General features: G+C 29.3%; 3 protein-coding genes across 7 annotated transcripts in view; 2 read left to right on the plus strand and 1 right to left on the minus strand.

Annotated features, from left to right (window-relative positions):
- Positions 1–3,591: 3,591 nt before the first annotated feature.
- LOC107436519 (histone H1-like) lies at positions 3,592–4,017 on the minus strand. The gene has a single exon (XM_043041599.2). The coding sequence runs from the start codon at positions 4,015–4,017 to the stop codon at positions 3,592–3,594; it is 426 nt and encodes a 141-aa protein (XP_042897533.1).
- A 386-nt stretch (positions 4,018–4,403) lies between these two features.
- On the plus strand, positions 4,404–53,235 carry LOC107436518 (bifunctional 3'-5' exonuclease/ATP-dependent helicase WRN). Its single transcript, XM_071180069.1, is given in 25 exon segments — positions 4,404–4,516; positions 6,664–6,848; positions 8,686–8,766; positions 13,448–13,586; positions 15,959–16,028; positions 18,042–18,109; positions 18,244–18,352; positions 19,260–19,334; positions 30,545–30,627; positions 30,780–30,886; positions 30,967–31,073; positions 32,441–32,601; positions 33,305–33,396; positions 34,575–34,647; positions 36,266–36,374; positions 37,768–38,008; positions 38,779–38,895; positions 40,680–40,735; positions 40,820–40,851; positions 42,950–43,193; positions 44,148–44,262; positions 44,370–44,636; positions 46,196–46,448; positions 49,757–49,896; positions 52,224–53,235. Coding segments are annotated over 24 exon segments (3,093 nt in total). The 5' UTR covers positions 4,404–4,516; positions 6,664–6,671; the 3' UTR covers positions 52,401–53,235.
- Positions 53,236–82,700: 29,465 nt separating this feature from the next.
- The window catches only part of LOC107442082 (5'-AMP-activated protein kinase subunit gamma-1), a 158,155-nt gene continuing 96,676 nt past the window's right edge, over positions 82,701–144,179 (plus strand). The window contains exons 1-3 of one of the 5 annotated variants that reach the window (XM_071180071.1): positions 88,911–89,313; positions 96,911–96,987; positions 125,181–125,361. In XM_071180071.1, the coding sequence (XP_071036172.1) occupies positions 125,200–125,361 (162 nt within the window). In that variant the 5' untranslated portion in view covers positions 88,911–89,313; positions 96,911–96,987; positions 125,181–125,199. Of the gene's footprint in view, positions 82,854–88,579; positions 89,314–96,910; positions 96,988–125,180; positions 125,362–144,179 lie in introns of those variants that run through there. The other 4 variants (XM_071180070.1, XM_071180072.1, XM_043041593.2 and 1 more) reach the window with 4 other exon arrangements.

A 144,179-nucleotide genomic window follows, 5' to 3' on the forward strand; every position in this document is an offset into this window, starting at 1 on the left:
GTGAAAAGAAAAAAAAATCAAACGTAGTGGAATCAGAAAAACAAAACTGTTTTTCTGATTCCACTACGTCTGATTTTTTTAAAAAAATTTTTTCTCCCAAGTTTTTCGTAGGCCCCTGAATTTCGTAGGCCCTAGGTGCCTATAGGTTAATCCGGCCCTGATAGTAACAAATAATGTGCTAACTTGCTTTTATTTTTTATTACTCTTTGTCTTGTGTACAAAAAAAATTAGCAATCTTTAGCTGATGCAGGGAAAAATTTGTCCATACATCTGCCTGGGTAGACCTTTCTTTAGGTATGGAAAAGTGTGATAAAAGAAGCAAACAAGAGAAAATGCTTATCACTACATTCCACTTTATAGATGGTTTTAAAAATCAGTATAAGTATTTATATTGAAGTAGACATTTAAACATTATTTAAAAAAATGAAGAAAAAAAATCAGTCAAAGACAGAAAATATCCAGCTTTCTCATTTTTTTAGTTCACTATATCCACAAAAAATAACATTATACGAGTATAGCAAGGTACGGGACCTAACATTTCATTCTCTACATCCAGGAGTTCACTATAAACCGTGTTCACTATAGCAGGGTTTGACTGCATTATTTATTTATCTTTCTCCTTTTTTTAAAAACTTTAGAATAAGCAGATAACATCTACTTAAACACTTCTAAGCTCATACCTCGTCAATTGACATGATCACGCAAATCAGATTTTTAAAAAAGAATTATCTAAACTAATTGACAAAAATAAATAGGTTTAAAAAAACTTTTTAGGAGGATTAAATAGAAGAATAGCAATATAATGTGGCTATCTAGTACATATTTATTCTAAATAAATGTTTCATTGAAATACCTTCTAAAAGTTTTAATCTAAAACATTTTTTAAGTACACATTAACCATTGCACATTTGAATTAGTAATAGAAAAATCATCAATTTATTTGATCATAAGGGAGATAAATTAAGAAATTAGGTTTCTAACAAAAAGTTCCCTCATTAAGAAAATTCAATCACCAATAACATAATCTCATAAAAAATGCAAAATATTTAATTTATGACTTCATAATATTTTACATTTTTAAATTATTATAGAATCCAAAACTAAATTGTTATAAATTGTACTTACTAACATTGATAACTGATCTTATTTAAAGATTACTACACATTTCAAAAGAATGAGTTAAAAGTTCACATTTAAAATACACAAATGATTTTTCAATTTGAACACTTTTATAGAGTGCAGAAAGGTTACCTAATTGCATTTTAACAACATTTACTGAAGTTTATATAGTTTTAAAAACAATTGCTTTTAATCTCATGTTAAAATACTTTTAAATTTCTTTTATAAAAATCATAACTTAAATTTATTTTTGACAGAGATGGCAAACTTGCAACTTAACTTTTACGCCTAAACAATTTAGATTTTAACAAAGTTCAATTATTCAGATATTTTTAAAGGGTTTTGAAAGTGTAGATACATCAGGTCAGTACTTTTACTTGAAGTTTTTGGAGCTCTCCTCAAGGTATTACAACAATAAAAACTTTTGAAAACAAACAAATTTTAATACAAAATATTTTCCAATGCAACACCAACCAACGGTATTTCTCATTGTAACTTCTTCATCGAAATAAAAATTCAAATGAAATATACATTTAGAAATTTAAAATTTGATTAGTGTATTAGTGAAATTGAAGTAGAATGGGTACAAATGTTAACTATAACTAGAATGGGTACAAATGTTAATATAAAATATTTTCCAACGCTAAACTAAAAACAGTATTTCTTATTGTAATGTTTTCATCAAAATAAAATTTCTTAAGAAATATATATTTAGAAATTAAAAATTTGATTAGTGCATTTGAAGCAGAATGATTTAACCAGATGGGAACATTCCCTATTTTTCTAAGAATCATGAATTATATTTCATTTCTTTAAGATCTAAACTTATTAATTGTTTTAATTTTTAGGACAGATTGAACAAAATATTGATAAAATAATTATTGTTAAATAAAGAATAATGATGTCACAAGAAAACTATGAATTAGATAGGTTGAAAAGTCGACTGTTAAATGATTTACTTTTTATAAGTTGAAATAATTTAGAGCTCACTCCTAAAGTTTTGTATTGTGGAACTAATCCAATAACAAAAAAAAGGAGATTAAGTAATATACGTCAGGGGTCTGTCCAGACATTTTGTTAAAGGTCCGGTTTTTGTAAAATTGTGAAAAAATTACTCGTAATTTGTGAATATGAATTAAACGTTAAGTCACATTCTTTCAACCAGGGTCCAGCTTTCATGAATTAGTGCAAATAGGGTCCGGTTATTGCATAAAACTTTTTCAAAGAGTTTTTAAATTGTAAATAGATACCAGATAATGCTCAGCACTGTAAAATTATGACAAAAATAAATTAAAATTTCAAAAATAAACAGCATATGCTACTTCAAAATTTGATATGCTACATACAAATATTTGGTATTTAGCCTATACTGCTGAACGCAGATATTCATTTCGGACGAATAATGGAAGAAGCGTCTGCTGAAGATAAAACTTAATTCATTTACATCCATCTTTCTTGTTTTCGCCCTTGGAAAGAGTTTATTCAATTAACAAAACAATAATGAAGATAAACAAATTTGTGAAGGGTCCGAATAAAAGAAAAATCATTTTGTGAAGGATCCGTTTTTAAGTTAAAATATTTTGTGAAGGGTCCGTTAATGGACCCAAATTTCTTCTAAACAGACCCCTGTACGTTTATTATTTTTAATGATGAAATATTAATAGACATTACTTAAAAACATGAAAAAATTAAACATTTTGATAATTGGAGAAAAAAAAAGGGGAAAGATTTCTGTGTCTACACTTGCACTAACGAAATCACCAAGTTTTGCGACTTCCGAGCAGTGGCCCACGAGAGACTAAAAAAACAACTCAGGTAGAAACTAACTTAAGAGATATAACTCATACCTGTCCCCACAAAAACTTCTTTTAAATTTTTTTCAAGTTTGGCATCTTAGTTAGTGGAGTTGGCATAAACAGGTACCGTTATCATAATATTCCCAAAAACTGATTTCATTTGTGGGGATAGCGTGATCTGCCACTACAATCGGAAAGGCTTAAAATTGATTTCAATTGCGAGAAAAAAAATTTTAAAACATAGAGGTTTGCCCAGAGGGGCTATGATTCATATCCTTCAAGTTTGTTCCTTCCTGTGATGTTTTCTTTAGTTTCTCGCAGGCCGCTCCCGTAATTGTCAAAACTTGTGAAGGAAATCTCCCCTTATTTGTAATGAAATCCCCAGTATAGTTTATTATAAATAGATAATGCACGAATTCTAAAAAACAGTTATTAAAGTGTTAAATATAAAATTCGTGAATAAAAATGCAAATATTGAGTTTTAAATACCCAAGCACAAAACAAGCCATCGGAAGGCTTGAAATTAATAGTTTGAAATAAGTGTACAATTATTAATAAAAAGGATATTTTGTGATGAAAACAGTGAATGTAAAGACGTCTTGGTGAATTTTATTCCCATGAAAGTCATATGCAAGTCATTCACTTAGTTGATCTAAGTTTGTTTACACTCAAAATTTCACACAGCTCGTCTTGATTTCTTTTTGGGTGCTTTCTTCTTCTTCATTTCAGCAGAAGCCGGCTCACTATTAGATTTTGAATCAGAAACTTCGGTTTTACTTTGGTTTGGATACCTGGCCAAAAGTTCGCTCATTTTAAACTTCATACTGCCCCCAAGTCGAAAAGAACCAGCAGCTCCTTTTCCTTTAGTTTGTACGAGCGTTCCAGACGCTACGGCAAAGATCAAATACTTCTTTACGTGTAATGATAAGTTTTTTATTTCGATATTAAAAAACTGCGAGATATATTTCTTAATCGCTTGGACAGAAGAACCGTTTCGCTCATTCAACATAGCAATGGCTAATAAGACCATCTCAGAAACCTTGGGATGCTTACTTCCAGTAGCAGACGTTACATTTTTATCAGGTTTCTTTTTTAAATTCATTTTTGAATTATAAGTCTAACTCAAATTCAATAAAAAGAGAAAAGTGGAAAATAAATAAAAATCGAAAAACGATTTTCTCTTGGAACAAATCATAACAATGGAGTTGAGAGGTATCATATCTTCTATCTGCAGTACATTACGATTTCCTTTCCTGATAAATATGAGTTTTGATAATGTAAGTAAGTTAATAAATGTAATTTTAGATATTAATCAGACACATACATGTATTTTTTAGTACATTATTAATTATTACATTCTGAAAAATTTCAAACGTTTACGATTGAAAACTCACTAGTTTTGCACTAATTTTCTATAGATTTCTCTTTACTCGATAAAACTTTTTAAACGGTATAAATGCTTTAAGTTTAATCAGATTTTAGACATGCGTGAAATTTTTACTTGAAATAAATGGCAATGAAAAGTTTAAATTAATGGCGCTTTTCCAATAATGTTTGTTTTGATATCTTTTCAATTAAGTTAATTTTTCCTCCTAAAACTTGTAACTATACATTTTATTTATTCATATTTTAAGTTTAACATTAAAAAAAAAATTAGAATTAATATTATTTTTCTGGGAATAAATTTTGAGTTTGTGAAAAATCTCACTTGATATTTATTCTGTCAATGCTTTTTGATATTTTATCTACAGAACACTTTAACTTCACTTACAGAATAGCACGCCTGAACTCTTTTAAATCTTGTAAAAAAATTATATATGTTTTGCCTTTGACAATTTTTGTTTAACTTATTATTTTAATTCCGTTGTTTAAAATCAGCCTCAAACAATGGCTGGAGATTTATGGTTATATTGTATTTATATAACTTAGCTACTGTCAGGTTTCAACTTCCATTCCTTCATGTTTATATAACAATTTCTATAAATACAAGAGATGTTTTCCATATTAATACCTGTTCGCGCCAATTGAGATGCCCAGTTTTTTAATATGGAATAATTTAATAAAAGAGATGATTTCCATGCTGGAACCTGTGCCAAAATAATCACCAAGGTTTGGGTGATGGTAACCATCCCTTGGGTGAAGTTTAAATATTTTTTTTCTTCTTAAATGTATGTAAATTTAAAATCTCCTTGGTGACTGCAGGTTGTGAGAAGAGGTACTGATATGGAAATACTTCAAAATAAAAGATATATGTTGCCTTGCCTGACATGGTGCATAGTGTTTTTTAAAAGTGCTTACTTTCATTTTTTAAGAGCCTTTATAGGTGCTTTTTTCATGGGGTGTTTTTAAAAAGTGCTGAATTTTCCTTTTTCGAAAATGAGATTTTCTTTTTTTACCATATCAATTTTCGCTGCGTATTATGCAAAAAGCGTGATTTTCACATTGTTCTATTCAATGCTTTCACAATTCATTCAACCACAATCCATTTCGGCGTACCGTTGGTCCGTAATGTATGATAGTGCCAATCATGTTACATATTTGATGAATTACTTGGGAGTCTGCATTTTATCATAACCATGTTTAGTCTTTGAAAATTATTTTTTTTTTAATGTATATAGTACTTAAATATGTTAATTGAGTGATTAAAAAGTGCTTATTTTTTGTTGAGAGATTGACGCTCCTACCTGAGGTAGATACGAGTTGTGAGTTTTCTCTTTTTTGTGTTTTATTTTGGATTAATTTTGTATTGTGATCAGGTTAGTCTAATTAGCTATCCAATTGTCCCTAAGCCCAACTATATTTTAAACGAACAAAAGAAAATAATAAAAAATATGCTGTGTTTTGCCCGGGGTGGTTACAATTTGTACCTTTCGAGTTTGTTCTCTCTTGTGATAGTTCTTTTAGTTTCTCGCGGTTCACTGGCTGACAGTTGCTGAAGCTTGACGTTCTATCGCAGAACACAGTATCGCAGAACATCTTCCATTGTACTTCTAGGGAAGATTTCCATATCTTGATCTGTGGTAGAATAATCGCCATTGGCAACTTCCTAGCAGCGGCCTGTGAATAACTAAAAAAACATCACAGAAAGGGACCAACTTGAAAGGTATAACTTGTAGCCACCTCCGGCAAACATCTACATGTTTGTTTTATAAATTTTTTTTTAATTAGTTTAAAATCTGTTTGTCATCTTGGCGATTGTAGTTGACTCAACAAATCATAATAAGGAAATAACCCCTGTTTTTAGTTTCTCTCATGCCACTGCCTAGAAGTAGTCAAAACTTGATGCTTATTTTTGCATAGGTAGACATTCATGGAAGTATTCCTAAACACTCTACAGACTTGTCAAGAAACAGTACTTTTCGTTTAACTAGGCACAAGAAAATTCAAATATTTTTATTTTAGTTTATTTGATTTTATGTGTTTACAAAATCAATGAAACAAAATTTATCTACTTTTTTTATCAAAATTTTTATTGACCTTTCGCTTGCTAATTGTAAAGTACCTAGGAAACATTTGTTGGTTTTTCTAGCTTTGTTAATTTAATTAATTTATTAAAATTTTAATTAACAAAAATTTCTCATGACCAATTTCAGTATTTTAACTACAGAAAGATAGATTTTAAAAAGACTAGCTTATTAAACCTTACCTTACTAAAAAGTAAGGTTTACTGTATTTTAATATTTTGCCTTGTGTTATCTGATTTTATTTTAAGCTATGTCTTTCAATTCAATATCTTGCGTTATTTTAGAGGTTTGTATGCTAAAGATGAGCTTAGATAAAGAAATATCCTATTTGGAGACATGTTTGCAAAATGTTACCGATTCCTTGAGAAAAGGAACGGTGAAGAAGGAAAACTTAGATCAAATTATGTCGAAAATTCGAGTAGCTACTACTGCTTTAAATGATATTTGTATTATACAAGATTACTCTAAGGTAATTTGTAGTTTTTTATTTAAAAATTATGATTTATTATAAATTAATAAGCAAATTTTACAGTTTTATACTAGTTTCTATGTTTGAAATAAGTTTTCTTCAATTTTCTTGCTGTTAAACTAACCCTCTGTAAATGATTGGCGAAAGTCCTTAACTCGAAGTAATCATCAGAAATTCCAGTTATACCTGCCATACAATCCGTAATATGCTTATGATGCAAATTAGTGTTAGAGGCATTATATTTATATGGAGATTCTATTTTCTATCCATATATAACTGCCAGTAATCTTCTAATAATAAAATAATTTTTTCAGAAAATTGAGTCAGTTAAAAAAAAAATTATTTAAGATGGATTGAAAAAAATACTTAGTAAAATTAATAAATTATACTGAGTCTTGACCTTTAATTTTGTCTTTTTTTCTTACATTTCATGAAGCATGTTGCTATTTAATTGAGCAAAATAACTGCAGAAATAACTTTTTTATTTAAGCCATTCACCAGAATCAAAATATTTTTTTAAAAAATTAAATCTGATCGAAGCTCAGATAAACAGTTTTTTTTTTTTTCATTAAAATTTGCTTTACATATTTATTAGGTTATCGAATGATGAAAAGCTAACGCTTTTCAAATAAAGTGAGGTTGTTTGTTTTAATTTTATTTCATGATCAATCATAAGTCTTCAATTCAATCATTTATATCTCCTATTTTTAATCAGATTTTATGACTAATTTTCAAGCAAAATTCTTTTTTTTTTTTCTTTTTTTTTATTTTAATTATAAAGATTAAGTTTGCTTTTTTATTTACTTAACTATTTCAACCAAAGGACTTTTTTTATTTATTGGATTTTTAAATATATTTTAACAAAAGAAGGGCTCATTTTAAAAGCAGAGCTTTTTATTTTAAAATTTTGAGCCTTAAGAATTTTTCAACTTCTATTCCTGACCGTTTTATGAACCTAACATGGATATGTAATTCATGAACATCTAATTCTTGTTACTGGGAACATTTGTTTTGAATTCTATATCATTAAATATTATAAGCAAAATAAATGTAAAAAATAATTACATAAATAAAAATTAATTCACATAACATAATCAAAATATTAGTAAAACATAGCATCTTTATTAAAACAGCGTTAAAAAAAATAGTATAATGTTGTAAATTACAGGAATGAGAAAAGTGTATTCAGTAACCTAGTTCTCTTGCCTAGTTCGCCGGCCATAGGAGTTTTTCGTGTCTTCCTCCCCATGTAACACAAATGCCGATAGATCCATCGAACAGTCCTCCACGAAGGCAAATTTCTCCCTTCTCTTCTGGATTGGGTTCAAAATTACAAAGCTATGGGGTTGGATCGGCTGTTCAACGACGGTTATAAAATAAAATAAAAAGTGAGAAATAAAATACCAACTCAGCGAGGAACCAGCAGATGATATGTATAACAGATAATATATAAACTGGCAGCAAACCTTTATTTTCTTTCCCTTATCGATCCTCACTGAACAGAGTATAGTTCATGCCATTTCTGATAAAAAATAAGCCAGAACTGTTACAATTTGTACTATGAATTTTTAAAATAAGAAGTTCATTAATAAATGAGTTCTGTTTTCTCTTGAGAATGTTTCAGTTTTTCCACAGGTGAAATGGTGACGGTTTGCTTGAGCAGTTGTGTATTTTTTTTCTCATCACTTTCTTATCATAAACCTAAATAATGAACTTATCAACCATTAAAATTAAGAGTAATATTTATCTATAATTCTAAGTGTTGAATTATTTAGCATCTATAGGTTTAAGACTTGTTATCCTACTCATAATTTTAAACTATTTTGAAATCTTTTAGGAGGAAATTACTATTGACGAATTCAGTGATTTTGAAGAATCTTATGGTTTGGAAGAGGAAGATTTGGGCGACATGATAAAAGTTTTTATCTTCATTACATTATTTTTAATTATTTATAACGTTCTTTTTTGAGTATAATAATATATTGTATTCCCAGTTTTTTTAATAAATTTTTTATTTATTTTAATAATCTTTGAAGAATTTTTTTCTCTTCCTAAATTGAATGTATTTACATTATCATCCTTTAATTTCTTTGTCTATGGGTCTATACTGTATTGTCTTAAATCAAAATAATTTACGAATAGTTTTGATGCCGCTTTGCAGCTAATTTTTGGCAGTTATTTTTTATTTCTAAGTTCAGCATTAATTGATTATAATGTAGTATTTTTTTACTGTCATCACAGAAATGTAAAAAAAAAGTAAGATGAATATTTTAAATTGTGAGATAAATTTTTAAAAATTTTTTTTATGGTGATATCTCATTATGCATACTAATTTTTAACAAGCCGCAAGTGTAGAAAAAAAAATTAAAAAAGGGAAAAGCGTTTTTTATTTTCATTGTTCAAAAGTGTGCGAAAAAACTTTCATCCAAATATGAAAGATATAAAAAAAAAAAGATATCTGGCCTAATAATTTGTTTGTAATTATTCTAACATCAACCATCCCTTTTCTTATGTTTGATGTTCATTACGCAAAACATAAGACACTTAACTGTTCACTGAATCATTAAAATAATAATTATAATCAATCATCAGCCTAATAGGAATATTTGGTATTATCAATATAAATGTTGCTCCTTTTTAAAAAGTCAAAATCATGAAAAATTTTTTCATTAATATGTCATCATGGGTAGATATTAAAGTAAATTTAGTCACTGGTCTAGAGGATCAGTAACTAAAAAGATGTAACTAGTCCATACACATTTTCACTGCTCCTTTTACCTGCATCTCTTAAAGTTACTTTAAAAGAAAAATTACAATACAAAGAATTTAAGATGTTTACAATTATAAGGAAAAATGCCTTTTTGTGACAATAACAAAGAGCAAAGCATGAAACAAAATCAAATAACCTAAACAGTATATCATTCTTTTCCATTGATTGCTGTTCTGGGAGACCACTTATAATTATTTAATTGTGGCCAGAGTCATCACCTTTAATTTCTCCTCTACCAATCATTTTAATTGTAAACATGTCTGTTCTTTGATTTATATTATTAATTATATGTTTGGACATATGAATCATTTCAGGATTGTTTTTTTTTTAAAATCCGTGAAAAAGCATTTGATTTAACACTTCTTAAAGCAGTTTCAAATTGAAATATAGATCACAATCAAATAAATATAAAAAGTTTAAATTCCAGTTTCTTCATTTATGTTTATAGAAAGGATGAGATGGAAAAAAAACTCATTTGGTAGTTTCAAAATTATTTTTAAAATTTATTGTGAAATCAAAATCATATTGGATTAATCCAGATTTAAGTATTTTTCTCATTTGTTTAATCTGATTTGAAATAATTTAAATTACAAAATAAAATTACAACTGTGGTGAAAGTTTACTTATCTGACTATTAAATATGTTGAAAAACATCTTTGAGGAGTTTATTTATAAAAAATAGTTTAAAATAGGGGGAAAATAGTTTATGAATCTTTGACTATTTTTGGTTGTTAATAAAAGTGCCAATAAAAAAAAATAAAAACCTCAGTAAATATTATAAATGCTTTTTTGTAATTAAATTAGTAAATAGAATATTATAACATTTATTTATTACAGTTTTTCAAAGCATTTTTCTCCCATATCTCTAAGAATAAAACACAGCAAAAAGCTTTAAATAGGCCCCTTTAATCTTATCAAAAAGTAACATTTTATTTATCATTATCTTTCTTATTTTCAATATGAATAGCAATGGTTGATATGTAACACATTTAGCTAAAAAGTATATCATAATAAAAATCTAATGCTCTATTGTAAATTTTTCAATGCATTTTTAAATTTTTTGTTCGTAAATAAGACTTGTTTAAAATTAAATATTTAAGTTTTGTAGATGAATATTTGAAGAAGTAGTTTGAGGCAATACTTTGCATCAGCTGTACTTTGCGTACCTACTATAATATCTACCAAGTGGTAGGGTATTATAATTTTATACACATTATGTAATGCATTAAGTATAAACTATCAGAATTTATTGATCTCAGTTGCATTGATGAAAAGCAAAAGAAAGGCAATATTGCCATACATGACATCGTTAATGTTGAAGAAAATTCTAGCTCACTCAAAGGATTGGCAATAACACTATTTTTGTGACGTTTAGATAAGCTATGATTTAAATTTCTACTCATTACTTAAGAAAATATTGCAAATAGCTTAGTAGCATCTATAAACACTATTTAATGATAAAAGAAATTTTAAAAAATGCTGAGAGTATTTCCTCCATTATCGATTTATTTTGTAGTTAAATTTTTTTATTACGATAATTAGCGATAAAAAAAAAAGTTGGAGTATTTCTTGAGCTATCAGAGTTTAAGAAACTCCCAAGATTGAAGTTACAAACAATTGTGGACTTCATCACTGAGCATCAACGTGTCAGGAAACACCTTCATGGAATGGGACTTTTTTAACAGGAATCAATATGCAGGAAACTAGAAGGATGTGGAATGAGCATATCACATTTTATATGAGCGTGATGCACTTGCCATTACATGATTTACTACTTAAGGCACTCTCCATCTCAAGGAGCTACACCTCAGCTCTGTTAAGGAATTGCCAGACTTCATAAGCAAAGCAGACAATCCAAAAAAATGGAACTAGAAATAATTGGAGCATTTGGCACAAAATGGTACTAAAGCAGAGATGCCTTACGTCCGACAAGCTCAAACAAAAAGATCAGTTTGAGAAACATTTAAGTCACCTTAATTATCTTTGAATTAAAACAATTTTATTGTTTCAATTACTAAAACAGAGATGCCTTACGTCAGACAAGCTCAAACAAAAAGATCAGTTTGAGTAACATTCAAATCACCTTAATTATCCTTGAATTAAAACAATTTTATTGTTTCAACTACTGATGCAGAGATGCCTTACATTAGACAAGCTCAAACAAAAAGATCAGTTTGAGAAACATTTGAGTCACCTTAATTATCTTTGAATTAAAACAATTTTATTGTTTCAACTACTAAAGCAAAGGTGCTTCACATCAGACAAGCCCAAGATCAGTTTAAGAAACATTTAAGTCATCTTAATTATCTTTGAATTAAAACAATTTTATTATTTCAACTACTAAAGCAAAGGTGCCTCACATCAGACAAGCTCAAGATCAGTTTAAGAAACATTTAAGTCACCTTGATTATCTTTGAATTAAAGCAATTTTATTGTTTCAAATTATTTTTCACCCGAACTTATTTCTTAAATTTTCTTCTTTATTCTTATTCGTTTAGGATCGCTTTTGTTTGAAGAATTTTTTAGTACCATCATCGGTATTGTGAATCGAGCATAAATTTTTTCAATGTCTGTCCATAGAGTTTTTCCATAGAAAATTTTACTTTCTCCAAATTAACTTTTTTTGTGTATAGTTTGGTAATTTATTGTTTATTAACCTATCATAAAATGATTAAATCCATAGAATATTTTATTATTACTTTGAAGGTCTTGTGACTTAAGTCATAAAACTATTATTTAATAGTGTTTCTAACACTAATTTAAAAAAATTGCCACGGTAACTATAAATAAAGTTAAAACAAAGTAAAAACTACAAATAATGTATATTAACATTATGTGTATACAGCATAGTTTTTCTTTTATTTGGATTAATATTTCATCAGAACTTTTATTTGTAAATTAAACACAGCAATTTAGCAACAGCGCAACCATAATTAAGTTGAATTAACTCTTTCCTTTTCCTAAAATAAGACATTTTAAATTAAGAAAAAAATAAACCAAGAAAGCATATCCTTCAAGGAGGGGGGGGGATTGTTTGTAAAATTAATTTTAAAAACCTCTCTCCATTAGTACTGACTTTCACAAGTAATGCATAATTAAAGGAAGGGAAATGAATAAATCTTACGATTTTGGAATTGGATTTCAAATTTTATTGTTTGTATTATGAATTTGTTTAGATCAATTTAGATGAAAATATTTCTAAAAAAAGTAAAAAATAAATCCGTTTCCTGATAATGTTGCATCTTTTAAATTAGCTGAGGTATATTCTGAAATATTTGATTTAATTGAAAACTTTTTTTTGGTGAGTAACGTTTTTAAATTTTTACTTAAATTATTGTTATTATTATTACATGTAAAATTGATTTTGAAAAATAAGTATAATTGAATTACATGATGGGAAAAAATGCATAGGAATTCTGTTAGCATTTTTAACCCTCAACAAATAATTCATAAAATATCTAACTGTTGATAAAACTACAACTATGCAACTTTTTGAAAATAAAAGCAGAGCAGTTGTTGATAAAAAAAAAGAGAAACAACAATATTCATTTAAACTTTATACATCAATATTGTTTCAATTTTAGAGTAATAAAAGTAAAACCTAGACATAATTATTTTGCCTGGAAACTTTCTTGCATTCAAATATTTATTTTTTCTCTTAAATAGTTTTGGTAGATAAGTTACGAAAATGTAATTTTCTAATGTAGATTATCATTCATTTAAGTTAAGGAATCCCTGTTAAAGTATTATATATGTATTAGATATATGTAAAAAATATATAAAGATATATATGTAAAAGATATATTAAGTATTATATATCTTTTTTAAGGCTTGTGAAGATGCTGAAAATAGTTTCAACTCTACCGAAGGAACTACAGAAGTACCAGAAGAAAATGGAAATCTTGTTAATGGCTGTGATTCTGATGTTGAAGATTCAGTGATACTTCCATCAAAAGAAGAACAGTTTGGTAAATTATTGTTTTCATCAAAAAGTTTAAAATTTATTTTGCCCTTTAAATCAAAGATGACCAGACCAACCTTTTGCATGTCATGCCCCAATTTTTTGGCAGACGTGTTCAGATTTGTATGTGACTCTTAACACTTTAATGTGACTCTTAACTGTTAACTATGCCCCAAGAAATAACAACCGTCACACCTGATACTCTTAAAAATATGTTATGAAAAAAAAACTCAACGAAATAAATACTTATGATTTAACTATAAAATCAAAAGGCAAAATATGGGAAAATATTCAAGACAGTTTGAAATTACTCTGTTACCAACCACATAAGGAAGCAATTACCCATTTTCGGTTTAAAACAGGCCACGATTGCTTATCAGAACATTTATATAACATTAAAATTCTTCCCAGCAAAGCATGCCCAATTTGTGACACAGGTGTATTAAACTCTGATCACCTCTTATTGTGCAAGGGACTAGATAGGAACTCCCAGAAAAGTGGGAATGTCACTAAATTGTATTGGGACGCAAGAACTCTCATGAATTGTCACTAACTTTACCTTTTTCATGTTAATGTTTAAAATTTTATATTGTTGAAATGTTTATTGATTCAAATGTTTATTGTTCTTTTTTGTTCACTTTACCTAAATTGTTGAATTGTTTCTTTGTTATTTTTCTGCTCCTTTGAGATGCAATGAGCTGTCAAATTTTCTGGATTGAATTCCTAATAAAGCCATATGAAACACAACACTCTTAACACTTTTATTGTTTTATGTTCATAATGAGAGAATGATAAATCATGATAAAGACTGAAGGAATCTAAATTGCTTAGAGCTGGAAAAGGATACCTTAATCACACAATTAAACTAATTATTTTACACCAGCTTAAATAGAACATCTATCTACAATACTCATGAGTGATCTCTTGCATAAAAAGATAATGAGGGAAAGAAATGTAATCATTATAATCTTGCCAATGGATGGAATGTTAAAAGTTAATAATAACTTTAAATGAATAGTTGCATTGAGTAATATCTGAACTGACTGACACACCACGGTTCGTCCACCTCTGCTTAAAAAGAGTAGTAGTTTAAATTTTTCATTTTGCTAGTTTTAAATATGTATCTATGTATACTTGGTTATCTAGTTTCTGTATGATACTTGGATTTTTAAAAATAGCGATTTTTATTGTTAAAAAATAATGCATAATTTAAAAAATTATAGATTTCAAAATTCTCTTTTGTTAAAAAAAAATTCATCATTTGTACAACAAAATACAGTGAATTCGCGATAACTCGAATCTGATAAGACTGACCAAAAACTTCGACATATCGGAAGTTCGACTTACCGTTAGTTTCGGTTTTGGACTTTCAAAATATTGTCGGATTATTTAATTAATGCTTATTAATTACAAATCTTCTAAATGCTTACAATATTTAAGATCATTTTTCTGACAAGCCATTTACAATAAGCCTGTTTGAAGCACGTTATGATACCCTGGTCCATCAGCTGCAACTTTGCTGTTGTGTTTGGCGGGAGAAACTGCAAGTTTACTGCTTTCAAATTAGGCAGATCACTATGCGCTGTGCATTTATCCATAAAGAGTATCACTTTTCTTTTTTTAGCGAAGAATTTCCGATCCAATTTTCTTACTTAGTCTTCAAATAAAACTGATGTCATCTAAAACTTTTTGTTAGACTTGTAATCCAAAGGATACGTTTTTACATTCTTGAAACATCGGGGATTTCGGTATTTTCCGATAACAAGTAAGGGCATTTCCTCCAACTAGGACAGTCAAACGGTCCTTGCTCATTTCACCCCCTGAGCAGTTTTCATCCTTAACTTAGTCTTATTTGGAAGACATGTAAAAAATGAGCCCATTTCATCAATATTGAAAACATCATTTTATCTGTATCCTTGAAGTAAATTTGGTAATGTTTCATTTAAAAACTGTTCACATACTTCAAGGAGGGACAGATTTAGCTTCTCCATAAAGAGTGCGAAAGACATTGTAGTTGCAAAGGAAGGGGCAAGATATCAGCTCCTAGGTTTTTTTTTTATTGCTTTAAAAGATCCAAAAAAAAAATGAGTTAAAGGGAGTAAAATTCGAGTAATCGAGAATAATTAACATGAAATTGAAGATAAAAGGGTCGGGACCTCATAGAAAAATCGAGTTATAGTAATATTCGAGTTATAGCGAATTGACTGTATACGTAAAAAGACGGTAAATAAAAGTTTCTTATTTAAAATATTTTGTAAACTACGTGTTTTTATAGTGAGTATTTAATACTTCATTTCTATTTTCATAAATTGTTTTAATTACTTTAATTTTAACTGACAATATTTTGTTTATTAGTATTATTTTTATCTTCCTTTCTAGAATGTGATCCTCCATCAGAAGAACATTTTAGGATTCTCAAACAATTTTTTGGACATCCTTCCTTTAGACCGTATGATCTTTTTTATTTTGTATTGCTTTTAGGAATGCAATGAATAGTGATTTGGCGGCTATTAGCAAAAAGAATTTTTAAATCATTATTTAAAATTAATTAAGTATTAGCTGTATTATTGGTATGGGGTAAGGAGAAAAAAACTTTAATAAAAATGTTTAAAATAATAAAGATTGTAAAAAAATATCAATAATAAAATGACTTGATTCTCAAAATAAAAACTGAAAGGCTGAAAATAATATTTTCTGAAAAAAATATAACAGGCACAGTTTTCACAAACAAACACAGTTTTCTATGTTACTGTCTTACTGTACAGAAAAAAAGTGGCAATAAAAAAATAAAGTATATTAGAAACACTCCATTAAAATGCTGCATTATTGTTAATACAGAAAAACAAGCAAAAATGATACAAATTAAAAAAAAACTTCTCAATTTTTTAAACATAAAGTGATGAAAAAACGATGAAATTAATTTGCCTGAATATAATTAAAGAAAACAAATCAGCATTACAAAACTCATGGTTGTATAAAGTAATCTAGTTTCAATTCTTCAAATTCCGCTATTTCATTTGTCTTTCAGAACATAAATTAATAAGTTGTAAATTTTTAATTTAACAAACATGTGTAAAAATAATTTCTAATATTGTATAGTAAAAAATATGATTTTAAGATATGAGTCGTCAGTCTTTGTTCTGCGATGCTGCATGTAGGCAGCTCTCCGCTATCAGTGTCGGTCTGTTATACATATTTTCCTTCCTTATTAAATTTTTTAAGTTCAATTCTAAATTAATTATTGTATTTTTCCTTCATTGTTTCACAAATCACTACATATATACATGTGTGACTCAAATCATTGATGCCTTTTTTAAAATATGCAAACTGAAGAACTGCATATCAAAAAAACAACATGCTAAAAAATTACCAATTTTTACTTCAAAATATTCATGCTCCTGAAAAGTAATTCTTTTTATAATAAATGTTGTTCATATTGTTCCTTTTTGCTCTAATATCATTTTTAAGGCACATAAAAACAATAAAAAATGGAATGACAACATTTTTTTTTGTTGAGATTTTAAATTTGAAAGATGTTTATTAATAGATTTGTGAAGTTTGAAATAAATTTCAGTAGCAAAATATTAAATAAATTTGTACTAATACAGATAGTTATTTTGTTTTCAGTTCAAATTTAGGCTTTATAACAAAGTATCTTTTCTTTGTAGTATGTTTTGGCTTTTAAAGAAAGTTATAATTATATATTCAAAACTTTTAATTGTTTTAAAAATGAAATCATATTATTAGATCTAGTTTTAATTTATTTAAATCAGATTTTTGGAATTCTGGCATCTTATAACGATTCATTTTGTTAACTTTTGTGTGAATGTTGGTTGTGTCACATATGATTCGAAAATGGAATATAATCTCTGATTAGCATTCTAAAACTTCACATAATTCTTAGAGATTATTAACAGTTTAAGTTAAAATCTTGAATTATTAATTTGAATTAATTATTAAAATTTATGTGTTTTTAATTAACCATTGAAATATCATAATAGCAAAATACTATTCTGTGCTGTGAGAAGATGTGATGTGGTGGATTTGTGGAGACAAGTTGTCTAAGAGAGCAAATTTTATATATAAAATTTTCTCTTATCATTTATGCATCTTCTATGAGCATCTAAGATAAAAGTATAACCTATATCATATCAGGTGCTGAGAGCATCATTGATTCTGATCAATAACATGAAGTTTTTACTCATTTCTGTCAAAAATTTTAACACTGACCTACCTGTGAGTTACTGGGACGACAATTTTTCTGACTTTCCAATCTATTATTGTCCTTAAGGAACAAAGGCAGAATAACAATTACTTACAATTATTTTACTCTCTGATTATTTTATTATTATTATTAACTATTTTTACTTTTATTTTTCCAGATGTGTTCAAAAAAAATTTTTTTCACTAAATATTATTTCAAACTTATGTACTTTATTACTGCTTTTTATTATTTTTTTAGAATGCAGTGGAAAATAATTCATAGTGTGCTGGTAGAGCATAAAGATGTCAGCGCAGTTATGGCTACCGGCAAGTACATTTTATAGTGTTTCATAACCGCGTAATAACATATTTTTATGTGGAACACATATGTTCACTTAGAATTATTTTTAATTATATTTTAAGGATTTTTGTTTCTAATTTTACTTTTTATTTTATCCAAGGCTATGGTAAAAGTTTATGCTACCAATATCCTGGTGTGTATTCTGACAAACCTGTAGTTGTTGTTTCACCTTTAATATCATTAATGGAAGATCAAGTCATGTCATTAAGGTAATTTTTTGAATAATTTTAAGCATATATTATCACTCACAAAATTTTTTTGAACTAAGCAATACTAATTCATTTTTTAAACAATAAAAATGTAATCTTTCATTGGGATGATATCAAGAATTTCTTTTTGAAATTTATTTTAAACTCAAAATACATAATTTTTTATTATATTACAAAAATGTATATGTTTAAAAGTGCTATTTTGTTTGAATTAAAATATAAACTTTGCTATATTATAATTATAAAACAACCTTGAATTTCCAGCTGTGAAAAAAAAAAAGCATTACAGTAAGACCTCGATTATCCGAGCTAATTAGGACCGCTAGTACCTCGGATATCAGAAATCTCGGTTAATAGAAANGAAAGATGTTTACCTTACCATCATTTTGGAAATAATCATTAGTGTATTACTCCATCGTTTTTTCTTCTTTTTAAGATTATTTCCACAAAAAAAAAATTTTTTAGTTTGGTTTAACAATAAAAAAACGGCTTTTTGTAGCGAAAATCAGTTATCCGGAATAGCGATGGTCCCGATCGTTCCGGATAATCGGTTCCCTACTGTACATAATTTTTTATTACATTGCAAAAATTTATCTGTTTAAAATTGCTATTTTGTTTGAATTAAAATATAAACTTTGCTATATAATTATAAAACAACCTTGAATTTCCAGCTGTGAAAAAAAAACATTACTTTTTAAATTATGAATTGATTGTAATTTTATAGAAACTGTAAGTCAGTAAATGTAAGAACTTATATTAGTTTCAATGTTAATACGAATTTTATTCTTCTTGAATCAAAATGTATGTCATATCGTACTTTGCTTTGTAATTTTTAATTATAAAAGTGTATCATTTTCTTTGAGATACTATGATTAAAAATTCTTTTTTCCTTATCAATGTCTTCCAGTGTAGCTAATATATCTGCCTGTTTTCTTGGGTCAACTCAAACTAAAATGGGTCAAGTTAAAGAAGAACTACTTCAGTAAGTTTATGCATATAATTTATTTTTGTTATCTTTTTGTTTTGAATGATTTTTAATAAGTCAATCTGATAAATTTATGGTACATTCTGAAAATCTGTCACGAGACTATTAATTGAGCCCTCTGCTGTAAAAGTTGTTAAGAGTATAGTCATAACCCCCAAGTAAAAATATTGCTATTAACAATTAATTATTACAAGCTAATCTTTGAATAGATAAAATCAAGGTTATTTTTATTCAAGCTCAACACCCTTTTGAATTTTAATGAAAGGGAGCCTATTTGTCTGTTTGATAATTTAAAAGAAAATTAGATAAGAAAACATTAAAATAAATAAATTATTCTTAATGCCGACAGAACAAGTCTTTCTTTATTATTTGAATATACTAACTACATGTTATCCCCTCACTTTATTCTCTGGATAGCACCTCCAGTTATCAATTAAATTAATTAACTAAAAAATTAAACTTAAAACAATATCATAACCCTAAAAGTATGTATGTTTATAAAAAAATGATGATTTAAATCACTTGCTGTTTTAAAAATAAAAATCAAGTGAAATTAGATATTTTTAAAAATTTAGGAATAGTTTCAATAGAATCAATTAGATTCATTTGGAACAATATTCAGTCTTGAACGCAATCATTCAAATAATTGAATGATTGTATTTGATTCAAGAATCATAAATTAGTCACATTGAGAATTATATATTATAATATCACAATGAAAATTAACATTAGATGGGGTATTTGGTGACTAAACTATATCGAAAAATGCTCAAAAGTGTAGTGACAGTGGGTTAGAATCAGCTGCAATCATTTCTTTGCGTCGCCCTTCTCAAGTTTGTGCTATCTAATTGTCTTGTATATTCTTGAGTTAAGCCATTCATGTATTGGTTATTATAGCCGTATATGGTTGAAAATAAATTAAAAAAACATTTCGTAAATAATATTGTTATTCTTTTTTACAGAAAAACTTATTTCATTAATTTTCTTGAAAATATCTGACTTATTCGCGAGTATGCATTGTCATTCCTCATCATTGAAAACCTTGCCAATCTAATGTAGTTGTATATCAACAGACAGGGTTCCCACGGTCCTTGAGAGTCCTTGAAAGTCCTTGAATTTTTTTTCGCCAAATTTAGGTACTTGAAAGTCCTGGAAAAACATCTTAGGTCCTTGAAAAACTTGATAGGTCCTTGAATTCATCCAATATTGCTGGTGGCCCTTTTTATAAAACACCCCCGTATTTTTCTCGTTCTTTCTGTTTTGTTCCCGAGCTCTCTCACGTGGTTTTTGGCACCACCATTTCTAGCGGGGCCTAACATCTTGGTGTCTGGCAAAGCGCGCGGAGCACAGCAGCCAATCAACGCGTCCGGGGCGAAACTCCACTTCATTTTCTGTCGCATATGCTTAAATCATTCTTTTCTCTAATCGAAACTCGATTACTCTCGAATTTCGTAACAATATATACCTTGTAGTTTTCCATAAATTTTCCCTTTTACCATCGACACTTGTCCTTCCGTTGGCGTCATTTCCTAACTTTTAGTTGTAAAACGTATTATACAAGAAACGGCTTCGTATTTGTGTTATGTAGTTTAGACTAGTTATGCCTGGGAAGTGCTATTTTAATCCCCAATGGATAGATAATCCAGCTTATAAAGAATGGATTTTATCGGTGCCCGAAAACAAGTTCAGAGCCAAGTGCCGATTATGCATGAAGGAGATCGATATTGCAAAAATGGGAGAATCTGCTCTGAAATCACACATGAAAGGTAAGATGTTTCATTTTTTATATTTGTGCTTAATGAATAAAACTGTTGCATTTGTGATTACTTAGTCTAAGTCTAGCAGTAGCTGAGATTGGAGAAAGGTATTTGGGGTACGCTTATTTAAGATGGTTGAACTGGGACCAAATTAAACATTTTATCAATAAGATAATGTCTGAACTAGTACCGTAATTTCGCGGAGAAACGCCTCTCTCAAAAATCGGCTGAAATAAAAAAGGTTTTTACCGGACACGCAGCACTATCGTACAGGCCCCGACGAATTTTTAACAATTAACGAATTTTTAACTTAACGCAGGTACTGATTAAAAACTTAACGCGTGCTCTAAATACGCATATGTATATAATTTAAATAATTAAATAAAAACCAATAGAAGGATATTGAATATACAAAAAAATAGAAATAATCCTATTTTATAATAGATTTCCAATAACTTTCTAAGTAAAATTAAGCATTTTCTAATTGCAAAGTGAAGTGACCAATAAAATATAAATAAAATAATATATCAAAAATTATTAAAATATGCATGAAAATTTTTAAAAATAAAATCCAGAATCTTGTTTTAGAAATAAATGATAAATGTAAACAAATTTTGTTTAAAAAAAAAAAACTTAAGAATGATTTATTTAGATATCACCTATCACTATATATTTATATCACTGCTCTTAAAAAATTCTTCAAAATCAGAACTCTCTGTACCAGATAAAATTAGGTTTACTAGTTCATTGTTTATTTCTGGTTCATTTCCGTCACTAACACTTTCAGCCTCAATTTCGGTTTTGTTTTGTCTCGGGATGATTTCCGCTTTTTTGAAGCCATGTATCACGGCTTCTTTTTCTTTTAATTGTTGACAGCTTAAACGCAGTGGTATAATTTTTCCTCTTAATAGGAGGTATTTAAAATGAATAACTTAAATACTAGTTATGTTAAAACAAAACTAAAATAGTAGAAACGAAACAAAAATATTAACGGAAGAAAAATATTAATAAAACAAAAACGCATCAGAATTGAAGATAAAACAATAAAAAAAATAAGCTGAGGAAGATGATCGAAATCAGACAGAAATATGAGCATTGTAAAAAAAATCTCTCTAGCAAGTTTCTATATTTAGCATTTCCTCCCCCTATTTTCGCGTCACAAATTAGATATTTTTTTAAAACTGACTCCGCCTAGGACGGTCTTTTATCCCTGTCTAAAAATTCTCACACACTTTGCTTTTTCCCCTCTTCAGGGAGCCTTAGTTGAAAGTTTGAAATTCTTCTAGAACATTTTAATTATAAGACTATTGAAGGTCATCCCAAGCTCATCAGCACTCGTTATTCATCAAACATTCACATGTCAGGGATGAGATTCTTCCGCGGATTTCCGCTTTTTTTTGCTGATTTTTCCATTTTTCCCGCTAATTTCCGCTGAAATTTTTTTTTTTGCACAAGTTAAAATATTTTATGAGGAATTTAATTTTCCACTGAGCGAAATTATTGAAGTCCTTATTCCTCCCTCTGAAGTTTCTCTAAAAATCATTTCCTTGGGATAAAACTGGTTGGCCTTTATACAGGGATGAGATTTTTTTTGTCTCTCGAATTTCAGCCTTTTTATCAAAAACTCCGATTCTCTAAAAGTTTCGTTTTTTTTTTTTTTTATAAATATCCCGCTTTTTTTAAAAAAATTCAGTCGTTGAAGTAAAATAATTAATATTTATTTACGATTTTCAAAGATTAACAGAAAATTGAAACTACGTCCTAGCTGCTAATCCTGCCGCATTTTTACTTATATTAACTATTTTCTCCGATTTAACGAACAGAAAATAAGATTTTCCGTATTTTTTATCCGTCGGCGGAATAGCTCGTATTTTCGTAATTCAGACGTCGCTGCTTCTTGTATTCTGGCGTGAAAACAAACAAAAAAAAGAGAGAGAAAAATAGAGGTGGATTTGCTGTGAAAATATTTATTTGCTCATTCAGTTAATCTCGTAAATTTTTATTTATTATGTCTAATCGAAAACAATGCAAACAAGCCTGTTAGAAATCCCAAGTCCAGACTGCAAATATCTCGATTTTTATTCACACAATTTTAATATCAATCATCGATTTTCGCACTTACCTGATTTAAAAGTTTCGCATTGCGATTCTGATTTACGCTATTTAAATACCGTACATTATGATTCTTATTTACGAGATTTAAAAATCAAATATCGTGTTTTGTATTTATGCATTTTTGAAATCGCGATTTTATTATAAAACATCGATTTTCGTATTTGCCTGATTTAACAGTTGAACGTTGCGATTCTTATTCAGGCGATTAAAATATTGTACATTGCGATTCTTATTTACAAGATTTAAAAAACCAACATCGTGATTTTTATTTACGAGCTTTTAAAACCCCATGTAGCAATTCGTATTCACGCGAGCTTAAAATCCAATGTCGTGATTCGTTTTTGCGGTTGTAATATCACGCGATTTAAAAATTATGTATCATGATCTAAAAATTAAGCATAATGATTTGTATTTTCGCATATTTTAAATTCGATGTAGAGTTTCATATTTACTTGATTTAAAAGCCTCATATCGGGATTTATAATCACATGGTTTACAAGTTTAGATATCGCACTTTTTTTGTCAAATTTTTGTTTATATATATATATTCTTGGATTTCCTCTTTTTTACTTTCTGACTACTCTCATCCCTNTATATATATATATAAACTTCTTGGATTTCCTCTTTTTTACTTTCTGACTACTCTCATCCCTGACATGTTTTTAACAACTAGTTGAAGAAAAAAAGGGAGTGGGGAGAAGCATCCATGACACCTGAAAGAGTTATATTTCCTGAAAAAAATGGAGGGGAGGGGGGACATTTGTTTTAAAGTTGATGTTATCACTGGCCCCACCCTGATTTTCTTCATTTATTCCTTTCTGATTTATGCTTCTCCACGCCCATTTCCTACACTCAACAGCTGTTCCTATGGCAGAAGGGAAAGAGAGACTATGTTCTTTTGTGGATTGTGGTCTCCAGAAAGTGATTCCTGTACTTCAAATTCAACATAAACTAGCAATAATATAAATAAATTTTAATTCAATTAGCGAATTTTTATTTAATTAAATAATTCTATTTAAAGGTTAATATTAATATTTTGATTCTTTATCATAGTTATTGTTTAACGTACGTACATATTCTAGTTCATTTAATTTACATAATGCAAAATATAATTTTTAAAAAAACATTTAATGACTAACTTACCATAAAAAGGGATGTCTATTTTCTCTTTAATTTTTATAACAATATTTATTTTCACAATGCAAGGGGCAGAGGTTTTTTTACATCAAATCATGTCTTCTAGAAAAAAAGTGAAAAATAATTAAAAAAATGACAGTTTGGTTCTAGCAAGCTGTTGGTTATTGGTAGAAAAATTGTTTAAAAAACATACGTTTAAACAAAAAATTTTCCTCTGTGTTTTAAACGTTAACAACCCTGATTTACAGTATTGCCATTTAGCTAGTACAATCAGTTTCTGTGTATTAGTTTGTACATATTTGGTGTTTTTCAGGTAGTAAACATGGAGAACAAATTAAAACAAAAAAGCAGTCTCATGCCCTGAGTTCTCTTTTTCCAAAGACATCAACATCTAATTCATCTGGTGTAAATACTCCTTCAACACCGTGTGCCCCAAGTGAGACAGAAACTTTGGTGTCCGAGGTTACATTGTCTTCTTATCTGGTCAAAAGGGGTGTGCTTGATGCTGAAATTCTCTGGAGTCTCAAGTGCATCACTAGTAATTATTCATGTAACTCCTGTGAAGGGGTTAATAAATTGTTCTCCAAAATGTTTGCTGATAGCAGTATAGCGAGACAATTTTCTTGTGGTGCCACAAAGTGCGCCTATTTGTGCTCCTTTGGATTGGCACCATACTTCAAAGGGATTCTTATAAATGAGCTGAAGAGTGTTGATTTCTACACTGTACTCTTTGATGAGACTTTAAACCAGTCTCTACAATCTAAGCAGATGGACATTATGGTAAGGTATATGGGAATTGATAGTAAAGTTTGCACTAGGTATCTTACCTCCCAATTTATGGGTCATGGAACTGCAGAAAATATTTTGTCCTCTTTTTACAAATGCACAAATGATGGTTTAAAGCTCTCTAAAATACTTCAATTATCCATGGATGGACCTTATGTTAATTGGAAATTCTATGAGAAGCTTCAATGTGAATTAAAAGAGGAATATTCCCACCAAGTCATATCCATTGGCAGTTGTGGATTACACATAATGAATAATGCATTTAAACATGGCGAAAATGCCACTTCATGGCATATTAATGAAATTCTTTCTTCTCTTTATTGCAGGGTTGGGTTTTTGACGTCAAAAAGTGGTTTTTGACATGACAAGGGTATAATACTGGTTTAAACCGTCAAAAACCCGTCAAAAATGTCAAAAACTGAAGTTTGCCAAGAAAATATATAAACTTCAAAACTACCAACAGTTGCCATGCATTATATTGAAATTTAATTATACTATAGGTAATCAGCAGGTTTTAAAATATTTTTTAATTAAAATTAAGGTAAAATAACAGATTTAAAATCTCAGAAATTTATATTCAAATGCATGTGCAGAAAAATTTTGCACAAAAATTGTTTAAATATTTATATTTTAAAAAATTTTTTTTTTCTTTTTGATACTTAAGAAAATTAAAAGTTTATTACTATGCATTTTTGACATATAAGGAACATATAACTAATATTTATAAGGAACTTACAAGTTATGTTGTATAAATACAAACTTGATATAAGATACAAGTGTATAAAAAATTTTTTTTAATGTTATACCGAATATCTTTATTATCCAGTATGTTAATTTGAATTTAAAAGTAGTTATATTTATGAATAATGATAAATATAATTCATATTGTTTATTATATTTATTTATAATTATTACACTTATCATTTTAAAACAATTTTTATCTCTTAATTTTTTTTTCTCCACTTGTATTAAGAATACAAATAATGCATATCTTGAAAGCAAGAAGTAATTATTCAACAGCTGAATATTTAGATATTCAACAAAACTATATAGTATTCAGCAAAATGAAATTCACAAGTATTTGGATAAACTAAATTTTCAGCATAGTAAATGAATAGGCTGAATATACTGTAAATCGACACTAACTACTCTGTGTATTTAACAGAAAGCACTTAAATTTGTATTGTCTTATGTTAAAAAGATTATTAAGAAGATTTAAAAGAATATTAAAAAGATTTTTCTTTAAAAGATGTCTAATGTACAAAACTGCTAATGTTTATCTTTAAAAATGTCTAATTTTTAGTATAATCTATACTATACACTAAATTTGGTTATAAATAAATTTCTTAATAATATCACTGCAGATTTTCAATAACACATGAAAATGAATACATAATATTACAAAAGATGTGAGCTTTCAAAAGTACAAGATTTTGGTTACTATTCAAAATATAAGTGTTTCTTCAAAATTTTAAATTTATTTTTTCTAGAACATATTTAGAAACACTATCCTTTATAAAAAATATATAAATTTTATGTATTAATTAAATTTCACATATGAATATAGGTTTTTGACATTTTCGACATTTTTGACAGTGAGGTTTTTGACGTGACGGTTTAAACCATGGTTTAAACTGTCAAAAACCTGCCAACCCTGCTTTATTGGTTGTTTCAGGACAGCCCTGCAAGGACTTCTGACTTTTTGTCACTGTCTTCTCTTAAAAAGATGCCATTAAAGTTTTGCAAATGTAGATGGCTCGAAAATATCCCTGCAGTAGAAAGAGCCATTGAAATGTGGTCAGATGTTGAATCATATGTAAAGTGTGTAGACAAGGGGAAGTTTTCCAAAATAAGTAGCAAAAGTTATCTGACCATTAGGGAAGCTGCGCAGGACAAGTTTACTGTTGTGAAGTTTAATGTTTTTTTGGCCATAGCAAAAATTATAAAACATTTTCTTAAGACCTACCAGAGTGATGCACCTCTTTTACCATTTTTCTCTGAAGATACACTTAATATAAGCAAGCAGTTAGTTGTCTTTTTTAGCGTTTATAAAAAAGAAACCATGGAAAATTTTTCAAATGCTGCAAAGCTCTGCAAGTTTGATTTTTCAGATGAAATAAATTTCAATCAAGTGAATAAGATAACTCTAGGATTTGTTGGGGACAGTTGTGTTAAGCAGCTTTTGAAAAGAAACAGTTTGCTCTCAAAAGATGTGTTTAATGTCCGCATAGAATCCAGAAGTTTTGTGACAAAACTTCTGGAGAAGCTGTTGAGTAAATGTCCAATTAATTATTGCTTAGTAAGGAATGTGTCCTGTTTCAATCCAAGAAAAATGGCACTTCAGCCTGAGACTTGTCAAAAGTCTTTAAAAAAACTTTTGATGAACTTGAATGAAAAAAAAGTTGTTGTGGATAAAGAATGTGATGAAGTAATTTTTCAATTCAAGCATTTTATTGAAACCATTGTAACTTGCAATAAGTCTTCTTTTCAAAATTTTTCTACCGAGAATGATAGGGTAGACACCTTTTTCCATAGTTTTATCAATCAGAACAAGAAGGCTTATGATAAATTATGGCATGTTATGAAAGTAGTTTTTACTCTTTCACATGGTCAAGCATCCATTGAAAGAGGTTTCTCGTTCAATAAAAAAATTGAGGTTGAGAATATGATACAAGAATCATATGTTTCTCAAAGAATCATTAAAGATACTATAAGATGTTACGGAAGCATTCTCAATGTACCCATTACAGATGATATGAGAAGATCAGTGTCTATGGCTCGTTAAAGGTATTTAAGTAGTCTAGAGGAAAAACGCAACAATGAGAAAAATGAAGAGAAACAGAAGAAAAGAAAGGCTATTGTAGAGGAGGTGGATTTTTTGCGATCTAAGAGGGCTTACTTAGAAACTGATGTTACCCAAATGGAGAAGACATATGAAAACCTGACTGAAGAAGCTGAGAGAAAGAAAAACATTGATTTATTCATCAGATCAAATTCTATTAAAAAAGCTATTAACGAAAAAAATCAAGAGCTAAAAGAACTTGATAGCAAACTAACTGAAGTAACTAAAGCATTAAACAAATGTGATTAATTTTTGTTTGCATTGCAATCATGGGTCGTCAATCAAAAAGTTTGGACACTTTAAGTTTCAATTTAATTTCTCTATTTTTTATGGAGTAATTATGTAAGTTTTCATGACTAATAAATGTTTCATAGCTAAATACTTTTTTTTTGTGTGAGAATCAGAATATTATTATGTAAAGTTAGTTTTTCACGATCAATTACTTTAGATGATTGTTGGACTTGGATGACATTTTGTTTTTTAAACATTTTTGTTAAAGTGCAATGTTTTATTATATCATTAAAGTGCAATGTTTTTATTATGTCATTAAAGTACAACGCATATTATATCAAATTCAAGTGCAATGTTTATTACTTTATCTAAGATTGAAGTGAAATATTTTCATTAATTAAGAATTTTTGTTAATAAAGTCATATTGTATTATTTTGTTTGCTTCTTATCTCTTAAGAGACAACACCAAATATTTCCATTCTATTGCTTCCTTTCATTACTTTATAAAATAAGTAAGCTATATATGGTTCATGAATATGTTCCTTTTAATTTTTATTTTCAGAAAGAATTGTTGCTGCATAACATTTAGAGAAGGTTGTGTAAATTATGGATGAATTAATTTTATAATTTCAGAAATGATGTTTAATAGAGGAGAGGAGGGGGTTATGGAATACCTAAGATTTAGTTCTGTCTCTCTCATGCAGCCATCACGTGGAAATACCCAGGATTAAAGAAATCCTCTCTTCACCATTAACACCTCATTACCATTAGTTATAGCTTGTGCTGAAAATGATTTTGTGAATTAATATTTAAAATGAGTAGGGTTTTAAAAAAAATATAAATGCTAGTCCATTGAACATATAGTCTCTTCTCTCCATATAGGCAAAGCATTTAGGTATTATATTTGAAATTAATTATTGCCACAACAAGCATTGTTGCTTCTAGTAAAATAGAAGAGAATAATTTTTAAAATTGGTCTTAGATTAAGGTCCTTGAAAATTTTGTTGAGGTCCTTGAAAAGTCCTGGAAAGTCCTTGAATTTCAATCTCATCATAGAGTGGGAACCCTGACAGAGACAAGAGCAAACTTTTTCATTACCATGGAAAATCATAATACTTATATAATCATAATAGTATTAAATCATAATACTCTTATAGAAAAAACTTATTTCATAAAAATATCTGATTAATAAGAAATTATACATTGTTATTCCTCAGAATTGAAAATGTTTACGAATCTAACGTTGTGTGCCATCAACAGTGATATAATTCTTGTAGTCATGAAAATGATTTTTAACAAATCAACCACTTTTTTTCTGTATGGAAAAGCAAGAATTGATCAAGGCTTCCTATTACATCATATAACAGTTCCTTTTTTTTATAACTGTCATTGAACAGCTGACCCAATTTTGGGTTTACGACTACCAATATTCAACTCTGTAGCCTTGTAATTTTGAACCCAATATAGAAGACAAGGGAACTCCTGGAGCAAGTATTCAGGAAATTTTGCCTTTGTGGAGGATTTTTTGATTAAACTTCCCTTACTTGCATTACATGGAGAAGAAAACCTCCCACAGTCAACTTGATGTCAAGGGGACTCTAACCCATGATCTGCCTACCACTGAGGATATTTTACGTCAGCACTGTGGTCGGTGCAAGCCAGATGCGGAATTCGAATCGACCAATCGTTGCTGGGATTCAAACCGGATCACCTTATTCGAAGACGAGCGCTCAATATCCTGAGCCACCACCGATCAACAGAAAAGTCTTGACTTTACCATCCACATCTTGATATAATTAATAATTTAAACTAACACACCCAAAACTTTCTTTTAAAAAAAAGGCTGACAATTTTACTTGCTAAAGCATGTTTGTAAAGAATACTGTGAATGTTACTGCAATATTCATATTTTTTTCAATCATTATTATTATTATAATTATTTTTTTAATTTTGTTAATTCATTTTATTATTTTTGGATCTAATAATTTTTTCTCCAAATTTGCCTCACACCACTCCAGGTGTCAATTTCAGTTTTTGAAATATTTTAAGTTGATGAACTGAGAGGCAAAGGAATTACTCTTAGATTAATAGCCTTTACTTCTCTCAATCATTGATGAGTATTGAAGAAGCAATTTCTTTCAGTGTTGATTTTTCCCCTAACAGACAGCACACAAATCTTAAATTTGGTGTTTTGTCTCTTGAGTATAACATTGTTCAAATAATTAAACATTTGTGTTTATAAGCATTTTCAATATTTTAGTTCTAAACTGTTGTTATACAAATTAATGCAATTGATTTTATTTGCTATTTGTATATTAAAATAGTATTATATATTTTAGGGGGAAGCACAAAGTTATCTACATAACTCCAGAATTTGCTGAAAATGCTGTTTCATTATTGCAAACATTAGATAAAAATGTTGGTAAGATATTTAAGGAATTAATGTTAATTCAGTTGGATATTTCATCTTTTTATTTATATATGTATATATATTGAATTTCAAATATCAAATCATTTTTTTTTCCTAGTTTGCTTTCAATGCTTTTTTCCTTATTTTGTTAATATGAATTTCAGGAATTGTCCTGTTTGCTATTGATGAAGCGCATTGTGTTTCTCAATGGGGGCATGATTTTAGAAGTTCATACCGAAATCTAGGGTCGCTGCGTAGAACATTTAGTCATGTATGTTTTGAAAATTGGCCAATATAAAGAAACACTTAATGTATTTTTTTTTATACTAAAAAGTTTGTATCATTGTTTAGGTTCCTTTTATGGCTGTAACAGCAACTGCCACTCCAACTGTTTTAAACGATATTTGTACTTCCTTAAATCTACGAAATCCTGTTAAAGTAGTTTCAAGTTTTGATAGGTAACTTAATTTACTTATAACTAATAATCCTAACTTAATTTTTTTTCAGCATCACTCTCTTATTTAATGTAACTTGTTTAAATGTAACAACATTTACCCCAAACGTAAGCAATACTTGAAATTTTATAAAGCAAAGATATCCTCCTAAAGTAGTTTTAATAGGTAACTTAACTTACTCATAACTAATAAACATAACTTAATTATTTCCCTTTCGTATTTAATGTATTTTGTTTAAATATAGCAGCATTTGTCCCAATACTTGCAATTTTATAAAGCAAATCTATCCTGAAGTAGCTTCAGACTCTGATAGTATGTTTATATCTTTATTATAACTTAATTTCTTTTAACATATGTCTTTAATTTAATGTAACTGTCATTGCTGTAACAGCAACTGCACATAATATTGAGAAAAAATTGTAGTTTTATAAAGTTTAATTTGTTAAACATTTCTTACTACTATGTTATACGGTTAGTCGTAAAGAGAAAATTATGGGCTATACTAACCTCAAAGTAATTTCTAAGCTATTTCACCGTTTCTCGTAGGTTTGCTTAGTTACCCAAAAAATTGCTTTTTTTATTTCGTCTGACTGTCACTTTTTTTGTCTGATATTATAATTCCATGGCTTCTCTATACTTAACGTACGTAAAAAATTTAGGCTCCGTGTTCTGAAACTGAGATTTCACGTTCCCAAAGCTTTCATCAATGAAAAATTCCATCAGATCTATCTCCTTCGTTGATGTCATGTTTGTTTGAAGTTGTAAATATCATCACATCGAATTGAAATGTCATAAAATACTAATCATCTGGTTGATCCAAGTTTGAATTGCATTTAGTTACAGGCAATTTTTTCTCTGTAGAGAAACTGTTGCTGGTAATTTGACCAACTGTGTTTTCTATATTACATTTTATGAATTTTTTGTGGATGTTGATATGATTGCGCTAACATTTGTTTTGAATTGATTATTGTAGATAATTTTCATCATGTGATAACTCTATTAAAGTGACTGGATCCTTCCATCTTGTTTTTTGACACTAAAAATAATCTGCTACGTTATGGAGTATGATCTTTGTATGTTTGCTCAGTTGCTGATAATTTGAGCAACTGTGTACATCACATTAGCATTTTTGAGCAATTTTTAGTGGAAGTTGAGGATACAATTAGGCTTGTGATTGGCTTACCGGTTTCGCTGTAGATCATTTTCATCATGTGATATCCCTTTTAAAGTGACTGCATCATTCCATCAATGATGTTTTTTTATGGTTACATTCTTTACTAGGAACAAGAATTTTTTACATTAAACTTTTTTTATGTTTAGGTTTTTTATATTATTATTAATTATTTTATTACTGTTCTAATTACTTTTAGGCCCAATTTGTATTTGGAAGTCAGCATGAAGAGTAACTCAATAACAAATGATTTGCTGAGAGTGATGACTAAAAAAAATGGCAAGCCTAGTTTTGCAGGACCAACGATTATTTATTGTCCTACTAGAAATGCAACTATAGAGGTTCACAAGAAGATTCTAGGTGAGTAATCTTATTTAAAAATATCTGTTTAAACATTGCAGCACATTAAAATTATACGAAAACTAAATTACATATGTCGGAAAATTCTAAAAAATATAAATGAATGTTTTAATATCTTTCGACCTTATTTTTCATCAAGCTTTTCTGCATTTTTAAGTATAAAATTGTTATTTTTATGCGTGCAGTATTTTGTGTATGAAAACATTACTCTAAAAATATAAACTTTTTTTACAGTAAAAAAATATATACATATATAATTTTATGCTTCACAAATTATTGCTGCATAAAAAATGTTCCATGTTTGGTTATTGTGAAAGGCCTTAGCTTTGATCCTTCAAATTTTGTTAAAGTTGTAATCAAGAAATTTTATATAATTATTATAGTTTTTCTTTTAATAAGAAAAGCTTTCTTGAAAAATTATATGTTTTGATTTATTGAAATTATTATTATCCATTAAATCAAAGATAGTTATTAATTTATTGCATTTTTTTTCTTCTTAAGCATAATAAAAAATAAGTATATAGAAGGAACTCCAGTAATAAAATTTTTGTTAGTGTCTAAATGTTAATTTCTTGTAATCTGAATTTAATTCGCTCATATCAAATAATATTCTCATAGATACAATTCTTAAAAATACTTATTTTTGAAAAATTATTTTTTTGATAGTTAAATTTTAAAATTAAGTTTACCTGTTTTATTCTAGATATGAATGTATCTTGTCAAATGTATCATGCAGGAATGACACCTTTACAACGCAAGACTGCTCATCGAGAATTTGTTCACGACAAAGTTGAGGTAAAATTCCTGATCGTACATTTACAACATTACCATAAAACATGTTTTTATTTACCATATGTTTTACACCACAATAAATTTAGAAAATTTATGTTTCTTAAAAATTTCTTAATAATTTAAATGTAATGTACTAACATAACTCCAAGAATCAACTAAAATGATAATCAAGTTTCATAAACTGTGGTGGGAACTATATAAAATCTTGAACTGGAGTATACACCATTTTCCATAGTGATTAGAATATTGGTTCCCAAACTATTTCAATTTCTTCCCCCCTCTTTACTATTTCTAGAGGCTCATTCCCCTTTTCAAAAACACATAGATATACAGTATTTATTGAGATTTTGACTATTTTGTAACATGTTTTAAAATTTAACAACAAAAGCAGTGCTCATGCTTTCTTAGTTTTTTTTTCTTCATATTAGCAAACTAAGTTCTTTATTCATTGTGATGAGTGTGTAAGTTTTTAATTCATTGTGATCAGAAATGAACGTCCTTTTCCATAATGGTTAGAACATCTGGCTACAAGACCTAACTGATGATTTCTGGGCCCTAGATCGAAATTCAGTGCAAGCCCTTTTTTCAAAAATAGCATAAGTGTAATTTTCATACTTTGTAAGCTATTTAAAAAGCTAATTACTAATTATTAAAGCTACAACTAAAGTTAATTTATTTTTTGATTCTTGAAGTATCACTTTTAATTACTAAATTATTAGTTTTCAAGCATTTTATTAATGCTAACTTTTGTTGCAAATTCAATGTTAATTGGCTAATGTTATTATTGACTTGCAGTAAGCATAATAGCAAAAAACAGTTGTGAAATATTGCAAACCTAAATATGAGAAATTTGCAGATAATTATTTTAAAAAATTATTAAAGATAAATAAAAAAGAATGCAAAAAAGAAAGTTTAACTTTAAATAAAAAAATATGTAGAACTTTTTGTAAAAATTTTTAACCTGGCCAAAAGGCAATTGTCCCTTTCTACCCCCCTCTTTTAATACAGCCTTCAATATACTGGCTTAAATATTTTTATTTCTAAGATATGTAAAACCAACAGAACATATTTACCTTACTTAGGTTTGATACTATTCCTTGACAAAGACATTGCTAAAATAATTCCGATTCACAATCTGTCTTTATGTCCTACACTTATAGTTTTATTTTCTCTCCATTTAGGTTGTTGTTGCAACTGTTGCTTTTGGTATGGGCATTGACAAGCCTGATGTCAGACGTGTTATACACTATGGTGGTATGTAATTTTTAATTTTTTAAACTTTTTTTAAATTAACATTTAAAGAAAAAAATGTTTTTTCCAAAGGTATAAATTATAAAATTTTTAAAATCTCATTTTTTAAACTTATAGTATTTTTTCATAATGTCACAATTGCAAGAAGCTTAATAGTTTGTATTAATTCATGGAACATATGTTATAATGTTTTTTTTTAAGCAGAACTCATTTAGAATTTGAAAATAATGATAGAATATTCAATCGATTTTCAAAGTATTTTCAATTTAAGGAAATAGCTCTAATCCTCTAAATAGAAATTCTAATATTATTTTTAAAATAAATGATTGTTTAAAATATATTTTTTAGTTCATATTTAAGAAACTTGTAAGTAACGAGTTGATTATTTTATGAAGTAATTTTTCTTCATCAATTTTTGCACTGGAAAAAAATAGTGTGTGAAAAAGCTGTAATATTTAATATGTGTGGAAAAAAAGATCTAATATTAAAATGCTTAAAAATATACTTTTTTAAAAATATTTATGTAAATTTAGTAGAATTCCAAGTATCCTAACTTCAGTCATGTGGATATTTTCTTTATAAAAGTAATAGAAGGCTATTTAATTTTTTAAGAAAGATTATCTGAAAATTAATTTTTACTGGTAGGTGGTTATCTGCAGATTTGATACTGCAGAAAATATTGTAAAAATATATGCGAAACATTACTTTTGTATTTATTAAATAAAAAATTCATATCAGCAAAATACTATTTTTTGTAACTTACATCATTTTTTATTAGTTTATGATTTTGAAAAATATAAGGTAAATTAAAAATAGAAGATAAGTTCATTCAAATTCTTAACTTTTTCAACTAATTTTAATTCAATGGAAAGTTCTAAAAAAATTTTAAGTATTCTCCATTTCTTGCTTTGCAAACATTATTGGTTCCAATCAAAGTATTTCCCATGAAACTTTGGTTGTGGTCCACATTAAAATTTTAAATTAAATTTTATTTTTCTATTCTAGTAGCCTATGTTATTGATTAAATCTTTAAAATGAAAATAATGTGTATTAAAAATTGAGTGCTGATAACTCAGGGTAACCAGCTGGTTTAGGACTTTTTTTCCCCAATATTGATATTTACCTATATTGTTTAAAAATTGCTAAGAAGCACACTATTCATACCTGTGGAGGTCATTTTTAATTTTTATTATGTTTATAAAATGTAAAATATATAGAAATGAATCTTTGCAGGCACTGCCATTTATTGTGTTTTTGATCAAGGCACATAATTATGTGCTTAAGAATTATTTTTAGCTATAACAAATGCAGGCATAACTTTAAAATTTATTTAAAATAGCGTAATTTAGAATTTTGTATGTGTGCACAAATTTTATTGAAAGCAAAAGTGGGGTGAATTCACAAATGCTAAAAACAATTGTGATGAGAGACTTATCTTTACGCATTAGAGTTGAGTCTTACTTTATACACTTTCTATAGATCTTAAAATGAAGTTAATGAAATGAACTTAAATGAGATAGAACTTAAATGAAATTTTGCAGTGTGTTTGCTTCAAGATATAATTACAAAGTAATTAGTTGGTGAATAAAATATTTACTTTGAATTTTTATTCTAATCCTAGCACCAAAGGATATTGAGTCTTATTATCAAGAAATAGGTAGAGCTGGCCGTGATGGTTCTCCAAGTATTTGCCAAGTCTTCTATTCCAATGGAGATTTTGTTACTTCGAAGTTAGTTATTCTTATAACTGTTTCTTTTTTAGATTTATCTATATAAAATTTTATCTGAAATAGTATCTTAGTTTATGACCGGCGTTGAAAAATCTAGCTTTTTTTTGGTTTACGACAATCTATGTTCAACTTAGTTGCCTGGTAATTTTGAACCTGACTCAGAAGACCAGGAGACACCTGAATCCAGCATTGAAACAAACTAGTCTTTGTGGAGAACTTTTTGAACTTTCTTTTTTTTTTACACAGAGAAGAAAACCACTAAAGTCACTTTGATTCATTCTTTTATTGGATTAGATTTTTTTTTTAATGCGTATGACATTTTTATGATTGGTTGAATATACAAGGCCCCTTTTATTAGATGTAATTTTCAATGAATAACATTTAAGTTTCATAAATAACTAAATGTTTATTCAAATAATAATCAAAACAGAAAAAGGTATTTATATTTTTGTGTAGGTATGCTTGTTGTTCATCCAAAAAGCCATGAATGATTGCAAAAATTTCTACAAATTCAAAATAAAAATTTAAGTTGCACCATTTTTAAACCTGATGCAAGTTCTATACATTTGTTAAAGTAATTTTCATAACTGGTGACATGTTTTTTTTATTAAGTCAATGTCATACTCATTTGCTGCCAATGCTTCTGAAAGATCAATCTCTTTCGAACTGAATATATTTTTAAATCTCATTTTGTTATTAGTTGTAAACATTTACTTTTTACATATCTTTACAAATGAATTAATTTGTCATTTTATTTACTGTTTAGTTTTTTTGTGCTTTCTATTTCATCAAAGCAAAAAATCCTAAGAGCACAAATCTGTGAATTATTACAAAATGACTTGTTTTGCATAATTCTGCTAGAAATATCCTTTTTTTGTCTTTTGTTTATTTTGAGCACACATCTCAAAAAATTTAAAATAAATATATTTTCCGATTATGTCTGCCTTGTGCTTAGGACCCCTAAGCCTAACTTTTATAAATGTTGTAAACTTTATGGTTTGTGAAAATGCTTTGTAAATGTATATCATAATATCTCATTTTTTTAATGTTGTATAAGTTTTTTAAAACTATTTCATTATTGCGTTTTCATCTCTTTTTTTTTTCTTTCTCATCTACGAATTTTTATTATCTCATTTTTTGGAAATCCTGACAATTAATATATGATGTTATTTTGTAGCCAAAGTTTTGAAATACTGTTAACTTAATTTGTTAACCAGAGAAACACTTAACTTTTTGCCATATCTTATTGGTAAGCAATGCCATTCATGGCTGAAAAACATGGGTAGTCATTTTACTTTGCGGGAATTGCTATTGTTATAGATGTTTCTTATTTTTTACTCAAACAGTGATATAAAAACCAATATTGTTGCAGTAAAAAAAAATTTTATTGCAGGTTTTTCTTGAAAGAAATTAAAAGTGAAAAGTTTCTAGCTCATAAACAAGATATGATATCCAAAATGCAGCAGTATTTGAACTCAAATCAATGTCGAAGGAAAATGCTTCTATCTCATTTTCAAGGAGAATCTGTAACAAATTTGAAACAAAGTGATAAATGCTGTGATAATTGTAAGAAAAAGTAAGTTCTTTTGTATCAATAATATTATAACAATCGCNAAATTAATGTCTTATTTCAAGTATTTTATTATTCAAGTTATTTTAAGAAATTTTGTTTTCCATTAAAAAAAAACTGCTCTCTATATGTGAAACTTTAGTTATGCCTTTAAATATACTCACTAAGTCATTCATATACTCACTAAGCCATTATGGTATTTTTTTTTTTTTTGTTCTAATCGAATCATATACCGGTTATAATCTATATAGGGTAATAAAAAGGAATTACTTTTGAGCTATTTTATAGGCATTAGGTATTTACTAAAGTTAATAAAGAAATTTTAAAAAAATGTCTCTATCATGCACCTTAGCTAAGCCTAACCTTATATCCAACTTATTTATTATGAAGAGATTGTAAACCCTCTGTGCTTAGCTTTAAAAATTAGCAAGTTTGAAGCCTCTTTCCATCTTTAAATGTTTATGCAATATTTGAGTAGCCTCTAAATTTATTTATGCTCTGAATTTTTGGAAGTGTTTTGCAAATTAGTTTTCATCCAAAACAATTTCAATTTGTCACTGTGCTAAGTGAAGATAATACTATTTATTTTCTTAGTAATATTATAATTCAGTACCTATTTATAACATTTAGTTTTTTCTCAATTATTAACTAAATTTTAAAAATCGATAAATGTTATGCTATCAATGTTTTTTAAAACGATCTAGTTTTTTATTATAAAAATTTTTGCAGTTTTTCTTGTAATCAACAGCTTTTTAAAAGTACAAATATTATCTATTTTACACATGATAATAAAAAACTTTTCTGTGTTAAATATTTATAACTTATGGTTCATAGTATAAGACTTGTTTTCTAAATTTTATTGGTTTACTAATTATTATATTGTTTTTATATATTTAGGCAACTAGTGGTGCTTTTGGGTTGGCAGTTCCAATATACATTCTTCGAGGATCGGTATGTTTGGTTTTTCATTTCATTACAATGACACAATGCTTTAGTCTACATTCTTCTTAGCCATTTAGTCTTCAAAATATTCATATTGTGTTTATTTCATCAGTTTTGGGTTAATTTGTTAATTTTTTGATTATCAAGCTACTTTCATGATATTGTTCAAAAATCACCACTTCCATTGAATAACTTAAAAAATTATCTGCTACATATAAAAATAAAAAACTTTATTTCCAGCACAGTTCAGGTTTGGTATTTTATGAATTTGGAAACTCTGAGTGTTCCATGATCTATATTCAATAGAATGGTTATTATTATAATACTTTAAATACCACATTGCAAATAAATATTAACTCATAATTTTCCTATACTCAAAACATATTGATTACCATAGAGAAAAAAATAACCTTTTATTACAGTTGTGAATTAAAATTTATTAATGAAGTTTTAATGTGAATTATTATGGTTATACTACCAGTGTATATACTATTACTAGTATATTTATATATTTAGAAAATCATAATATAGAGCTGAAACCTAGTTATGCACTCAAAATATTTGCTAGAAGCTCTATATTTATAATATTATAAAACTATAACTTCAATTTTAATGGCATTACTGTGAGTTATATGTCAGTATTAAAATATATTTATATGTTTGCTAAATGATTTCAATGCACTAAAAACAAAAAAATTACAGGCATTATAATTTCCTGGGCATCATTTCAACACAGCTTTATCCAATTTTTGATGACAAAGACCTAATAAATAAAATTTTTCATTAATGACATAAATTTTTTATTTCTAAAACAATAAGAAATAGCAGTTTTTTTTACTCAGGCAATATATTTCTGGCCATTAATTTTATTTTTAGAGTTGAATTATAACTTAAAAAGCTATATATATTTAATCTTAAGGAAAATAAATTTAAAATGCAGTTTTTACAGTTGAGACAAGCAACTGGGAAGGAAAAAAATAAAACTCTTGCAGAATTTGATGAGGTTTCACTATGATGAGATACATTGTTTTAGGAAGTTAAGGGTTGGTGTTTCTAATTTATAAAGATCACCATAGAAAAACTACTTTTATATTTAGAGGCAGATGTAGACAGAAGGGTAGAATGTACTTACAAATTCCAGTGTTGTTGATTTTTTTAGTACATTTTTAAATTTATTTAAAATTGCAGTATAATTTTAATGCTTAAAAAATTTTTGTTTTTTCAACACATTTTATTTGTTCAGAACAAATTTCTCGAAATATGTATAAGGAAGGTTGTTAAAAAAAATTTTCTTTTTAAATTAAAAATTGATGTATGCATATTTCAGATGCTTGAAAATTCACCACATACAATTTTTAAATGTAAAATAAAATGATTCTAATTTTACAAAAAGAAAAATATAACTTTTTATTTATTTATTTTGCTGATTTGACTAATCAATATATATATATAAAAAAAAAGGGGGGGGGGGAAATGATGATAATGACAAAACGGTATTTCCTTATGATTAATAAAATTCTTTCTATAGGTTATGTGAATTACCACTTGAGCTCTGGTTTAGGCTTTTTCCAAATTTTCAATTTTGCCTTAAAGAAACAAATTCTCCATGATGTTTAATGGAAAAGTTGTGCATAGAAGAGAAAGTTTAAATATTATTCTTAAAGCTTAAAAAGTATTTAAAAAAAACAGAATATGTTTTAATTAGCTTAAATGCTTACTGCAACTGAAATGTACTTTTTTACTATTAAAAGTATGTTTTAATAATCTTTTTTTTTTTCTTTCATTCATTTTAGTCAAATCAAAGAGTAACTTCGCAGATGAAACAAATTCCATTTTATGGGAAAGGAAAGTAAGTTAAATTATATTCATAAATATTTATTTCTCATTTTTAAATTATATATTAATACTTATATATTTTTATTTCATTTACTAGGCATATATCAGAGAATTGGTGGAAAGCTTTTGGTATGTCTGTTTTTTTTTTTTTTTTCTATCTGCTTTTATGGCGTAAAGTTTTATCCATTTTTTGTGTACATTGTGTAGAGTCTGAAACAAAAAAATGTTTCACGAATATCACTTTACTGAGGATATTTTACAGCAAAAGCATATTTATAACTACTATTGATATATAATTTATATTTTGAATATAAATTTATTATATAATTTTTTCTATGATTTTTTAGCTTACATAATATTTGAATATCAATTTAGATAAATTGATATTCTAATATTATGTAAGCTAAGAAAAATGTTATATGTGCTTTACTTTATTATATAATTCATAAGTTGTTTAATCTAGTTCCCCCTTTTTTTTTCTTTTTTTTTTTCGTACAAATGAGAAATGTTTTGAACAAATCACCTCTTTTTGTCGAACTTGCTGCAATAAATTATTTGGTTTAGTAAAAGGAATATTAAGCAGAATGAGTTCAGTAAAAAAAAAAACTTTTCTTTTTGTTGTCATTAATTCCCCTTTTTTATTAATAGTCATTTTGTTTGTTGAATGATTTTATTAATTAGGAATACGTAATTTTAAAAAAAATTATTTTATTAATGAGTTGTAAATAAGTGAATTTCAGATAATTTCCTCAAAAATGGCGCTATTATTCTTGTTAGTGGCTTTAAAATCTACTTTTGTAACAAAATGAGATGCAATGAATTACTTTTTAATTCATCAACATCAATTTTTCAATAAACAAATTAATTTTAATCAACATTACACAGTGTAAGTTGTAATGAATTTTATAGTAAAAGAATATTTGTGTATATTTATTTTATAAAAATGATAATTTAAAACTTTTAGTTTAGGAAAATGTAATCACTAATAGAATTTCAAATGAGCTATAAAGCCTTTTGTAGCATTAAAATTAATAATTAATTCTTCAAAGACTTGTAGTTCAAAACAATTGAATTTTTAGTTATTATTTTCAATTATTATTTTTAGTTATTATTTTAAAATTATTTTAGTTATTAGTTTTTCATTAAAATAAAATCCATCAATAATCTTATTAAAAAAAAACACTGTTTTTTAAATTTTTCAATAGGGAAAATATTTTTAGTCAAAACAACATTTTATTTTGTGAAAATAATGCAAAATAAGTTATTGAAAGGTGGTAGTAAAAAATGTATTGGAATTCAAGAAAATGCAATGATTGAGATTTAAATAGTTCAGTGTGTCAAAAACTTTTCCAAAATAAGATATTCCAAACTTCTATTTCAGCTGATTTTGCAAGGTTTGTCATCTAATTTTATTTCAGGGAAACAATGGAAAAAATTTATTAACACTTTCAGTCTGCAAAATAAACCTTATTTTTTCTTTAGTGAAAAAATTTGCATTTTGCCAACTATGCTAGATAAATTTTCATGAATATTTATGTTGAATTCCTTAACAAAGTCTAATTTTAAAAAAAAAAAGAAGAAGAAAGGACATAATGTGTAGCAATCTTATTAGTCAAAAACACTCATAAAAAAATACACATTTTTGTAAAGTTTTTAGAATTCTAAGTAAGAAATTCATTGTTTAAAGCAGTAACAAAGAAAATTAATAAATATTTTAAAAAAAAAGGAATTAAAAAAAAAATTTTTTTTGAAAAAAAGGGAGGCCTCTGTACATCTTCCAATAATAGCATATATAGTTTCAAAAAATCATAATTCTTATTCTAGTTTTTGCCAAACTAAATTATGAGGGGCAAGAACGGTAAAAAAAACTCCTTAATAAAACTCAACAAAAAATGTCTTAATGATCAATGACAATTTCGTATCAGAGTAATCCTCAAACATTTCTTATAAAAACATGAAAAAATTCATTTTATTCCAACTATTAGTTTTTGTGTTTTAAAAGGGAGAATTTCGTGTGACAAAAATTTTTTATACTGTGTTGGCAGCGATATTTTTTTAATTTATTTTTTTTTTCTTTTATTTATTTATCTATTTATTTTTTTTAATGTAAAGAGATATTTTAGCATGACTGTCGAAATGTTTTGATCCTAACATTAGAAAAATGTTAGAAACTTCTTCTATTCTTTTATTTAGTCATTTATTATAGATTTTATTATTATTATTTCAGGTCGTTTATTAGTATGTGAGAAATATTTGCAAGAAGTGCAGATAAAATCGAAAGGAAAAACGAATATGTTTGGAGGATGCACAGTTAACATCACTTCAAAAGCGAAAATGTGGTTGGAGAAAGCCAAATATTCTCCAGGAAATGAATCCCTTATTTTGGAAATGAATGCAGAACTGATGAATCTGGCTGAGGCAAAGGCAGTTACTACAAAGAAAATCATTGCTCCTCCTGCTCCTGTCAAAAAGTATACATATTTTCTAGCTCTTAAATATAGTAGTACGCAAAAAATAATTTCAACCAATGCACTGCAAAGCTTTTGCATTGATGTGATGCAGGATAAATCATGCTTGTCTTTATTTAATAATATTTATAAATATTATTAAATAATATTTTTAATAATATTAATAATATTTTTCTTATATATATATAATAATATATAATTAATATTTGATCCAAGGTAATTTGACTGAAACATAGCTTTTCACTTAAAGTAAATATAATGTTTTCATTATTACAGAATATTATGTAAATTGCTACCAAGTTATTCTTCACAAATATTCTGGATTTATTATGGATCCTTTCTCAATTCCCTATTCATATGTTCTCCTTTTTTTTCTTCAAATTATAACTTTCTAATATGTGTTTGTAACAGCATTTTTTAATAATTATGAAAAACATCACCTGTAGCATTGAAATGAAAGTAATAAAGACTTTTTTAACGCAAATTGCAAAAAAGGGTCATTATAGTCCCTCCAAAAATGCAAAGATGGAAATATTTTTATTTGTATTAATATTTCTCAGGGTAATAAAGATATTTTACTATTAACATCTATTACTGAGGTCAAATAACTGAAAACAGTTGTTTTATAGAAATATAATTAGAAAATTGAAGTAGGGTCCATAACAAGCTTCACTCCGCAATGCGCAGGTTAATATTCAATTTTTATGTCATTAAAAAAAGTCAAATTATATGCAAATTTAGCATTTTACTCATGACATAGATTTTTTACCTTAAAACATCCTTACTTACACTGATTAGGAAGGTCAATAAATAGTCAATAAGAATTTTTTAACAATGCTTAGATTAATTATCAATTTTTTTGTAATTGAAAAAATCAAATTTTATCAACATTTAACATTTTATACATTACATGATTTTTTTTTAATAATTTCATTATTATTTATTTTCACTCCTTAGGATATTAGCTTTAGCTGGATTGAATACAATGGAAGATAACATCAATGCTGATGACCTGTTCAAAGATGATGTCCCTCCATCTGAACCAGTGGATGAGCGAGAAGAACAACTACAGGTTTATTTTCCTTTCGTCACCTTATTAACATCTTTTCTTTTCATATCATTATTAACTTTTCGATGTACTCTTAAAATGTATAAATACTAAAGCTTTCAATTTTTCAGGTTGACCTCTATAAGCAGTTAATGGCTCTAAGAAATAAGATTGCCGAAGAGGAAGGTATTGCACCCTACATGGTCTTAAGCAACAAAAATCTTGTGGATATAGCTGTCCATCGACCTGTTTCTGTTCAATCTTTATGTCAAATTGAAGGTATACCCTCTGCTCGTGCTTCTAAGTTTGGAAATGCCATGACTGAACTAGTAAAGCGTTTTTGTGAAGAGAATGGCTTAGAAACAGATGTTTTACCCACTTCTAACACATCTAATGAGGTATAAAAAATTATTTTTGCTTGTTCATCATATATTATCATGAAAATAAGTATTTTGTTAGTTTTTCTTTTTATGTTTAAAAAATGTGATGTTCAATTATCAGAGTGTTTGCATAATTCAACCTTGTCATCCAGCCTAGTCCTCTATGTACAGCCCAGCCCAGAAGACAGGGTAACTTTCGGATAAAGTATAACGTAAACTTACCTTCATGGAGTCTTTTTGATAGAATTAGCCCACATTTAATAGGAATATCTCCCATAGTTAACCTGATGTCAAAGGGATACTGTATCTGGATTGCTGGAAGCAGTAAGGAAAATTAAATCATTGGGAAGGAGAGAAAAAAAAATTATTTTTTAATTTCAATGTACTAATTCAGTATACATTGTGATTCCTGTTTAAATCAAAATAATGAAGCAGTGAAACAAAAAATGCAGCTGTACAAGACCAATAGTTTTTTGTGGGTGTGATTGTTGAACCTTAAATAAATCAGATGAGGATAACTGGATGATCTTAAAAGAAAAAAAAATCTTAAGAAGTTTTAAAAGAGTAAAAGAATAAGATATAATGCTTTTTGCTAACCATAATAATGTTTTGTAGACCATAATGAAGTAAAAGTAAATTAAATTAAAGGTATGAGGACGAAAACCCAATGAAGAATATTACATGCAAGGATGAGGTAAGGCCACATATGCGATGATTGGATAATAGGGTAAAGTGTTTAAGAATCAATCGCCCTAAAGGGGGCAATGTGGCTCCTCAGCAAGGCGAGAATCTTCAGGTGGTGGCGATGAGTATTCAAAATAAAAAATTTATATATCCATTTTTAAACTTCCCTCGAATTTTTTTTTAGTTAAATAGAGCTTTCCATTTTTGTATTAACATTTTACTGCATTGCAATTTATTCACAAAATTGCTTATTAATGTTTTTGAAAATATAAATATGTTTATAACATAAATAACATTAATTATTTTTTGGAGACGTAAAACTTAATCATAAAATCTGGCCAGTACCGCTGTTTTTTTTTATATCATTAAGGTGTAAGTAAATAAATTAATTATAATCAACTCAATAATCTTCGATCTGTTTTAATCTTCATTAAACATTTGCTCAGATTGGTGTTTTTATCTGCATAAATAGTGCTTCTTTCTGCAAAATTTGTAGGTACGAAACACTCGCACTGCTTTTTCATATTTTATTTTAGAAATTTTATAATCATTAATTTATTTACAGCTTTCAAGTAACTTTATCAAATTTTATTTTTCTTGCAAAATTAAATGTGCAAATATCCATATTTATGAAAGTAAGAAAATAATTGCACAATATCTTTAAAAATATAATTATACCAATCAATTGTGTTTGTTGTTTTGGCAAAAAAGTTGAGCACCACTTTTAAATTAAATATGTTTCACTTTAGATACATTAATACATCTTTATATATCTTATTTATTTATAACTCATGCAGCTGTAAAAGTTTTCTTAAGTAGTAATGTTCTATATAAACTATGTATTATACTTAAAACGCATATAATTTCATCAAGTTATTCTGTATGTTTTGTAGCCAAAAAAAGATCTTGATCCCCTTATGAAACAGTTGAGTAGCACAGCTGAGGAGACGTATAGGATTTATGGAGGTGATGGGAAGGATATCAATGAAGTAGCTAAAAGAAGAGGTTTATCACCCAATACTGTTGTTAACCACCTCATTGAAGCCATCAAAGTTGGCTTGCCAGTCACTCTAAAAGATATGGGAATCACAAAAGAAATATTTGAGATTGTTTCAAAAGTCATTCGATCACCACCCATCAATTCTGGTATGTTCATTTTAAACCTCTCCAATCAGCCTCAGTTTTGTTTTAAAGCTAAAATGCTAAGTGTCCTGGATGATTTTATTTACTAGAACCTAATAAATAATTGTCATTATCTAGATAAAGTTGTTGATATATTGAATTTATTGCTATTTTAAATAATCTGCATTTGCTATGTGTGGTTGTCATGCATAAAGTTGCAAAATGCTGTTTCCTATCATGTTTTTTTTTCTTTCTAATTAACACTAATTTAGGCAATTCATCCATCTTAATACCTTCACTTTTGTTACTTATCTTATTCAATATTGTCAATCTGATTTTAATTCAATTAAATCAGATTACAATCTAATTTCAATGTGTATCAAATTCAAATTAGATTATAATCAAATTTCCTTTTATTGCAAGTCTCGAAGTGTATCAATTTAGGATGGAAATAAGAAATAAAACAAAATTAATTAAAGGAGAAATGAGTAATGTATTTATTTCCTTTAATAATATGTTTGGATGTGAAACTACATTAAGTGGAAAAATTCTTTGAAGTGGAAAAAAATATTCTTTTTTTTTTTTTTTAACATATGCAAAGCAAACTTTTTTTATGATTATTTATTTGTAGAAAAAATAAAGAGTATTTTAAAAATTGAATTGCGCAGATTGTGCTATATTTTTATTTATTTATGTTTTCATTTCAGTATGAAAATTTTATTTATGTATAACAGTTCTGTAAATATTATGTTATGTATAACCGTTCTGTAAATATTTATTTGTCAGAAAATTAATTGGACATTTTAAAATGTTCATTTGTTAATTATTGCTTAGAGTCTAAGTCTGTATTGAATCAACATTAGTTTTATTTAATTGCAAAAATGTACAAAGTGTACTGAATACTTTTATTTATAATGACCCAATAAAAATAGTTGGTACCCAGTTCTGGATAACACTGTTTTTCTTTCAAGCTTCCTCAGGAATATCCTCAGTATTCATTCCCTTATTTTTACTCTTTTTTTTTATAGGAAAAGTTAATAAAAATTTCTTTAATATAAATTTTTTATCATACAGATAGTTAAAGAGATTTAAATGTTATTTTTATATCTCATTTATTTATACAAAAATGTAGCCTATCCATTTATTATTTATATTATTTTTAAATTTAAAGTAAATGGAAATTTCTTAAGAGCAGATGTTTGTCGAAACAAAACTTTTTCAAGGAATTCAATATTTTCTAGAAATATTTTTAAAATTAGATTATAAGCATAAGTAAGTTAACTTTTGCATTGCTATGTAACAAATTATATAAAAATATTGGTATTGCAAATCAAGAAAGCTAAAAAAAAAATTAAGAGTGTCGAAAATCATAATACTATAAAACATTTAAGATTTTTATACAAAGTACTAACTGTATTGAAGTTTCAAAAGGGCTTGAGCTTGTCTTGACAACAAAAACAATATCAATTCGTATATTTAGAAAAGAAATTTTTATTTATATGTTTATATATATATATATACAGTGGTGGCCAAAAGTGTGGACACTTTTTGAAAGTTTCATGTTTCTCAACTTTGAGTGCTTGTAGAATATATTAATTTTCACTTAAATACAAACGTTTACATATCAAATTGAAGGTAATTTAATGTAGAATTTAATAATAAATACAGTATTACAATATCTGTATCACAAAAAAAGTTATGCAACTATAAGTAAGATCTATCTTAGATTTGCATTTTTTTTAAAGTGATGCTTACACAATCAATACTTAGTAGGATAACCCTTATTCTTTAAGACAGCTTCACAGCGTCTTTTCATCGAGTGAACGAGTGTTTGGAGTTCATCTTTCGTAATCACATGGTGNACCACATTTTCAAATTGTTCAAGAGAGTGTGTTGGAAAAACCAGCACAATTTCCACAGTAATAAGATGTATCTATGTATTATGCTATTATATATTGCAAGTTCAGGAAACTTGTGGAAAATGCATTTGGTAAACAATACTAAAAATACAGTTAAGTGCAAAAATGTAAACTTTGGAAAAAGTGTGGCTTTATATTGCCCCAAGCTTTATTTTGCAAATGAATTATATTTTGTAACTAAAATAGTTTAAAAACAGATATTCAAAAACATATAACAAAACTAAAATAAACGTTACAAGTAATATTAAAATATTTTGCACTTAAGTTGCCAGCTTTTCAGTGACAATATATTAATAATTACCAATGAAATAAAAAATTATTTTAGGCTATTCATTTCAAACTCTTGGCTCCCTTTATTTTAAGAATTTTCAAGGAGAAACTAGCATAAAAAACAACTGATAAAGCTCTTGAATGTAAAGAGAAATTTTAGACAGGACTTATATCAAAGAATTTTTTTAAATAGTTTTAATCCATAAAGAAGTATCTTCTATGCAGTTAATTTCTATTCTAACAAATTTTGGTAGAACAACAGAATGGTAGACTTTTCAGCTATTAAAATGGCTTGAATTCCAAAAAAAATAATTTTTAATTCCAAAAAAAGTAAAGAAAAAATTTTTAGTATGTTTTTATTTTTTTGCCTTTAGAAATATCAATCATTAACTTAAATCTGAGGACATAGGAGTAGCACGAGGGGGGTTACACATTTTGCGTTGAGAAAACAGCACATTTATTTCAAGTTTCTTGAATATATGTTTAGTTATTTTTTCTATGCACATGTATATTTATAAATAAATCTCAGTATAAAACCTAAAGTAAACGAACAGTTTGGTACATGCAAATTTTAGCCAGTATATATGCCTTTCTGTGAGCATTAAGCAATTTTAAATTTTTCTATAGCAAAATTTCTTCAGCTGCATTAAATAAACTTTTATTTATTGTAAAATATTTTTTTTCTTCATAAATATCTGAAAGGATTTTTCCTTTTATTTTTATTTTTCACACAATTTTAATAAAAATTATTAGACCCGTCCAGAAACAATTGACAGAAAGTCTGCTTGAACAATGAAAATATGCTTAGTTTTCCATCATGAAAAATCGAAGGTTGGTACATAATTTAACTTAATAATGTATTTTGAATAAGCATAAATAAATCATTAAATTTGCTTAAATACATCTCTGCAGAAATGCTGTTTGACTAATGATAACAAAAATAACTGTTGGATTTAGTTTTGACAATCACAATGTCAAAGTAAACTACAGTAGTAGAAAATATTCAATTTAATATAGATGTTGTTTTCAATATAAATGAGCATATATGAGAGTATATATATATATATATATATATATATATATATATATTCTTACTCAAATTGTGTGTATTTTACCATTTATGACAGTTGTTCTTCTTTTCAGATGTAAGCAGACTTACTCCTATCAAGCAGTTGTGTCCTGAATATGTTGAATTTAATCATATTAAAATTATTATTGCTGTTCTTCAAAATAAATTTGGTGTGAATGAAATTCCTATTGAAAATGTAAACAATAATAAAGAAGTAAGTGGAGGTTTATTTGCAATTATTGTTTGTTACTAAAGTGTATAATGAGAATGTAGGGATCAGGGAGATGCAGTAATCATATCAGAATTGGCTGAAATGATCAAAAATAGATTAAAAAATGTTCAAAATCAACTAATATAATTTTTATTAATGCTGAAACGAAATGGCATGTAAGTTTTTGTGATTAAACTTTGTGCCATTATTCTGCAATTGCTCAATGTATGTCACACATAACGCATAATGCAACGATTATTCACATTCATTGATTATTAGAATAATTTTCTAGAAGCTGCATCGTATTCCAAGTTATTCTCGCCACTGCATTGTCTTACAAAGGCTTTTTTAACATTTATTAACAAATTCTTTCATTACACATTTCAAAAAAACAAGTTCAACTTTTTTTCTCTATAATCTCATAATGTAAAATATGACTGTGTATGCATTTTTTGTGAAAAGTTTGCAGGCTAAAACTCTCTGTGTTAAGTTTTATGCCTAGTCCAATTCATTTCTGTGATTTAAAAAAGAACAACTCACCTGAATGCTAAAATTTCAAAAAGTTTGTTTTAACAGTTCTTCAAGGAATTTTGAATTAAATTTTTCTTCGTGTAGAGAGCAGTCACTGATTCATGTTATGGTCTTTATAATTAAGTTCATAACCTTAATCAGCATTGATATTAACTGATTTTGTTTTCTAATAAAGCTTTTATGATACTTCTTCATACCTGCCAACTTTTAATCCTTTTGAGCATGATTTTCCCAAGTGGTAGTAAAACGGAATTCAAATTACAATTTTAGGCAGAAACATATTCTGTATTTTGAAAAAGCTCATGCGAATTACTACGAAAGCAATACATATTTATGTATATGCTTGATTTTTTTAAAAATAGTGGTGCTCAAAAAGATTATAAATTAAGCTTATAAATGAAAGGAATATATAGAAAGCGTTCATTTTACGACCACTTTAAATATAGAAATTAAACATTACGCCAAATGCGTAAAAGCCAAATGCGTAAAAGTTGGCTGGTATGCTTCTTACTAACAAATATAAAGTATACATGAAGAACTGGCACTTATTTTTTATTCATTTGTTTTACTTCCCATTTATTCTTATAATTTAGTCCTTTGGTATAATTGTACCAAATGTTTCCTTTTGCCCACAGTTTTTCTATTGTTTAGCATAAGGAGAATTGGTTTTGATGCATAGAAGCTGGCTTCATAAAACAAAGTTGGTACTAAAGGATACTTACTTTTCACAGGCAGTGACCATTAAATCAAACTTCAAACTATTCTTTTAACAGATCTAAAATTTGAAATATTCATAATCTTAAATAAAAAAATGTTTGTTGAAATATTCTTAAACCCTTATTAATGTTGTTTGTCAAGTTAGTTTCAATCCTGAAGTCTATTTTATAATAAAATGTGTGAACTTAAAAATGATTCATAGTAAAATACATTTTCTACCATATTCAAATAAATTCCATAATATTTTCTATGATACCTCTGTCAAATTAATAATTCTTAAAATTATGCGACAAGATTGTAATTATACAAGTTTTGTGAAAAGTCACAGAAATCCCAAAAATGTCAATAGAAAGAGTAATAAAATTAACTATAAATCCTTGTTTAAGTTTTTTATTTCATAAAATAACTGCAGTCGATATTCAAGCAAGTGTAGGCTGCATATAAAATTTGAAAAACAAAATTTACTTCCATATGAAACTGAACATTAATAAATTGCCTTATATCATATAGCTTAATTTCAATGGAATTTCAGCTATTAAAAAAATTCATTATCATAAAAATATTACCATTATCTTAAACAGAATATCAAACTTTTGATTACATCAAGAACTGTTGCACCTAATAATGAAAATGCTAGCCAAGTCACTAAATCTTTTCAATGTTACTCTTGATCCAAATAAAGTTATGTCTACATATCTCTATTTTATGCCAGTACTATGTTTATTGTTTAAACTTTAAACATTCTAAAAGGGTTTGGTGTTTATTACATAAGATATTCTAAAACAATCGAAATTCATCATAAGGAGCTGTTCTTACTGCCTCTGATTCTTCTATGTCCTTGCATGGAAATGCAATTTGATCAGTTGTGAGCAATTCTTCTTACATATAGTTTTTATACGTTTGCTACTGTGTGTAGGATATAGTGGGAATGACTCCTAAGATCAAATCAAAAGTTATAATAGCTGATGATGAAAACAAAAGAATATATGTATTTAATAAACAAAGATAAAATTATTCTGAGAAAATCTATTATGATCAATATCATAATATTGTTACCTAAATATTTTATCCATATATTTCAGGGCACCTGTTCTATGGTTGAGCCTTCTGCTTTGTCACCAGAAAGTACATCTAAGAAGGGCATCTGTTTCTCTGAAGATAACAACAGCTCTCCCAGTTTGCTCAAAAGAAAAGAAATTGATTACACTAAACAAACCAATTTTAAAAAGCTTAAAAGTAGCAAATTATTCAAACTGTGACATTTTTAGACCAAAATTAAAAAGAAAAACTAACATTCTTATGCATTTCCATTCCATAATATTTTATGTGGTGAAAAAATAGTTAGTACTTAATTTCCTCGACCTAAGTTTTCTTTAACATTCTAAATCTGATCAAATGCCGTATACTCTCAATATCTCAAAGTTGAAGGAAGATTAAAAGATTTTCGTGGTGGCGAGTTTTTGAGATAACAAGTTCAGAACTAAATATGTTCTAAAAACTAGAAAAATATATTCTAGAATGCTACTCTAAAAAGTAAAGTCATGAAACATAAGAATAACTACTAAATAATTTTATATGTAATGATAGTTGACCAAAAGTGTAAATACAACAATTTTAATTTTAAAAGGTAAGGACAAAAATAATTATGCATTAAATAGAAAACGGTTTACATTAAACTTATATTGTAATTTTTCCAAAAAAATTCCTTTTCTATATTGAAGAAAATTTATCATAATAAGGTTTTAGTATAAACTCTTTGGCATAGGAATTTAAATTAACATTAGGCTGATATATAATGCCAAGGGGAAAAAATAACAAGGTTTTTCGATATATTGAGAGTATACTGTATTTATTATTCTTTTTTTTTTCTGATAAATGATCGTATGAAATGGTTACCTCCGATGTGTGTGAGCTGATTTCAATTCAAATATTAATATTTATATATTGATATCAAATTATGACTTTTTGTTATTTCAGACCAGTGTTGTATTAGATGTATTTTAATACTTTCTCAGGTATGGTGATCATTTTTTTCAATGTATATAATGTATTTTTATGTAAATAATAAAAAAAACAATTTTGATATTTTTGTAATATCTGTTTTTAAATTTCTTGTTGACTGTTACATTATTTTTTGTGCACCTGATCTAGATTTTAAATCAGAAAGAAAAAAAATGAAATTTTTCTGAATTTTTAAGAATAAAGGAACTATTGCACAACGACATTTACTTCAGTTTTTTTATTGATTTTTTAAAATTTCAAAATAAATTTCTTTAGATTCTTTTTATATATTTTTTTCCAATTTTTTAAAATCGATATCTTTTCTATAAGATAATGCTTTCTAATTGGGGTTCAATTTTGTTTAATATCATTTGATTAATAACAATTACAGTAATTAAAAAGTCAATTCTTAATTATCAACGTTCATCAGTCAATTTGTTTTTAATTAATTAATTAATGAAAATTATAATTTTGAGCATTTTAAATATTTGCTTCTAATTTACAGAACATTTAAAAAAATATATCCCTAAACTTATTCTATTGGTATGTTATTTAATTTTTCTAATCCAGCATGTCATTTGAACATAGAACGCGTTCATTTTTATAAATTTATGTTCTGTGGTTTAAGGGAATATCACATTACCATGGTAGCAAAGAATAGAGCAACATTCTCATTTCAGTTCCAATTTAAGGACTAACACTAAGATAAAAACATCAAAGTTGCATTTGATAATTGTTTTAAAATGTAGTTATTAAATGATAAAGTTGATGAATTAATTCTGAGATCAGTTGACTTAATAATATATGATATCAAATTTTTAAAAAAAGATATCTGGTGGGAATAAAAATAAATATTTGATGTAAGAAATTACAGCAAGTGGTCAACTTTAACTGTGTCATAAAAGAGTATATACTGATCACACTTCTTGCTATGTCATCCACTTCTTATATTCCTTTCAAATATTTTATGTGTAAAATTATACAAGAGGATTTCAAATTTTGAGAGGTTATAAAAAGGTTAGAAGTTTTAAGTTCTTACACCATACTGTCCATATTTAACAGCAAATCGGTCAGAAGATAAACTTTTTATATATTAGTTACTTCATAATTACTATGTTTTTAATAACATGTTTTATGTCTGTGTAAGTAGAATCTTGCAATCAAAATTTCGTACACTTTAAGACTGATTAGAGTATTTTCAGTTTTAAACAATTGGAAAATATTAATTAAAAATTGGTGAATTATTGGCTAGTTCCCACGCTAGCCTACTATCAGTTGGAAGAGGCCCTGACCAACACATCCTAGAAGAGAGAATACCTTTGTCCGGATCACTTTAGTAGTAAGAAGAAGCAAACATAAACTGCACAGGGAGTGTAAATAGGTCTGCCACTCTACAGGGAATTTAAAAATCACCTAAAATAACAGGGACTTTCAGGGTTTTCTTTAGAAGCTAGGAAAATACAAGGAATTTTCGTCTTTTAAAAAATGGTAACCACTCAAAGTGCAATCTATAGTATATTTAAGGGTGATATTTCAGCTATATTAAACTAGTACATTTACTATAGCATTATTTGTTTTAAGTATGTTCAGCTGTTTCTTTTTTTTTACTTAAGTTTTTTCAGCAATTATAACTAGTACAGTTAGCCCAGGACAGCTCATGCTAGAGCACAGTGATTGTGGTTTTCCCCTTAATATCTTGTGTACCTGGAAAACACGGGGAATTTTTTTTTTGCAGATTTGAGTGGCAACCCTGGAAAAGTAAGAAAGATGTCATAATGTTCGGACTATTAAACTGCGCAGTCGGGGAAAAATAAGAGAGATGTCACAACGTTTGGACTACTAAGGATCGGATTTCTCGTTTATGGTAACCTTTTCGAAGGCCTTCTCTTTTCTACAAGGTGTGGCTCAGGGCCATTCACGTTTGTTCCTCTGGTGAAAACATGGTTGTGCCTAAAGAATTATTTGTCTGAAAGAAAGTTTTCAACCAATGTGTGTTAGAGCCGTGATGGCTCATGGGATAGCGCGTTCGTCTTCCAACGAGGTGAACCGGGGCTGGAACCCCAGCGATGGCTTGTCGATATGAATCCGCATCCGGCTTGCACCGACCACTGTGCTGGCGTAAAATATCCTCAGTAGTAGTCAAGCTAACTGTGGGGTTTTTTCCTCTCCACGAAACGCAAATGCTGGTTAGTTTCATCAAAAAAAAAAAAGACCTCCACGAAGACAAATTTCTCCCAATACTTAATCCAGGGGTTCCCTTGTCTTCCCGATTTTGTTCGAAATTCCAAAGCTACGGAGTTGGACATTAGTAGTGGTAAGCCCCAAAAAATTGGGTCGGCTGTTCAATGACGGTTATAAAATAAATGTGTGTTATCCGTACTTTGCCTTGGTCTCTTACTAAAAAGTATGGTAAGATGCGTTGTTGGTATCATTAGAAAAGTTCGACAGATATGTGTAAGACAACAAACAAAATAATTAAATGGAGTTTAGTAACCATATAGCTCAAAAAACTGACAATCGTTGCACTTACAACATCTTGGACGGGTATTCTTGTGACAACAAATGACCATGATGGAATTCGAAAAGCAACAGATCAATATTTTGGAGAAAACCTTACTTGGTGGATTCATAATAGCTGAATATGATGATGATAGTTATGTATGAAACGGAAAGACCCCTGACCTATCTACAAAATATTTATTGTTACGCTAAAGTTTATCTAATCGCTAAACTGTCTATCAAACTGTAAAAACTTAATAAACAACAGTTTACTGTTAATCAAATCTTTTGGTATGAACAAGGAAAGGTAAATTTGTTCTTCTGTCTATACAAAAGAAGCACAAATAAAATGACTCAAAAGAAAAATGATATAATAAATAAACCTTAGTGTAACAAAATGCAAATTTTTCGTCATCTGTATCTTAGCAATGATATGGATGCTTTTTTATAGTATCATGTCTCTTAATCACTTTTATTATTCTTATTATATCATTTTCTGTTGTATCAACGTCTTGGTTTTTAAGGAAAATTATAATTCGTAGCTTACAAAATTATTTCCAAATACCTTTTTGTGTTTTCTTCATTAAACTGAAGTGTACAATTTAGATAAAAGTTCAATTTAGAAATATTCCTGCTATATTTATTCGGAAAGACATCCCGAGTATTACTGCATTTTTTTTTTCCACATGAAGTCAGAGCTAAAAGAAATAGATAAATTTTTGGTACGAATGTGGCGATGAAGTAATAGAGTTCATTTCAATTGGAGATTCAAGTAAGAGTCTGATTTTGATTCCCAAAGGTACGATTACTGAAATTCTCTTGCGAATCCGAAAGAACAAAAAGAAAATACTGAAAATAGACAACGCCCAAATTATTTTTAGGTTTTTCGCGATGTCGAAAAAACTGTGTCTGATTTCTAAATTCGTTGTTTAATAAGCTGTAGTTTATTTTTAACCATCATTAGATGTTTTTAACCGCACTTCATATTTACCGAAGTACCTTCATTATTATTTTAGATGTGTACGGTACGATAAATAGAAAGAAAACAAGTAATTAATAAGCATTTTTCTTATTAATAAGCAGTTTCCTGGTGCTCCATTAGTGTTCAGTTTTATGAAAAGAGTGGCTAATTATACTATCTGGGTGTGTAGCGTTTTTAAAAAGTGTTTATTTTCGTTTTTAAAAAGTGATTTAATTTTCCCCTTTACAAAATGAGAAATTTTTTTCGTTACCACTTACCACATTGTTCTATTCAACGTTTTTTAATAATTCATTCAACTACTATCCATTTAGGCGTACCGCCGGTCCGTAGTGTAGGAAAGCGCCAATAATTTTACATGTTTGATGAAATAATTGCTCGTCTGCCTAACCTTTATTTAAATCTAAAAAATTACACTCTATAACCTTTTTAAATAATATATAATTTCGAATATTTTTTTACATAATTAAAATAAGTAATTATTAATTTAAAAAATAGTATGAGTCTCTCAATGTTGAGTATATTTAAAATTGTGGATAAATTGTTTTATGGTGGCAAATATAATCAAGAAAAGAGTTCTTTGTCAGTAAGTTATTTTATCATGATCATGAAAATTATCATGCATTTGGTTAATGTATATGTGACCGGCAAAGTATGAAATATGAGAAGTATTACATACTTTGCCTAGGCATTATATATATAAAGACGGATGCTATTTAGGCAAAGTATGAAATAAAAGTCCTGATGAGGTTATTATGTAAATGATGTGCATGTTACTGTGAATGGCCGAAATCGGTGGCTGTTGACTTTCACCGGTGAATGTTGACAGTCGCATAGTTGCTTTGATGAATGTCCGAAATATTTATTACATCCGATTTTATATGAATTTATTCGTGGATATAATTACATTTATTCGATATTTTAATACTTACTGACGATAGATTAGAAGGAACATCAGTGTTTGGAGTATCGGTCAAATATATACCGGGCAGTGACCCTTGACCTTAAAAAAAAACATCAGTGTAGGGTATATCGGGCAATGGTTTTTTAAGGTCAAGTGCCATTGCCCGGTATACCCTACACTGATGTTTTTTTAAGGTGAAGTGCCATTGCTTTGTATATATGAACTTTCAACAATAGGAAGGAAAAAAAATTCCTAATTATGATATTTTTTTAAGCTCGTAAATATTTATTTTTTTTTGAGTTCTTAAAATATGCTTATTTTTTGTTAAAAAATTTAGCAACGCACCCTGGAAATTAACTTCAATCTTTTTATGTTGAAAATACATAAGCAACACCCTTCAGTTTTGGGTGTTCAACTTAACATAACACTTTATTTTGCAGCGCAAAAACTAATATCCTCACTAGCACAAAATAAAAGAGAGCACATTACATCCAATAGAAACTTTTTTTGGGGGGGGCGTAAATTTTTTTTAATCATATTATTTCTTTTCAATACATATAACTTCAAAGTATAAAAAATAATAATAATAAAGTACATCCTAGAGCTAGAGCGGGAACGCTTTATAACCTTATTTCAAAAAATATTTTTGACTTCCTGTGGCTGGTGCTAAAATAATAACGTGAGCTATGTTAAATATATTTCCGATTTAAATTACAGTTATAATTTATTCTAAGATTCTACACGCCGTGACATTCTAGGTCTAGACGATTGTTTTATCTTCTATAAACATTGTTTTACAAAATATTTATAATAAAAAAAAATTTTATATTCCGAAAGGGGGAATGATGGGCCCTCCTGTGCTAACATGAAATTAAATTTTAAAAAATGACACTCTAGCTGAAATCTAAGTCAAAATGGCATAAAAATAATTTTTCGGTTAAGCTTTTTATGGCTCAATAATTTTTTCGTAAATGAACGTTTCAGATATAAAACAGAAATCTCGACTTCTTTTTTCCTTATATAACATAATGAGAACAACATAATAAAAAAAAACCTTTGCAACAATGCTTACATAAAAAAAAAGTATCCAAATTTATGTAGAACAATTTTCTTAAGCAACACATAATGAATTCTTTGTTTCACTTTTGCGTAACTAAATCACTATTGTAGCAGTAATTATAGGTTAGAAAAGTGAAAATGTTATGTCTTTGAATGACTCATGTATGTCAAAGAAGTGTTGCAGGTTATTTTAGCATTTTGTTCTTTAAAATAGAAGACGAACATTTTTTCATATGTCATAGCGAATGACAACATGTATCCTTTGTTGCCAGATGTCATGGATATAAGGATGATTTCAACATAAATGGAAAATGATGAATCATATTACATAGGTGAAGGATATATTTAGTACCGTATTGAAACGTGTATTTCAAAGCATAACTTAATATTACGTTATTTATAGGTAAAAAAGAAAAATTCATCCTGTTAAAGTTTATAATTATAAATCGTTATTCTTAAAATTTGACTTTAAGAAAATTATCTGAAAAAATGAAGCGAGTATTCTTCCCAAAAATAGTGAACAAAATTAAATTTTAATTGTAAGAAAACTACAGTAGTTTGCTTGAATTCATTTAAAACAGTTATCTTTAGTTAGATTTCCTAGACAGTGGTTCCTTTACAGGGCATTACAGGATCTTTTTAACCAGTAATAATTATATTTATACCCAATCAGTAATCAATAACCTATTCAATATATCGGTTGCTTATATGAATTTATTAATGTAAAATGTCTGAGGAAAAAAGTAGCAATATGCTTTAAAAAAAATTTTTTTTTCATTAACAGTATATTGAATAAATTATATAAAGGATATGTATTTATAAAATAAATATTTATAAGTATTTCTCATAGAGCTTTTCAATTCAAAATAAAATGATTAAATCCAAGAACAAAGAATTGCTTTTTTCTGATCACTATTCTCAACATTTATAGCAGTTCCTTTTTTGAAATTTTTTATTTTATTCATTTTCAGTTTATGCATACACTAAGAGTAAATTTATAGTATTGAACCTTCCATTAAGTATTTTCAAAATAATTAGCTATCTTTTATTTTTCTTCTTGGTTAATATATTCACAATTGAAATAAACATTTTTTTTGTAATTTTTTACCAGGATCAAGTTCGTGATCTTTTAGCTCTGTACCAGTGGAGGGAGCGATGCCTTTACCACTGTACCACCGAAACGCTGCTTCTTTTGACCATTGAAATTCGATTCAGCTTCAAGAAGTCCAATAATAGAAAATAGCAAATAATTCAGAACGAGATGAATAATGAACCTATTAGGACTATAAGGGGATAATTAACCTATAGATTGAGAGCAGCCAATCCCTACTGGCAACATATCCTCCAGGCCGGGATAGCCTGGTTGGTAGGGCACTGGGCTCATGTCCAAGAGGTCGTAGGTTCGATCTCTGCCAACCGAAGACACTCTGCTTTTAGTGACTGTTGCACGCTAAATCTGTCGAGTCTCAAAGTCCTCCATGTTCTCATAACAAATCAATACCTCTGGAGGTTCCGATTTGGAGATGGCTCGTTCTCTGATTCTGGTCAAAATTACGATCTGTGGATGAATGAATGGGTCCGCCCTATAAACGGGTGTGGCAGAAGTCGAATTCTTGGCCATAGATGGCGCCACTGGAAAACAAGAACAATCGCACCCCCTCTGCCTAAATGGCATACGTCAACAACCACAAAGCATCCTCCATGGGCGTATAATTTCGAATTCAACCAATAAAAACTTGAGATGAATATCTAGAAATACTCGTCTTACTGGAAAAGATTTTGAATAATGAAGCCAGTCCACATTTGTGTTATAATGTTTGATGTAATGCAAACATCTTTTGCCGAGGTCCCGTGGTGGACTGATCGTAAAGACACGGTTCCCAGTAGAACACCGAATCAAACATCACTGGCTGTNAAATTTTAAAATCGTTTAAAAAAAACTGCTAACATGTACTTAAAAATAGGAGATATTTCTATTCTAAACAACTAAAAAAAACAGTTTTATAATAATCATGGAATTCATCGTTTGTTACTATTGGGTACTTGAAAGCGCGTAGGTCAGCCAATCAAGTTTGAGGATAAGTCAGCCAATCAAGTTCAAGATGCTATTTTGCAAGCTTGCAGGTACCCAACTAAATCTGATCCACAAATTTATTCAGAATGATGAAAAACCCTAGTCTTGAAGCTGTAGCATTAAAACACCAAGCACAAACATGTGATTAGATAAAATCCTGTGATTAGTAGCAAGTACTTAATTACAAGAGGATAATCTTTTTCTTGTTAGAAAACCTTTTTCTGTCTTTGCTACTAATGCTAACTTATAGGTTTAAATTGCATAAAAAAATTCGAAAATACTTAATATTCTTTAACGTCTGGCATCAGCCAATCACGAATAACTAAGTCAAGCAGTACATGCTTCAATGCAAAACTCTTTCCCCATTGTTATGGATTAATTCATTTCTTTTAATGGTGGGGAATGCATTTTTCCCTAGACGGATACAGTAGGAGAAGTCGAATTCTTGGCCATAGATGGCGCCACTGGAAAACAAGAACAGTCGCACTCCCTCTGCCTAAATGGCAGACGTCAACAACAACAAAGCATCCTCCATGGACGTATAACTTTCAATTCAACCAATAAAAACTTGAAATGAATATCTAGAAATACTCGTCTTACTGGAAAAGATTTTGAATAATGAAGCCAGTCCACATTTGTGTTATAATGTTTGATGTAATGCAAACATCTTTTGCCGAGGTCCCGTGGTGGACTGATCGTAAAGACCGTAGAACACCGAAGTCAAACATCACTGGCTGTGGTCAGCAAGCGGGTGGATGACCACTTTGATCAGCCTGCATAGGGACCGAATGTGCATGGTATCGGTCCTCGTTGAACTGTTCTTCCGTGAAGTGTTCGACTTCGAGCGCAGATTGTCGGGCTACCAAAACGGTAGAGCCATTCCCTCTGCGGATGATCAAAATTGTGATGGCATGTCTAAGGATCATCCTCGGGGATGTTTCTCAAACCGTGGCCAATAGCCCATTGTGAAGCTCTAGTGCGACGTAAATAAAATACCTACATATCTATAGTTTCTCTAAGCTAAGAACTCCTCCCGCCACAAAGTCTGAGGACATCTGGTGCTATGGAAACAAGAATGGCTCATTTTAGGGAGGGTAGCTTCACTCTAGGACTGACGCAATAGACCGAGGAAAGAGACTCCTTTTCTCTCGCCTTTCCGAGCCGAAACCACTCCAAAACAGTGACCCCGCACCCTTACTTGAAATAGTCATACCTCGTTGCAATAGTCACCGCCCCAGGTGCAGACGAATGTCTGGGGGAGTTCTTATTTTAGACAAATTATACCTTCCGCCGAGATAAATCACATATGCTTCATTCGGAATCTAATCCGTTTCAGGAAAAGAGAATCTTCTTGGATCAACCTGCCACCACCGAAATTCAAGTCTCTATCCAAATGCAACTACTGCATTGGTGTCGAATATAAGAGTTCTATTATATTTATTTAGTGTTATATATTCAAGCTTTTGTGCTCATTATAAAGACGTCTTATAAGTTCTTGTCAAGTTGAAAAACTAGCACAAATAAGAGAAGGGCGCAACAAAAAAACACCTGAACTTATGGTGGAATTCGAACCAGCTACCTCCACGCTGCAGAGTGTTTAGTGGAACAGCTTGACCGTTTAGCCAGAGAAGCTACAAGTCTCTGAAAAACCCTGAATTAACAACACTCTTTCGTGAACTGTTGTTTTTGTTCATTTACGTCGCACTAGAGCTGCACAATGGGCTATTGACGACGGTCTGGGAAACATCCCTGAGGATGATCCGAAGACACGCCATCACAATTTTGATCCTCTGCAGAGGGGATGGCACCCTCGCTTCGGTAGCCCGACGACCTGCATGCGAAGTCGAGCACTTTACGGTAGCACAGTTTAACGAGGACCAATACCGCACACCCTCGGTCCCTACGCAGACTGATCCAAGTGGTCACCCACCCCCACACTGACCGCAGCCAGTGATGCTTGACTTCGGTGATCTGATGGGAACCGTGTCTTAACGATCAGTCCACTGCGGGACCTTTCGTGAACTAAATTATAAAATATAAATATCAGACGATTTTTTTTAAAAGGCGCTTTAGAGTTAGATATAAAGCATTACGCTTAGTGTGTTTTATTAGTTTTTATAAATCGTGATTGAGAATCATGAATTATATTGATTTTGAAAGATGAAATAACTTGTTATGTTTTTCAATCACATACTACTGCAGTACAGTTACTATATTTATAAATATTTATTTAAAATGTGAAATCCCTTCCCGAAGTTAAGCAGTATACGAAAAAATATTTTAATTTACTTCAACAAATACGAGTCTTATAACTAATGAAAAATAAAGTGACTTTTTTGTCTCTTTTCAAAGATAGTCGGAGATGATTAATGACAGACCAACTTTATCTGCTTCACTGAAGGGTGAAATTATTTCCATTTTATTTCTGAAATTCAGTACGTAAATTGATAAATTTCCTGTTTTCTATTCGAATATGAAACAGAACAAATAACTGTTTTAAGTAGAATTTTCTCTTTCTTTTGCCTTGATTGCCAGTAAGCATACAAAATTATTTCAAGAAGAAAAAAATAATAAAGGTCTTTGTTAAGTGCATTTTCTTAAGGTAAATTATTAAAATTCTTACGTAGTTTAATTTTATTATTTTTTAGACAAGTTATTAATAATATTACATTTTTAAATTGATCTGAAATAAGCATTTAGTAGGTGTAAAGCCAATAAAATATTTTTCTTGGTAGTGAAAAAGCGCTTCAATGGGTCCATAAAAACAAATTTTACTGGAACAAACACTCGTTGAAGTTTAATTTTTTATACCAACGCACAAAAGAATTTCATAAATTAATATTTAATCAGAAATAAAAATTAACGCTATATGAAATTGTATAACATTATATAAACTGTTCAACTCAAATAAAACGTGAAGAAATGGAATCCGGAGTTTTACATTGAAAATGAAAATAAGAAATAATAAAAATCCCCTGTTAAAATACTATTTTCATCAAATCTGAATTTCAAAAAAAATTTCTTTTCTATTTATTGAGGCCGGCATAGCCTGATTGGCAGGACACTAGGCCTGCGTTCGTGAGAACGGCAGTTCGAATCCAGCCGACCGAAAGCTCTCCGTGTAGTAAATTGTGACTGGTGCACGTTAAATGTGTCTGGTCACAAAGTCCTCCATGTTTCAATAACAAATTATACCTCTGGAAGTACTGAATTGGAGATTGATCGCTCTCTGGTTCGGATCAAAATTACGATCTGTGGATGAAAGAATGGATGTAGGTATAGGTCCGTCCTATAAACGGGTGTGGCGTATGGTTGCAGAAGTCAAATTCTTGGCCATAGATGGCGCCACTGGAAACAAAAACAATTGCTTCCCTTCTGTTTTAATGACCGACGACATCAATTGTTTATTTATGTTTTGAAATGTTTTAACAGTTTACGCATTACGGAGGGTAACGGGTAACATCTTATAAATAAAGCACAATTTAAGAATACAAAAGTATAATTTATGAGATATTCAAAAGCTGGATCTACATTGAATATTAAGTAAAGTTTTTCCACATTTCTCAGACATTCTATGAACATCTCTATCTTAAGTGAATTTATAACAAATATCTAAGAGATGCATATCTTTATGCCGATCTCGATGTGCCTAGATATCTCACTAATATTCATAAATATCCATATCTTCCACACATTCATAAATGATGTCTCAGAGATATCGAAATCAATTGACCTTAGATATCTGTGCGATATGTATAATATCCACTGATTATTTGGATACTTCAAGCGTTCTAAATTTGGGTCCGTTATTTTGTTTTTCTACTTAACTAATTGCTCGATTCAATGCATTTTGATTCCCATTTAGGAAACTCGTTCATCCTTAGATATTTTACTGGTAAAATTTATGTTCATTAATAACGTTTCATTTTTGGAATAGCCTGGTCGGTAGGGCGCTGGGTCCATGTCCGAGGGTTCGAACCCCGCCGGCCGAATACTCCCCGTGTAGTAAAGTGACTGATGCACGTTAAATATGTCGAATCGCAAAAGTCCTCTATGTTCCCATAACAAATCAAAACCTCTGGGGGTACTGGATTGGAGATCGATCGTTTGCTGATTCAGATCAAAATTACGATCTGTGGATGGATGTATGAATGGGTCCGCCCTATAAATGGGTGCGCCGTATGGTGTGGCAGAAGTCGAATTCTTGGCCATAGATGACGCCACTGAAAAAACAAGTAAAGCACACTCTGCCTTAAATTTGCTCGGTTTCACCAAGCAAGCTTGCCCGTGTGGCAAGTGGCATGCATTCGAAACAAGTGTGGTAAGCATTAGAACCAACCAACCAAAATAATCAACCTACAAAAGTTTATAAAGAAAACATATGAGACAGTTTAAAATATTGAATATAAAATTATTGAATTGAATAGTTTACTTTCAAATAATACTTATTAACATTCTAAGCAACGTGATTAGCAACATAATAGTAAATACCCCGTGATAAATGCAATTTTTCGAACATAAATTTAACAATATTAGAATAAATGAAATTAGTTTTCTAATCAATTATTCACGACGATAACCGATTAGAAAACAGATGTAATCCATTTGTATTCTAATAATTCATAAATAATGGTAAGAAAACAAAATTTCCTAGATTAAAAATTGTTGGATTAATGTCTGAAAAGTAAAACTTCAATTGTTTTCNAACCAACCTACGAAAATAATCATCCTACAAAAGTTTATAAAAAAAACATATGAGACAGTTTAAAAATTAAAATATTCAATATAAAATTATTGAGTTGAATAGTTTACTTTCTAATAATACTTACTAGCATTATAAGCAACGTGATTAGCAACATAATAGTAAATACCCCGTAAAAAATGCAATTTTTCGAACATAAATTTAACAATATTAGAATAAATGAAATTAGTTTTCTAATCTATTATTCATGACGATAACCGATTTGAAAACAGATCTAATCCATTTGTATTCTAATAATTCATAAATAATGGTAAGAAAACAAATTTCCTAGATTAAAAATTGTTGGATTAATGTCTGAAAAATAAAACTTCAATTGTTTTCGGCAAAGAAAGATATTATAAACTTCAATTCTTTATCGCAGAATTTTTATTTAACATATTTTTCATACCTTTTCCATTATTTTGAATCACATTAGGTCAAAATAAGTGAACAATATTATATTTAGCATTTTAATAGTTCATGGTTGTGAAATACAGTATGAAGCAACTGTGTCTTTTTCTGCATTAAAGATAAAATCTTCAAAAGCACGATTCACTTTCTTGTAATAATTTTTCAAATTTGCATTTATTTGCAATCGTTTAGATCTACTAGAAATAGTTATTCATCATTGAAATTTCTTTACTTTACAAAATCGATTTTTGAATATGAATAGAAAAAAAATTCTTTTTCCAAACTATATATATATATTTTTTTTTTTTTGGATTTTACATTTTAGAACAAATATAATTCCGATAATCTGACAGTTTTTTAAGTAACTATTAGACTGTTTTTCAGAATTAAAAAATCTCAAAATATATATTTGCTTGTAATTGAAGCGTCAAAGAAAAACATATAAAAGGCACACCGGTGTCCCATCTGCCTCGAAGGGTTAAAACTAACATCAGCACAGAGCAAGAGTAATTCGAGTAAGTTGTAATACCCGCCTCTTTTATTTATTTGCACTAATTGAATCCTTATACTGTAATCCTTATTTTGCAGTTATATATTTTAGTGATTTTTTAGAAAACTTTTGACACTATTCTGTGATTTCTTTCAATGACCTTTTGAAGTTGATGGCTCAAACCTTTAATTCAGCTATCTAAATGGTGTTTCAGAAGTCCCCCCCCCCCTCAATCTTCCGATTCGTTATTTCCAAACAATAAAAATTACACTATTATTTTTCTTTGGTTACCAATTGTTGATTTTTTAGGTGTATACAGTACATTGATCGTTCTAAAAAATACATATTAAGAGCGGTCTTTACGCAACACCTTGATTACATGGTTTGAACTAATAGCTTTGGTTTGAGTTAAAATAAAATTTGAAAGTCCGCCAACTTTCTTTTTCTCTCGGCTTATATGCTTAGTGCTTCCTAAATGAAATGCGTGATTGCAATCTAAATGCTCTGCTGAACTACAAAGTTTGATATCAGGGAATAGAGCTCTAGCCTCCCAATGTAGGTGACCCGGGTTCAAATCCAACGATGGCTGGTCGATACTAATTCCGCACCCGGCTCGCACCGACCACTGCGTTGACATAAAATATCCTTATGGGTTAGAATCCACTTGCCGTCTGGCTAACCGAGGGAGATCTTCGTGGCTTTCCTCACCATATAACGCAAAGGCCGTTTAGTTTAATCAAAAAGACCTAGGCGAAAGCAAATTTCTCCCAATACTTGATCCAGGAGTTCTTTGTCTTCTGAATTGGGTTCAAAATTTCACGGATACGGTGTTGAACATTGGCAGTCGTAAATTCAAAATTGAGCCTGCTGTTCAAAGACGGTTGAGTTAGCTTCTCAGTGAGGTGAACCAGGTTCGAATCCCACTGGTTGAATCCAGCTGGTTGATACGAATTCCGCATCTAGCTCGCATTGATCACAGTGCTGACTTAAACTATCATCAGTCGTGGACGAATCATGGATTTTAGTCCCCTTCCTGTTAGGCTAACCGTGGGAGATTTCGTGGTTTTCCTCTTCGTGTAACGCAAATGTGAGTTAGTTCCATTAAAAAGTCCTCCACAAAGGCTAATTTCCCCCAATCCAATACTTAATAAAGAGTTCCCTTGTCTTTTGGATAGGGGTTCAAAATTACAAGGCTACGGAGTTTAACGTGGATAGTCGTTAACTCAAAATTGGATGAGTTTGCTCAACTTCGATTATAAAATAAAATGAAATATTGGAATACAATATGCTAAGGAAAAGATTCAAGCGTTTTAGTCATTAAAATAATCAAGACCAAATAATAGACCCACAGATGACAACCAGTAATCTTTGCTGAATAATATCCCATCATAATCATTCAGTTGTATTTGAAAAACAAAATTATTATTCAGGAAAAGAAATGAAATGTTAAGTAAACGAGTTCAAGTGCGGGCACATCTACTTCTCTTTATCTGATACTATAAAACTTGAGAAGACACAAGAAAACAAGGAACTGGAAAATATAAATGACCTTCAAACTGTTTACGTTTTTTAGTCCAACTTCCCCGACCAGCTTCTCTCGTTAGAACATACTTCGTTCATTTTTATTTTTTTATTTTCTCTTACCTCTTTTAAGTTTAGATAAGTTTCGATTTAATGCTGTAAAAACAAGTTTTTTTTATGCATATAAAATATGTATTTTTTAGTAGTTTCATTTAATAAATTTATGTAATTCGACTAGGTATATTTATTGTTACAAAAGAGGAAACCTGGCTTGAAAACTGTGTAGTTATAGTGGTAAACTGATAAAAATTCTGTTTGCGTCAAATACGAAGAGATAAAAATATTAACATATTTTCATATTTTAAGCGCGTTTTTCAAGGACACTACATTACGTGACAGATTTGTGATAAATGTAACCAAATTAAAGTGGACGGTAGAGGTTATTTCCAATTTATTTTTGATGTATTATTTATTTATTCCTGAGCAAAGACAGGAAAAAGCTAAATTTAAAATGCGAGAAATAATATTCCTCTCCCCGCTTATAATATCAAGAATGAGTTGAAATTTGACGTGATTTAAGGCCGGTTTAGTTTATAAACTTATCACTATTTATTTTTTAAAGGTTTTTCGAAATGTATTACAATTTTCAGTACTTTTTCCACGATTTTTCTTTTCTTTTGACTTGCATTTCGTTTTGCTCTGCAGAATAAAATATAGGAAGTGCGAACGAGAAAAATTTAACATTCGACTACCAGTTCGAGAATTATTAATTGTTAAACTTGTTGGGAAAAGATAAAATGTTTAGTCGATCTGCAGCCCATGGAAATGCAACAACGGAGTTAAGATCTGAAGTGCTGAAAGAACCATTTGTATTTGTGAACTTAAGGCGAATTTCGTTTCGAAATTGCAATTTGTTCGAAAGTTATTGCAGATTTAAGTGCTTCGTCGTGATTCTTTCTAGTTTTTTAGTTAATTATTGATTAACTTAACCATTTTTGTAGAAAATTTATTTTTCTCTCGCAAGATCCTCATTTCTCTATTTAATGTATTTAAACTATTACTAACTAAATAAATCTAAAATTTTGTAACTCGTAGCATTTTACTGGAGTGAGGGGGTCGTCTGAGAGCAAAACGATCCGGGCGTATAATCTGCTAAACTGTAAGGATGCTTTTCAATGTTCTTTCACTGAGAACATGCTCAGTGCCCAAAGCAAAGCTTCATTTTCAAACTACCTGCATATCATATATCTGGCTGTAAAGAATTGTATGGGGTATAAAACAGACAAGTAATTGAAATATTTAATAAATAATTCAAATCGCTCATTTGGTGTTTTTTTTTCCACCTAGATGAAAATTACTAAAATCCAGGAATAATTTTTAATTTTTGCACCTTTCAAAGATTTAAAACAATGCAACGGTGAAATAACTTTTAAAGATTTGAAATAATTTAATAAAAATAGAAACTAGATTGCAAACGATTTTAATTTTCTAAACTTGATGTGATTATTCTTTTGTATGATATTTCATTTTGCGCCATTTTCCTAATCATAGGGGTCGCTGTCTGATGATAGGCAAATAGTTTAATAATACTAAATAACTGTTGCAAACACACAACAGCCATTATATTAGAATAGTATTCGCAATTTTTTAAAATAACTGAAAGAGTCCTTAGGTTTCATTCAGAAAGGTTTCAGAACAAGGAGAAAATGTACGCGCAACTAATTTCAACACGTGTGAGGAGCAGCAACTGCACAATAAAAATCCCACAAATTATTGAACTTTTAATAAAAATATTGATTTTATATATTTCATATATATAATCCTTCTTTCAACTAATATTTGAAGAAAGAGAGCAATCAAGGTTATTTCTAGTCCAACAAATTTATTATTTGTTTAAAGAGCATAGGCCTGGAACGTTAAGTACTTCAATACGTTCCTTTTTCTGCGACGTTTCGAGCCGCAGCTGCTCATACTCGATTTGTTATGCAAGAAATGCACTGACAACATGGATAAATTCCATGTTACAGTACCTTCATTGGGTACTTTCAGCTGCTGCTGCAAGGACAGGAAACCTCTCCGAAATAAGTGAGAGGCAATCGCCTACTGCCCTATAATTTATCACTTGCAATAGTGCTATTGATTCTTTGTATTTCTTCTCTTACAGAAGATAAAAATTATGCAGTAACTTTTTCCCTTAGGTGCATAATAGCTGCTGTTCTGGGCTATGAGTTGTATCAGCCGTAAGCAAATGGTCAAACTAGTGTTTTGAGTTCAGTGTATTTTTAAGCAAATAAACAAATTTAATTTCCTTTGGGGAATGCATCTCCAACATCAAACAAAATATGGCATCGAAATCTTTATTTGAAACTTAAATTAAAAGAATCGATGCTTACATGACCAAGCATGTGGAGCACAAAATTAAACATGCCATTTCTTGCAAAAAGAGTGGTGGATATTAATTTATTAATACCACGTTCCCCCATACACGAGGTACTTTCAATATTCAAGGGATATCCAAACACATCTGTTACGTATCCAAATATCTAGTGGATATTCGGATATGTAACAGACTTCTTGCAGATATTTGAACATGTCTATGGATTTGGATATTTCCAAAATCTCTGAGATATTATTTATGGATATCTGGAAGATATAGATCTTTTTATAGTGTCGAGATGTTCAGATATATCTAATTCCTTGATAATAGATATTTTGGATATCTATTATCAAGGAATATAGATACTTGATATTGATGCGTTTTATATTGATTGATTATCATATTGATATGAGGGCACATCATTTCTCATGTCATTTTTTGCAACAAGAGTAATGTATATTGATTTATTAATACCACGTTCCTCAGGTGTCATCCCACATACTAGATACTTTCAATATCCCAGGGATATCCACGCACGTCAGTTACGTATCTAAATATTATCCAGTGGATATTCGGATATGTAACAGACTTCTTACAGATATTTAAATATATCTATGGATTTACGTATTTTCGGTGTCTCTGTAGTTCATTTACGTCGCACTAGAGCTGCACAATGGGCTATTCGCGACGGTCTGGGAAACATCCCTGAGGATGATCCGAAGACATGCCATCACAATTTTGATCCTCTGCAGAGGAGATGGCACCCCGCTTCAGTAGCCAGACGACCCGCACGCGAAGTCGAGCACTTTAAGGTAGAACAGTTTAACGAGAACCAATACAGCACCCCCTCGGTCCCTACGCTAACTGATCCAAGTGGTCACCCACCCGCACACTGACCGCAGCCAGTGATACTTGACTTCTGTGATCTGCTGGGAACCGTGTCTTAACGATCAGTCCACTGCGGGACTCGATGTCTCTGAGATATTATTTATGGATATCTGGAAGATTTAGATATTTTCATAGTGTCGAGATGTCCAGACATATTTAATTCCAGATGTTTTGAATATCTCTTTTAGATACTTGGTATTGATATGTTTTAAATGTAATATTTGGATGTTTATAGTATGCTTGATTAATGTTTAAATTATACTTAATATCTGTGACGCAGCTCCAGTTTTTGGAAAATCTTAGACATTTAAGTTTTTGGACATATGTTATCGATTTAATTATACATTATTATTTTTAGGGGGATGGGACTGGAGAAAATTGAAACTTTTCGTAACTCTCATCTACAAGTTAGGAACTTTATTAAAATTTTATCTTATAATTATTATTATAAATGATGGAGATAACAGATGAAGCAACTTTTTTATTGCAAATTATTTAGTATTTCCTTTTTATAAAATTATTAATGCATTATTTAGAATTTTGAGTGAAGTTGGTAATTGATTCTTCAGGATGCATAGCCAAATCTTTCAAGTACCTTAAATAAGCACCTTTTAAGTGCTTTGTAAGCACTCAAAACTTATTTTAAGCACTATATACATTAGCAAAATGCAAAATAATTTACAAAGACTTTACATGATCATGATAAAATAACTAGTTTCTGACAAAGAACTCTTTTCTTGATTATATTAGCCATTATAAAATGATTAAGAGATTTTTCGTTTCGATATCAGAGGGTGGAAAATGAAGCCTGAAATCGAAATAATCTCAATGAACCCAGCTCAGTAGACGAACATGCCAACTCGCAAGTATTTCATCAAACATGTAAAATGATTGGCGCTTTCATATGAAAGTCCATCGGTCCATAGCGTACTATATAGTACGCTATGGACCGATGGTACGCTGAAGTAGATTGTAGGATGAATTGTGAAAACGTTGATTAGAACAATGTGAAAAGCATGGTTTTGCATAATACGTGGCGAAAATCGACATGGTAAAGAAAAAAATCTTATTTTTGAAAAGGGAAAATCAAGCACTTTTTAAAAACACCCCATGAAAAAGCACCTTTAAGGACTTTTTAAAAATTGAAAATCGAAAATAAGCACCATTAAGCACTTTTTAAAAACGCTAGGCACCATGTTCTTTTGAGAGAGATTACTATTCAGTTAGTTTTAAATTGAATTGGAACATGCAATAATATTCCTGAACAAAAGGTAATATAAAGATGACCTACTGCGAAAGATTACACCCCTTTCAGTTTTGAAGGTCACCCCTGAAGTGGCGATTGCCATGGTAACCAAACTGTTTGGATGTAAACACTAAAATTGCCCCAAGCTTAAATCGATTAAAGTTAAATCATTGCTATTCTACGTGTTTTAATATTTTTTTTCTGAACCTCATTTCTTTGTCTTTTGCAATTGCCAAGTAGCTTTGGTTTTTTGAATTACAAATAAATAGTTCACATCGGGCAAAAAAACGACAAAAACAAAATCCCGGCTTTGTTTGCAAACAAAACTGAAAAGTAGGGTTGGCAAAGGGGAAATAAACTACTAGTTTTTGTTCTTTTTTTTTCTTCTCTTCTCTGTCGCCTGACCTTGACCTTGGAAAGTTCTAGATTTCGAACGTGGCGTGACTGTGTGGGATGCGGGGGAGTGTGTACAAAGCAAGCCATAATTTCCTTTACACCTCATTAGCATATGCGATACATGAAACGGGAAAGTGGCCGTAAATTTATCTTGAAAATGAGGGAAAATGAAAGGAAATTTGAGAATCGCATCTGTCTGGTGAAATTAAAGAAGATTTCCGACATCTGTTTTCAGATAATGAAAATTGTTATTTATTTCAGAGAATTAATCCAGGTTTTCCTCGAATTGTGATCATAAAAATACAAAAATCCTTACCCGTAATGAAATTTCTTGTTTTTTGCAATATCAAATAACAAAGAACGTGCTATAAATGATTGAAAAGGTCTTCCAACTGACATGAATTTATAATATCTGGGTGCATAAAAAATTACAACTTATAAGTAAAATTAAACTTTATTGTTATTATCATTATTTATTTTTTTTACATTAACTTTGATTAGCACTAAAGTTGAAAACAACAATAAAAGTATGAAAATATCAAATGATTGTTTGAGGTTTGATTATTATTTTAAATGAATTTTTTCACTCATCAACTATATCGAACACGAATTTACAAAACTCATTTTTCTTAAGTATCGAAGAAAATGAAATACTTCAAATAAATGTTAAAAAATTTTTAAAAAAAACATTTATTTATTTAAAAAAAATATAGAGTTTACTGAGTTTTAATGAGTTGGCACTGTTTTCTGCGGATTGAGAAAAAACAGCTGGCTTAGCTGCTAAAATACGAACCACAACAAACAGAATGGAAATTAGGAAAAATATAAAGCCAAAAAGATTTTTTTTTAGAAAAATAACAAATTGCTTCTCCTGCAAAAATGTGTATTCCAAAAAAATGTGAGTATTGTGTCATATAAAAGCCAAAAATAATAATAATAATAATAATAATAATAATGAAAAAGTAACTTATTGTAGTTCTTACACAATGTGTATTCCTTAAGTACAAAAGCATTATAATGTACAGTACGCAATAATAATAATAAAAAATAAAAAAAACGGACAACTCTGAATAACTTTCGATCTAATGAACGGATCTTCACGTTCTAGAGCTCCCTCTTAATGGCTCGAGGGATGACCTCAAATATGCTAATTAATAAGTGCAGACGATATTTTGAGTTACGAAATCAGACACAAAAACGTAATTTTTCTGAATAAACCATATTTTTTTTTTAATAATTACATGCAAAAAATAACGCGTCATTTAAAAAAAATAATTCTGCATGGCAAAATACAAAATTCGAGTAAAATCGGTCGAATAGTTCCTGAGAAATTGAATTTCATGAATGTCAGATATTTAAAATTCGATTTCTCAAGAACTATTCAACCGATTTTACTCAAATTTTGTATTTTGTCATGTAAAATGATATTCTTTAAGATGATGCAAAAAATTGTATACCTTACGATTCAAAATTTTTTCGACCATTAATAAACAAAATAATAAATATTTAATAAAAGTTATTTTTTGAATGGAATTATCTTTGGATAAACGAAATTTTTAATTATGTCTAAAAATTTTTTCCATTTGCTTAAAAAGTTCTCAAGATATAGTGAAATACGCGAAGAATAAAACTAACACTAAGGGGTTCAAATTTTGAACTGCTCTCCTGAGCAAAATGTTGGGACCATATTTCCCGGGTTGCTGAGGGTCAGAAATCTGATAACGCCGAAAAAAAGATATGTTTAATCAGAGAAAGTATGTTTTTGCGCACTGTACACAAAGCGAAAAAAAAAATGATATAAAATAAAAAATTGAATAAAATTTGCATTACTAAGAACATGTAAGTATTTTAAGTATTTCGTATTTTTTAAAAATTGTTTACATATTAAATATTTTACTAAGTATTATATGCGTTTTTGTGGTTCTTCGTCTTTCTGCAGCTGTTACTTTTTCTTGGTGTGTAGGTGTTCCAAAGCTTTCGATTCAAATATTTACCTTATTTATTTCAGCATTTTAAATAAATTTTATTTGACATAATTTTCTACTTAAAGTGTTGTTAGGACTGGAACACGTAATTTTTTAGACTTAGAAGATTTATATACTAATTTATTTATTTTTTTGTCTTGTGCATAAAAATTGCTATCGAATTTTTAACTTGCATAGCTTATTGAAATTTTTTGAAAACGTGATATAGGCATAAAAGTATTTTAATTCTTACATACATTTATAACAATATGAATGAAATTGTACGCATCGGTAGTCCATACTCCTACTTACTATGTATGAATATCTCTTTAGTTTTCGGCTCATACAGAAATACTTAAAGAATAAAGAGCTGCAAAACAAAAAAAAAACAATCGAACTACTTAATGAAATCTAAATCAATCATTTGTGAAAAATTGATGTATTTTTTTGTTTTCTGATTGCATAACATTTTGAACCTAGATGGGTACAAAAGAGAAACAAGTAATTCTCTTCACGCCTCACTTGTGACCTTGAATATGTTGGTAACTTCTTATGTGAATAGATAATATCGAATTTCTCATATGTTCCGTAAGAATAAATAACAGAACTTGACATTCCACATTTCCCAATCATCACTACTTTTTCTCTTTTTCCTACTAAGTTCTTCGTAATTCAAGAATAAGAAAAGAATTGAAAGTGGAATATTTTAAGTCAACTTTCTTTTGCAGATTAAGTTCGGATTTTATTTTTTTTTAAATATTTTATGGCACACCTTTCACCGTTGGTATAATTATTCCCCCCACCCTGATGAAATCTGAAATTATAAATATTCTATGTTTTGTTTTCGATTTTTTAAGTATTTTTTTTTAGTATTTTGGTGATTTAAAAGTATAAAGTCTCTCTCTCTTTATACATATATATATATATGTAACATAAAAAGCTTCAATTGATCTTTTTATGTTAGTTTCTCTGCTATAAAACTTCTTCCTAATTAATTATTCTATTTGAAATACTTTCTCACACTTTTAAAAGCCACATCCTGTTCTTAAATCTATTTTTGGCTCAAGTANAAATCGAATTTCGCTAAAAAAGTAAAAAAAAATTTAAATTTTTTGTATACTTGATACAATAACTATTTTATTTAAATTTTTTAATAATATATTTTTTTCATTATCAATTAATTTATATAATAAATTATCTAATATATTATAATTAAATAATAAATTAAAATTTCAATCAAGTAAAAAAATTTTATTTAAATAACGAACAACTTTTGGAAAATATTTAATAAAAACTTTGTCAAAAAATTTTGAAAATAAAACAGATTTTTGGAGTACCTCTTGCAAAAGTTTTGAAACTACTCCTCAAAGAAGACACGACTTTTCAAAATTTAATGCACCGATTTTAGTCAAATTTCGCACTTTTTCTTTTCTAGATAGAATTAAATAGTGTGTGAACAACGAATATTTTTAAAACGGAATTCACACTTTTCGCTGAGTTGAACTAAATAATTTTTAAACTGAAAATAAAATTAAGTTTATAAATAAATAAATAAAAAAAAAACTGAGATCAATCAGTAGTCAATTTGATCTGACAGAAGTGAGCAAAATTTTAATATAATCGATTTATCGGTTTTTAAGAAAAAATGTTCACAATTTCTACAATCTAAGTTAAGAACAAAAAAAAAAAAAAAAAAAAAAAAAAAAAAAAAAACTGTCTTTTGATATTCTTTCTTGCTGAACAGGGGGGAGATTCTGAAGATCTCTTTCTTCACCAGTGGTTACCAACTAGTGGCCCGCAGACCGCATCCGGCCAGCAAAACCTTTTTTGTGGCCCTATTAGTTGTAATTTTTTTGCGGACAATTTTTGGAGAAAATCTATATGGGTTTTAAACACTTTCTATCTTAACAATATGATATCTGTTATCTTATATCTTAACAATTTGATATCTGTTGCACATTAATTGTTTAATGCATGGGTACACATTAAAGTTATTGTAACCAGAATTATTTAATATGCAATTAAATATTTTTTAAAATCTACTTCTTATTTTATTTTGTAATTCAATACTTTTGTTTTGTACTACTTGATAAAAATCTGACAGTAATATTTAATGTTCCTTCAAACACAAGAGAGTCCTATATAAAATTTCGATAAAGTTGCGGCTCGCCATTCGACTGGTGTTTTTAATTGCGCCCCTCGGCCTCATATATGTTGGAAACCCCTGTTCCAGACCATAAATTCTGTCCCAAAAAAAAATTATATATAGTTCCAAGCGTCATTCGAATCTCAAAGCATAAAATATTAATATTTGTTAATAAAATTACGAAAAAAAAGGAAAAGATTGAGAAAAATGTTACAAAATATTAAATAAATTTTTAAGTTAGTAAAAAAAAGATCTGAATATTATTACAACACAATTTAGTCTTCATTCTATCTGCTTATAAATCCATGCAACGAGAATCACGCTCCCGCCAGTTATTCAAATTTTGTAATTAATAATCATCGCAGCTAAGGAAATACAGTACGACTACCGTGCACGTGCCCCTATTGCTAATCAACTTTAAAGGTCACATTGAGATCAGATTACCACGCCTCCGAACCAACCAATCAGAGAAATATCGTAAGAGCCCTAAAAAGAACGAACATTTAATTTCCTTTTGAAAAGAAATTTCTTCCAAAAAAGGGTCTTGTTTTCCGTGAAAAAACGAAAACACTTGATCGGTTTCTTGTAGATTAGAAAAACGAAAAATAAACTCTAAAACAGTGCTACAGGGTGCGTAGCGAAATTATTCCACAAAAAAAGCACCTTTTAAGCACTCAAAAAATATTTTTAAGCACTTTAAAAAAGTATCATAACTAGGGAAGGTTAGAAAGTTTTTGACAATTGACGGTTCTTATCTTGTTTAAACCTACATGTCGAAAAAAAAAAAAACCCTTTTGGCATTGTTTTTGACTATTGTCAAAAATCATGAAATTTTGAATCATGTAAAACGAATGGCTTTTTCATACGATACGGACTGACAATACGAAGTAGATTGATTGGGTTCGAATTAATTGTGAAAACGTTGAATAGAACAATGTGAACTGTGTCTTTTTGCATAAAGCGAAGCGAAAATCAACATGGTAAAGGAAAAATCTCATTTTGTAAAAAGGAAAATTAAGCACTTTTTAAAAACACCCAATAAAAAAAGCACCTTTAAGGGCTTTTAACATTTACGAAGTGTCTCAAGCATGCACCCCAAGATACTTTCAAACACTGATTGCAAAATATTAAGTACTTTTGATTCAAAATACCATCCTGTTATCACACAGCGGTATAGGAAATTTTCGTTCCTTGTTATAATACAATAAATAAATAAATGATATTGCAATTCATACTTCATAAAAATAACACTATATTAAAATATCGACAGTTATTAAGGCTTGAGTCACAATAAAAAATGTGATTTTGTTTTCAATTTAATGAATTTTTACCACTCAAAAACTATCAAAAATTAGCTTTATTTCATTTTCATAAAAGTTTCGCGGGAGAGGCAGAAAAATATCTCTCAAGCAAAAGTTTCATTCTGAGGGGAAGAGAAAAAAAGTTTTCATGATTTTTTAAATTTTTTTTTCAAAAGTCACCTCAAAATGGGTTTTAGAAATTGATAGCAATTGTTTCATAAAGTACTTTAGATTCAGAATAACATTCCTTTATCGCAGCATACTTAAAATTATTTTCATCTTAGTCTCAAGAACGGCATATGTATATGTATCCGTCGTTGAACAGCCGACCCAATTTTTGGGTTTACTACTACTAATGTTCAACTCCGTAGCCTTGTAATTTTGAACCAATCCAGAAGACAAGGAAACTCAGTATCCTTGAAATCAGTACCTCCAGAGGTATTGATTTGTTGTGAGAACATGGAGGACTTTGCGACTTGACAGATTTAACGTGCATCAGTCACCATTTACTAAACGGGGAGTCTTCGGCCGGCGAGGATCGAACCCATGACCTATTAGACGTGGGCCCAGTGCCCTACCAACCAGGCTATCCCGGCCCACGGCATATGTATACGTAATTCCTCGTTATATCACAATAATAGATCTCTAATTTTTATAATTAACACTTAATTAGAATGTTGTTACTGGTTAAGATTTTAGCAGAAATAACAATTGAGACATTCGTCTTCAATAAAAGTTTTTTTTTTCTGACTCAAAAATAATCGTTAACAATCAGCTGAATCCTTTTAATAAATTTTGCAGATGTCGAATATATGTATTTGGAAAGAAAAAAAAAAGGCTTTTAAAAAACACGATTTTTGTCAACAATGAAACGTGGCAACCATAGAAAAATAACTTTTTTTTTTTTAAGTTTAATTTTAAAAGCATTTCAAAAACTGACTCTGAGAGGGATGTTTAATAGGTAAAAAAATATCTAAAATCTTTTTCCAATTTTCTAATTTTCCAATTAAGGTTAAGAATCAGGGATTACGCATTTAAGCGATAATTTTCGTTCCGTTTTGCTGACTGGTTTCTGGTTGCGATAATATTCTTTGTTTCCAATAATGTAATTTTCGGGCTACCAAAAGTTTTGTTTACTGTTGCGAATTGATTCTTGTTTTATTTTCTTATACATTGGACATTGGTTTATTTTCAAATCGCCAAATGTAAGAGGAGCCCCCCACTTACAAACTATTACACACCAATTACAAACTGTTACAGATATTACTTTAACTTCAAAGGGTTTATTTTTGGCACGATTCCTTAAAATTAAAATTAATAATTGTAAGAAGCACACAAGAAAAGGTAATTGGTCTGCTAACGACTTAACTTTTCCTTTTTTGTTTTTTTTGTTTCCTCTGAAGGAAAAACAAGAAACTATCATTAGCCTCTTTATTATACAAGCGACATAAGTAGTACCCTATAAATTAATAAAATTAAACTTATTATTTCTATTCTTATCCGATGAGTATGCATTCATTCCTATAATAAGTCATCATTTGTAAAATTAAAAACACTATTTATGGAAAACAGGGCTCTTTTCTTACTATTTAGAGCCGATATGTCTTCTCATTTTCGCTAAGAAAGTGGATAATAAATAAGAAACAGCTCCTTTAAATTGCAATAATTTCGTTGGTGGCCTTGAAATCTTGCATGGCTGCTACGTCAGGCGAAACAATATGCCGCCCTTCAGAAGGTTAGAAGAGATATTTTTTTTACAAAAAAAAAATCTCATTTTGCACGACAGAAAAAGTATATAAAAATATACATGCATGTATAAGCTATGCAGATGGCCTGGCAATTTGATATTCTGAAGTTTATTTTAATAAATTACCCCACGTCAGATTTGCGAAAGAAATTTTTTTTCCACTCACTGGTAATGATCAAACTAGTTTAGAAAAGAAAAATAAATGCCCGGTATTTCTTTTTTTTTTTTCGCTTACGTAGACGAGATATTATAGTAAGGGCTAGTATAAAAAATAATTTCCTGTCTTTTTTCTTCCTATATGCATAACATGATTTGCAAATAAAGAAAATTCGGATGATAAATATAGTACAATATCAATAGAATGGCTAATCTTTGATTTTCATAAATAGACTCGTAAAAAAGTTATAAGGACACCATATCAAATTTAATTTTTCTTCTTGGAAACTTTTGGGTCTCTTTACTCTTAATGCAATTAGTTTGAAATAGTATTATTTTCTTTCTGATAATGCCTATATTATTATTTAGGAAGAAAAAATACATTATTTACATAAATTTAGTACTTATTTAGAAAAATCTAAAACATTTTATTTTTGGCTAGCAATTGCATTTATACTTCATATTTTATTCTCAATAGACTATTTAAGCATTATGTATCTATGAGACCTCGTTAATTACAAAAAATATTAAAATTAGGGCGAATAATTACCTTATGAAAGAAAAAATCTTACGTGAGGGTGTTTCCAATTTTCCTATTCTGCCAACAAGGGGGTTTAAAATTAAAAATATACAAAATAATTTGATTTACATAATTGCGTAATATAAATACAACACAATATACAATTAACAATTACAATTACATATCAATACAATACAAAAAATATACAATTTGAGGTATACATTGCCACAATAAGTCGGAGAGTGCCCAAATAACTAAGCTATTATTTTACAGGGTGCGTAGCCAAATTATTCAACAAAAAATAAGCACCTTTTAAGCACTTTTCGAGCACTCAGAAAATATTTTTAAGTACTTTAAAAAAATATCATAATTAGGCAGGGTTGGAAAGTTTTTGACAATTTACGGTTTTATCTTGTTTTAACTGTCATGTCCAAAAAAAAATATTTGGCATTGTTTTCGAGAATTATTAAAAATCATGAAATTTTGAATCATGTAAAATGAATGGCGTTTTAATACGCGACGTACTGACAATAGATTGAGGTTGAATTAATTGTGAAAACGTTGAATAGAACAATGTGAATTGTGTCTTTTTGCATAATTTGAATGGAAAATCAACATAGTAAAGGAAAAATTTCATTTTGAAAAGAGGTAAATTAAGCACTTTTTAAAAACACCCAATGAAAAAGAACACCTTTAAAGGCTTTTACAAAACGAAAATCGAAAATTAGCACCTTTCAGTACTTTTCAAAAACTCTACGCACCCTGTTATAGCTATTAGCCGAATTTTCATGTAAACAAATTCTAATAAAAATATATTGTTTAAAGATTGTTGCATAGCATCTCATGCTCTTAAAGGATTTTTTAATAGCAAAAATAATTTAAATTTAGCATAAAATTGCATTGTAAAAAAATGCACAAGCGTATAGCTTGTGACAAGGATCATCCAAAATCACCGAAAGTATGATTACAAAATATTTAAAAGGCTTTGTGAGTTTTAAGTCGTGTAAGAAAACGATTAATCAAAATTATTTTTTAGGCTTTATGAACTATTGTGTCTTACTGACATTTTCATATTTTCAATTATTATTCATATAATTGCTAATTTATTATTCATATTTTCTTTATGAAACATTTTAAAATGAATTATCATTCACTTTTTTCGCAACTGGTCAACTATTGTTGTAAAGCAATTTCTTAGAAAATGTGCTTTATTTTATTTCTCTTATGTCATCTTTATTTGCTTTATTTTATCTCATTTAAGAACAAGAACTGAAAATTAGAAAACAATTCAGTAATTACTCGTTTTTGAAGAATTTTCTGCCAAAAAAGGAATTAATTATAACACAATACAAATACTTTTAAAGCGTTTAATACTTTTATTTTTATTAAGTGTAACGAAAAGCTTACAACAAAACATTTGGAAATAAAATAAAAGCAATCTTTCGCAGATTGTGCAAAATTTGAATGCTATACAAATACTTTAAATACAAATACTCTTACAGCTTTTAATACTTTTATTTTTAATAAATGTAAAGAAAAGCTTACAACAAAATATTTGGAAATAAAATAAAACAATCTTTCGTAGATTGTGCAAAATTTGAATGCTATACAAATACTTTAAATACAAATACTCTTACAGCTTTTAATACTTTCATTTTTATTAAATGTAAAGAAAAGCTTGCAACAAAATATTTAAAATAAAATAAAAGCAATCTTTCGTAGATTGTGCAAAATCAACTGGCTTTTAAATGTTGCACATTCTTTCTTGTAACTTATTTCTCACTAAAATAAATTTAAATAAAAAAATGACGATGAGTTTTTCTTTAATATGTGGGAAAATAATATTTAATTTGGTTCAGAAATAGATTCGAGATTTAAAATGACATGAAATGTACGGTAAAAACATATTTTTCGAAACTAAACATCTGTTTCAAGTGTATTTATTATATTACGCAAATAATACTTAAGTGACATCATACATCGTTAAACAAAACACTCAATATTGACTTCTTTTTTTTTAGACAGGCTTATTAACTGTCAAATAAAAGTAGTTATTTCAGACATATTTATTTTCCCGTTTCTACTTACGTCCACGTCCCTTTCTTTAGTGATGTTCGAGATGTTTTTTTCCGGTCATTCAAAGAGATCGTGATATGGACCAGAAATGACCGATAGTTACTTGCCTTTGGGAGTATCAGTTATCAAAACATCCCTGGCAGTTACTGCCTCAAAGTGTTTATAGATAACAACAAAAGGACGTTAGAGAGACAGAGAGAGAGAGGAAGAAAAAAGGTGAGTTAGTTCTTTAAGTTTACGAACGAGAATAGAGATGAGAGTAGAAAAAATGAACACAAATAATTCAAGATCATTAAAAGGAATTTTCATTTCTTGTATCGAAATTCTTTATAATTAAAATGAAGAGCTTAGTGGACTAAGTTACTAAGTCAAGTCACATTCTAGAAATGTACGAAATTTAGGTTTTAAAAACATGTTGCGTTTAGCGGCATTCATTTAAAAGTTTAATTTATATTTTATAACCGTCGTTGAACAGCCGAACCCAATTTTCGGGTTTACGACTACTTTTGTTTAACTCCGTAGCCTTGTAATTTTGAACCCGATCCAGAAGACAAGGGAACTCCCGAAACACGTATTGGGAGAAATTTGCCTTCGTGGAGGACTTTTTGATGGAGCTACCGAGCATTTTCGTTACATGGAGAGGAAGAGCACGAGAACCTCTCACTGTTAGTCTGACGGTAAGGGGACTTTAACCCATAATCCGTCAACCACTGAGGATATTTGGCGTCAGCATTGTGGTCGGAGCAAGCCGGATGCAGAATTCGTATCGATTGGGATCCGAACGCGGTTCACCTCAATTGAAGGCGAACGCTCTATCCCCTGAGCCATCGCGGCTCTTTAATTTATATTTTATTTTATTTTTTATCTGTCGTTGAACAGCTGACCCAGTTTTGGGTTTACGACCACTTATGTTCAACTCCGTAGCCTTGCAATTTTGTACCAATCCAGATGACAAGGAAACTTCTGGATCAGTACCCCCAGAGGTATGATTTGTTATGGGAACATGGATGACTTTGTGACTCGGCAGATTTAACTTGCATCAGTCACCATTTACTATACGGGGAGACTTCAGCCAGCTGGGATCGAACACATGAACACTTGTACATGGGCTCAGTACCCTACCAACCAAGCTATCCCGGCCTTTTAATTTATATTTATTGAAAGCAGATGCTAGATATTTTTAAATTGACATTAATGTCACGCACCGGTGTAGTGGGGCCGGAATGCATTGGTTCGACGTTTCGGTACTTTTTAGCGAAGCGAAACATGGGTCAGGAACTTATTACAAAATTTTACTTCATAATTTTTTAGAATAAACCGCTCGTAACACTAAAAGGAAACTTTTATTAGGGGCTAAGTTTGAAGGTAATAAAGATAGATTAAGAGAGAAAGACGATAAGTCGATTGCGAAATTAGCCATCCACGTAACATTCCATTTCTGTTTTTAAACTGCGATTATATTTTATTACTTTATATCTGTTTTTAGGAATGGCGGTTGATAAAGAGGAAAAGAATAATTCATAATGGAAATTTTTTAAAGCAGTTCAATGTATAAGTTTTTATAAAAAAATAATTCATAAGTTCTGTATTGCGAAAGGATTTTTAAGATAGACAAAATAAAAATAACGATGAAAATAAGAATATTGAGGATTGTTTTTCGGTAAAAGTCGAGAAAAAATATAGAGGCTACAATTAAATAAAAGTGAGCAAACTTTAAAAAAAATGAAAAACATTTGATAACTTCAGATCATAAAATAATTGTTAATCAAAAATTATCTTCGAAAATTTTAGACTTCACTCTCCCTCCCCAAGGTGCAGTAGCTTGCGTTCCAATAAGAAATGATAATAATTAAAAAAAGAAATAGCACTACAACACTGATGTCACCTATAAAAAAAAAATTTCTACAAAAAATAGGTTAAGTATTTTGCATTTCCATGTTATTTTTTTACTGTTTACGTTATCTTTATTTACTATCTTGTAGGAATAATTTAAAAAAAAAAAACTTACCTGTTCTGTTTCTTCAATCTAGTTCAGTTTAGGAAAATTTTTTAGAGAAATTTATGTTTTAAAATATTTTTGTAAACTCATTCTATTCTAAGACATTCACGAATCTCGCTTCCGCTACAAGAAAAAAACTAACAAACTAAGCCTAAAAACAGTTACTTAAAATAATAGGTTTATCGATTTGTTATATTGTAGAATGTACTGTTAACTTTTCTCAAAATGAACTGATACGGCTAAGAAACAAGGATCTGATGTTCTTAGTAATTACCTTAGAATAATATGCATTTAATATATTTTAACTAATTCTCAATATTTTTCATCCAATGAAGACCACCTTTGCGTGTAGATTGTTTCCTTTCAACAATAATAAGTCATTTTAATTATAATGTCATATACGTACCTAATATTTAAAAGTAAGAAAGAAAAGTAATTGAAAAAATGAGCTTAAAAAAGAAAGCTAAAATGAGTAAGTGGCTATTCTAATATTACGTAAGCATCTTTTTGGTAATTTTTAGCCTCTCCGCCTTGTAAGCAAAAATAAGCAATTCACAATCCCCTTACATTTTTCCTTAAGATTTTGAGTTTCAGCAATTATACCCAGGGTTGACAAAAATTATGATTTTTTTTAAAAAATAAAAAACACTGTCTTTTTATTTTAATCGATTTTTTTATTTAAATTAAATTATTTACAGTTTTTACATTTTTCAATTAAGGCTTTGATAAAATCTATATTATATAAAACGCTAATACGTACGTATGTATCAATAAAACCGATGATATTTCTTTTCTCGCGTAGGCAACAGTTTTTATTTTTAATTGATAGGCTTCGGCGCGCAAGAGCACGTAGTGAGCATTATATGGTTAATCTATATTATATAAAACGCTAATACGTTTTAATTGATAGGCTTCGGCGCGCAAGAGCACGTAGTGAGCATCATATGGTTAGTCGGGTGAATTCTCACCGAATTATCAAAAAAATTCTCACAAAATTATCTTCATCGAAGCCGATGCTTTACATCCGGCGTTCAGTACTATTTCATATTGTTTTACAACACATGGTCTTAGCCCTCTGGTGGNTCACAAATTATACCTTGTAAAAATTTTTTTTCGATTTAAATTAATGCTTTAAAAATAATTTAAATTATGTCAATCCGGAAAATAATCTAATCTAAAAAATTTTTATAATTGGATATATTATTATTTAAATTCATGCATGCTGAAATAATTTCTTTAAAATTTTACTTAATTAAGTTTCTAAATTATAATTTTACAAGAAAATAAATTTCACACGACATTTTAAATGTAGCTTAACATAAATTAGTTTTTATTACGTTTAGTCTGATTGAGTCGAAATGTTATAAAAGCTACATAAAGAGACTACAGATAAATAGACTAATACCGTTTTCGTCTAGATTCTATAGGTTTTAGAACTTAAATGTTCTTACTAAGGTAAAATCACTGGTAAGATTTTGGTAAAACGCTTGGCAACAGCACAGGTTTTTAATTTTTTAATTAATCTAGTGTTCTTACAATCGTGTTCTAGGAACATTATCGACTATATCTATCTTAAGAAATTGTTAGTATTCAAAGTAGCTTAAAAAGAATTTCGGACCATATTTGCCGTCTGGCTCGCCGTGGGAGGTTTTCCGCTATATGTAGAGCAAATGCGGGTTAGTTTCGTCAAAAAGTCCTCCATGAAGGCAAATTTCTCCCAATACTTACTTGATCCAGGAGTTCCCTTATTTTCTAGATTGGGTTCAAAATTGCATGGCTACGGAGTTGCCATTTAATTTTGGGTTGCTGTTCAACAACGGTTATGAAATTAGAAGAAATACCTATGAGCTAAAAGTAAGATACATCAGAAAAAAGTTTTTATTCTCACATCAATTTTAAAACAATTAAAAACTTTTAATGAGAGAAAAATGTGAAAAACAATTTGTTCTCACACGATTAACATTATACATTATTAAATAGTTATTGTTAGATATTCTGAAAATTATTTGAAAAGACGAGTTTATTTTGTTTACAGTTCAGCTGAAGCTTAATTCTATCTAATATAAAGTATATTTAAATAATATTAAGTAACTGTAATTTAAAAGTAATGGTAGTGTACTAAAGTGCAGATTATCGAGAAAATTGTTTAGTTGTACTAAATCTTAACTATAATGTATTTACCTGTATACCATATTACACTGAGTATACTTACCCATCTTTCATTCGATGGGATATTTTTAATTCTAAAAAAGCGTTTTTCTTAATCTCATAAAGTAGGGTCACTTATTGGGACAACAAAAAATTTCAAATTGTTAAATTACGTTTCAAATTGTAAAACTTTTCGGTTTTGTGGATGATTGCATCGTTTTGTAATATCAGTTCTTCATAATTTTTTGATTATTTAACCGTTAAATAGATGATTAATGGAATTTGAATATAAATTTTTTCTCGCTGCATTGTGAGATGTTATATAAAAATTAGGTTACAAAAAAAAAAAAAAATAATAATAAATCAATAGAAGAATTAAAATTGCAAGCTATTATTGAAAAAAAATCATAAAACAATTAGTTTATTCAATATTATACATGCTTACAACCATTTAATTACTCATATGAATATTAACATTTAAAATAAAATTGTACAACAATGATTAAAGTAGTTTTAATATAAGTTGAGGACATATAAAGCATTAAATGGAATTCACTATGACCTTATTATTATGAAATTATCTAAATGAAATTAACCTTTTTCATAATATGGTATAATTTTAATTGAAATATTAAATTATAAAAAATTACTCCAAATTAAAACTTCAAGCTACATTTAAAAAGAAAGAGTTTTAATCTATAAAATAATTTGTTTACCCAGTTTAATATATCTTAACCCCATTTAATCGCTGATATGATTGATAAAGAACACAATAAAGTTCTATAAATATGATTAAAAATCGAAGTACGCCAGAATTGTTTCGTTTTAAATAAAAAATAAGATAAACCATTTTTGGATGCTTTTCAAGCACTTTTAACTAACAATAAATTATTTATATGTCTTTAAATTCGTAACATTGCTAAATTTTTTTTTTTTAAATTTCAAAAAATAAAAATTTTTTTTATTTTTTAAATCCCCCCCCTTTTTTATTTTTACGTAATTTTTATTTGCTTATTGATAACCTAAAGATATTCATTTATATTTACATAATAACATTTTCTACATTTACTTTTGAGCAAAATCAAAAGAAAGAATTCAAAATATATTGGCTAAATGGATACAACGTGTTGTAAAATTTTTTATAATTTTTAAAACTCTTGCTCAATTGTTGTGAGTTTTAAATTATTTGAAGTTTTAATGTACGCAGTAAAATTTATTTTCTTTTGGGTATCGGACCCTTGCAAGTTTATAAACAAAATGAGTACATTTAAAGTAATAAATGAAATTGACATTTATTTAATTTAAAAACAGAAATAAACCATAAATGAATATGAAATCGAATGAATTTGTCTTGTGATTTGGAGTAATGTTAATTGAAATTTGAAATTGTAATGTTAATTAACGTACTAATATCTAATTCAATTAATGTAATTAATAATGTTAATTGAATTGAAGATAAATTAAATCCAGTGCCTGAAAGCAAAATAAAGCATTTTGATCTATAAAACGATTAGTTTATATTATGCTTCTATATCTATTTATGGATCGTAATTTCAGATAAAATCATTGGAATAGAATCAATATAACTTAAGCAAAATTATTATATTTTTCAAATATTGTTATTTAATTGGCAAAAAAAAAATTAAATTTGCTGAATTGTAAAATGCTAAATAGAGCAATAATTAATAAAATGAATAAACTTTACTTTCAACAGTGAAAAAATAACAATTAAAAATTCTTCTGGAGAAAGAGAAATGGACCGTAAGCCGTTTTCTTTGCCAAAGGGAAAAATTTCATTGCCACACATAGCAACTAATTCGTATTCTTCAAGATGAAAACGATTTACAAAAAATAGTTTTTTTATGAAAGCATAAAACGATATCATTCCTACTAAAATAATTAGGAGAATAAGCTTCACAGAGCTTCTCATTAACATTTCAAGAGTTAATGAGGTTAAAAATAAAACGGAATATTAATAAAACGAAAAATATAGATACACTTAGAATGGCAAAAACATAAACGATGTGGATGGAAGCTGTAAAGAAGGCAGCTAAAGTGTATCGTGAATAGAGCTTCCCTGCGCATGCTCAGTATGTCGGCTGATTTGGTAGGTGTGTCTCTGGGTCGGTTTAGCGAGGAGAGAAGAAGAGAACATAACAGCAGTTTATCCCACGTGCATCTGCTTTCTTTCCTTGGAGCTATAGAATGGTTAATCTTTGCTCCCTATAGATAGAATTTTTTAGACTATTTGGCAATTAGAAATTTTGTTACATTTATGAATTTCGTTGTGCATAAGTGGACATTATTTGTTTGGAAAATATCCAGTACTCATAAAAATCGAGAAATGTGACTGTATAAACATACTTTTTTAAATTTGCATGTGACAACGTTTTATAATTGATTATTTTCCCTTCATCGAAAATCGGACTAGGAATTGCCTCATAGATTCGCTCTTTTTCTATTTTATTTGTTTTCTTGGATTGGCTTAAACGTGGCGACCATAGCGGGGCTTTCGTGTGAAACGTTTTGGTAAGTAAGTTAAAGGAATATGCTTTATAATTTTTTTTTACTTGCAGTTTTCTTAAACAGTTTTAAATATTTATTATTTGTTCATAATATCTTATTTTTAATTTTATTAAAATAAATTTCAGGTTGAATTAGATTTAAAGTTAAATGATGCAAAATCATGTTCCTTATAGATTTATTTCACTAAATTGTTTTCAATAATTCTCGAAAGAAAAAAATTACAATATAAAATTCATTAAAAATTGGTCTTGAAAAATCTATACTATTTAAAACTAATTGTAATTTTTATTCATTTAGGTTTTAATTAAAAGTGGAATTATCTACTTATAAGAATCAATATCATAAAAGTCCATTTCAATTATATCTTTAAGAATAGTTGTGGATCAATTAAAGTAATGAACATCACCTTTTACAATATCAATGAGAGGGTCGCAATATCGAGAAGATACGAGCGTTTGTAACACCTTTAGAGTATAATTAACTTGATTCTAGGCCATTGATGTTCATAGTTTGATTTCGGAGAAGGGTGCATTATACTATGCGGTTACATTTTGATAGAGGATGTCCATTTAATTTAAAATTCTTAAGATGTATTCCCTATATGACTGCAATATATCCATCTGATATATTATGTGCAACAAATCCAATTTGGGCAAATCTGTTGCTAAAAAAACCCCCCTTCTAATTTAATTAAAATCTTTTCACTAAATATTAATAATTTCTCTAAAAAATCATCGAGATTATAATGTTATATTTAAGTTCAACCTATTATTAATTATAAACTTTTGAGTTATCCAGTATAATATAATTACCGTTCGCAAATCCAGTTTCTGGCCAATCCAAGGTAACGACAGATCAAATGCGTTTCTGTACTTCAGTAGGAACACGACCTAAAAAATATATTCCTACTGTCTTTATTTTGGTTTTAATTTCATATTTTGTAATCTGGCAACTTAGTTACGAAAATGATTTTAAATCATTTTTGGAGGATGTCAGTTATACGTGTACGTCTGTTCTCCCTCCTAGTTTTATATTCCTATTTGTGTTTTAATTAGTATTTTTCTTAAATTTTTGTCTTGATTTGGATTCTTTTGAATTTTAGTGTTTTTTTTTTTGCTTGATTTGTTTTATCTTCAAATTGTTTTTTTTTGGAGGAGGGGGGGGGGTTCTCCTCACACTATTTATTGTGTCGATATATTTTGCTTTACATTAATACAATACTAAAAAGAACTATCTTGCGGATATAATCGATTGAGCTGACGACAAGATTATATCTTTTAGTTGTTTTGACTCCTATATTTTTTAAATTTGAATTCTTTTTCTAAGTTTATAAAAATTTTAACTACTTTTTCGTCATTATTTTTCTTATTAACTTTTTTTCTTTCTCGTTTTACACACACACATCAGAAAATCTGACACGTTTGAGATACTCGCAATCAAACGATTGAGTCCATAGGCAGGAGTTTTTAAACTTATTCGTATCTAGCCCTCCTTCTAGTCATGATGTTAATCTGAAGATTGCAGGTATTTATATATACGCCCCTTGGTATATAAATTTTTTTTTATTTCCACTGCCAACCTGTGTCAACATTTCGTCGATTTTACAGGGCAGATCTGCTCTTTCAGGGGCGCCATATTAGGTGGGTCAACGTTGCTCCCACAGTAAGGACAGATAGTACAGAGAATGAAAGAACATTCATGCCTTTTTCGGGATTCGAACCCAGAAGCTTTTCGATGCAAGGTCAGTTCCCTGACGCCTACACAGCCCTGTCGGCGGTTTGAGTTTAGCTTAGATTTATCTTTAACTAAATTTATTGATCATTAAAGAAAATATTAAAAAAAATGCTGATGCACGCTAGAAAAGATAGTACTACTAGTAGATAGATTTTTAACTATAATACATTAATTTCCGCTATTAAATGGGGCATAGCTTTTATCCAAGCTTGAATACCAATTAAGAATAATTTATAAAAAAATATTTATTCGTGTATATTTTTCACGCTATTTACCTCTTAAAATGCTAAGTCTTATTTTAAGTTCAACAGAATGCTAAAAATGTTAAAAAGCGTTTTCAAAATTGGTATTTAATTAAAGATAAAAATAAATAATCCATATTTACCCATTTGTAAAGAATTTAAAAATGCATAAACTTGGCATTTGGATAGTTATGGATTTTCTTTCGCTAAGAAAAATATAATAACCATAATGTAAGTACATTAAACCCGGAGCGAATTTTATTCTTTCTATGTTATCTAGGTGAAAAGAATTGTTCAATCTATATAAAAGATGCCAATAATTTAAATAAATCGCTGATTTGGTAAAAATATTTCATTTTTTTTAAAAATAAATATTTTTTTTTAAAGTATTGATTAGCTTGAAATTTTGCAAACATTTATGAGCACAAACAGTGTTGAGTTAAAGTAACTATTCAAATATTAAAAAATTATATCACAAACGTTTTTAACTTTCACAAAATTGCGGCTTTTTTTCATCTTGACATTCTATATTTTTTATATTTAAGATAGAGGACGCTGACTGATGATGTACAAAATTAACCTTTCGCTCACGAATAACTGTAACTGTTCTAATCGAACAACAGTTAAAAAAAAATAGCGTGGTGCTAAAATGTGTTGTTTCATTTCATATGACGATGCAACCAGCGAAAAATCCCCTCATTATTTCTTAACCATAAGCTCTAAAAACGTTTTTACTTTTTCAGTCAGAATATTTTGTTTCTTCAATCTTTTTACACCGCTTTTCCAATTTTCCATCGACTTTTTGAAGTCCCGCGATCGTTAAGACACGGTTCCCAGCAGATCATCGAAGTCAAGCATCACTGGCTACTGTCAGTGTGCGGGTGGGTGAACACTTGGATTATCCTGCTTAGGGTCCGAGGGTGTGTGGTATTGATCCTCGTTAAACTGTTCTACCGTAAAGTGCTCTACTTCGCGTGCAGTTTGTCGGGCTACCGAAGCGGGGGTGCCATCCCCTCTGCAGAGGATCAAAATTGTGATGGCATGTCTTCGGATCATCCTCCAGGGATGTTTCCCAGACCGTCGCCAATAGCCCATTGTGCAGCTCGAGTGCGACGTAAATGAACAACAAAAACAAAAACTTTTTCAGAAGAATTAAGTGATTTTGCTAACTTTTTTTTAAGTTTCTGGAGATCACTAAGTAGCATTTCTAAAATATTTATCTGGGTAATGTTTTACAATTAATATCAAATATAGTGACAACTAGTCAAATTTTCATTTTGCGACGTAACCAAGCCAACTTAACTTAGCTTAAAGCCAAAACGTAAATATTTTCCTCATAATGCTGCTACCTCATTGTTCTGAATATGAACAAAAACTGGTTCCAAAGCATAAAAAGAGGTTTTCCTTTTCTCAAGCATACACAAAGCTAAACTTGTTACGTAATAGAACCGTTGAACCTCTTAGAGTGCGACTTCGAGGAGAACTCCTCCAGACTAAAAGTCTAGGACTGTCTGCTGCTATGGTAACAAGCGAGAGCACATTTCTAATGGGTGTGAAATGAAGGAAAGAAGGTGTCGACTGGTTTAGGTACTCACGACCACCTATGCCAAGATTAAGACAAAACTATACACTCTACACCCCTATTCGAAGTGACTTTTCCTCGTAACCATAGTACCCGCCACGACACGAGACGGTTGTCTGGAGGAGTTCTCCTGAAAGCCGCACTATACCTTGCTTCGGAGATCACTTTACTCATGAAGCAAATATAAACATTCAAACCGAAACAGTTAGGAGGTTCCGCCCCATTCGCGATGTTAACTATTGCATAGCCACTATTGGCAGCAGTATTTGGTGCTTTTATTTTGCCAAATGGTTTTGGAGCCTTCCAAGAAAAATCTTTCAACCATCTCCTACACTGAAATAATTTGCGAAAATAAATCGATGTTAGATGAGCCTAAAATGTTATCTTTTCCATAGAAATTTCAACTCTCTTTTGAAATGTAATAATTTTTTAATGAATTTAAAGTGTAGACAATATGGTCAGTTATTTTATTACAATAAGCCCTTTGCATGTTTGGGAAGATTTCCGTGTCGTGATTTGCGGCAGAACAATTTCCAAATCTTGGCAACTTTCGGGTAGAGAAAAAAGAAAATCACAGATGGGGCCCAACCCTAAGGATATAACTCGTAGCCACCCCCGGGAAAACCTCTGCATTTTTTTCTTAATTAACAAGTTTGAAATCCATTTGGCGCCTTGGCGAATGTAGTTGGCACGACAGTTCACGGTAAGGAAATATCCTCGAATGTTTTTCTTTTTAACTTGAGTCGCGGTAGCTCAGTGGTTAAGGCGTTGAACTGTCGTTGTTAAGCACTGGGGTTCGTTTCCCTCAATGGGTAGCAGTTTGTCTGGGAAATAAAGGTGGCCTGCGCGCAATACTAACTACATTACCACAATCATGCCGTTGATCATGAAAATGTGGCACCTTAGCCTCCATGAAGAACTGTTAACTGCTTTAAGAACTGTTACGCAGTTAATAAGTAAAAGTTAACGTTGGGCTTTAAGTTTTACTATTTGACTAACCTATATTCGTATTTTTTCTAAGGTTAGTGTTCTGCAACTTAGTGTGGGTACTTACTGAGGTTAGTGTTCTTCAGAGAATTAACTGTATTAACTAATTATACTTATATCGTAGGTATTTGAAGCATGCAGAAATGCAACATTTGTTAGAAAGTGGAACACTTTTAGTTAGGGTTATTTTCATTCGTTTCAGCTTTTGCTAAAACCTTAATTTAATTGTTTTCTCTTTGAAAATTTTCGAGTATGGAATATACCGGTTGTTTCATAAGTATTTTGTATTGTAGATATGTATTTTTTGAACTCTTTTTAAAAGTACACGATAGTAGTTGAAATCTAATAATTAAGAGCGAGGAAGAAACAAAAATTCTATTGAAATCTGTCAAATTACAGTAGCGAACGGTAGACGTAATACTCATCAAAACAGGTTTAATTTTAATTAGAGGTTGAAATTTAAAGGTGTTTCCAATAACCGTCTTTCAAGTACTGTCCCCCCCGCAATTAAACCTGTCGTGTTGTTTATTGCACTCGCTTCCTGTACTGTGATTTATTAGATTTGCATTGTGTTTTTCCCCCTCGCTTAAATATTAATTTATGACATCCAACGTGTGTGCTTTTTTGTTTCCAATTTCGATAAAGATTCTAAAAATACATATGAAGGGCGTTCTTTACGGAACACTCTGTATTGTTATAACTTCAATAGATCCCTAAGAATTTTTTCGGTGAACATAATAGAATAGCAGTTTGCTGAATTGAATTGAGGCACTAAATTGAATAACAGTTTCCATTAATCGACAAATGTTTGAAATACATGGCTTTATTGTTTAAAATATCCATAGCAGTAAAATAGCCTGAAAGCTGGATCCTATTTGGGTTGCTTTAACTTTTTAATGGATTATATTTATGACCTTAATAAAAAAAAACTTTGTTGAAGTATATTGAAATTTAAAGTATTAATTTGTAGAATTAAATGTATATTTTTTTTTAATTATTCATACGTGGTGAAATTCGAAAAGATAATAACTATGTTTAGCCCTTGCTGTTTGGGATGGCCTGGGATTATTGCTGAGACCACTATGAAAATTTTATAAAAATGCAGAGTTTCATTTATTGTGACGTAAAATAAATGTAATTACTTTATATTATTAGAGATGCGAGCGCAGAATTTTTTTTTGTTAATTTGAATGTAAACCTTTTATTCAGAAGATATGAATTGATATTTTTTCAATGCGTTTACTCATTTTTTTTTTTTTTTTTTTTNTCTTTTTTTTTTTTTTTTTTTTGCATATCAGCGTTTCTTAGTAAAGAAACACCTTATACGAATTCTAAGTGTAAATTTAGACCGTATTTTTTTATTATTATTTTTATTGAGATCTAGGCAATTCCTAACTAGCTGGACACTGATTTGACCACCGAGGAGGACTTTCTCAACGAATATTAATTGCAACATACAACTATTACATCCCTCTCACTGCATATGGAATCATATGCTTTCGAAAGCCTTGCTTAATTTACGTACCTCGGTAGTAAATTTCTAAGGATAATAATATTAAATTTGAAATTGACAATACATTATTTAAAGTTATAAAGATACTTCCATGAGCCGTGATGGGTCAGGGGATAGAGAGTTCGCCTTCCAATGCGACGAACCGGATTCGAATCCCAGTCGATACAAATTCCGCATCCGATCACAGTGCTGATGTGAAATATCCTCAGCGGTAGACGGATCATGGGTTAGAGTCCCCTTGCCGTCAGGTTAACCGTGTGAGGTTCTCGTGATCTTTCTCTCCATGTAACGCAAATGCGGATTTGCTCCATCAAAAAGTCCTCCGCGAAGGCGAATTTCTCCCAATACTCGATCCAGGAGTTCCCTTGTCTTCTGGAGTGGATTCAAAATTACAAGGCTACGGAGTTGAACATTAGAAGTCGTAAACCCAAAAAAGTTAGGTCGGCTGTTCAACGAACGATATAATATAAAATAAAAAGATACTACCACGTCTTAAAAAATTGGTTAAACTCTAAACTACTTAAATTTTAAGCCAAAATAAATATTTCTACAATTATTTTTAGACCTATCATATTCTGTGGCAGTGAATGTTCTTCATGATCAAAAATATACGAATGCAGACATAAAATCTTCGAAAGAGGAAAAATATTTGGCCCAATAAAAGAAAATGACATATGAAGAATTTCGTTTACTCACGAAGTCTATAAAAAATATTAACAACGTAATATTGCCATAATCATCAAATCTTATATCTGACGGTTTTGGCATATTTTTAGATGTGATAACTCGAACCCCCTTAAAAAGGTTACTCGCACTAGATGATTAGAGTGTGAAGCAGAGTTGGCCGTCGATTACAGTAATCGATTACAACTGTAATTGATTACAGATAATTACAGCTATGTAATCAATTACTTGTAATCACGATTACAAGTAATCAAAGTTTTTGATTACATCACAGTGGAGCGAAAATGTAATCGATTACATTTTTCAATTACAGTAATCAATTACTTGTAATCATGATTACAAAGTTTGATTACAGCTGTAATCATGATTACAAAGTTTGTTTACAGCTGTAATCATGATTACATAGTTGATTATCGTAATCAATTACTTGTAATCGTGATTACAGCTGTAATCAAAATTTGGATTACAACTGTAATCATGATTCCAAGTAATTTCGATTACAAGTAATCACAACAAAAATGATTACGGGTAATTATGATTACAAGTAATCAAAATATCTTATTACATGTAATCATGATTACATGTAATTTGATTACATGTAATCAAATTAATGTTACATTACACGTAATTTGATTACATGTAATTTGGTTACACGTAATTGTGATTACTCGTAATCAAACTATACGATTACAAGTTTACGAAGGTGGATCTTAAGACATTAAAAGCTAGTCGTTGGCGGACAATGACGTCTGATGGGTTTCGTTATTAAAGGAAGCTACCGAGACCGTCTTGGTCAGTTGTAGGGTGTAGTGCATTTGATGAAAAAGAAGAGGAAATAATAAGTGGTTTTATTTTCAGTTCCCATGCTGACTGCAAATTTATTGAAATGGAGAAGCTTCTTTTACAGCGAGAACTCGACCTGAAATTTTTTGAAGGTATTAATCATACTCGTTATATGATTTCTTTTGCTGCAATGCCATTTCAAATTTATACGGAATGTTCCGTTACCACCACCCTTAATACAATTGTGGAATTCTTGGCAGGAATTGCCTTAAGGGAATTCTTGTTAAAACTAAAGTAAATAAATCATATACGTTATGACACCTGTCTAATCATTACTGAAGGCAAGATGGCGGTTATGCAAAATAACAAAACTTATTAGATTAACAGATGAAACTTGAGAGCCTTCGTCTTAGTTTCCTCCAGCAAATTAAGAATTTTTGACAGGTTGAATCTCGCCAACTTGGCTAATATTTTGTTATATTTCGATGCATGATGCATTGTTATATTTTTTATTTTTCACCCCTCCCCCTCATTTTAATATTTATTTTCGACCCATAATGTAAAGATATTTCCTTAGTTTATTTTTAGTATCTTTATTACGCACTTTCCAAATGAAAATTAGGTAATTTTGAAGATTCTGAAATCATTATGAGAGTTAGGAAAACAGTTTTCTGTAAAATCAACAACTCTCTAACGTTTCTATTTAATTCAAAGATTTTAAGCAATTATTTTATCAGTCAGTCAATATTTGTCTTAACAAGTTAATGAATTAAATTTTTTTTTCGTTTTTCTAATGATACACATGTGTGTAATTTGACCGTGTATTAAAATTAAGTGATTTTTTGATTCTGAAGCCGTAATAAGAGTTATGAAAATTATTTTCTGTAAAATCAATAATTCTCTAACGTTTCTATTTAATTCAAAAATTTCAAACAATTATTTTATCAATCAATCAACTTTTGTCTTCACAAGTTAATGAATAAAAAAAAATTTTTTTTTCAATGATACACATGTGTGTAATTTGGCCGTGTATTAAAATTGGGTGATTTTGAAGATTCTGAAATTACGAGAATTCTGAAAATAATTTTCTGTAAAATCAATATCTCTTTAACGTTTTTATTTAATTCAGAAATTTCAAACAATTATTTTATCAATCAATCAACTTTTGTCTTAACAAGTTAATGAATAAAAAAAATTTTTTTTTTCAATGATACACATGTGTGTAATTTGGCCGTGTATTAAAATTGGGTGATTTTGAAGATTCTGAAATTACGAGAATTCTGAAAATAATTTTCTGTAAAATCAATATCTCTTCAACGTTTTTATTTAATTCAAAAATTTCAGACAATTATTTTATCAATCAATCAACTTTTGTCTTAACAAGTTAACGAATAAAAAAAATTTTTTTTTCAATGATACACATGTGTGTAGTTTGGCCGTGTATTAAAATTGGGTGATTTTGAAGATTCTGAAATTACGAGAATTCTGAAAATAATTTTCTGTAAAATCAATATCTCTTTAACGTTTTTATTTAATTCAAAAATTTCAAACAATTATTTTATCATTCAATCAACTTTTGTCTTGTTAATGTTTAAAATTTTTTTTTAAATGATACACATGTGTGTAATTTGGCCGTATTATTGCTTGGCGTTATCTTTCTGTTCTGATAAGTGTGCGAGATTTTTCTGGAATTGTAACATTTGTTATTCGATTCTTGATTAAAAATAAAAGATACGCTATTTGACCTTAATTCAACAGGTTTCGTATCATGTTAATTTTATTTGTTACATGGTAAGAAGAGATGGATTCAAAGCTTAAAAATATAGTTTTCGGATTCTTTTTTTAATGTTCAAAATAGTTTTTTATCTTTGCATTACGATTATTAGCAATAATTTTATTTTTGCTAATAATTTATTTCTAATAATTTATTTTATTTTCTTGACTAGAGATAGCATTTTTTAAAGAACATTTTTGTAAAAAAGGACATTTTATTTTACTCGACAAATGCAGGGTGTTCTGTAATCGCTGTCCTTAATGTATATTTTTAGAATCCTTATCAAAAGTTTGTGTGAGGAAAAAAAGAAAACAGTTATTGAAATTTGATGAAAGATGTACGAGGAAAACGAGTTTTAAAACATCTTTCAAAAAATTCTGAACTCAGGTTTGAAGAAGAATATAAAAATCGTGCGGCTCTTGAATTTTTGCTATTTCAAGTCATAAATATTGAGCCTCAAATCTCCTAAAAGTCTGCTGGCTTATGGGGCTCGAAAGAAAAATTGCATGCTTTGCAAAAGTAATTCTTAGTGGGGTGCGTAGCGTGCTTAAAGGTGATTATTTTCGATTTTCGTTTTTTAAAAGCCCTTGAAGGTGCTTTTTTCATTGGGCGTTTTTAAAAAGTGCTTAATTTTTCCCTTTTTCGAAATGAGATTTTTCCTTTACCATGTTGATTTTCGCTTCGAATTATGCAAAAAGACACAGTTCACATTGTTCCTATTCAATGTTTTCACAATTGATTCAATCCCAATCTATTTCGGCGTATTGTCAGTCCGTAGCGTATGAAAACGTTACTCGTTTTACATGATTCAAAATTTAATAATTTTTGACAATTGTAAAAAACAATGCCAAAAGTTTTTTTTTTTGACATGACGGTTAAAATAAGATAAAAACGTCAATAGTCAAAAACTTTCCAACCCTGCCTAATTATGATATTTTTTTAAAGTGCTTAAAATTTTTTTTGAGTGCTTGAAAAATGTTTAAAAGGTGCTTATTTTTTGGTGAATAACGCACCCTGATTAAGCTAAAAAAATTCTTTTCAGAACTGTTTTCAATAATAAAGTTTTTTTTTAAATCATAGTCAAATCTCAATATTGAATATTTAGGAAATGGTTTAAAAATTCAAAATATCACGTTTTATCAGCAGTGAAACGAAAGAAAAAAAAAACGTTTTTACATGCTTTATTAAAAAGTAATAAATATTTTTAATTAAAACAAAGATTATGCAAAAATATTAATGTAAAGATTCATTCCATTGTTGTGAAAATGAAAGGAATGTTATTTTTTGTCGGTAATACTCTTAAGTGGACACTAAACTTTAAAAGGTCCATAACCACCAAATCCCTTTAAGTCTAATATGTCTTAGAGAGTGCGTGAAAAAGACAGTGGAAGAGATGAGATGGTTATCAATGCATGGAAAATGACTTAAAAAAGGATAATGAAACAATAAAAAAGAATTCCCCATGCTCTTAAATAGAAACTCAGTTTTAAATGTCTTAACTATACTCATTCCATTGTAAAATATACAAAATATTTCCATGTTAATTTTGGAAAAATTACCTAATATTTTGAGGGTTATTAAGGCCTACAGGATCAGATGGCTGGGGCATGTTTTTCGGCTTGAAGATTTGAACCTAGTTAAAAAACTTACTTTTTCGAAAATTGAAGGAACTAGAAGAAGAGGGAGACCAGCTACAAGATGGTTGGACAGTGTTNCAATTTTCTTACTTACAATTCCATTTATTTCTACTCATAGATTTTTTTTTCTATTTCTAGGTATTAATAATTTATACAGTTACCATATTCAATTTAAATTAATTAATATTTTCATGCGTAAAGATTAAATTAAAATAAGATAAAATTCCTATATCTACATAAGAAAAAATTCCAATATCTACATATTTTAATAGGTATTCCCACATATTAATTTTAATCTGAGACAAGCTTTTAAATTTTAACTTACTAACGATGCTGTTATGTTTTTATTATAAGAGTAAATGCAAAAATAATTTCATAAAAGTCACTATTCATGCATCGGCATTCGGCCTAGGGAACCACATTTATGACATGACTGGTCTAATAAAAGAAAACAATCTAAAAATTACGCAGTTTATTTTAAAATTTAAAGGGCATAAAAGAAAGAGCTTAAGGCTTTAAAAATTGCCGTGAAATATAATGCACTTGTATTTAAAAGCTTTTATCAACGGATGCTTTTTAATTTATACTCATTTGCGTCAAAGGTTCCAGAAAAGAGCTTTAGAAGCTTTCACCACTTTTATTATTTTCTCATCGTCTCAAGGCTTCTGTATTTTTAGAAATTTTGATGTGACCAATCCTGATTTTCTTTTCCTGTTATTGTAAGTCCAAGTTATTTGCTAAAATCCAGAGCTGGATAAATTTTTTTTATTTCCAGCTGTGCATATTTACGTTAACTTGTCGCCAAAGTCGCCATGATTCAATTATCTGAGACAAGGAAAACATATAATTTAGGATGGAGGGCGTAAATTTTGCTTTTATAATAATTGCTCGCTACGTCTTAGACAGGCTTTTATTCTGTTCTATTTGCGAGCTTCAAATTTATTTTTAGATTAAAAAAAAAATTTTTAGAAGTGGTTTTGAAATAATGCATACAAGAATATGATTTAATCTTTATTGAAACTTGGTTACTTTTTAAAGAATGTAAATTGAATTAAAGAATTAAAGAATATTCTGTAGATATTCCTGCTTAATAGTTGAAGACAATTTTAAAGCTAAATAATAATCCATTTGAATTTTGTCCGATATTGAAGTAATGACATTGAATCATATCATTGCTTTGAAATTCTTTGTTATCATTTTCTGGGATTTAGCCTCACTTTCTTATTGTCTTCTGCGTAAGCTCCATAGCTCTGTGTGAGCAGTTAGGTTATAACCCGAAAATACCTTTCAGCGGTCTCCATGTCCTAGCTAACCTAACAACCTTTTAATTTGCTTACAAACTGAAATTGAGGTTCAGCACAAAAAACTGTCTTTCACTAAATTATTTTATGGAGAAACTATTCAATTGTGATATTTTTGCACCAAATTCCTCAAATAATGCACTTTTTCCCCCATCCTTTACCAGAGTCGCAATGTCTAGTGGTATGTTTATTTTTATGTCAGTTTAATTTATGTTCTTAAATGCTCGGAAAATCAATACTCATGCAGGGGTCTGTTTAGTAGAAATTTGGACCCGTTAACGGACCCTTCACAAGATATATTTTCATAAAAACGGACCCTTTACAAAATGATTTTTCTTTTAATCGGACCCTTCACAAATTTGTTTATCTTCATTACTGTTTTGTTAATCGAATAAACCCTTCCGGGGGAAAAAAGAAAGAAAGATGGATGTAAACGAACTAAGTTTTGTCTTCAGCAGACGCTTCTTCCATTATTCATCCGAAATGAATATTCTGCTTTCAGCAGTATAGGTTAAATACCAAATATTTGTATGTTGCATCTCTAATTTAGAAGCAGGTATTGCTGTTTATTTTTGAAAATGTAATTTTTTTATTATAATTTTACAGTGCTGAGCATAATCTTTTATCTATTTACAATTTAAAAACTCCTTGAAAAAGCTTTTTGCAATAGCCGAACCCCGCTTGCACAAATTTATAAAAACGGGACCCTAGTTAAAAGAATGTGAGTAATTTTGTCACAATTTCACAAAAACCGGTCCTTTCACAAAATGCCTGGACAGACCCCTGTCATGCCTCAAATGCTGGATGCAATTTACGGCGCAGTTTTTCGAGAGAGATTCTATGAACCTTACGATTATTTATATATTTCATTTTTCTCCAGAATATAAAACCCTTTTGACTTATTTTTAAAAAAAATTCCAAATTTTTAAATTTCAATGTAGTAGTTCTCAGAAAAACGATACTGAGATATTGCTACAGGTCATTAATTAAAAAAAATATTGGATAAAATGATAAGATTGCTGTTAAAAATTATTCATTGATCTGTGTAATATTCATGATGATAAAAATTATTCTTTGATAATAAAATAAATTGCGATTTTTGAAACAATCACTTTTGGAAGACAATTTTTTTTTAAAACAAACATTTATTGTTTTAAAAAACGCATTAAGTTCGAAGTTAAGTTTATGTCAGGTTTTAAGTTCGATTCTCTCTCTTTCTGGCATTCAAAAATAAAATGTAAAGGAACATCAAGTTCAATTTGCTTCATCATTTATAGAATTAAGCACAGCTTTATTTTTTTATCAGTGATAACTTCTGACATTCTGTAACTAAAGTGATCATTTAATATTTATGTTTAAAAGATCGACACGTGTTTCGCATTCGATATAATTTACTGCGCATTATGAAAAGTAAACTTGATAAATAACTCCTGTTTAGCAACAGAACGATACTCAAATTTCTATCCAGTCTCCTTTGTAATTGATTCCAATTTCATTAAGCATAAATATGTTAACAAGAATAAGTAAAATAAGAAAATAATTACATGCAAATATAGCGTTATATATCATACTATTTCCTTATAACGGCATAAATAAAGCGAAGTGACAAAGAACCTTATATCTCCTCGTATTCTTCGGAACAAATGCTTACATTTTAATTATTAACACAAGTGATATATGCGTGTAGATTTAACGGAAAATGAAATAAATTCAAGCTGCTTGCATTATATATCTTCTCCAAAGTCGGTGCTTTACTTTTGTGCTATGATTTATTTTTCAGTTTATTCAAAAAGCTTTTTATCTAATCTAAGTATGATAAATATAATGGTACCAAACTAAAAAGCAAAGCTTTCCCGTAACTGCCCATTGTGGGCCAGGGGTAATGTGGTAAGCATTGCACACTAGCCACCTTATTAAACCATTGAGCCATTGCGGCTTTCTAGCGTCAAATTAAGTACTGTAATAATCTCTAGACATGACTAAATATATAAATGTATATAGAAAGTTTCTGCTTTATAAAACGTTTTTCCATTACTGTTTTCACATTTTTATGCAATTTTCTTACTTACAATTCCATTTATTTCTACTCATAGATTTTTTTTTCTATTTCTAGGTATTAATAATTTATACAGTTACCATATTCAATTTAAATTAATTAATATTTTCATGCGTAAAGATTAAATTAAAATAAGATAAAATTCCTATATCTACATAAGAAAAAATTCCAATATCTACATATTTTAATAGGTATTCCTACATATTAATTTTAATCTGAGACAAGCTTTTAAATTTTAACTTACTAGCGATGCTGTTATGTTCTTACTATAAAAGTAAATGCAAAAATAATTTCATAAAAGGCACTATTCATGCATCGGCATTCGGCCTAGGGAACCACATTTATGACAAGACTGGTCTAATAAAAGAAAACAATCTAAAGATTACGCAGTTTATTTTAAAATTTAAAGGGCATAAAAGAAAGAGCTTAAGGCTTTAAAAATTGCCGTGAAATATAATGCACTTGTATTTAAAAGCTTTTATCAACGGATGCTTTTTAATTTATACTCATTTGCGTCAAAGGTTCCAGAAAAGAGCTTTAGAAGCTTTCACCACTTTTATTATTTTCTCATCGTCTCAAGGCTTCTGTATTTTTAGAAATTTTGATGTGACCAATCCTGATTTTCTTTTCCTGTTATTGTAAGTCCAAGTTATTTGCTAAAATCCAGAGCTGGATAAATTTTTTTTATTTCCAGCTGTGCATATTTACGTTAACTTGTCGCCAAAGTCGCCATGATTCAATTATCTGAGACAAGGAAAACATATAATTTAGGATGGAGGGCGTAAATTTTGCTTTTATAATAATTGCTCGCTACGTCTTAGACAGGCTTTTATTCTGTTCTATTTGCGAGCTTCAAATTTATTTTTAGATTAAAAAAAAAATTTTTAGAAGTGGTTTTGAAATAATGCATACAAGAATATGATTTAATCTTTATTGAAACTTGGTTACTTTTTAAAGAATGTAAATTGAATTAAAGAATTAAAGAATATTCTGTAGATATTCCTGCTTAATAGTTGAAGACAATTTTAAAGCTAAATAATAATCCATTTGAATTTTGTCCGATATTGAAGTAATGACATTGGGCGATTAACTTCTTCTAACACTTTCTTGTAATTAAACTTATTTAATTAAATTTATTCTTTAAACTTTAAAAGTTTTTCCTGTGACATCTGCGTGCATTTCCTTTTTGTGTGGTTAAAAGAAATAAGATGACTTAAACGAATGAGAATAATTGAAATTCAATCTTGTTAAATACTTCAAAACAAAGAAAAATTTATATGTTTGTAATTTTGAAACTGTCATAACTTTAAGAAAGTATTTTTATTCGTTGGCATAGTTTCAAAGAATTAAATATAAATGTATTTGCATTGTGAAAATGTGAAATAAATTTAGTTTAATGAATCTAATTACGAATTAAATAATAAAGTAATAATTTTAATACGCAACGCTAAAAAAAGTTTTGTTTTCATATCATCTTTTAGTTGATTATACAATCGTATGAAGGTATTTATAGATATTTAACACATGAGTACTGTAATGTGTTAATGAATTCATTCATTTTCGAAACAAATTTTAAATACCGATTGAAAACATTGGCTGAAATGTTATATACAACAGTATTCCAGCTTTTCTAACTGTAAAACAATGGTTTAAAAGTATTTATCTTTCTCTCAGAGGTTTTATTTTATTCAGCAAACATGAAATGTATTTCTCGTGACTAAAGTGAAACAGTCATTCGAAAAACAAAAACATTTTATTCCTTTCTCACGCAAAAACATACTTAGTCTAGGTCTTATTTTGTTTTCTCCGCAGTTATACTGTCATAAAGGAAAAACAATCTTTATAGAACAGCAAGAAAGAGGGCTCTTCTTTTCGGATTTTTATTTGGTAATCATTATATTTATTATTTTAAATGTTAACTATCCTGTAGATACACGTTATTGTATTTTTAATTAAAATGATCATTTTTACCATGTGCTTACTTATTTTAAATGTTTCACACACACGGTTTCCGTTGAATTTTGTTACGCTTTAATGGAATTTATCTCACACTTAAAGTACAGTTGAGATAAAATTAAAATGTTAGTTGAGAAATTATTTTATCAACGTAAATTTTTGTAACAATTCACATAATAAATCACATAATAAAAGTAGGTATGATTAGAGCCTAGCTTAGATTTCTTTTATTAATCTTAATAAAAGTTCTTAACCAACATTAAATTCCAGGGTGCGTAGCGTTTTTAAAAAGTGCTTAAAGCTGCTTATTTTAGATTTTCGTTTTTTAAAAGCCCTTAAAGTTGCTTTTTTCATTGGGTGTTTTTAAAAAGTGCTTAATTTTCCCTTTTCCAAATTGAGATTTTTCCTTTACCATGTTGATTTTTGCGACGAATTATGTAGAAAGACACTGTTAACATTGTTCCATTCAGCGTTTTCACAATTAATTCAACCCCAATCTATTCCGGCGCTTCGTCAGACCGTAACTTATAAAAACGCCATTCGATTTACATAATTCAAAAATTTTGACAATTGTCAAAAACAATGCCAAAAGAAATTTTTTTTTTTGACATGATTGTTAAAACCAGATAAAACCGTCAATTGTCAAAAACTTTCCAACCCTGCCTAATTTAGTGCTAAGAAGGTGCTTATTTTTTGTTGAATAATTTGGCTACGCACCCTGAATTCACAATTTTTAGATGAATGGTTTATTTTATCCATTGATATTTTAGTTTATAGTTTATAAATTTCCTTAAAAAGTTTTAAATTGTTAATTTCCATAATTTGAAACATAGGAGAAATAGAACAGTACATTGTTATGTAGGGGCTGTGAGCGATTTAATTTAGTGTGAAGATTGAATAAAGATTATCTTAAGGACAGCATACTTATTACATTCAGAAATCTATAAAACATTGAAATATACTGGTAGTTTTGACCCTATTTTTTTCTTATTGTATACTGCCATAAGTTTAATTTTATTCGATTTTGTACTTAGTTTCTTTACATTAAGTTAAATCGATAGCAGCCGGTTCAACACGCTCTATATTATTCAACGTGGTGCGTAGAGTTTTTAAAAAGTACTTAAAGGTGCTTATTTTCAATTTTTGTTTTTAAAAGCCCTTGAAGGTGCTTTTTTCAGTGGGTGTTATTAAAAAGTGCTTAATTTTCCCTTTTCCAAAGTGAGATTTTTTTTTCCTTAACCATGTCGATTCTGGCCACATATTACGCAAAAGCGTGCTTTTCACATTGTTCAACGTTTTCACAATTCATTCAACAGCAATTTATTACGGTGTACCGTCGGTCCATAACGTATGAAAGAGTCAATCATTTTACATGTTTGATGAAATACTTGCGAGTCTGCATGTGCGTGTACTGAGCTGGGTTCGGTGAGATTATTGCACTCTCGTGTGCATCTGCTGCATTTTACTAGATATTCTCTATTTCATGCTTCACTTTTCACCCTCTGGTATCGAATCGAAAAATCTCTTGATAATTTTATAATGGCTAATATGATCAAGGAAAGAGTTCTTTGTCAGAAACTAGTTATTTTATCATGATCATATCAAGTCTTTGAAAATTATTTTGCATTTTGCTATAGTATATAGTGCTTAAAAATATTTTTGAGTGCTTAAGAAGTACTTAAAAGGTACCTATTTTTTGTTGAAATATTTGGTTACGCACCCTGTTCAATTATATGTTAAGAACAATATCTTATTTAAAAACATGCTGTTGTCTTCAAATAAAAATGAAGTGCAAGAATTATATACTAATAAAACAAAATGGGCAGAAACTTTTTGTACTTTATTTTTAAACTGTTCTTAAACTATCCATTTTGTAACAAGAATAAAATTTTATTTATCTTCTCTTTTCGCGTGGATTATGACAATTTTTTTTATAGGCAGCTATTTCCTGCTTTATTTTATGGCATTCTATTAAGCATTTTTGTAGATATGTTCTTCAAAGACCAAAAGGTAAAAGATCAAAAGAATGTATAAAAATGGCATATTTGAAGGGTGGTACTGTTTTTACTATAATATTTATGTCACGAAACTGACAATACTTCGAAAAGGGCACGCCTGTCATATTTAAACACTAACATAAGTTACTTTGCTGTGTGGTTTTTTCTTTTTTCCTTGCTCTTATCTCTTTAGCTTCTTATTTCGCGAACATTTTTATTCCAAAGTTTAGTCATATTAGTAAAGAATCTCAATTCCTGATAAAAGTTCAAACAAACGATGAACCATAAATTAATGTTCTGAAAAAGGTGTTAAATAATTTACCTTGAGCCGTAGTGTATTTTATTTTATTTTATAACCGGCGTTCAACAGCCGACTCAATTTTTGGGTTTACGACTACTTATGTCCAACTACGTATCCTTGTAATTTTGAACCTAATCCAGAAGACAAGGGAACTAATGGATGGGAGAAGTTTGTCTTCGTGGAGGGTTTTTTGATGTAAATAACCCTCATTTGCGTTACATGGAGATGAAGACAACGAGAACAGCCTGTAGGCAAGGGGGCTCTAACCCATGATCCGTCTGCCACTGAGGATATTTCGCGTCATCACTGTGGTCGGTGCAAGCCGGATGTGGAATTCGTATCCACCAGCCCTCGTTGGGATTCGAACCTAATTCACCTCATTAGAAGGCGAACGCTCTATCTCCTGATCGATCGCTGCTCAGTATTGTGCAATCAAGTCCGAAGAATATTTTGCGGTAGAATTACCGTACTGTAATATAATGACATTTCTGTTGATTAATTATTTTTATTTTTAATTTTAATTAACAAAACTGACATATACGGTATTAAAATCATTCATTTGGTAACTTTTTCGTTCATATGATAGCAGGAAATTTCGGTTTTCAAAACTAAAGTTCGTATTATCACACATTTAGTAAAAAATATAAAACAGAAAAGTATCTTAGTATTATTTATTGGCATATAAAAAATAAGTATTATTGACGTATAATATATAGAAAGACATATTGTTAAAAATTTATTATTAATATTTACAATATGTATTTTCAAAATGAAAAATTAAAATTGTTCCACATGACTTTTTCTTTTATTAACTAAGTCACATGGTTTCTAGAATTTCTCAAAGGAATTTGAGATTGAGATTTAATTTTAATTAACAAATAAATTATTTAAATTTTATGTACCCAAACAAATCTTTCATGTTTAGAGATTTTATTTTGATTATATTTCTTATAGTTAATTGAAAATAATGTGAAAAAAAATATTGCATTTCAAATTATGTGTAGTTTTCAAATAATTATTTTTTCGTTTGAAGGTGGGGCTGCATATGAGCCGTCATATGAAATGGTGCTTTTTTGCGAATAATATGCTATTTTCATATCTGCTGTGAGTTTGCAAAAGTTACTCATAGCTGTTTGGTCAAGTTTACCCTATCTTTATTTTGAAAATGGCGCAAAGCGTCAATATGGTGAAAAGCCACAGTTTTGTATAAATAAAAAGCGTTTGTGGCCTAATTTTTTAATATTTGAAAAACTACCCCAATACTACATTATGTGGGCTGATTAAAATGTGCTAAAACTAAGAATTAGGGAGTGAATTTGATAATTTTCATATAGGCGATTTTTAAAGAAGTTTAATAACTATTATAATAATTAAGTTATTTATCCGTTCTAAAACCCAGATAATTCTTCACCGCAAGATGTTTATATTGAGTACAAAACCATAGCTTTGCTCAAGCGTAAGTCACTTAAACTGTGGCTGTTTTATCTACCTTGGCGACAGAGCTCCGAAAAACAAAGTTAAAAGCGCCGTAGGCTGCGCAGAGAATGTTGAGCATAGGTAGTTATTCTGCTATTGATTGTTGGATTTTGCGTAAACCAGACAAGGTTGATACACGCTATTTTATACTTTAATTACATTTTAATTATGGTTGATAGGGCTACAAAGTTTCGACAGTTAAGAATTCTTTCACAAGGCTTTGTATGATTTAACTTGTCTCTCAAGACAAAAGAGCTCGTAAATAAAGTAATTTTGTATATAATTGGTTTGATTACATTTTAACCCTTTGACGTAGATGGGACACCGGTGTCCCTTTTAGATATTTTTTATCTGACCTTCTAATTAATAGCAAAAATATGTTTTGATAATTTTTGATTATAAAAAACAGTCGAATATTTACTAAAAATCTGTTAGATTATCGGAATTATATTTGTCCTAAAATAAAAAATCCGAAAAAAGTAGTTTGAAATTTTTTTTCTTTTTTGTGATTTAAATTCGAAAATTTATCAATAATTGATTTTTTAAATTAAAAATAATATTAATGATGCATAACTGTTTCTCTTTTAGATCTAAATAACTGCAAATGAGTGCAAATTTAGAAAAAATATTGTTTGGAAGTTAGATATGATTGGAAAGTTTTACTTTTGACGCGGAAAAAGAAACTGGTGTTTCATGCTATATTTCATAACCACAAATTACTGAATTGCTAAACATAATATTTTTCACTTATTTAGACATAAATTATAGCAAAATAATGAAAAATATGCTTAGTAAAAATTCCAAAAGGTTAATAGATATATCTTATTTTATATTATAAATATATAATGTCTTTATATTTTCAATTATAAGAACTTTCCATAGAATCACTTCTTCTCGTAAGTTATTGCATGAAAGAAATTTTTAATTATTATAATCATAATTGGTTTTTTAAAAGCTACATGTAAAATGTTTTCAGAGGAGTTTTTTTAAAAATTTAAATTTAAATTACTTTTAGTCAAACCATGTAGTCAAATAGACATTTATTATTTTACTATTATATCTTAAGAATCAAGCTGAACTTCTATGTTGCTTTTTTTTTAAATTAAATACATCGTTAAAATCTAATATGCTTTTTCTTCGTTTAAAAAAGGCACTTGCATAGAAACTGCCTTAATTAAGATATAAATGCACTGTCTCCAGAGTTTAATTAGATACCTTGTTACTGAAAATTCTGTGAAAAAAATTAAAACATTAATGAATAATTCAGGTCTTTTAAATAAGTAAAAAACTCCCTTCTTCGATTCTCGAAGAAATATTATTTTTGTAAAAAACATTCTTCGAATCAGAATGATTTTTCGAAGGCAATATTTTTCTTCTTTTCTGTAAGTGCTAAGTAAGTATAGAAAAATTCATTTTTATATATTTTAATATCACTACTTCTTCTTTTTTTAAATTTATTTCTGTAATTTATTAAATACCGAATGCTGCTTAAATTATTATGAAATCTTTTGCATAAAATAATCCAATTTACATAAAAACTTCGAAATTTTTTTTAAAATTCTTATCCTTCAACATTGTAGAAAAAGTTTTATTAGTATTTTAGTTGTATTCGAGCATATTTTTGTTGCATAAGAGCATTCTAGGTGGTTAAGGTACCGAACTGTCATTGTGATGGACTGGGGTTCAGCTCCCAGTGGCTGCTTGGAGTCCACCCAGCTTCAGAACGATAGGTACCAGCTTTTCTGACCACTTTGTCACAATCATGCTGTTCGCTACGAAATTGTGGAGCCTACGACCCCCCGGCCTACAATGAGAGCTGTTGCACGAATGCTTTAATTTTTGAGAGAATTTTAAAATTATATCCAAAATACCATATTACTTTTTTTAATTTTTAACAAAAGGCCAAAACAATTCAAAATTTTTTTTTCTTCATAAATTAAATAGGATATTCAATGTATTTACTCAACATGAGTTTTTAGTTGCCCTCTGCTTTTCTGAAAACAAATCTCTCGAAATTATAAAAAAAGGAAGAAGAAAAATCCGCTATTCCACTTAAATCGTTTTTTTTCTTCCAATGGCAGGCACTGAACTTTATTCGTTTAGCCTTAGAGGATGCCAGAGTTGTTACTCATTTCGCATGGGCACCTGTGAACCAAAGTCAAGGAGGCGAGTAACATTGCCCACGCCACACTGCCACAACCCGTTTATAGGGCATCACACACTACAGAGGACAACACAAGAGAGAGAAACATGCATGCCCAGAGCGAGATTCGAACCCGCAGCCATTGGCTTCGCAGTCAGGCGCGCTAACCGCTCGGCCACCTGGCCGGCGCAGCTTAAATGTCCTATCTGAACCTGATATAAAACGTATCGTGTTTTTTTGCTTTTTTTTTTAAATCGATTTTAATATATTTTAAACTTTCAGTGCCCGACTAATATTAAAAATATCATTAGTTTTAAGTGATACAAATGCAAATTATTTTGTTTTAACCACAAATAATAATAAACTTATAAATTTTTATGTTTCAACATTGAATATGTTGTATCATCAATCGATAAAAAAGCAGTATGTTACAAGAAAAGAAGTATTTAAATGATCATAATTTCTTATCATTGAATTTAATCTTCTTTTTCTTCTGAGAATGACTTATTCATACTTTATACATTGTTAGAATTTTCCTTCTAAAATTACTGTAAAAGAACCGGCAGTAGTCTGTCCATCCTATTAATCGTAAAATTTACGGTGAAGAACTTTTTTTACATTTACGGATTTGAAACCAATTACAACTAGGATTGTGTACAACAACCATGAAAAGAAATTTTACAGGGGCATTGGAACTAGGCTTTGCCTTAGGTATTGGCATTGGAATTAGATTGTGGTTGAGTGGTGTTTTATCAAATGAAACTTGGAATGTAGTTCGATTAGTTTATTTGGTTGTTTCACTTATCTTAAGAAATGGGAAATCCTAGACCTTTTGTCTAAAGCGTCATCGTGCTGCTAATACGTGAATGAGAACATCGTATTCTAATAGTCCAGGGTCGCAAATTGAGAGTGCAGGATATTAAATTCTTCATGTGTTGAAGGGAATGGAGGAAATATTGTGACGTCAACGATAGTATCAGTGGTACTGATACTTCTTCACGTCAAGTATTCATATTTTATTTATTCCAATTCATATTTATTGTCAAAAACTTGGTTAAAACGTTCGAAATACTTTTAAGTTTTAAGAATACTTTAAGTCACAGATCGTTTAAGTGTTAAGAATACTTTCATCTGACTGGAAGTTATCATTTTAAAAAGCACGTTTCTAACCTCGATAAGGTTATGTTTTATTTAAATTTTTGTGCAGCTTTGGCAACGAGCCAAAAAAAAGTCCATATCCATAAAATCATCCTTCTCTACTTCAAAAAATTCACCCCGAAGCACGTGGTTGATATTTTTAACATGTTTTTTTTTCCAGTTTATAAACTTATTTTTTGAAGAAAAAAAAGTTAACTGCTATCTTAAAAGCTGCCGTATCAGTGAGCATAAAAAAAGAACGACGCTCCATATTTTCACGAAAACGTGTTTGCTAGGAATATAAAGAGCGAACGGGCGTTATCGCCGAACACGAAAATACATTTTTCTCCTGTCTCTTTTTTTTTGTTTTCTATTTCGTCGGCATGCTCCGTTGCCAGATACTTTCTCTATTTCACTGTCGTTTTCAAGGTCAAGTTCTACAGAGGATGCAGATTTTTTTCTCTCTCTCAATGTTTACCGTCTTTTTTTTCTTCTTTCTTTTTATTTAATTTGCAGTCTCTTACATCCATTCGTCCGTTTATTTAAATTTTTTTTTTTTTAACCACTCTGTGCGAATTTCTGAACGAGTTTTTGTTATAAACTTTTCTGAAAATAGAAATGATTATATTATGCTTGAAGCCTTCTCTTGCTCTCCCTCAAATGTTCTTTTCTTGTCATTTTCTGTGATGGTTTCTAGAACTAGTGGCGTTTATCGTAAAGAAAATTTAATTTCAAGACTTAAATGAAATTAGATATTCCGTTTATTCAGTTTAGTGGTTTGTAGGAATTTACTGACAGAGGTTGAATAAAATAGGTTTCTTTTTAATTTTAATTTAATGCCTCCCTCCACAATACCGTTTCTAATCAATTTTTTTTAATGCCTTTCTCCACAATACCGTTTCTAATCAATTTTTTTAATGCTTTTCTCCACAATACCGTTTCTAATCATTTTTTTTAGAATGTCTTTCTCTACAATACCGTTTCTAATCAATTTTTTTAATGCCTTTCTCCACAATACCGTTTCTAATCAATTTTTTTAGAATGCCTTTCTCCACAATACCGTTTCTAATCAATTGTTTTAGAATGTCTTTCTCTACAATACCGTTTCTAATCAATTTTTTTAATGCCTTTCTCCACAATACCGTTTCTAATAAATTTTTTTAGAATGTCTTTCTCTACAATACCGTTTCTAATCAATTTTTTTAATGCCTTTCTCCACAATACCGTTTCTAATCAATTTTTTTAGAAGGCCTTTCTCCCCAATACCGTTTCTAATCAATTTTTTAATGCCTTTTTCCACAATACCGCTTATAATCAATTTTTTTAGAATGCCTTTCTCCACAATACCGTTTCTAATCAATTTTTAACAAGAGGTTATTCTTTCAAATGTAGGGTTATAAGTAGGGTGACCAGACGTCCCCGATTTCCGGGGATTGTCCCCGGCGAGGACCTCGTGTCCCCGGTCGGTTTGCGTCCCCGGTTTTGTCCCCGGTTGAAAAATTTTGTGTAAAATATTTGATAAAAATATGTTATATGTAATTTTTATTTTCTCAAAAATTTTCATACAAATTAATGTAAGCATTGAAAATTAAATGTAAACTAGTTTTTAAGAACACACTATAACTTATACTACAGAAATTTTGGAACACATAACTTTAATATCTAGTTATGTTTACATTTTTACTTAGGCTGTACGCCAGACATGTTTATATAAGAAAAGAAGTTTAAAACAAGACGTAACATGAATATTAGTTGCTGCTTTTAAAACAATTATTATCTTGGGTTACATAAAATGCCAATATTAGCTAATTTCCACTAAAAACAACAACAATTACTACATTTCAGTTTTATTTTAGAAAAATAACTAAAACATTTTATGATCAAGTAAACATTTTATAAATATCTAACCAATAAAGTATAAAACCATTTTTTATGAAATTGTTATTATTATCACTTACGACTAATTAATTTTTATAAATTCTAATTATTCTACATTTTGAAAACCTCATAATTTGTTATCGTAATAGATATTTAGAAAAATATTTTTATTTCTTTAAAATAGATGTCAATATGGCAACATAAACAAAAAAAAGAAAATGTCATTATTTGGATGATTGGAAAAACGAGTTTCCATTTATTGAACCGAATCCTAATAATTCTTCCAAAGTAAAATGTACAATGTGTAGAGCAACGTTTTCAGTTGGAAGTGGAGGACGAACAGCTATAGCAGATCACATTCTTACAATTAAACACAAAGAAGCTTTGGCAGCAAAAACAAAAACGAAATCCGTCAAACAGTTTTTTCGTAAGCTGGAACCATCCAAAGAAGAGTTTGACTTAGCAACATATGAAGGAACGCTTGCATTTCACACCATTCGTCACAACCAATCGTTTCGCAGCATGGACTGTACTTCAAATTTACAGAAGAAATTTGTAGACAAGAAATTTTCTTGTGCCCGAACAAAATGCGAAGCTATCGCTGTCAATGTTTTTTCTCCGTGGGCATTTCTTGAATTGAAGAAAGATTTACAGTCTGTTCAATTTGTAACAATATCTTACGATACTTCCAATCACAATCATGTAAAATTACTTCCTATTTTAGTGCGGTATTTTCAGTGGGACTGTGCTAAAGATCCAATTAATAATAAACTTGTATCACTAAACGAAATTAAAGGAGAAACTGTAAAGATTTTATCTTCAGAAATATTAAACGCACTATTCGAGTTCCAATTGAAGGATAAAATGGCTGGTTTGTCTGCGGATAATACTAACACTAATTTTGGAGGATTGTTAAGAAGAGGAACAGAAAATGTTCATACTAAACTTCAAACTGAGTTAGGAAGAGATATTTTTGGTTTTGGGTGTAATGCGCATATTATACATAATGGCGCTAAAACTGCTTTTGATTGTTTGCTTGTAGATATTGAAGTTACGGTATCTAAACTTCTTAGTTATTTTAAAATTTACACAGTCCGAATTGAAAGACTGAAAGAATTTTGTGAGTATGCTGACCAAGAATATCATCAAATTTTAGGACACATTCATGCTAGGTGGTTGACATTACTTCCTGCTGTAGAAAGAATTCTTACAATTTATTCATCTCTTAAAGAATTTATGTTGTCTGAAAAAAAGTGCCCAAAAATCTTGAAGAATTATTTTGAGAGTGAAACAACCGAGTTATGGTTGTTTTTTGCGCATTCGCATGCTGCAATTTTTAATCAAAGCATCTTGAAAATTGAAAGCGATGACAAATGTGTTATTGAATCTGGAGCGGTTGTCAAGGATTTGATATTTAAATTGAAAGCACGAAAGAATGCCAAATTTGTTCCACTTGTGGTAAAACCTGAATTGACTAAATTGATTGCTGAGAATATCATTACTGAAGATTCTTATTTAGAAACGTCGAAAGAATTCTATGAAGCTGCGATTTCATATTTAGAAGCTTGGAACGATAACAATGATCATATATGTATGATTTGAAGTGCCTTCTTTTAGATTGTAAGCCTTCACGGTCTGAATTCGACGAGGCAGTTCTGTCTCTCTCTTCAAAATGTGCAATTTTGAATGTTAATTCCGACGATTTATTTGACGAGTTTACTTATCTTGAAGGTTATTTGGATTCAAAAGACGATAAATGGTACCAATCCGTACACATAACAGACAAATGGCGCGAAATAAACAATTATTTTCAAGAAAACAATATACCATTCACAAATATCAAAAGAATTGTTGAGCTTGCAATGTGCTGGCCAAGCAGCAATGCGTTTGTAGAACGGGTATTTTCGCGCATAAATAACTATTGGACTAAAGAAAAATCGCGAATGGATGTGAATACAGTGAAAGCGATTTTATCTGTACTGATTAATTTTGATTTTTCACGTGACATATTTTCTCAATTACTCGAAAAAAATCTTGAAATTTTAAAGAAGATTCATTCTTTAGAAAAATACGGTGTTTAGAAATAGTATAATTTTAAAAGCAATACAATTGTTTTGTTAACAGATTTTAAAATTGTGTAAAAATGTTATGATCACGATTTTAACGATATAATTTTAATACTAAATTATAAAAAAAATGTAAACGAAAAAAAAAATATATTTTTTAAGATAAATGATAAAATTTTTTTGTCCAATTTTTTCCGTCGATAAAATTGGGTGGGGGGGGGGGTANGGGGTGGGGGGGGGGGTAAAGATGAGTGTCCCCGGAATTGCCCGAAAAAATCTGGTCACCCTAGTTATAAGCCTACATAATGACCCTATCCGCTTGAAAATCTTGTAAATAGTCAATTTTTTTATATATATCCATTTGGAATATTTTGACCTGCAGTTTTTAACTCATGTCAATTAGCCAAAAATTGGCCAAGATATATCCTGCCGCTCATTAAATTCTATACACTTATGTATTTTACTATCAAAATGTTTTATCATGATTATACTTATGACAATTATGTTTGTTTATAAATATATTTTGTTTAAGTTATATCTATTTTTTTAGCACGAAAAATGCGTTACCTTATGTAATGTTCAAGTCGTTTTTGCCTATATAACTATCTCCGTCCATGTCAAACATTGTCCATAAAATGAGTGAAATAATATTTTTTTTGCTCGTTGTCGGAAAAGTTTATATTTTTGATTACTAAACAAGCGCCTGCATGATTTCATGAGCACCGCAATGGCTCAGTGGTTAAGGCACTAAACTGTCCTTAAGAACTGGGGTTCGATCCCCAGTGGCAACTTGAAACTCGCTTACTTTACCTCTTGTTAGCTTTACATCGATGGGTATCGCTTGGAAAATAAAGGCAGCTGGTGTGCAATGATGATCAAATTACCACCATCATACCTTTGATCATAACATTGTGCAGCTTCTACCTCCATGATTACCCTGGCTAACAATAGGCTGTTGCAGGAATGCTTTTTATGATTACCTGAATATGATAAGAATACTGATTTTAGGGAAATTATTTTGGCAACTTTAACCCATATGCCAGGCTAAATAATCTTGAGTCGGTGGTCAAATACGATTAGAAAAACATTGGATCCAAACTAATCAATAAAATGCTCTGAGCATCTTGGGTAGTAATTGCTTCTAAATGGCTTAAGGTAATAGCTAAAGAGCCTTACTTAAATTTAGAGAAGATTTAAAACAAAATTTTGTTTTGTGTCCTAAATTATCTTGCAATGTTTCTTTCTTTAAAGAAAGTATTATATTCATTCTAAAGTTTATCATCTTTCGTATTTTTTTGACAAACTGATTAAAAAAAAACAAGAATTGTATTGAAATTAATGAAAGGTAGTATACATCTTTAAAAGGTTCAAATTTACTTTCATATCTTTACGAAACTTCTAACGTGGCTTTTTCTCAACATGATACGCTTCTAAATAAAATTAGCGCGATAGATTTATCAACAGAAACTAACTGAATATGATAACTTACTAATTTAGACTGCATATTTTTGTTTTTTATCTATTTTTTCGACACTGTTCAATTCTTAAGGGGAACATTATCACTATAATTTATCTTAATGTTAATGTCATGTTAGTTGAAATATGTTTCAACTCTGTAAAATGCAAAGTTTTTAAAATTAGTATGAATTTGAGAATTAATGCAATATTTTCGGTGCAATATAATGAGAGTATCAAATTCTTGGCAATTGTCGTTACAAAATTTCTCACCCCTTCTTTTGTTTGTTATTAACTAAATATGCGAGTGTAACGTATGAGTACTTAAAATATGCTCTATTTAAAAAAAAAAAAAAAAACGTTGTTTCTTATGCCTTTTGCCAATATCAGCAAGCCTGCTTGTAATCAAGCGAAATTTTAAGTCAGATGGTGAGTTTCTTGTTTTTTGTTCTGAGAAGTTGGATGACTTTTTGACCCCAACAGATTTAACGTGCACCAGTCACCATTTAATGCAAGGGGATTCTACTGCCGCCGGATTCGAACTCGTTGATTCGAATCGTTGGGCTCAATTTTTCACGAACATGAGCCCAACGATCTACCAAGCTGGCCATCCCGGTCATAATGTATTAGGAAAATGGGAATGATTTATACCTAAAATTAAAAATGTGCAAGATGCATGATTTTGAACCTTTAAAACACTAGGATTTATATCTTTTTTTTTTTTTTTAAACTAAATTATATCGAAGTACATTCATTATGCTTATACTTTGTAAATACACNACTCTTAGTGGACAACATATGCAAATTTTGCACGGTTTGGCTTACTTTTGAAAGAGTTATCGCTATTTTTGTGATTTTTCCTTAATTTATGATAACCAGTGTAGTTAAACTCTTCCCTTCAATTTTGCTGTTTGAATGGGGAAAAAAATGCTAAGTGGGAATTTTTGATTGGGTGAAAATGATTAATGATACTCTATATCAATTTCAAGTTATCAATGCCAATCATTCATAACTTGAAATTGATATTAAGTATCATTAATATCACATCATATTCTGATTGGAATTTCTTTTTTAGTTAATTAGTATTAAGTTTATAGCACGAAAGAAAATGTTTATTTTTTGCCAGGAAGAATTAAAGCTTTATACTATTGATAGGATTATTTTCGATTGAGGTGTTCGATTACGGCCAAGCAAGTTATTTATTTAAAACTGCCCTTTCATTTTCTTCTTTTTTGTTTCCTTTGGATGTCCTGCCTGTTCTTTAACAACTACTTAATCCTGCTCCATAATACAAAAAAAAAAAAAAACAGCAACTATTTCTTCAAGTTGTAGGCTATTAAGGCAAGGGGTGCGATTGTTCTTGTTTCCAGTAGCGCCATCTATGGCCCAGAATTTGACTTCTGCCATACCCATACGTCTAACCCATTCATAGGGCAGACCCATTCATACATCCATTCATTCCTCCACAGATCGTAATTTTGACCTGAATCAGAGAACGATCAATCTCCCATTCAGTACCCCCAGAAGTATACTTTGTTATGGGAACATGGAGACTTAATGACCCCCGTCAGAGTAAACGTGCACCAGTCACCATTTCCTACACGGGGAGTCTTCGACCCGCTGAATTCGAACTTACATTCTCAGGAACGTGAGTCCGGCGTTCTACCAACCTGGCTATACCGGCTTATTTATTCAGATACCAACTAATTATGGATTAAATGGAAATAAAATTTCTTTTAAAAACTGCGTTTTTAGGTTAACTAAAAAAGAGAAAATAATGATATTTGTGTCATAGTTAAGATTAAAAAACGTTGGAAGCATCACTTTCAAAGGAAGAGAAGGGGATATTTTCGGTTGTGATTGAAGTTCATAACGAAAGTGAGTTACCCTACGTTTCAGTTTTGATAAAAATAGAATAATTTTTTCCTTTTTAGTCTAATATTAGGGTTTGAAACTTTTTATTTCATTTTATTATTTTCTTCTTAGTTTTGCTCCTGCTAATTTGCTCTTTTCGAAAAGTTGCCGAATTCTAGATTAGTGATAAATTTTAGATAAACTTTGTTTGCTATATTTAGGAAACGATTCAAACTTGCATTGTCACCCAGTAAAAACTCCAATTCACTTTTCAGCACTGAAGCTAGTTGGAACGTTACCGAAACGTTAATTGATGTTAATTTTTCTTGTTGGAACCAGGAAGCTATTGAACCTTAACTTGTCATCTGGTTCACAGTTCCACTTATAATTTGAGTGATTTAGCTAGTCAGAAAGTTGTCGAAATTGACGATAAAATTTATTTGTTGGTAAAAATGACTAAATTATTTATCTTTGATGTCTTAGCGGTCCTATTAAAATTTGAACATTCTAGCTATTAGGAAAATTGTCAAAATTTCGATTGATGATTATGTGGCCTATTAACGATGATATGACGATAAATCCTGTTAGAAACGATCAAAAAACGACTGGAACTTGCATTTAGCACAGAGCTCCAATTAAAATATGAGAAACGCAGTTGCTTAGGGTATTGAGCGTTCACCTTTTTATGAGGTGAACCACATTAGAATCCCACCGGTGACTGGTTGATACGAATTCTGCTCCCTCGCCCCAACCATAGTGCCGACGTAAAATATTATCAGTGGTAGACAGATCATCAGGGAGAATCCTCTTGCTATCGAGTTTACTGTGGGAAGTTTTCGTGGTTTCCCACTCTATGTAACTCAAATGCCGGTCAATTTAATCAAAAAGTCCTATAGGTAAGCTAGTTTGTCCTATTGCTTGATCGAGGAGTACCCTTGTCATCTGGCTTGGGTTTAAAATTACATGGCTATGGGGTTGAACCTAGATTATCGTGAACTCAGGGTCGGCTGTTCAGTGCCGGTTGTAAAATAAAATAAAATTAAAATTTGAGATCACTCTAGCGAGTCGGAACAAGTTCGAAATTTAATTTAGAATAAAATTCGTTTTATGAAAAAATTGCGATAAATTATATTTGTGACGATCAGAAAATGATTGAAACTTTTATTGTTATTAGACACAGACCTCAAGATTTGGCAAAAATTTTATAGCTAATTAGAAAAGTAGTGAAATTTTAATCGACAACAATTTTTTCTCGCCGAAGATGTAATGACGATAATTCTGCTTATTGCTACTAAGCACAGAGTTGCAGAAGAGATTAGTCTGGAGGAGTTAAAAATTTCGATGATAAGATTCCATTCTTACTACTACGAAAACGTGTTAATAAAAACTTAGTAAATTGTTATAAGTAGTCTATAAATTAAAAAATCAGAAAAATATGGTGTGGACTTGGACTATCAATGATACTTCGAACAAAAAGTAATTATTTTTAGTCTCATGAGTTTTTTATTCCTTCTTCGAACTTTAAATACTTCTACGTATAAATATTTAAGGAAGTTAATTAAATTCGTGATATTTTAACTTCAATATTATCCTTACGAATATTTAAAACGACAATTTTATTTATCGTTGCATATATATTTCTAAAACTGCGATCGAATTAGCGACATTCCAATTTTTTAGTCTTAAATATCATGCAAACAATACCGAAAGCCGCTTTTAGCTGAGCTTTTACTTTTCCTTTTATATTAACAGGAATTCATTTTAATGGAGGAAAAAATACAGCTTTTATTGTTTACCTTCATTGTTCTGGTTCAGCAGGAATTTGCTCTTCTGTTAATCATTGATTGCCTTCAAGGTCAAGGTTACAGGGTTGAAAGGACACCTGTAATCATGCGTCGATTTTGAAGGTCGCGCCACTGCCCCATCTAAAAAGCAACGATTTCCGGCAACAATTAGAATGTATATGTAACACCGATTATAAACTCGATTTCAGCAGATTCACAGATGTGTCTATTGTATGATGTCTATTGTATCACATTATATCTACTAATTAAACTCCGATTGTATTAAGTAAATAATACTTCGAGGCGATTATTTTGAAATAAAATACTATTATGGCTACATTTATATTGTATTTTATTACGTTTATTAATTTTCAACAGATACCATATGAATGAGATGTCTGAATTTTATTATGTCGGTATCGCATTTATATTTACTAATTAAATTTGGATTGCATTTAGTAAATAATGTTTTCAAACGATAATTTTGAAATAAAATATTATTACGACTACATTTTCATTTTTTTTTTTTTTNTTTTTTTTTTTTTTTTTTTTTTTTTTTTTTTTTTTTTTTTTTTTTTTTTTTTTGTAATTTTCTCCCAGCAGTTATCAGCAAGATACATGTGAGAAAAATTTTTATTGTGTCGGTATCACATTTATATTTACTAATTAAGCTTCTATTGCATTTAGTAAATACACGAATTATTTTCAAACAATTATTTTGAGATAATGTATTATTATGACTACATTTATTTTGTATTTTACTTCATTTATATGGGCAGTTTTCGCAGATGCATATTAGATGTATCTGTATTTTATTTTTAATGTCGGTATCACATTTATATTTTCTAAACTTCGATTGTATTAGTAAATAATATTTCCCGACAATGAAATACTATTATGATTACATTTTTCTTCTATTTTATTACAAGTATAGTTCTCATCAGATACGTATGAGATGTGTCTGTATTTTATTCGGTAAGACATTTATAGTAGTAGTTAATTAAGCTTCGTTAAGCTTTTAAGTAATAATTAAGCTTCTATTTCATTGAGTATAAATGCTATTTTCAGACGATTTTTTTGAAATGGAATATTATTACGACTACGTTTATTTTGTATTTTACTACATTTATGTTCATTTCTCAGAAAATACAGTATTTTTTTTACGTCGGTATCATATTTATATCTTTTAATTAGTTTAATTCGATTGTATTTAAATAATATTTTCCAATGATAAAATACTATAATATGACTACTTTTTTTGTATTTTACTTTAAGCAATTCTCAGCACATACGTATGAGATGTGTCTGTATTTTATTATATCGGTTTCACATTTATATTTATTAATTAAGCTACGATTGCATTTAGTAAAAATACATTATAATAGTAATATTTCAGACGATTATTTAAAATAAAATATTATTATGACTACATATATTTCGTATTTTTCTATATTTACATCGGCAGTTCTCAGCAGATAAATATGAGAAAGTTTCTGAAATTTTTAATGTCGGTATCACATTTATATTTACTAATTAAGCTTTGATTAATTTAATAAGTAATATTTTCAAGCGATAATTTTGAAATGTAATATTACTATGACTACATTTATTTTGTATTTTACATTTTTATGACTTTTTTATTATTTATTTATATCAGCAGATACATATGAGATGTGTTTGTCATTTTTTTTATGTCGGTATCGTATTTCTCTCTGTTTCGATAATATTAAGTAAAAAATATTTCTCGACAATGAAATACTATTATTATTTTGTATTTTGCTACATTTATGTATTTGGTTTGAATTGTTCGCTTTTGAATCGATTTTGTTATTTATGCTTATTGTTATGTAATCGACTGTGTATCACTTTACTATATAAGGTGATAAAGACTGTTTCAAAGTAAATAAAATACCAGTCACACCTAAATCGGGAAATAACATCTTTGCTTACTAAAGCAATTAATTTTATTACATTAAATTTGAGTATGACTTGCTAAGTCTTAAATGTGTTAAATTTAGTTTTATATATTTCATGATCTGCTTAAAACTTAACACACAGATAGAGTTGAGTCTATCTAATCTATCATTTATCGATTGTGTAATTATTTTTCATCATCTCTATTTTAACTCTCCTCATTTCCTTTGTAGTAAAGACACCAAAATATAATTGTAAAAATTGTATCTGTATAAAAATTCCATATGTATAAAAATTGTATTTTGTAAATAGATACTCGTAATATTTTCATCCACAAACGGGCTAAGCTGAACTTCTTTCAAATATTTCTAAACGTTACTATTTGCCTGTATAATGCACAAAATAATATTATTATCCATAATAATAATAATGATGGTAATCATCTGAATAACTTTTGATCTAATGATTGGATCTTCATATACTCAATCTTAATAGCTTAAGGGAGTAACCTCAAGTATGCTAATTAAGTAGTGCAGATAATATTTTATATTACGAAATATGACACGAAAACGTATTTTATCTGAATAAACATCCCTTTTTTTTCTACAGATTCGTATTTTTGACTCTCAAAATATAGGTAGGTCCCAATACAGTGGTTCAAAGCTTGGTTCATTTAATGCGTATTTAAGCGAATCGAAAAATTTTTGCACACAATTATAAAATTCGTTCATATAAAGTTAATTTAATGCAAAAAATATTTTTTTTAATAATTATTTAAAATTTTTTAAATTATTTAAATCTGTAGAATAGTTCCTGAAAAATCGAATTTTAAATATATAACTTCTTTAAAATTCGATTTCTCAGAAATTATACTATCAATTTCATTCGAATTTTTTACTGAAACTTATTAAATTCTTTAAAACGGTGTAAAAAATTTTATACATTACAATTCTAAATTTTTTCAACTATTATTAAGTGAAATTATTAAAAGTAGTATATAATTATTACGAATTATTTTTTGCAAGGAATTTTCTTCGGATTGATGAATTTTATAATTATGCTCAAAAATGTTTCGGTACGCTTAAAGAATTGTCTAGACATAGCGAAATACATAAAATTAAGGAGTTCTAACTTTGGATCGCTCTAGTAATCAAACTATAGGGACTGTATTTCACAGATTGCGGCTATCCCCTATACTTTAAAGGTCTAATTTTCAAATCCGTCAGAAAAATAATAATAATAAAGCATGTACTATATTCAGGGAAAGTGCATTATTCTGTCTGATTTCGTAACTTAAAATATCGTTTACACCAATTAATTAGTATATTTGAGATCACCCCATCGAGTTCTTCAAGGTTGAGTCCTAGTACTGAAATTCCGATCATCAAATCAAAAGTTATTTACAATGATTTTTTTGTGTTCTATACATTTATAATAACAGAAATTCAAAAAAATTATATGCTTATTATTGTGCGACTTTTACTAATAATTTTCAGTTAATGCGTTAGTTAAAATGTCATTGACCTTTTCCATTTTAACTCTAGAAGAGTAGTTAAGGACACGTTTTTGAGACGACGATCATTAATATTAATTTCTGATATATTTTCTTTTTTTAGGGAGGTGTCCAATGTCACAATGAAGGAGTTGAAAATGTTCCCGCAGATCACGGAGGAGACAGAGGAGAATCTTCTGAACTTGGAGAGCGACTCCAAAACTCCTTATTCCACAACTCCTCCTCATCTTTCATCATCATCATCTGACTCTCCTTCTGATGTTCCCAGCTCCCCCAATTACGAAGTAAGGCTCCCTTTTAAATCTATTTACTTCTGGCTAGAGTGTAATTTATGAGGAAAGTTTTATTTCCTCCGGAGATAATTTAATATTCCCTCGTTGCTAAGTTATTTAAAGCTGCTGGAGATTTATTAACATAATGGCCTGGCTTTGTAGACAAATAATGAAAAAGCATGTTTGCGTCATACAATATTTAAGCTTAAACATACCTTTAGTGAAGAGTTCACTTAAATAAAGGACCTTACAGTCGAAGAATGTTGCATAGATGAAAAAAAGCATTTGATTAATTTAGGAAACGGGATTTATATTTTTATTAAAATATTTGAAGCTGCTCTAGATTAGCATTCTTTGATTGTGTAGTAGTTTCTATGTTTTGACTATACTCACGGCAAAGCTAATCAGGGGTCTGTTTAGAAGAAATTTGGGTCCCTTAACGGACTCTTCAAAAAATATCTTTTTACAAAAACGGACCCTTCACAAAATATTTTAACTTAAAAACGGACCCTTCACAAAATATTTTAACTTAAAAACGGACCCTTCACAAAATATTTTAACTTAGAAACGGACCCTTCACAAAAAGATTTTTCTTTTAATCGGACCCTTCACAAATTTGTTTATCTTCATTAATATTTTGTTAATCGAATAAACCCTTTCCAGGGCAGAAAACAAGAAAGATGGATGTAAACGAATTAAGTTTTGTGTTCGGCAGACGATTCTTCCATTATTCGTCCGAAATGAATATTCTGCGTTCAGCATTATAGGCTAAATACCCAAATATTTGTATGTTGCATCTCTAATTTAAAAGCAGTAATTGCTGTTTATTTTTGAAAATTTAATTTTTTTAATTACAATTTTACAGTGCTGAGCATAATCTCGTTATCTATTTACTATTTTAAAACTCCTTGAAAAAGTTTTTTTTTGCAATAAAGGACCCTATTTGCACAAATTCATGAAAACAGACCCCGGTTGAAAGAATGTGAGTAATTTTTTCACAATTACACGAAAAACGGACCTTTCACAAAATGTCTGGACAGACCCCTGCTAATATTTACGTATGATCAAGGTTATGACAGCCTGCTTACGTCATTTTCCCTAGAGGACATAATACCGCGGGATAGATCTTTCATGGAACATTTTTTTCCCTTACATATAATTTAAAGTATACTGGTGTAAGAAATTAAGAGAATTTGCAGACTTGGTTGATTTTCTCTATAACTACTGAACCGATTTTAATGAAAATAATCCTCGCGAAGGAAAAATTTCTAAAACCTTAAAAGTTTTGTACAAAGCTTTAAAAATAGATAAATAGGCAATTCATTGTCATTGAGCTTTTGATAAAGATATCTGTGTGAATTATGTCTAAAAAGAGACAAAAATTAAATAATTCTTGAATTGTGTACTTTTACTTCAAGAAGAAGACCACGGATACCCACACAACTGACTTATGACGCCAGCTCTAGCTGATCATTTATTAGCAAAATGGCGTGTTAAAGTTGAGCTAAGTTTCTCCACATTGATTAGAATGTTAATCAACGTGAAGTTAACTAAATACAGGTTAGAATGTTAATCAACGTGAAGTTAACTAAATACAGTGCTGTATCACCCATCGAATTTATTGAAATATATTTCATTCTCGTCTGCGTCTTTTATTTAACTTAGATTTATTATTTATTTATGTATTTTATTGTAACCGTGATGTATTTTTGTTTTGTGTACCTGGCAACTTCGATGCATAATTAGTTTGTGTATATTCGATGCATAATACCTGTCTTTATGTTAAGTAAGAAATATATAGTGAAAGAATTGAAATATTTGTGAAAGAATCTTTGTGTAAGAATATAGAATGTATCATTTAAGAGAATTGATGCTAAACTTGCTTGTCTTACTCGAAATAGAAAACATCCAATTTGAAATAATTCATTAAAATACATCGAATTTGAAATAATCTAACTATTTTCAATTGCAAAATAAGTTCGAAAATAAGTACTACTAAAGTGTAACGCAAAAAAGGAAGGAAAGAATTCTGTGTTTTTACGATGGGCCAATTTCAGTTCATCACAGAGCAGATGCATCACCGTACTTATTATAGAACAGGGGTTTCCAAATCACGTGAGGCCGGGGGCCGCAATTAAGAACACCAGCCAAATAACGGGCCGCAGCTGTATCAAAATTTTATATAGGACTCTTTTGTTTTTGAAGGAATATTAAATATTACTGGCGGATTTTTATCAAGTTGTACAAGACAAAAGTATTGCATTACAAATAAGAATAAAAAGTAGATTTTTAAAAATATTTTATTGCATATTAAAAAATTCCGATCACAAAATTTACAAATGTAAATAATTTCGTCCAAAATGAGTGGTTTCAAAAAGTTAAATCGGAGAATTTCTTCGAGAAAATTTCTGATACGCACATGCTAAATTATATTCACAAAATACAAAAAAACCGAAATAAAAAAGAGCAACATACACTATTATTTTTGTACTTGGATAAATATTTTCTTAGATTCAAAATATGAGAAATAAATATTTTTGCAACGTTGGTATGTAAAATTTCACAGAAACGAAGAAATTAGGTTTTTTTTTTTAACGAAGGAAAAGTATTTTAAACCATATAGAGGTTTTACGAAAATTGTCTGCAAAAAAGGACAAATAATATATTTTAGTTCGCGGGCCAAAAAAAAAAAAAAAAAAAAAAAAAAAAAAAAAAAAANAATATATTTAGTTCGCGGGCAAAAAAAAAAAAAGGCTTCGCGGGCCGCCAGTTGGTAACCGCTGTTATAGAAGAACGAAATGTTCCTCCGAAATTTTCATGGGTACTCTAAGAAAAAGGGTTTATAAGTTTACCCCTGTAGAAGTTGCTTCACGTTGCACTAACTTACCGCGTAAGGAAACTAACATACTTAGTAAAATGAGGAACTTATGAAGTAATAGTAAGCGTAGTTATGAAACAATTATTTTATCTACAATCTTCTTATTTTGGTAAACATATATTTTTACTTTTCATCTGACAATCGTGTTTGAGGAGATTATGTTTATAAAAAAGAGGGGGAAGGAAGAAATTTAGAAAGGAGAGATGATTTCCATTTTACTGTATTTTAACTTATCGCGTATATCTGTGTCTAAATCGACTCTTTACTTTTGATTACGAAATAACAAATTTCTGATATATCGGGTGTATAAGTCAACCACTGTAAAAACCAAATCTTAAATTTTCTTAAATTAAAAAGAAAAGTCTACAAAATTTTCTTATGTTAAAAATATATCACACATTGTTCTCTTTGCCCTCAAATAAAGAGACATAAACAAATGCTGTGAGGCGTATGACGTCACTGCTAACTTTATTGAATGTGAAATAGATGATGTTCTGGAATATTTAAATTTGTAGCTTTATGGTATGATTTAAAAGATTTCATTGCGCTATATTTTTTGAAATTCGCTTGAATAAATTTTCGTTACTTTTCTTATCCATAATTTTTTTTTCTGAAGCTAATTTAAATTATTGCATCTTCTTTAAAAAAAACCCTGTAAATGTAAAGAGAATATGATAAAAAAAAATTCAACATTAAATGTATATGATGCATTAAAAATAATTTTTTAATGGCGTAAATTGATATAGAGTTATTTATATCTGGCTCAACATTGCATCAATATTGCATAATCAACTACTATCCGACTTCATTACAGGTATATAAGTCGACCGCCTGAATCGACTAATTGAATACAACACATTAAAAATAGTTTTTCAAATGTGTGAGTTTATACAGAGTTATTCATATCAATCTCATTGTTTGCATTGCATCAATATTTTATGATCAACGACTTTTCGATTTCATTTACCGGTGTGTAAGGTCGATCCCCTGAGTTTCGTTAAATTTTTGGGGTTTGAAAAGTTTATCTATATATCGAGATACAAAATAATTTATCGAAAAACCCTAAGTATTATAGAATGTTTTAAGCAAAAGATTTTTTTCCAAATTAATTTTAACTCGAAACTTACGCTACGTCATTCAATTATCTGCATTCTATTCATCTTGAACGGAAAACAAACAGTATTGTTGTTTTTAAATTTAATCTTTTTGATTGGAGAATGACGTGCAAAGCACTTTTCCGGTACTTGGCGGAAACCTTGTAACTGTTGACGAGTTTCGACTGCAGTGACTGGATGCCATCCAAAGAGGGGTGGTTCAACGAACTGGAATTCTGAGATCGATTGCAAAATGCTTTCTACAAATAAAATAGATTGTGCTTTTAATGTTGATTGTTGAAGATTAATTGACGAATGAATAAAAAGGAGAAATACACAATTGCGTGTCTTTAAAAACGCCTTCGATCATGCAAATAAAAAGCCGCAATTTGAGTCCCTTTAAACTGAAAGCAACGTTTTTAAGTTATATTATCTTGTACTTCCTATATCAGGGGTGGCGAACCTTCATGCACCAACGTGCCATTTTTTCTAAAATATATTTTAATGAGGTCATAGACGTGCCGATAAATAGTTTTGAATTCGTGATTATTGGGTAAATAATAATACTAAATACTATCAACTCAAAACTATTTATTTACTAAAATTTTTTTTTTTTTGCAATGTTTCAGTTATACGCGTAATTCAACTTAAAGTAACATCAGTGTGACTTCTGTTGTTGCAGATTAGATGGCAAATAACATATATTAGGGTTATAAAATGTTAGTTTAAGCAGAACTGTTAATTTTTTATGCTAGTTATTTATTTTTCGCTTGTAATTTATGGTTATTAATTGCTTTTTTGGCATTAATTGTTCTTTTTTTGTGAATTTTAATTGAATTGTTAATATGCTTCATAGTGAACTTTGTGATCGGTGGCGTGCCCAAAATATTGTGTCGCGTGCCATAAGTGGCACGCGTGCCATTGGTTCGCCATCACTGTCCTATATGATCTTCTATTCCTATTTTATCTATATTTTTCGGACTTAAAAACGAACAAATAACTTAAATTTCTTATAAATTATCATTATTTTAAAAAAAATCACCAATCAGGTGAGTTTTTTTTTCTAATTTGATTAATATCTGCAAAATCAATGATCAGTTTAGAGTTCAAACAAAGTTACACAGAGAAAAAAAAATATGGTAAAAACTGCCAAAAAAGGGTAAAATTGCCTGCGTTTCTGGCTCTATGGGAACACCGAAAAGTCGATAATTTTTTACCGAAGTGCTTTGATAATAATTTTGGTAAAATTAACAATAAAATGTGGTTTCATCATTTGGTGTAATTTTACCACGATACTTAAGAGCATGTCATAAATTACTTTTTATTTATTTAATTTTTTTTTACTAAATGCGTGGCAATAAGCACTATAATTTCAAAAATCAGAATTTCCGGGTACCAAGTGAATGGTTTAAATACCGTATAGATTGGTTTCATTAACCAGAATTATGTCTCTTTTTTTAGCAGGAATGTCAGCACGGTAACTGTTGCCGAATTTTTTTTTCTATGTATATTGGAATGATAGCGGTTTTCAAACAAATAACAAAAAATAAAAATATATCGAAAACGTTGTTTATGTTCATGAAATTATGACTTTTCTTAATATTGGCATTTTGCACCATTTTTCATGATTAGAGTAAAAAAATGCTGGTCAGAACAAAAACAAACCGTAAAAAAAAAAGATAAAATCGAAGCTGATGGACCTGCCGAAATACTTTTGAATACATAAAAATGGTATATGATTGTTATAAATGCATTGATTATCTCATTAAAAAGTTTGTGGTATCTTTCATTTCATAATTTTAAAAGAAATTGAGTATAATAAATATTTAAAAATTCTGGGTGCGAGAAATTATTAAATTTGTCAGCCTTTTTTTGGGGGTCTAACGCAGTATATTATACATTATTGAATTAGAAAGATCTTCACTGAATAATTAATACTGAACATCTTATGTTGTTGTTCTTTTCGGCTGTTCTTTGCTCTAAGTCTGGCGACGATGTTAATAAACTTCAATAAAGTTTATTGACATCACTCAATCTTGACGTCATATTTCTAAAAAAAAAAATTATACAATTTAAATTTCTTTTTCATTTCGTGACAATGCAAATTTATAGATCATTTGGCAGTTAGTCAAGAAAATGATTCGCAGAACCTTAATGATTGTGTTTGCTCCGCAGCGTGCCATAAATTCTGTCAAGTACAATGACACTATAAGATGATTAACATCGAATCTCAAACTCATTTAGATGATGAGACAGTTTAAAATAGAATTAGGACAAATTTACAGATTTTAGATTAAGAACTATGTAAGTTATTCAAAAAAAAAAAGTTTTAATTTCATACGGATACCGCATGTACTAAATACTGAATCAAAAATACTTATAATACACTGTGTTCCGCTATGGCTTTGCATAACTCTTTGAGGTAAAATTTTTAAACATATTTTTCATACATTTTGAATTTTTTTTGTATTAATTTAGGTCAAACTATCATCCTGGACAGCGGCTGCAATTTCCAATTTTAGTCCTCGATGCTAAAATTCGATCGAAATTTTCTATTAGACCGTTCGTGAGAGCTGTTTGAAAAATGGAATTTTCTCATTAGTTAAGCATGAACTATTGTTTTAAATTAAACCATTAAACGATTCGATTTTTTAAAATATTTATTTATAACATCATCAGTGATGTTTGCTAGCTTATAGCTCTATTTGATAAAAAAAGTAGTTCATTCCACGTACATATTTAAATATTTTTATGCCCTGTTTTATTCACTATGTAACTGTGTTTAACTCAACGGTCAACGTTAACATGGTAGCATGGGTAGACTACGTCACCAAATTAGTATTTCTAGTTCCAAATTAGTATTAGTTATCCGAAACTACGTGTTTATTATGTTTTTGAATTCTTTTTAAAAATCTGATTCTTTAAAATAAATAATTTAAAATAAGCAGTAATTAAATTCGTTAAGGAGAAACGTTTACCATTATTGACACCAGTGATACTTAAAATTTTTTTCAAATTAATAGAAAAGTGGTATTTATTCATTTGAGGTACATAAAATATTTAAAAAATCGTCGCACCATTACTGACGCCATTGATGTTTAATTAATTTTGATAATACGCACTGGTATTATGGTAATTTTTGCCATTTTAATAAGAAATTCTACTATTGATTTTCCGAAGTTTCAGAAAATAATTTTTCCAGTTATAACAAAGATAACGTATTAATGTTATAATAAATTAGAATTAAAAGAACTTTTTTCTCCACCACAATATATTGATGGTAGTCAGATAAAGATGGCCATGCTCTGAAGTCCTTATCAAGGTTTTAAAAGAATTCTATATTCTCCCCGTATGGTGACTGTTGCACGTTAAATCTGTCGAGTCGCAAAGTCCTCCATGTTCCCATTACAAATCAATACCTCTGGGGATACTGGATTGGAGATCGATCGTTCTCTCATTCAGGTCAAAATTACGATCTGTGGATGTATGAATGGGTTCGCCCTGTAAACGGGCTGTGATGTGTGTGTGGCTGAAGGCGAATTCTTGGCCATAGATGGCGCCACTGAAGAACAAGAAACATGCCCCTGCCTTAAATTTGCTCGTTTTCACCAAGCAGGCTTGCTAGTGTGTCAAGTGACATTAAAAAAACAAAAACAACAGCAGCATAATAAATTATGAAATTACTTACAACTCATGACGTCATTTATTCCCCTTCTAATATTTATAAAATTACTGTTAATCGAAAATTACCCCTATTCTTGTCGGTTTTGCTTCTAGTAGGAATGTAGTAACAATAAGTAGAGTCTGTCAATCTAAGTATTTCAATAACTGTTTATTGTTGTTGTCTTAGATCATTAAGGCAAGGGGTGTGATTGTTCATGTTTTACAATGGCGCCATCTATGGCCAAGAATTCGACTTCTGCCTTACCCATACGTCACACCTGTTTATAGGGCGGACCCATTCGTACATCCATTCATCCAGAGATCGTAATTTTGACCTGAACCAGAGAACGATCAATCTCTCATTCTGTACCTCCACAAGTATAATTTATTATGGAAACGTGGAGGACTTTGTGACTCGACCGATTTAACGTGCACTTGTCACCATTTACTACACGGGGAGTCTTCGGCCGGCTGGATTCGAACTCCCGCTTTCACGAACGTGAGTACAGAGACCTTCCACTCAGGCTATTCCGGCCACTGTTAATCCTAATAAGTCTTGCTAAAATAAGACACCGTCCTAATTTTTTCGAAAATTAACTTTTACTTTTAATTTTATGGATGATTATTTATTGCGCTCTAAATCTAGCGTTGCAATGAATTTTGCGAAATTAGAACTTTTGAAGATGTTACAGTCGTCGCAGACAGTAATTAAGTTAGATCTAAATTGGAGAAAATAATGAGTCTGATACTGCTTATGTATAAAAGAAAAAAAACTGTTTTGCTGTTTTTCTTAAGCGATGCAATCTCTTTAAAAAAATGTTTACTCATATTAACAAGGAATTATTTCATCATATGCTCGTAAATGTAGTAGTGTAATATGCGATTTATTTTTATATATAGCTTGAGATTTTTATGACATATATTTTTATTTCTAGTTGCATAGGATGCTAAACATTACAGTAACAAAAAATTAACAAAATATTTATAGTTGAATATTATATTATATGAAAAAAGTGTATTTCAATTCGTGTTTTCTCTTCAGGGGCGCTGGTTAATACAGTTATATTGGTAGCCTTAATTGGTAGCAATTTAATGTCTTAGAATCCCTCCCTGTTCGATATATGAATTTAATAAATTATTTTTCTCGAAAATAGCTGACAAAAAAACTTTTAAATTTAATAACATCAAAACTAATTCGAAGTTTAGATAAATAGCCAATATATATGTATATATATATATATATATATATATATTGTTTTTTATCTTTCAACGTAAGAGTACGCTCGCTTTCATAAGATTTTTTTTTTAAATTTTAATGCTACTAGTTTAAAAACCCCAACAAATTTCAAAAAATAAATAAACAAAATACGCAATTTAATAACCCGGAAACTAATTTGCGTGCACTTCTTTAGGCATATGAGTACGGATCATCAAAAAAATATCTCTCCTGCTCTTAGTTTTCGAAAAAATGAATTACGTGGTGCGAAAAAAAACTATTACCCCTATTATAAATCGCTTTTTCTGTAATATTTCTGGAATAATGTGCATTTTTCCATTGTCTTTCATCCGAAAGTTTTTCTTATGTAGGAGTGTTGAGTGAAAAACGGTGGCAGTGAGAGCATTAATTTCTTTTTTTCTTATTTTTTTTTTTAACTCAGAAAGGAAGAACAATTAAATGAATTTGTTTTGTAAATGTGTCGTGCTTTGTCAAAGGTTGGTGAAATACAAAACACTTGTACGCAAAACAAGTAATGAATAATTACCTGAAAGTGCTTTTTATTTAAACTTATTGTTTTTTTTACTTATCTTTTTCTTTAATTGTTTCTTATTCCCTCTCTAACGTTTTTATCTTTGGAAGTTTGCCCGATTATTTTGTTGTTTACGACTTAACTTAATGCTGAGTAGTCTGTTGACTTCTGTCACAATATTTACTTTTGCATTTTTTTTCCTTTTCCCTTTTGGAATATTCTAGAAAATTGTGTCTCGGGTAACGTTTTATTTCGAAGTAAACAAGTACTTTGAAAGCATCTGAGAATTGCAATTGCTGACTTTGAAGTTTCTGGATTCCGAGTTGACAACTGTGAATTCGTATTTGTACCAGTTTTTCTATCAATTTTAATGTTTTATACTCGAAAACGTCTTTCCATCCTACAATAATTTTTTTATTTTTATTTTTTTATTTTTTTTATATCCGTCGTTGAACAGCCGATCCAACTTTTGGGTTTACGACTACTAATGTTCAACTCCGTAGCCTTGTAATTTTGAACCAATCCAGAGGACAAGGAAACTCCTTGATCAGTACCCCCAGAGGTATTGATTTGTTATGGGAACATGGCGGACTTCCTGCAATGTTTAGAAATTTTTCCTACTTCTTGGAATGTTTGAAAATGTCTGCAATTTTTAAAATTTTAAAATCCTTATTTGATCAAATTTTGTGTACGCTTATACCAGGAGATTTTAAATAAGCCGGTGATCTGAAAAATCAATTGAAGAGAAGTATAAGGAGTTGAAAATACCTGGTTTGCAGCATTCTTCTTCAGAAACAATGATTTTCTTATTAAATTTCCTCATTATTCTTAAAATTTTCGATAGATGGCGTTACATTGGGACCATAAGAAAAAAATTATTAAACAAAGAAACTAGAGTTTTTTTTTTAAAATTATTATTTTTATACTCTGACTATATAAAAAACATCATCAAAATGAATTATAATTCTTTGAAAATTGAATAATTTTTTTCTCGCATTTATGAACCATTTGAAAATGTTCTTTAAAGACCTAATGCATTACTTTGAAAAATTCAAAACACAATTGAAAATAAAAGGGAAAGAATGATTTATGAAAATTTTTCACAGACTATTGGATCACCGTCTGAGGATTAGTAAGTTTTGCCAAATCATAAACGTGGGAAATCGGTTCTCTCTGAGAGTTATTAAACAGTAAAGATGGGTTGTTAGGGGAAGAAAATTCTATCTGCCTCAAAATTCCTTTTTCCCCCCTTCAGAATCAGTTATCATAGTAAAACGTTCTTTCCCCTTTTTTTTCAATTATCTACTTAACATATTTTTAAAACTTTTATTATTGAAATAATTCTCGAGTTTTAATGAAATCTTTACGGAAATGTTACTAGTTAGTTTTTCATTATGTAGTTAATTTTGTATTTAAATTTAAATATGATTTTTATTATCAATTTGATCTGGGATTAAATTCATGATGCAAGAAGTAATTCTGTTCCTCTTTTTAATCTGATAAAAAATTTCTTAATTTGAATAATAATTTTTAAATTTACTTTAAGTTTGTTGTCTTTTCTTAACAACATTTCTATTTAACATTTTCAGTTACAGAAAACAGACTGTTTTTATTTCAGATTTTCTCAACTGAGTACATACAACTTTTGCACTAAGAGCAGTTCACGGTCGAACAGTTATTCAAGGTTACGATAATATTATCAAGCACATCCGCTTAGGAAGTTAGAAAAATTGCAACAAGCCGTTCATTAGTATGCAAAAGGAACGGGAGAGAGGGGTTGTCATAGAACATTTTGTTTATGGACGCCACAAATCTCACTTGTTATTTTACGCCAATGTCAGAAAACAGACGATGTTTGAAGACCTTGATTTTTTGTCTTTCCCGGTTTGGCTCTTTTTCTGGAATAACTACGAAACTTTACGCTTAAAGCTCGGTGTGTCTTGTTTTCGAATTATAATTACGTGATGTTACGCCAAAAATAACCCTTCAACGGGATTCTGTTTATGAGTAACGTTCTTTATAAAGTGATTTACGAACGATATGAAGTCGAATATGAGGGGTTTTTTTTCATTTGTTTATTTGACGTCTCGAACAAACCAAAATATTTTTAGTTAATCAATTTGAGTTAGTCTTTTTCTCGAAAATTAACCAAGTGTGGTTAGTTTATTGGAAAGAATAGGCTTAGAATGAACATTCATTTTTCGCAGTGAAAGTAATGATCAAACGCGCTAAAACCACGTCATGGTTGGGTAATTCTTATGAAAAGAATTTAGTGGTGGAGGAATGTTTTAAGTGATATTTTTGAAATTAAATTGAGATTTCTCGGAGAAAGATTCTACTTTCGTCTCATTTAGTATTTCATGTTTACTTTCCTCTCCTTACGCTACTTTTTGAACGAAGAGGACCTTGCGGACGAGACATTTGTTTTAGTGGAAATTTATCAATTTATAATAATTAATTATAATTAATAAAATTATTAATTATGATTCATAAAAAAATTATTATGAATAATTATGATTAATAATAATCATAATCAATTATGACTCATAAAATAATTATTATGAATAATTATCATTAGTAATAATCATAATTAATCTTTAATTATTAAATTAATTCTGAACTATTAAAGTAATTATTATTAAATTTATTATTTATTATTAAATTAATTATAATATTAATTATTAAATTATCTAATTAATTAATGACAGTTTATTAATTATGTAGTAATTAGTAAAAATGACCGCAGTTAGTAGAATAACAGCCCAATGCCGTTTATTATCAGCGTTGGTCCATTAAGGGTTAACCACACGTCATAGAAAGGTGCTTTGTCTTGACTTAATTCGCAAGGCTGGCGAGCTTAGCTTGTAGGGAAACAAAAGTGCCATTTTGTTTCCCTTTATAGTACCTCTAAAAGTTCCATTAGATACAACAACAAGCGACATAAATTTTTTCACGTCTTTAAATTTCCCAGATTTTAGCGAACGAAGGTATTAAGAAACAATCTTTGTGCATTTCATAAATGGATAAAAATTCTAAATTCATTTGGAAAGAAAAAACCAGTCAACGACAACCTTTCAAAGCTTCTCTTTTGGCAGCATGTTAAGGCGCCAAACATTAATTCATTGATAAAAAATTCATTGTAATTTCGACCTCAATTCAAAAGACAATGAACTTTTGAGTCAACTATTAGGACCCATTTGATTTTGTGTAGGATTCTTAAGTAAAACTAACTCGCAGTTTGACTACATTAGTAAGGAAACCGTGAAAATCACCCAGAGTTAGTTCGATGGCAATGGGGATCTAACCTTTTATTCCTTGAAAATCACCCAGAGTTTGTCCGATGGCAATGGGGATCTAACCTTTTATTCCTTGAAAATCACCCAGAGTTAGTTCGATGGCAATGGGGATCTAACCTTTTATTCCTCTACCATTTAAAATAATTAATTACATTGCTGTAGTCGGAGCACCGCAAAATTCGATTTGGCACCTAAACGACTTAAAAATTCCAAACCGTGGAACCTCTATGGTTTGGAACTAAATCTAAAAGTAATGTAAACAACTGGTGGCATTTCTATTTCAACTACTGCTTCATCCGCAGTTCCAGTGTAAGTGTACTTAAACGAACTTAGAGAGGGATTTAAAGGAAATGGCAAATTGCCCAAATGATGATGAAGTAACTGTATTAAATAAAAATACGTACATTTAATTCAGATATTTATTGTTAGAAAGAAAAATAGTTTTTGAAGTATAAAAAATCATCAGAGATAATTTAGCTTCATCGATTTTTTTTTTAAACAGTGATACTTTTTTTAAAAGTTTCTTTTATTTTTTATAATCTGTGTAGATTTTGTTTCATTTAACTTATGTTCAAAATTTTTATTTCTGAAAGCTTGGAAAAAGAAAAACGAACAGGAGTTTATATTTTAGGAATAGTATTAAATGTAAAAACAATAAAATGATAGTAAAAAATATTGATGTTGTTGTTCATTTACGTCGCACTATGGCTGCACCATGGGCTATTGGCGACTGTCTGGGAAACATCCCTGAGGATGATCCGAAGGCATGCTATAAAAATTTTGATCCTCTGCCGAGGGGGTGGCACCCCCGCTTCTGTAGCCCGAGGACCTGCACGTGAAGTCGAGCACTTTACGATAAAACAGTTTAACGAGGACCAATACCGCACACCCTCGCTCCCTACCCAGGCTGATCCAAGTGGTCACCCACCGCACACTGACCGTAGCCGGTAATGCTTGACTTCGGTGATCTGCTGGGAACCGTATCTTAACGATCAGTCCACTGCGGAACGTAAAAAATATTGAATATTAATTTCAAATAATTTAAAGTTATCTTCGAAATTCAGGGATAAAAATATTTATTTTTCAAAACTTCGTTTCTGCTTATAATCTTAGTTTTATTATTCGCGCTGGAGAAAAACATAAGCCCATTGTTTGATAATACTAAAATAAAAATATTATTTTGTGTGTTTAATTCTTTTCCCTTCCATTTTCAATGTTCGTTGCGACCCAAAATAGCAATATATGTTTGGAGTCTTGTTGTCTTATAACAACTGGATAAAATTCAATTAAAAGTTTTCTAAGGAAACGGGTGAAACCATATATAGTTTCCTACGCCTACGTCTATCATCATTTAATCGAAGAAATTTTTATTTCATTTTATTTCGTTCTTTTTAGTATTCTGTGTATTTTAGTTTATTTATGCCAAAAAGTATCCAAAACGTCGTTTTTTATTTCATTTAATAACCGTCGTTGAACAGCCGACCTAGTTTTTGGTTAAACGACTACTTAAGTTCAACTCCGTAGTCTTGTAATTTTGAACCCTATTCAGAAGACGAGGGTAAGGAAGATTGTAATTTTGAACCCAATCCAAAGTCAAGTATTGGGAGAAATTAGCCTTTGTAGAGGACTTTTTGATGGATCTGACCAGCATTGGCGTTACATGGAGAGGAAAACCACGAAGGTCTCTTTTTTGGAGGACTTTTTGACAGTTACATTCGCAATTACTTTCGAACAATTGGGAATTTCTAAAAAAAATATCGTTAAAATTAAAATACGAATTGGTTCTATCAGCACATTAGATTTCAATTCTGTAGTTGCATTTCAGCGGACAGTTGATAGACGTACGTATTGTTTTTTACTACAAGTTTAGCATCTCATAATTCTCGAACTAATTATCGAATTATATTTTTTTTTATTCTATCGAACTCCTTGTACACTTTTCCTCACACTTTCGTAATTTCAAGTTTTTAAGTCTTTAAGATTTTGAACAGTAAAGCAAAATTGCAACCGAAAGGGGAAAAAAAGTGAGAAAAAAAATTCTGCAAAAAAAAAAAAAAAAAAAAAAAAAAAAAAAAAAAAAAAAAAAAACTCTTCAAGCAAATTGGAATTTTGAGGAAGAAAGAAAAACTGCGTTAAATAGCAAACAAATGTAGCCCTTTCAGTACGAAAAGTTTTTACTCAGTAATTACATTCCTGCGACCTGTAGCTCAGCGCGTATGGTGTATTTTCAACAAGTTTAAAAGTTAATAAATTCCACATGTATCGAATGTTAATTTTGTTATTTTATCGTAATTACTGTTCACTTTTCTACACACCTTAGTAAGTTGAACACCCAAAATAGCGGCATCGGCTGAGGCGGCCCTTACAATTTTTAAACCCTTTGACCCAACATTTTTATTAAATAAATTTTTCATACCTTTTCATTATTTTGTATTAATTCACATCAAAATAATTAAAAAATATTATATTTTCATAATTTATGGTTATGGGATACATCATGAAATACTAGAGTCTTTTTCTACTCTAAAGGTAAAATCTTTTAAACACGGCTCGCTCCCAAACGATAATTTTTCCAATGTGCCCTTATTTTAAGTTATTTAGATCTAAGAGAAAGAGTTTTCCATAAATGAAATCTATTTAATTTACAAAATTAATTATTGATAAGTTTTTGAATATGAATTTAAAAAAATTTCAAGCTATTTTTTTTCTATTTTAATTCAAATATAATTTTAGATAATCTAACAGATATTTTTTTAGTAACTATCAGACTGTTTCTTATAATTAAAAAAATACCAAAACATATTTTTGCTATAATTAGAGCGTTAGAAAACAATATATGAAAGGGACACATGTGTCCCATCTGCTTGTGTCCCATCTAAGGGTTATAGAGAGCAAGGTGCGTAGCGTTTTTGAAAAGTACTTAAAGGTGCTTATTTTCGATTTTCGTTAATTAAAAGTCCTTAATGGTGCTTTTTCCATTGGGTGTTTTTAAAAAGTGCTTAATTTTCCCTTTTTCAAAATATGATTTTTCCTTTACTATGTTGATTTTCGCTTCGAATTATGCAAAAAGATACAGTTCACATTGTTCTAGTCATCGTTTTCATAATTAACTCAACCCCTATCTATTTCGGCATTTAGTCAGTCCGTAGCGTATGAAAACGCCATTCTTTTTACTTGATTCAAAATTTCATGATTTTTGACAAATGTCAAAAACAATGCCAAAAGATTTTTTTTTGACATGAATGTTAAAACCAGATAAAACTGTCGATTGTCAAAAACTTTCCAACCCTGCCTAATTATATTTTTTAAAGTGCTTAAAAATATTTTTTGAGTGCTTGCAGAGTGCTTAAAAGGTGCTTAATTTTTGTTGAATAATTTGGCCACGCACCCAGTATAATCCGTATGTGCGTCTACTGAGCTGGGTTCGGTGAGATTATTGCCTTCTCATGTGCAACTCTGCTGCATTATGCAAAATATTCTCAATTTCAGATTTTATTTTCCACCCTCTGATATCGAACCGAAAAATCTCTCTATCATTTTATAACGGCCAATATAATCAAGAAAAGAGTTCTTTGTCTAAAACTGTTTAGTTTCTCATGATCATCTAAAGTCTTTGAAAATTAAAAATTATTTTGTATTTTGTTAATGTATATAGTGCTTAAAAATATTATTTGAGTGCTTGAAAAGTACTTAAAAGGTGCTTATTTTTTGTTGAAAGATTTGGCTACTCACCCTGAGAGAGAGAGGTAATAAGCATTTTTCTAACATCATAATTTTTTTTGTCTTGTACAATAGTATTTTCTTTTTAGCCTAGCATTTACCACGTAATATTCACTGTTGTATGCTGAAAATGTTGTATGCATTATTGTCAAGAAAGTAAACAGCTCCATAAATGGTTCACAGCATCTTAGCCAGCATTTCCTGTTTAAAATAGCGTATTTGCGTTTTTCTAATCACGTTGCCTTATCAGCACGACCACAAAAACATTGAATTGTTTTTGACGTTTATGAAAAGCACTTATTAAGGGAATATATTTTCTTGTTAGTAAACAAATGTTTTAACAATTTGTTATCAAATGATGTCATTGAGAAATGCGACATAAAAATATCGTTAATTAGTCGCAAACCATAGTGAGTTAAGTATTAAAACAATATCCTTTTTCAAGTTATAAAACTCGGTAATTTTCTAATTTGTAGTAGTAATATTACTGTTTACTCTTTGCTGCAGAATTTTTATTAAACATATTTTTCATGTTTTTTTCTTTATTTTGTATTAATTTAGGTTAAAATAAGTGAAAAATATTATATTTGGCATTTTAATAATTTATGGTTATGAAATACACCAGGAAACACCGGTGTCTTTTTTGCGTTTAAGGTAAAATCTCTCTAAAGATGGCTAGTTTCCAAACGATAATATTTCAAATTTGCTCTCATTTGCAGTTATTTAAATCTCAGAGAAACAGTAATTCATCATTGAAATTTCTTTCATTCGCAAAATCAATTATTGATAAATTTTTGAATATGAATAAAAAAAATTTTCAAACTACTTTTTTTGAACTTTATATTTTAATACAAATTTAATTACGCTAATCTAACAGTTTTTTAGCAAATATTAGACTGTTTTTTATTATTAAAAAATACCAAAATATATTTTTGCTTGCTATTAGAACGTCAATAAAACATATATCAAAAGGACACGGGTGCTCATCTGCGCCATAGAGTTAAAAGTTTTAAAATAAATTAATTGAAACTGCATTACTGAATTCTTATACAAATATTCACAATATTTTTTTACTTTTATAAAATGTTTTTATGGATGAACACTCAGTTTATGTCAAGGACAATGAAATGTAAAAGAGAGTACAGACTTTCATATGCACAAAGAAAAAAAACAGACTTAGCTTTCTATTATTTAAAAATAATTGTAATTATAAATGAAATACCTTCTATGGCGGCTCGTTTTCTTTTCGTTTTTGCTCACTGTAGTTCTAAAAATTATTTATTTCCTTAACCCTTTGTTGGCGCGTCTGCCCCCAGCCACTTTTTTTACTGTTAAAGTCGTATCTCTACTCTTTGCCTTCTCCGATGCAATAACCCATACTTATTTTATTGTATTAAATAGTAGTTCAGTTAAGTCAAAGAGCTTTGGAGATATATAACATTCAAACTAGTATTTTACAAATTTTACGTTGTTGTTGTTACTAATGCTACTTGCCAATGCTAGCAACCCTGCTGTGAGAATCCAAGTGATTTTTAAGACAGAGGTTGTGTTTTTTGTTTTTAAGTGGTGTCATCTATGGTCAAGAATGCGATTTCAGTCATACACACATCACAACCCGTTTTATAGGGAGGACCCAATCATACTCCATTCATTAATCTACGGATCGTAATTTTGACCTGAAACAGAGAACGATCAATCTTTAATTCAGTACCCCCAGAGGTATTGAGAGAAGTTTTTTTATTATCCTACGTATATGTGGTTACTGAATATACTTAACTAATTCCGACCTGTGTGACAGATATGTATAAGCCTAACATGACCGCCAAACGTTATTTCATCTGAATATAGCAAACTATCTTTTTACTAATTAATAGCCTAGTCTGCTTAACTGAACTGTTCTAATAAATATTCTAGACCTCCCTAAAGATTCCCATAGAACATTTTAATTCGTATTTTCTCCTTGAAAATATATAATCCCGTCGAAACTATTTCTTGCCTGAGTCTCCCGCCAATTTCTCACATCCAATCCTATTTAGAATGAAGACTCCCCATTGGGGACTGCTGACTGTTGTTTACGAACTTATTAAGAGTGCCAGTTTCCCTCTATTTCCTCGTTCCACTTGTAGTGATGCCACTTAAGAGAGAGAAATAGTGAAGCGTAAATTCTGACAGATGTTCTAATGTTCATCTTTGCCATCTGTGTAATATTTAATGACCAGTCAAAATGAGAAATAAACAGGAAGGCGATTATCATTTGATTTCGAATGAACGGTGCACGTCTTCCGATTCCGCTGTTACTGAGTCCTTGATCTTCGTTAATTAGAATCGTTTGCACGAATAAGTGATGGAATAAATTTTTAATAACAATGTGGATTTTAGAAACACTATTACTTTCTTGTCTCATTTCGTATGACAATAGTGTATTTTATCG

The sequence above is a fragment of the Parasteatoda tepidariorum genome, chromosome 4, assembly GCF_043381705.1.
Source record: "Parasteatoda tepidariorum isolate YZ-2023 chromosome 4, CAS_Ptep_4.0, whole genome shotgun sequence".
In the NCBI taxonomy this organism is placed as follows: Eukaryota; Metazoa; Arthropoda; class Arachnida; order Araneae; family Theridiidae; genus Parasteatoda; species Parasteatoda tepidariorum.

Bases quoted from the DNA above. Each gene is read 5' to 3' on its own strand.
- LOC107436519 (XM_043041599.2), bottom strand. From the start codon at position 4,017: ATGAATTTAAAAAAGAAACCTGATAAAAATGTAACGTCTGCTACTGGA.